This window comes from Lacerta agilis, chromosome 6 (assembly GCF_009819535.1).
Source record: "Lacerta agilis isolate rLacAgi1 chromosome 6, rLacAgi1.pri, whole genome shotgun sequence".
In the NCBI taxonomy this organism is placed as follows: domain Eukaryota; kingdom Metazoa; phylum Chordata; class Lepidosauria; order Squamata; family Lacertidae; genus Lacerta; species Lacerta agilis.
In genome coordinates this window covers 94941806-95064981 of record NC_046317.1, presented here as the reverse complement: position 1 = coordinate 95064981, position 123176 = coordinate 94941806, and the positions used below count along the sequence as shown (strand labels likewise).

At 52.9% G+C, this 123176-nt stretch overlaps 2 protein-coding genes across 2 annotated transcripts; one reads left to right on the top strand and one right to left on the bottom strand.

Annotated features, from left to right (window-relative positions):
• Positions 1-79665: 79665 nt before the first annotated feature.
• Positions 79666-97739, bottom strand: CD40 (CD40 molecule). Its single transcript, XM_033154022.1, has 14 exons — positions 97620-97739; positions 96243-96312; positions 95835-95865; positions 95566-95683; positions 91234-91308; positions 89376-89471; positions 88277-88361; positions 85312-85437; positions 84315-84461; positions 83713-83806; positions 83153-83214; positions 81119-81250; positions 80059-80084; positions 79666-79879 (listed from the first exon to the last, which is right to left on the bottom strand). The coding sequence occupies exons 1-14, from the start codon at positions 97737-97739 to the stop codon at positions 79733-79735; spliced, it is 1329 nt and encodes a 442-aa protein (XP_033009913.1). The 3' UTR covers positions 79666-79732.
• Positions 97740-106114: 8375 nt separating this feature from the next.
• Positions 106115-119792, top strand: NCOA5 (nuclear receptor coactivator 5). Its single transcript, XM_033153934.1, has 8 exons — positions 106115-106200; positions 113411-113477; positions 115519-115752; positions 115873-115988; positions 116111-116237; positions 117233-117432; positions 118079-118402; positions 118566-119792. The coding sequence occupies exons 2-8, from the start codon at positions 113440-113442 to the stop codon at positions 119162-119164; spliced, it is 1638 nt and encodes a 545-aa protein (XP_033009825.1). The 5' UTR covers positions 106115-106200; positions 113411-113439; the 3' UTR covers positions 119165-119792.
• Positions 119793-123176: the final 3384 nt, after the last annotated feature.

The window sequence follows — 123176 nt, the reverse complement described above, 5'->3', positions numbered from 1 at the left end:
GACCCTGGTGAGCTTTGCCAAGGCCTGGTGCCCATCATCTTGTGGAGGCGGATGTTCCACTGGTGGTGCCAGTGTTGCGGAACGCTCTCCCTGCAGAAAAGCAAGAGTCTTGGCATTCTGCCTGTTTCAACAATCATCCCCCTCATCTCCCGACTTGACCCTACTGCTTTAATTATTGATCTAACTGTTGCGTTGTTCTAATAGGCTTGTTTACCGTACACCTTAATTACGGATGTTTTAATGTTTTGATGAAATTGTTCTGCTCTGCATTTTTGTTATGCGTTGCTCTACTTCTGTAATCAGTCTCATTCTCCTTATTCTGCTGTTGGCTTTGAGCGGTTTGTGAACTGCCTTAGGATTTCTTCTCGAAAGGAAGGTGTGGCATCTTCTGTGTGGGGCGGCTGCCTTTGAAGATGATTCGGGAACTGCAGCCAGGGCAGGATTTGACTGCTGACTGGAGCAAGATAGCTTGAGCACCGAACAGCCAGCCAGCTCTGGCACGAGGGATGTCAGGGCTGGAGGCAGGAGCAGGTCAGCAAGAAAGCAAGAGGGCCATTAACTCTTTAGGCAAGGAAACAGGTCAGGCCTAGTGGTCTCAGCAGCGTTTCCTAGGAGGTCTTGCCCTGATGAAGCAGTGGCGAGGACTGAAGGTCTCCGCCTTCCCAATGCCCACTGGGACTCGACACCAGAGGGAAAGGGAGCTGGTTGCAGAAGGAAGAGGGGACTCCCTGGCATCTTCAGTAGCCTGTCTCCACTCTGCCTCTTTGCCACCCTCCCCTCCAGCCTCTGCTTCTGAACTGTTCTCTGCCACAGCCTCTTCCTGTTCTCTAAACCCTGTCACCTCTTCTGCCACCCCCTCCTCACAGCTTGTTCCCTCCCTCTGACCACTCAATGTCGTCCCACCACCAGCCCCCTGGCTCTGAGCCTTCTTCCCCAAGGAGTTCCCTAGGGGCTCTCCCCCCCCTTTGGTGCCTCCCATCACTCCATCCAGCCACTCTATGACAACTGCATTAGCCCCCACTTGGTTATTGGGCTCCCTTAAATGTGCCTATAAAGTCTTCGGTGGCTGAGGACCACAAGGCCTCAAGGACCGCCTCTTCCCATAAGAAGCGACTCAGATATTACAAAACAAAACAAATAAAATAAAATAAAATAATCCTTCCAGTAGCACCTTAGAGACCAACTAAGTTTGTTCTTGGTATGAGCTTTCATGTGCCTGTATCTGAAGAAGTGTACATGCACACGAAAGCTCATACCAAGAACAAACTTAGTTGGTCTCTAAGGTGCTACTGGAAGGATTTTTTTATTTTTTATTTTGTTTTGACTACATGGCTACCTACCTGTAATCGGATATTACAGTGTTTGACACCTGAGGCCCTTCTCCTTGTTCTTCCTCTGAGAGAGGGGTGGAAGGCCTTTTCAGTGGTGGCTCCCAGAACATGGCACGCTTCTGAAATATGCTCAGAGAGAAGCCATCAGTTTCATTCAGTTTATTTCAAAGTAGTCAGATAAACACAGTCAGTCAGTCATCGGGTGTGTCCTGGCTTTTTGGTCCCTCCCAGACCCAGGCTATATATCCTGTAACCACACCCACCTGATAGGCTGGTTCAAACTTCCCTTCTGGAGCCGGATTGGACGGCCGCACTGTCACTCAGATGCTACCTTCTAGAATCCTCCCTGCCTATTATTTTTAGGATCCCGACTCCAGACACAACACTTCCATGCATGGAAGTATGCCTGGTGTTTGCCTTTAGGGCGCCAGGCTAGAACATTTCTGTTTGCCAGCTCCTTTGATTGTTTCTTGGGAAGGTAGTGAGCTATGTTTTTGGCCCTTTAGTGTACTTCTTAGAATCACAGAACTGCAGAGTTAAAGGGATCTAGTCCAACCCCCCCACAATGCAGGACTCTCAACTAGATCATACATGGCAGATGGCCACCCAACCTCGGCTTAAAAACCTCCAAGGAAGGAGAGTCCTTTCATAAATATTCCTGAAGGAGTATGTTTATACTTTGTCTTTTATCCTTGCTTCATGCAGAGTTGGGTTGGGGACATTGGGTGGGGAAAGCAATAAATAGATAATAATTTAATTGACTTTTTTCTTCTATCTGTAAAACTGCATGCCCGGTGCTCTCCTTTGTCACCAAAAGATAATATGGCAAACCTCCCAAAACCAACATCGCCCATAAATTGGGAGTTGGCTGCTAAAGTGTAGCATAGATGTCCAAATCCTCTTCCTCACCTCTTTTTCTTGGGGAGCAGGAATGAGGGAGAGGACAGTGTTCTGCTGTAACTGCTGCAATCCATATTAAGCCACTAGGACAAGAGGACACAATAACTCCAAAGAACAAAAGAGCAGCAGAAGCCTGTGCAGGGGAAAGAGCCAGGCAGGCTTCGCCCCCCCCCCAAATAACTTCTTATAGTTCTTTTTTCTTTTAACCGGTCTTAAGACTGGGTTTTTTTGATGCTCAACATCAAAAAAACTAAGATCATGGCCACTGGTCCCATCACCTCCTGGCAAATAGAAGGGGAAGAAATGGAGGCAGTGAGAGATTTCACTTTTTTGGGTTCCACGATCACTGCAGATGGTGACAGCAGTCACGAAATTAGAAGACGCCTGCTTCTTGGGAGAAAAGCAATGACAAACCTAGACAGCATCTTAAAAAGCAAAGACATCACCTTGCCGACAAAGGTCCGTATAGTTAAAGCTATGGTTTTCCCAGTAGTAATGTACGGAAGTGAGAGCTGGACCATAAAGAAGGCTGATCGCCGAAGAATTGATGCTTTTGAATTATGGTGCTGGAGGAGACTCTTGAGAGTCCCATGGACTGCAAGAAGATCAAACCTATCCATTCTCAAAGAAATCAGCCCTGAGTGCTCACTAGAAGGACAGATCCTGAAGTTGAGGCTCCAGTACTTTGGCCACCTCATGAGAAGAGAAGACTCCCTGGAGAAGACCCTGATGTTGGGAAAGATGGAGGGCACAAGGAGAAGGGGACGACAGAGGATGAGATGGTTGGACAGTGTTCTCGAAGCTACTAACATGAGTTTGGCCAAACTGCGAGAGGCAGTGAAGGATAGGCGTGCCTGGCGTGCTCTGGTCCATGGGGTCACGAAGAGTCGGACACGACTGAACGACTGAACAACAACAACAAAGACTGGGTAGGACAGCCATTCAGGAGGGAGAGTCCTCTGCAAAGGGGGGACACATCACTCCCCCCCCCCCCGCCCAGGTGATGTGGAACTCACATGGCTGCACCTGAGCTGTAGCTCTCCTCTTCCCGTGACTAAAGGACCAGGTTTGCTAACAGACCAATGTTCAGGGCTGCCAGCTTTAATCCTTTCCTTCCCTCTGGACATCTGTAAGACTCTCAAATGCTTCTTGCAAAGGAGCCTGGAGCAGATTAAGGAGAGGCTTTCTTAAGGATGCAGGCCTTCAGTCACAGAATCATAGTATCAAAGAATGTGTTTCTCATTAGGCTCGGTTTCCAGACCCTTGATCTTCTTTGTCGCCCTCCTCTGCACACCTTCCAGTTTGTCAATATCCTCCTTGAATTTTAGCCCCAGAACTGGACACAGTATTCCAGGTGTGGTTTGACCAAGGCAGAATAGAGCAGGACTATGGCTTCCCTTGATCTGGACTCTAGACTTCTGTGGATGCAGCCTAGAATAGCATTAGCTTCTTTTTGCTGCTGCATCACACAGTGGACTCATGTTCAGCTTGTGGTCTACCAAGATCCCAAGATCCTTTTGACATGTACTCCTAGTAAGCCAGGTGCCCCCCTTCTTGTATTTGTGCATCTGGTTCTTCCTGCCTAAGTGCAAAACCTTACCATTGTCCTTATTGAAATTCATTTTGTAAGCTTGCTCCCAGTTCTCCAATCTGTTAAAGTCATTTTGAATTCTGATTCTGTCTTCCTCTGCATTAGCTACCCCTCCCAGTTTGGTGTCATCTGCAAATTGGATGAGCATCCCCTCAATTGCTTCATTCAATTTGTTTTTAAAGATATTGAACCCAGGTATCTGAAGAAGTGTGCATGCACACGAAAGCTTATACCCAGAACAAACTTAGTTGGTCTCTAAGCTGCGGGAGGCAGTGGAAGACAGGAGTGCCTGGCGTGCTCTAGTCCATGGGGTCACGAAGAGTCAGACACAACTAAACAACTAAACAACAACAAGGTGCTACTGGACAATTTTATTATTTTTTATTATTTATTGAACCCATTGTTCAGGATGGAACTCTGTGGCACCCCACTGGTCACTTTTTTCTAGTATGATGAGGAACTATTAGCGAGCACTCAGTCATTTGAAGGAGTTGGGTGTGTTTAACCTGGAGTAGAAAAGATGAGAGGTTGATCTGAGAGGCATTGGAAGATCTGAAGGGCTGCCTCATGGACGATGGAACAAGCTTGTTTTCTGCTGCTCCAGAGGGAAAGACCCAAACCAACAGATTCAAATAGTTCAAGAAATGAGATTCTGATTAAACATGAGGAAGAACTTTCTGAGGGTAGGATCCATTCAACAGACTCCCTCAGAAGGCAGTGGACTCTTCTTCATTGGAGACTTTTAAGCAGAGGTTGGATGACCACCTGTCAGTGATTCTTTAGCTGAGATTCCTGCATTGCAGCGGGTTGGACTAGATGACCCTCAGGGTCCCTTCCAATTCTACATTAATATGATTACAATGTCTCCTTTTTAAGGTGCAGTGACCAAAACTTTTCACAGATCCATCCAAGGGCTTGTCCAATTCAGCACTGAAGAGTGAGCTTTCTGCAGGAAAGTTGGAGGGGTGGCAAAGGCGAAACCGCTTGGACACCTGCCTAGGAAGAAGGGGGCAAGCCGGAAACTTCTCAGACCTATGTATTCTAGACACAGACGAAGAGGAAGTGTGGCTGAGTCCCTGTCTCCACCTGATCCTCAGAGGCACCTTAGTCTCTAAAGGATTGCAAGGAAGGAGGGCAGAATGCGTTTCGCTATCCTGGTGAATAGACACTGGGACTCTTCTTCCCTCCTTCCTGCATGCATCTAACCCATGGGTAGGCAAACTAAGACCGGGGGGGGGGGGAGATCCAACCCAATCATCTTCTAAATCTGGCCCATGGACAGTCTGGGAATCAGCGTGTTTTTACATGAGTAGAATGTGTCCTTTTATTTAAAATGCATCTCTGGGTTATTTATGGGGCATAGGAATTTGTTCATTATTTTTTCAAAATATAGTCTGGCCCCCCACAAGGTCTGAGGGACAGTGGACCGCCCCCCCCCCCCCCGCTGAAAAAGTTTGTTGACCCCTGGTCTAACCTATTTAAAAAGCCACCAAAGCTGCTGGCCAATGCTTTCTCTTTCGGCAGAGGATTGGGTAAACAGATTAGATGCTGCATGGCAAAATCCTCCTTTTGTTTGCCCTCTGGCAATCCGCTTCACTTTGCCTCACCTTGAGGCCAGATTATCAGTGAGCAATGCAGGTCCCTGTTCTGGTGGCCGCCTGCTCCCTCCAGCATCAGAGGCAGTAAACACAGCCAAGCAGTGGTTTCTCTGGAGAGCCCTCCTCATGTGCACAGGCCCTTCTCCCGCACAATTGAGGAGCCTTTCCAAATCCTGTCCTTTCTTCTCCTCTGAGTGAAGTGTCTAGAAGTGCTTGGCAATCTTTCCCCCTTCTTCCTTGATGTCTGAGTGCCATTTCTGCCTTTCTGTGACATCAGCAAATGTTTTGCAGGTTTCTCTTCTTCCCTCTTCCCAGGGCAGCCAATGTTTTGCAGGTTTCTCTTCTTCCCTCTTCCCAGGGCAGCCAGAGTAGAGCAATATTAAAAATGCAATTTTGCTAAAAGGATGGCTTGAACTTTAAAACCATAATTTCTGACGAAGACGATTCTCCACAGGTCCCTCCAAAACCAGAAGTTTCAGATATGCTTCTGTGCTCAGGCTATGTTACAAAAAGATTTGGATCTTCGGGGGGGGGGTGTGTCTTTATAAAGCACCTGCAAGCATTTGGGGGAGGGGCCCTACTGACATTTTCTATACCAAAAGAGGCTCCGACCCCCAAGTTAATTTGGTGGTGGAAGTTGGTTAAAACAGGAAAATGTCTTGTGCCCTACAGACTCCCTTGGGAGGTGGTGGCCTCTCCTTCCTTGGGGGTTTTTAAGCAGAGCTTGGATGGCCATCAGTCATGGATTCTTTAACTCTGATTTCTGCATTGCAGGGGGTTGGACTAGATGACCCTTGGGGACCCTTCCAGCTCTACAATTTTATGTTTTTAAGTTATAAAAAATGGCCTTGTCGTGATTCAGTAGCATCGTCTTAGGAGTTTGATCTTTCTGCAGGTCGAAAAGTCTTCCTTCTTTGCTTGCACTAACTGAAGAATTTTAAATGCCAGCTTAGGGCAGCCAGGAATTAACTCCTCCAGTTCAGTAAAATGAAAAAATGGCTGGAGAGAGAGAATCTATCCTTGTGCAGCAAATATCACAGAGACTCGTTTCCAGCCACCTTGGATAGCTCCTCCTTGGGAACTCAGACCTGTGGTTTTCTCGTAAGTGGCCTTTCCTGGCTAGGAAAATTACGCAGACCATCCAGACTCTTGGGAAGCGCATTCAAACTTGCCTCTTTCCGCGACCCTTCTGAAATCTTTATCTCAGTTGCCTGTCTTGGATTTGAATTGATTTTATGCATGTGCTGCTATTTCAAACTGTTTTTACAACTGTTTCCTCAACTTGCAATATATATATATATATATATATATATATATATATATATATATATATATATATGGTTGTTCTAATTACTGTATGTTTATATATGTATCTGTTTTATATATGCTATTCTACTGTAAATCACTTCAGGGTGACTCATGGGAACATAACAACAGCCTGCTAGATCAGGCCAATGGCCCACGGAAAGTTCTCACATTAGCCTGTGGGAAACCAGCAAGCCTGTTTCAGGCACAAAAGCCCTCTCCAGTTGTTGCTCCCCATTATCTGGCATTCAGAGGTAGACTATCCCTGAGCATGGGGGTTCTGTTATCACAATAGACAGCCATAAGAAGAGTCCGGCAGGTGGATCAGGACCATGGCCTCTCTGGTGCAGCTTCCTGTTCTCACAGGGGCCAACCTGATGCCTCAAAGGGAAACCCAAGAGCCACTCAGATTCAGAAGCATTACTCCTGCAACTGTGGAGGCAGAGCAGGGCAGAGCCACTATGGCTGGTAGCCTCCACTAGCTTCTCCTTGATGAGAAGTGATTCATGAATGCAGTAATCATCATCATCATAACCCTAACCAGCAGATGTTCAATGGTAGGGGTATAATGTTAAAGTTATAGGTTTAATGCACACAACATGCTGTGTTTGAATGCATTGTATTGAAAATGCTGTAGTGAGAAGTTGGTTCCACTCTGGCAAAAGAGTCAAGGAAGGCTTCTATTTTTCCATTAGATTGAGCACTCAGATGACTCAACTCTGGAAGCAGAGTTGCCTAGTGGTCACAGCAGGAAGATGAAACCTGAGGGGCCTCTGTGTGTGCTTGTTGGAGATGGCTAGTAACAGCCAGGAGCTGAGGCTGCATAGAATCAGAGAAGTTGAGTTGGAGGGGACCCCAAAGGGTCCTCTAGTCCAACCCCCTGCAATGCAGGAATCTCAGTTAAGAGTGGTAGACTCGTAATCTGGTGAACCGGGTTCGCGTCTTCGCTCCTCCACATGCAGCTGCTGGGTGACCTTGGGCTAGTCACACTTCTCTGAAGTCTCTCAGCCCCACTCACCTCACAGAGTGTTTGTTGTGGGGGAGGAAGGGAAAGGAGAATGTTAGCTGCTTTGAGACTCCTTCGGGTAGTGAAAAGCGGGATATCAAATCCAAACTCTTCTTCTTCATTGTCCATGACAGATGGCCATCCAACCTCTGCTTAAAAACCTCCAAGGAAGGAGAGTCCACCACCTCTCCAGGGAGACAGCTCCACTAAACAGCTCTTATGGTCAGAAATTTCTTCTTGATGGACTTCCGGCGGCGACGCCATCGTCGGGTGGTCGAAGGCTGCTTCGGGTCCGAAGCGCCTTGTCCATCCCGGGGGTTAGGAGCCGCGCTACCGCAGCGCGCGGCTCCGGTTGGGGTGCGGGAAGAGCGTCCCGCACTCTGGGCTCCCCGGCTGCGCCCGCGGAGGCTCTGAACCCTTCCCTTGCCCCCCCTGTAAAGGGGGAGTGGGGGTGAAGGGCAAACGGAGCCGGGCTTCGGGGACATGCCCCAACCGGGATGCAAATGCGGCGACAGAGCCCGCGGTGAGCGTCCAAGTTCTACCTGTGAAGAATGGAGCTAAAAGAACCCGGTGGTCGTGAGTAAAGAAATTGATCAGAAATCGTGCTTTTGGAACGATCCGGGGGGAAGGAGAATGGCAGCCTGCCCTCCCTCCCTTCGAGCTCAAGAATCTAACCAATTTGACTGATTGCTGCTACAGAACTGGTTACAATGTATTTAAAATTGACACAGGAGACTGGCAAACTTTTCTTTTGGGAAGTTAACTAGAGGAAAATATCTCCTTTTAAAGTTGCGGTATTTGCGCTCCAGTTCAGGAAAATGGCGACGAACAAAGAGAGGAGTAGAAATATGACACCCGTTTCCTCCTCCTCTGCCAGTATGCTGGGTTTCGTCCTTGAACTGGCACTGAACTCTGGACTAACGGACAAACAGAGACTCACTGCCTTGAAGGTGGAACTGCTTTATAGAAAAGTCAAAGTCTTGTGTGGGGGTCTGAAATGGAACCAATTGCCCACAGAGGAGGCTTACAAAACTTTTGATACTTTGGAAGAAAGCCTTGCCAAAGAGCTGAGAGGATGGATGCAAAGATGGAGTGAAATGAATGAGCTACTTCGGAGAAGAAATTCGCTTTTTGGGGGTGGCAGCCCCAAGGCGACGTTAAGATTTCGTATATCCAGTCCCCGAGGTGTGAGCTCGGGGGCCAGGGACAGAGAATTAAGGTATTTACAAGAAGAAAAGGAATGTTACAAAGAACCGAAGAAGCTGAGAGATGATGAGATGGACACCTCTGAACTCGCGGCAAGGAGAGGTTGGGACTGTGCCTGGATCTGTGGACGCTTGGAGAGGGAAGAGATATGGAAGTTCAGTGCTGATGCCATTAGGAGAAGAATAATGGACAGAGGGGGTGTGGGGTGAAGTATTAAGTAAAACTTTAAGCAGCCTGATATGGTAAATTGAAATCGGAGGGTGAATACTGTCAACAACTTTTTGTTATATTTCTTATTGGAACATGAAAGGAGATATTTCAAGTGTTTATGTTACTAGCAGCAACCTTAAGGATAGAAGAGATAGATTAGATGTGAATGATTTGAGAAGATTTATGAGGTGGAGTATAAGCAAAGTGAATTTAAGTGGATTAAGTTTATGGATTTAGAAGATTAAATGGTGAGGTATTATTATGATGATGCATTTTTAGCAACTGTTGAAGATATAATTGAATGTAATTATACAATTGTAGTTAATGTTTTTTTGTAGGAGAAATGGTTATAAAATAGACTAAGGATACAAACTCGAAGGTGAAAAGGCAGGGGAAGTCAAAAGTCAAGATATGGAATTAGAAATTTTTTTTTTCCTAGAAAGATGCAATAAGAAAGCTTGACATTGTTTGTATTTGTTTTATTTGTTTTGCATTTGTTTATTGTAGGTGTGGGTGTGGGTATATGTTTGTTATAGAAAAATGCCAATAAATTCTTATAAAAAAAAAAAAGAAATTTCTTCTTGATGCAGAGATGAACAGCTTAGGCTCTCCCTCTGGGACAGGGCTGTATTTAGGTTTGATGAGTCCCTAAGCTCCTGAAGGTAATGGGGCCCTTTATATGTCCAGCTGTCCTTTGTCAACAACAAATTGTCGCTGTTTTTGTGTTAAATATATGCTATATGATCATTTATGGACCTAATAGGAGCTAAAACCATTTTATTTGTTTTTTATCTTATATTTTGGAAATGTACATCCAGTTTTTTCCTTTAATTTTTTTAGGGAACCCCAAGAGAGTGGGGCCCTAAGCTACAGCTTGTTTAGCTTCTACGTAAATCCGGCACTGCACTGGGACCAGAGAGAGGAGAGTTTACTGAACTGCATAGAGGACTGCACATGCTACTTTGTTATCTTGTAACAATTCTCTAATTGCACCTAGTGCCAGTGTTACAGAGGTTGGGCAACACCCCCAGCGAGATACCAGGGGGTCCCAGTGCTTACCCAGGGTGGGTATCCCTTTGGGGAGAGTGATGCAGGACAGAGACTACAGTGACATTGAGATCTATGGGTCATTCACATCTAGACAACCTGAGCCTAGGATGGAGAGGCGCCCAGCCGCATGACATCTCCAGAACGCTGGTCCAGGCTTCTCTCAGAGCTGTAGCCAGCTTGGTCCAGGGCAGCCAGCCGTGCTCTGGGTGGCAGCCTCTCCAGCCAGCAGCCAAGATGGCTCCAACCTCATGGCCCCCCTTCCTCCTTTCCCAAAAGGACCTCTGCTCAAAAGGACAACATTATTCCTCACCTCCAGTTACTTGGCATGAGCCATGGCGGGAAGGAAAGTTCTTTGCATTGTCAATGGCCCTTAATGGCTCTCCATTGTCTGCTAATAGCTCTGTACTTACAGTAGCCAGCCAGCCAAGGTAACCTTCCTTTGTACTACAGGAGGGCGCTCTCTCTCCGCTCTGCCCCCCCCCCCCCGCAATTCCAGGCCAGGAAGTTGGTTTGGCCTGCCTTTTTGCACTGCTAAGGTGAAGAATCATAGAATCATAGAATCCTAGAGTTGGAAGAGACCCCAAGGGCCATCCAGTCCAACCCCCTGCCAAGCAGGAAACACCATCAAAGCATTCCTGACAGATGGCTGTCAAGCCTCCGCTTAAAGACCTCCAAAGAAGGAGACTCCACCACACTCCTTGGCAGCAAATTCCACTGCCGAACAGCTCTTACTGTCAGGAAGTTCTTCCTCATGTTTAGGTGGAATCTTCTTTCTTGTAGTTTGAATCCATTGCTCCGTGTCCGCTTCTCTGGAGCAGCAGAAAACAACCTTTCTCCCTCCTCTATGAGACATCCTTTGATATATTTGAACATGGCTATCATATCACCCCTTAACCTTCTCTTCTCCAGGCTAAACATACCCAGCTCCCTAAGCCGTTCCTCATAAGGCATCGTTTCCAGGCCTTTGACCATTTTGGTTGCCCTCCTCTGGACACGTTCCAGCTTGTCAGTATCCTTCTTGAACTGTGGTGCCCAGAACTGGACACAGTATTCCAGGTGAGGTCTCACCAGAGTGGAATACAGTGGTACTATTACTTCCCTTGATCTAGATGCTATACTCCTATTGATGCAGCCCAGAATTGCATTGGCTTTTTTAGCTGCTGCATCACACTGTTGACTCATGTCAAGTTTATGGTCTACCAAGACTCCCATATCCTTTTCACATGTACTGCTCTCGAGCCAGGTGTCACCCATCCTGTATTTGTGCCTTTCATTCCCCCCCCCCCAAGTGTAGTACTTTACATTTCTCCCTGTTAAAATTCATCTTGTTTGCTTTGGCCCAGTTCTCTAATCTGTTAAGGTCATTTTGAAGTGTGATCCTGTCCTCTGGGGTATTAGCCGCCCCTCCCAATTTGGTGTCATCTGCAAACTTGATCAGGATGCCCTCAAGCCCATCATCCAAGTCATTGATGAAGATGTTGAATAAAACTGGGCCCAAGACAGAACCCTGTGGCACCCCACTAGTCACTTCTCTCCAGGATGAAGAGGAGCCATTAATGAGCACCCTTTGGGTTCGGTCAGTCAGCCAGTTACAAATCCACTGAATGGGAGCATTGTCTAGCCCACATTTTACCAGCTTCTTCAGACTTCAAACAATGGTTAAGTTCTAAAAATTATGGGTGTCTTGATTCTGGCATCCACAAGAGACAACATTGTTGTTGTTGTTCAGTCGTTCAGTCGTGTCCGACTCCTCGTGACCCCATGGACCAGAGCACGCCAGGCATGCCTATCCTTCACTGCCTCTCGCAGTTTGGCCAAACTCATGTTAGTAGCTTCGAGAACACTGTCCAACCATCTCATCCTCTGTCGTCCCCTTCTCCTTGTGCCCTCCATCTTTCCCAACATCAGGGTCTTTTCCAGGGAGTCTTCTCTTCTCATGAGGTGGCCAAAGTACTGGAGCCTCAACTTCAGGATCTGTCCTTCTAGTGAGCACTCAGGGCTGATTTCTTTAAGAATGGATAGGTTTGATCTTCTTGCAGTCCATGGGACTCTCAAGAGTCTCCTCCAGCACCATAATTCAAAAGCATCAATTCTACGGCGATCAGCCTTCTTTATGGTCCAGCTCTCACTTCCGTACATTACTACTGGGAAAACCATAGCTTTAACTATACGGACCTTTGTCGGCAAGGTGATGTCTTTGCTTTTTAAGATGCTGTCGTTGCTTTCCTCCCAAGAAGCAGGCGTCTTCTAATTTCGTGACTGCTGTCACCATCTGCAGTGATCATGGAACCCAAGAAAGTGAAATCTCTCACTGCCTCCATTTCTTCCCCTTCTATTTGCCAGGAGGTGATGGGACCAGTGGCCATGATCTTAGTTTTTTTGATGTTGAGCTTCAGACCATATTTTGCGCTCTCCTCTTTCACCCACATTAAAAGGTTCTTTAATTCCTCCTCACTTTCTGCCATCAAGGTAGTGTCATCAGCATATCTGAGGTTGTTGATATTTTTTTCGGTAATCTTAATTCCGGTTTGGGATTCATCCAGTCCAGCCTTTCGCATGATGAATTCTGCATATAAGTTAAATAAGCAGGGAGACAATATACAGCCTTGTCGTACTCCTTTCCCAATTTTGAACCAATCAGTTGTTCCATATCCAGTTCTAACTGTAGCTTCTTGTCCCACATAGAGATTTCTCAGGAGACAAATGAGGTGATCCGGCACTCCCATTTCTTTAAGAATTATACATTATACCCCCTCAAAAAGCGCACATCTGTCTCAAGTGTGCAAAATAACAAAAATATATTGGAATGCACATCATAAAAAAACTGCACACAGTAGCAAACCCAACATGGACACCACCACTGCTCATCCCTTTCAAGCAAAGTTCCATCCCAGCAGGGTCTCTGGGGCCCTTCCTCCTCCTCCTGCAATTCTGCATTTCCAAACAGCTTTCAAACACACACAAGGATTAGCTGAGCAATTCTTTAAAAACCCTTAAAACAGTTTCTCTCGCCACCAGCATGCAAGCAAAGGAAGCACAACACAGCATTTCAAAACCATTGTTGAGCTTGCAGGATGACTCTCTTTGCAAATCTGTTCTCAGTCCCAAGTGCAGACACTCCTGCAGTAAGTAGCCTGCTTGGGTTTCTCATCCAGCTCTAAGTTCCAGTAGCTTACACAGCTACACTGTGCAAGTTCTGGTTTGCAGCAGCTTCAGAGGTTCACCTTCTGGGGTGCCTTCCTGCAACAGTGTCCAGCTGTCTTCAAATCATGGCATAGCATCATCACTTACTTCTTTAGCTTTATGGCAGGCATGTCCAAAGTCTGTTTCGGGGGCCTAACCCTGTGGTGGTTTATTTATTGGGGTCCAATCCTAATAAAAAACAACTCAACAACTTTGGTCGGCCCTCACGCATGTTCACTTCATCAAATCTGGCCCTCTTTGCAAAAAGTTTGGGCACCCCTGCTTCATGGCTCTACCCCTTTTGGTACAATATGTCCACCCCAGCTCCAAACTCTCCCATTGGGACCAAAAGGCCTTCCCAGTGGTGTTGCATGAGGGACACAGTTTCCCAGTGGGGACGAGCAGGCGAGTTAATTTCCCACTCACACAACCTTAATGTCTGGATCATCCCTTTGCAAAATGCTCAGCTGTTCCGGGGTCTGCCACTGCAATGTCACCGTCCCTCTGCCAGGGGCAGTTGCACTTCTGCAGACCAAGGGACCTGGGCCTCTGGCAGAGAGAATTCATTGCTACCTCAAGTCCAGATCAGGGATTCCGCTGAGCCACTCTAACGTGATCCTGCTAGGTGCGTGATTCAGCAGCCGTAGGGAGGTGGGCAGATTTAAGGCTTGTGAAATCTGGAAGCCTACCAAGTCCATCTGCCTGAACCAGGTGGAAAATATTGGCTTAGCCAGACAGGCAGAAGGCAAAGAATGAAGGAAGGTGCTGCTCTCAGAGCATATGCTCAAGCCAAGCATTTGTGATTACCCGCGCATGCCTTTTTGCAGGAAAACCCACTCCTGGTTTCCTCCAAATGCGTTCTTTTCCAGCAACCTCGTTTGGAGCATGGGGCAGGAAGCTTTTTCTGTTGCTCCAACAGCTGGGAGACCGAAGCCCTTCCTGTGGCCAGAGATCTCCCAGGACATTCCAGATCTCCCAGTTCTGCTCACTCTGGGTGCGGCAGGAAACTGGCATATGTCTTGGACCTTATTTAGATGAGACTGGCATTGGGCGCCACACCTCAAGAAGAAGGGATGCCTGGGGGGGGGGGGCTGGGAAGGAAGCTGGCAGTCTGTTTCCCTGGCTTTTAAAGAGGACTGGGAAAATCCACGGAGGAGCTGGTGGCTGACCATGGCTACTAGCCAGGATGGTTGCCCTCTGCCTCCACGGTCAGAGGCAGCAATGCTTCTGAAAGCCAGTTGCTGGAAATCCTGCTTGTGGGTTTTCCTTGGGGCATCTGCCGGGTCACAGGGAGAACAAGATGCTGGGCTGGGTGGGCCATGGACCTCGCCCAACAGGCACTTCTGATCTTCTCAGTTTGGCTTTTGATGTCTCTGAAAACAGGGGGCCAGCCTCTGCTTTGGGACTTGGGGCTGCCAACGCATTTCTGTCCCTGTCTCTTCTCTAAGATTTTGCAGGAAGCTACCTCCTGCAAGTTCCAGGGATATTTTCCATTCTGGGAGCCACTTTTGCACGTTTCCCTCTGTGGAGCAAAACCTCGCAGTGCAATTAACAGTAGGGGATGATTGCAGAGTGAGCAGCATGGCTCCTCTTTGCTCAGGCTCTCTTTGTAGTCCAAGGTCGCCGGCTTCTGCCAAGGACTCAGCCTCCTGTTCAGGTGTGAGGCGGGCTCTGGAATCAGGCAGAGAGCCACTGGCCTTAGTTCACACTGCTCCCCAGGCAGGCAATAAGGGTCTCGGGGTGACTTCGCTCCCCCCGCACCTTGTCATCTGCTCCCTTCATTGGGAAGGATTCTGAAAGCTTCCTGTGCAGGCAGAGTTTGCTGGCTTGGCAGCAGCAACCCTCTTGGTCTCCTGCTCAGTGGATCCAATGATCTGACACACCTGTTCCAAGCTCTGCTGCCGCCTGTTCCTTCCTTTGCTTTTCCTCCAGCTGCTCTGCAGTGCTTCTGTCTGCATCTTTGGGGCGGAAAAGCTTCAGGGGCCAACAAGGGGGGGGGCTTCATTGCACCCCCAGCAGGAGTTACGTCTGGGTTCCATGTGTGGCATATATGAGGTGGAAGGACCATCTCCCCGACTCCAATTATTCTTCGTGGACCACAAACCAAACATGACTCCATAGTCAAAACAAAATAAAAAATAAAAAAATCCTTCCAGTAGCACCTTAGAGACCAACTAAGTTTGTTCTTGGTATGAGCTTTCGTGTGCATGCACACTTCTCACACATGTGTACATGCACACTTCTTGCACACGAAAAGCTCATACCAAGAACAAACTTAGTTGGTCTCTAAGGTGCTACTGGAAGGATTTTTTAATTTTTATTTTGTTTTGACTATGGCAGACCAACACAGCTACCTACCTATGACTCCACAGTGTGATGCAGAAGCAAAAAAGCTAATGAAATTCTGGGCTGCATCACAGAAGTCTATTTTCCAGATCAAGGGGAGTCATAGTCCTGCTCTATTCTGCCTTGGACAGGCCACTCTTGGAGTCCAGTTTCCAGTTCTGGGCACCACAGTTTAAGACGGATGTTGAAACCAAGGAACGCTTGAAAGAGCTGCGTATGGTTAGCCTGGAAAAGAGGAGACTGAGAGGGAACATGAGAGCCATCTTCAAATATCCCAAGGACTGAGTGTCACATGGAGGAGGGAGCAAGCTTGTTTTCTCCTGCTCTGTGGGGTAGGACTTGAACCAATGAATTCAAGTTTCAAGAAAAGAGATTCTGGCTAAACATCAGGAAGAACTTTCCGTCAGTAAGAGCTGTTTGACCAGGGGATGGAAGGTGGTGGCCTCTCCTTCCTGGGAGGTTTTTAAGCAGAGCTTGGAGGGCCATCTGTCATCGGTGCTTTAGCTGAGATTCCTGCATTGCAGAAGGTTGGACTGGATGACCCTCGAGGTCCCTTCCAACTCTACAATTCTACAACACCAAGATTCTATGATTCAGGGACACAGCTTCATGGATACTGAGGCTGCAGTCCTACAGCACCCACTCACTGAAGTCAACGGGATCTGCTTCTGAGTTGGCGTTTGTGGGCAACCATCTGCCTTGGCTTCCAAGCCTCTGCTCCTCATGGCTGATCCTTACCCAGGAATGTGCAGCAAAATCCTGCAGAGTCCAGTCCCCTGCTGGCAGCCCCAGTTCTGGGGCAGCAGAACCTCTGTGGTGCGTTGTGCATGTTTGGGCTGTTGTTGTTGTTGTTGTTGTTGTTGTTGTTGTTGTTGTTGAGACTAGAGGAGACATCCTCTCCTCCTGAGCCTGTGGCTTCTGCTTGACCCTGGGGTCCTCCTTGCTTGCTTCTGGCACCATTCGCGAGGGATGCTCCCATTCCTGAATTGCAGCGGGGTTGGACTAGATGATGCTTGGGGTCCCTTCCAAGTCTACAATTCTAGGAGTCTATGATTCCAGCAAACATCGAGAAGGCCCTTTGCTAGAAACCCGCAGGTGTCCTGCTGCCACTGGCTGCTGCTTCCCCACTGCTGCTCTTTCCCTGCCTAACGCTGGGGCCCTGCAGAAAACCCCCTCGCGGTGCAGGGCGACATGGCTTCCTTGCCAACCGCTTCAGCCACCAGTCCAGCCGGGTTCTGCAGGGGGAGTGAGGGGGGGCATGTGAACATCAGAGGAGCCCTGCTGGGCCAGGCCAAAGGGGGGGGCATCTAGTCCAGCGTCCTGTTCTCACAGGTGCTATTGGGGCATCCATCGCCCTCTCCTCTTCCATGAATTCTTAGAAAGCCATCTAGGTTGGCAGCCATCAGTGCCTCCGGTGGGAGGGAGTTCCATAGTTTAACTGTGTGAACAAGGACTTGGCAGCATCTCATCCTTCACCTCAGGCAGCAAAATATCTTGAACTGGCCGTGTGTGTGTGTGTGTGTGTGTGTGTGTGTGTGTGATAGAGAGTTCAATTATCTTGGTGCTGGTGGGTGGGTGGCTGGGGGGAGCTTCAAGAGCCTAGGAGCATGAGCAGCTGGGGGGTGTCTTTTATTGGTTGGGAACTTGAGAGCATCATGGCTGCAAACAGACTTCCTTGTGTGGGTCTTCCTACTGTTTAGCACTTGATAGTCATCTGTCAGACCTTCTGCAAGACAGCTCATTTATAGCGCTGTTCTGCCGGCAGGATGAAGAGGTTGAGTGCCTGTGACTGACAGCAGGATGAGTCCCTCCCATTAAGCCTCTCTGCTAGAAGGATTCCCAAATGCCAGGAGGAGGAGGAGCACAGAAAAGGCTGCAAGCCAAAAACCCCAGTGCAACCCCCACCCCACCCTGGTCTCCACCCTTGGGGGTGGGATGGTGACCCTGAGCAGGTGGCTTGTGGGCTCTGAACCAGTCAATGGGTCCAGCAGGGGAGGGAGAAGAGGTTGGAGGGTTTCAGGCAGGAGGACCCCAAACAATGGATTCAAATGTCAGGAAAGGAGATTCCAGTGAAACATCAGGAATAACTTCCTGAGAGTAAGAGAAGGAAGGATCTCCCTGGGGAGGTGGTGGATTCTCCTTCCTGGGAGGTTTTTAAGCAGAAGTCGGGTGGCCATCTGTCAGGGATGCTAGAGCTGAGATTCTTGGATTTCAGGGGGTTGGACTAGGTGACCCTCGGGATCCCTTCCAACTTTCCCATTCTATGATTCTGTGAAGGGCTTTTTACTCTGGTGTCTGGACTAGTCCTTGATGGGCTTCTGGCACAGCTGAGCTCTTCAGAGTCCCAGCAGGGCTCCCTCTCTCCAGCTCCCTCACCTTCTCCAATCCTTCGTGTCTCTTCTACTGCCTTCCAAGAACAAATGGCAGAATCCTCCTGAGCAGGACTTCCATTTAGAGTACAGTGGTACCTCGGGTTACAGACGCTTCAGGTTACAGACGCAGAGGTGTAGGAAGCCACTCGGGCACCTGGAGCGGCAAACACGACGTGCACCCGGGGGTGGGGCGTTGCTACGTAGCGCGCATGTGCAATGTTGCTATGTAAACACATGCGTCGTATGTAGCAACACTGCGCAAGTGCGCTATATAGCAGGTTGCCAGCACCACCGCTCCAGCGCCATACGGACGATGCCGGGATCCTCTGCTCATGGCTGCAGCTGTGAATGGAGGATCCTCTACATGCGGCTGCAGCCACGAGCAGAGGATCCTGGCACCGTCCGTATGGCGCTGGAGCAGCGCCACCGGCAAACCACAGGCCTTGTCACTCCCGGAGATGTGGCACCGGGAGCACACCACCCCCACCGCTCCCCTGTTGCTACGCCCCTGTACAGATGCTTCAGGTTACAGACTCCGCTAACCCAGAAATAATTTGTTGTTGTTGTTCAGTCATTCAGTCGTGTCCGACTCTTCGTGACCCCATGGACCAGAGCACGCCAGGCACGCCTATCCTTCACTGCCTCTCGCAGTTTGGCCAAACTCATGTTAGTAGCTTCGAGAACACTGTCCAACCATCTCATCCTCTGTCGTCCCCTTCTCCTTGTGCCCTCCATCTTTCCCAACATCAGGGTCTTTTCTAGGGATTCTTCTCTTCTCATGAGGTGGCCAAAGTACTGGATCCTCAGCTTCAGGATCTGTCCTTCTAGTGAGTACTCAGGGTTGATTTCTTTGAGAATGGATAGGTTTGATCTTCTTGCAGTCCACGGGACTCTCAAGAGTCTCCTCCAGCACCATAATTCAAAAGCATCAATTCTACAGCGATCAGCCTTCTTTATGGTCCAGCTCTCACTTCCGTACATTACTACTGGGAAAACCATAGCTTTAACTATACGGACCTTTGTCGGCAAGGTGATGTCTCTGCTTTTTAAGATGCTGTCTAGGTTTGTCATTGCTTTTCTCCCAAGAAGCAGGCGTCTTCTAATTTCGTGACTGCTGTCACCATCTGCAGTGATCATGGAACCCAAGAAAGTAAAATCTCTCACTGCCTCCATTTCTTCCCCTTCTATTTGCCAGGAGGTGATGGGACCAGTGGCCATGATCTTAGTTTTTTTGATGTTGAGCTTCAGACCATATTTTGCGCTCTCCTCTTTCACCCACATTAAAAGGTTCTTTAATTCCTCCTCACTTTCTGCCATCAAGGTAGTATCATCAGCATATATCATCATCACCAGAAATAATGCCTTGGGTTAAGAACTTTGCTTCAGGACGAGAACAGAAGTCGTGTGGCGGCAGCGTGGCAGCAGCAGGAGGCCCCATTAGCTAAAGTGGTACCTCAGGTTAAGAACAGTTTCAGGTTAAGAACAGACCTCTAGAACGAATTAAGTTCTTAACCTGAGGTACCACTATATCTATTACTCAGATCAAGGTTAATCCTGGGTAATCTAATGGCGTGAAAAGGACTTTACCATCAATCTGCTTTGCAGCTCTGGGGCTCCGAAGCCTCCAAGGGCCATTTGCGCATCCCAGCTGGCCGGGGCTCATGACTCTGGGTGTTGCCCCCTTCTCCATTTCCCCACACTGTGCCATCTCTGGTAGACCTGAGTGGGGGCTTCTAGCTCAAGGGTGGGGGGGCACAGAGCCCAGAGAGCTTTAGAGGGTTTGAGGATAGAGCCAAAGGACGCCCCTCGAGTCTGGCATCATCTTCTCTTGGCGGCCGACCAGGTGCCCCCAAAGGGAAACCCGGAAGCAGGACTCTGCCTACCTGAGATTCTCTCTGCTGCAGGGGTGGGGCATCTTAGGTTCAGGGCCTCCAGCCCTCCCTCCCTGGCCCTTGGGACTATCTCCTGGACACCCCCGTCCCTGGCCCTCCCCTGCTCCCTCCCTGAGTGTTTTTGGCTGGGGGGTGTTGTTGTGTCCTTGCACTCTGGCTTGCCTGGATGGAGGGCAGGGAGGAGTGTCTCCGTGTGTGCATGAAACTATTCTCTTGCATAAAAGTAAAAGTAACATGCATTGGCATGCGGCCCCTGGAACGTTGCCCAGAAGGAAATGTGGCCCCTGGGTGGGAAATCTCCCCCCCCCCCACTGATCCTGCTCTGTTGGAAGGTTTTTCCCCTTGCTTCGTATCTCTTGGGGAGTTGCAGAATTCCATGATGGCTGTATTATCCCCTTGCATTGCAGACATCGTATTGCATTTTGATGGTGCAAGTGGCCTTGGCTGGAGAAGCACTCAGGAAGGTGGCCTGAATCAAAGGGAAATAAATAATAGCTCTTAATAGAAGAGAGGCTCTTTGCTGCGACTGGGTTAGAGAGGGTGTGCCAGGAGACACTTTGATTAAATGACAAATCGGGCAGCAGGACAGGAATTTGCACGCCCAGGATGACACAGGAAGCTACTGGATGCAACCTCTTCCAAGTCTGCACTGGTAGGGCTCTATGAGTGCCAGGTTCTCTCCCCCCCCCCCCCGCTCTGGCTGGCAGAATCTCAAACTGCCTGGATCGCTCTGCGGAGACCACCAGGCACTTCTCACTTCTTTCTCCAACTCCTTCCCTCCATCCCCACAGCTGACAAGCAGCTCTTCCTGCCTTCCGTCACTTGCTGGGGGTCCGCTGGGCTTCATCCTTGCCTTCCAATTCTCTCTCTCTCTCTCTCTCTCTCTCATGTTCAGGGATTCCTTTTCCCTGGCATTTGCTTGATTAAACCAGCTGCTGCCTGCTAATCTTTCCTCCTCCTCCTCCAGGTTTCCTTTCCCTCCCAGTCCCCGGAATCAGCAAACTGCGGAACCAGGAGGAGGCGGGTGGTGCCCCTCCCTCCATTGCCCCCCCCCGGCTTTGCATATCCCTTACTGCAGATATTAATATTGTGCTGTTTGAAGCAACTGGATGCCTAAAAACTGACTCCTTTTGGACATGAAGCATTGTCCAGACCCGTGAGATATTATTCAGCAACTTCACTTGCAGAACTTTCTTCAAAACAAAACAAAAACATCAAATGATACATTGAAACAATTCCATGAGACATATACCCAGCCAAGACACAGGCTCAGCATCTTACAAAATATGAAATAATTCAAACAGACCAAGCGGCAGAGGTCCAGCCTGAGTCTGGGTGATCCTAGAGAGCTTCGGTTACATCCTTACTCTCTGAGAAAAAGAAACTTCAGTCACCACGCTTCCAAGATGGCTAATTTGCAATTCAATACCTTAATCTAAGGTTAAACACTCATGGGTGAGCTAGCAGAAAACAGTGATAGTTAATTATCAACTCAGTGAAAGCTCAGAGTCCCTTAGAATACTGCGGTGTTAAACCCTTTCATCAATACACACAGCCATTCCCATTTCAGTGACAGTCAAATGATTCAACACCCCTCTACAGATGGCCCTGGTGCCAGGGATCCCCATGGCATCCCTCTGCTGGGACACCCACAGTGATGGTGATGTGCTGGATTGGGGGTGCTGTGCACGGTCCCTTTCCTGGAGGAGGAGCTGCTGCACCTTCTTGGCCTGGCAGGGGAGTCCCTACTTCTGCATTGCAGCAGCAGGTTGGACTAGATGTCTCTTCCAACTCTACAATTCTATGTCTGAGCCAAGATGGGTCTTCCTGGCCAAGGGCTGAGTGTTGGGCGGCTGCCCCTGAAGCCCCCTAGACCTCAGATAAGGCTGCATGGGTCCAGCCACCCAACCCTCCCTCCCTCTGTCCCTCCCTCCTGCCGCCATGGTGGGCCCTCACCTGCTTTGGCATGGAAGGATGGCGAGAGCTTCCTCCTCCTGCTCCTGCTGCTCCTCCAGTCCCCAAGTCCCAGGCCTCGCAAGGAGACGGTATCTCAGCTAAACGAGGCAAAAATGATTTAATGGAGGAGGCTAATCAAGGAGGCCAAGAGAGACTCCGCGCCACGGCTCAGATACAAGATTCAATTAAAATGCAGCCTTTGTGGGCCTCGCCATTTTAATTTTCCACAAATTAGCTTAAAAAAGGTATGGAAATGAAGATATTAGATTTTTTTTTAAAGTCAAAAGGAAAAAGCAAACCCTTTGAGGATTATATTAGCAATTCCCCTCTTTCAAACCAGCACATGGCCCTGATTCTCTCCCCTGCAGCGGAGAAGCCGTCTCCCCTCTTCTCTTCAAAGGGAAGAAGGTGGTCCCAGGTCAGGGCTGTGGAGAGGCAGCAGCGGGGGGGCGGGGCGGTGGAGTGTGTTAGATTAAGACCTGGCAGAGACCAGGGTTCAAATCCCCACATGGGTCAGTCGCTGCCTCTCAGACTAATCGACCTCACAAGGGGGTGGTTGTGGGGATTAAATGAGGAGAGAAGTGGGGATCTCCCCTTTTCCCTCGCAACTTTTGAAATTCACCCCAACATACAAAAGCTCAAACGACCATATCGGTATTAGCCTTTAAGGTACCACAAAATGTGGTGCTGGTTTTATTCTGATGAACTTTAATTAAGAAAGATGTACGTTCTGGTTCAGCTGCTCTGATTGCCTGTGCCTAAACATCCCCCCAAGTCCAGCTGCTCAGCCATTAACCACGTCACTTTGGTGAAATCAATCCAGCGTCTACAGAAAGACCATTACATAGCAAAAGATGCATCTCGCATGGGGTGGGGGCAGAGAAAGACCATCCTGAGATAAACTTGAAAGGGGCTCAGTGGGCTTCTAATCAGGTAAAGGGGCTCCTGGGTCAGATCACCCAGGTGTAGTTACCTCCCCCCCAAAACCCCACCTGCCTCAGGTGAGGAGCTGCAGGTGCCTTTTGCATCTGTGTGAAGGAGAGGGAGCCCACCCCTTCTAGTCAGGTTTGGATTGGCTTACATTGCATTTCACCCCATGGAGACTGATGTGGAGTAAGAGGGCAGCCCCCTAACCCTCCTTGAACCGTCTTGTCTGGGTTACACAGGGATCTTGGGCAGAATTAAATTCTGATCAAACTTGAAATCAGGAAATCTTTTAGAAATCAAAGGATCTAGTAAAGGTTGAAGGATTCACTGAGAGGTTCTTTATAATGTGAGGTAAGGCCATTTTCAAATATCTGAAGGGCTGTCAGATGGGAAGTGGAACAATCCTGTTTTCTGCTGCTCCGAAGGGGAGGACTCAAACCCATGGCTTCAAGTTACAGGAAAGGAGATTCTGACTAAACCTCAGGAAAAACTTTCTGACAGTAAGAGCTGCTTGACAGTGGAACGGTGTCCCTTGGGAAGTTGTGGACTCTCCTTCCTTGGAGATTTTAAAGCAGAGGTTGGATGGCCACCTGGCAGGGATGCTTTAGCCGAGATTCCTACACTGCAGGGGGTTGGACTGGATGACCCTTGGGGTCCCTTCCAATCCTACAATTCATTGATGCCATGGTTTTGTGATGGGCAAAGCAGGAGGCACCAACTGAGCCCCTCTCTACCCCCTCCATTAGGTGGACCACTTATCTGGAGAAGAAGTGGGCCTTCCACACTCCCCAAGGTGTCTGGTGGCAGAAGGAGTGCTGGATCGGGGCCATTTGGGATCTGGGCGGGGGTACCTCTGGCCCTGTGAGGCAGGAAGATGAAACCAGGCCGCCCGTCTCCGGGAGAGCAAGTTCCCGGCTCTTCATTATAAATGACTAAACATGAATATAAATCACAATTCAGGGTGTCAGCTGCACCAGCCAGCCTCAGCCAAACAGAAAAATAATCAGTTTATAACAAATAAATGTAATCTTTCACCGGCTCCCAATTCTCAAATGTTTTTTTTTCTACCCGGCTTACACCGGCTGGATGCTGATCAGGGCGGCGGGAGGAGAACTCTGTGGCTGCCACCTCCTGGACAAAGAGAGGCCCCCTGGCCTGGCCTGGCCTGGACAGGACAGCGGTGGGGGGGGGGAGGAGGCAGTTGCCCCCTTCCCTCTTTGCAGGGCCCCCGCTCTGGAGCTTGCTCCATCTCCCACACCGCAGCCCTTCAGATCTTTGCAGATGGCCATCAGATCACTCCTCCATCTTCTCTCCTCCAGGCTAAGCATGCCCAGCTCCTTCAACCGTTCCTCATAAGGCTTGCTTTCCAGATCATCTTGGCCACCCTTCTCTGCACACCTTCCAGCTTGTCCACATCCTTCTTAAACTGGGGTGTTCAGAAGATTCAACCATCTGGACCAGCCTCTGTCAGCAACCTATAGTGAAAGGATTTCCTGCTTGGGGGTATGGGTGGGGTGGGGGCCTGAGGGCATTTGCTGGGAGGCACAGCAGTTTGTGTGGCCATGATGCACTGTTTCAAGTCTGGGCATCTCCCTTCACAATAAACATCCCAGAACACAATTTAGAATCCTGGCTCTGATCACAGAAATGTGGAAATTCCTGGCATACTTCCACCATTCTGAGCAGGACCTGTGCCTTCCAGGGTGCAGTTTAGGGAAGATTAATAAATTAGCAACTCAAACACCTGGAGAAAAAGGAGTCCAGGCAAGAAGGAACTGGGGAGAAGCCAGCCTTGGTGTGCAAAAGGCAGAGAAGCCCCCCCCCCCCCCCGAGCCCCTCGCATTTCAAGGGTTGCAGTCTGTCCCACTCATTGCTGGAGGCTGCTCCATTGCCAAATCAGAAGGATTGAGGGTGGGATGGCGTGGCTGCCTTATGAAGAACGGTTGCAGCATTTGGGACTTTGTAGAAATCTCTATGTGGGACAAGAAGCTACAGTTAGAACTGGATATGGAACAACTGATTGGTTCAAAATTGGGAAAGGAGTACGACAAGGCTGTATATTGTCTCCCTGCTTATTTAACTTATATGCAGAATACATCATGCGAAAGGCTGGACTGGATGAATCCCCAACCGGAATTAAGATTGCCGGAAAAAATATCAACAACCTCAGATATGCTGATGATACTACCTTGATGGCAGAAAGTGAGGAAGAATTGAAGAACCTTTTAATGAGGGTGAAAGAAGAGAGCGCAAAATATGGTCTGAAGCTCAACATCAAAAAAACTAAGATCATGGCCACTGGTCCCATCACCTCCTGGCAAATGGAAGGGGAAGAAATGGAGGCAGTGAGAGATTTCACTTTCTTGGGTTCCATGATCACTGCAGATGGTGACAGCAGTCACGAAATCAGAAGACGCCTGCTTCTTGGGAGAAAAGCAATGACAAACCTAGACAGCATCTTAAAAAGCAAAGACATCACCTTGCCGACAAAAGTCCGTATAGTTAAAGCTATGGTTTTCCCAGTAGTAATGTACGGAAGTGAGAGCTGGACCATAAAGAAAGCTGATCGCCGTAGAATTGATGCTTTTGAATTATGGTGCTGGAGGAGACTCTTGAGAGTCCCATGGACTGCAAGAAGATCAAACCTATCCATTCTCAAAGAAATCAGCCCTGAGTACTCACTAGAAGGACAGATCCTGAAGTTGAGGCTCCAGTACTTTGGCCACCTCATGAGAAGAGAAGAATCCCTGGAAAAGACCCTGATGTTGGGAAAGATGGAGGGCACAAGGAGAAGGGGACGACAGAGGATGAGATGGTTGGACAGTATTCTCGAAGCGACTGGCATGAGTTTGGCCAAACTGCGAGAGGCAGTGAAGGATAGGCGTGCCTGGCGTGCTCTGGTCCATGGGGTCACGAAGAGTCGGACACGACTGAACGACTGAACAACAACAACAGTTTAAAGAAAAAGCAAGTGAGAGGCAACATGATTGCAATTTACCTGGCATGGAGAAAGTGGAGAGAGAGACGTTTCTCTTCCTCTCACCTGCCACTAGAATCCCTAGACATCCAATGATGCTGAATATTGGAAGATCCAGGATGGATGAAAGAAAAGCTGTCTTCATGCAGTGCAGAGTTAACCTATGGAACTCCCTCCCTCAGGACGAAGTGAGGGCCACCAACTCTCGTAGATGGCTCTAAAAGAGGATCAGGCGAATACATGGAGGAAGAGAGAGCTGTCGAGGGCTACCAGCCACAGTGGCGTAGCGTGGGTTGCCAGCACCCAGAGCCACACCGAGGGGAGTGGGAGGGAGGGAAATGGAGTGCGCCTGCGCATTCAACTGCCTAATGGGGTCCACATCACCCAGGAGGTTATGGCTGTAGAGATAAGAAAAGAAGAGTTGTCCTGTTGCCGGGAGAAGTCACTTCCTGGTTCACGTGGAGAAGCCCAGCGATGGAGAAGCCCAGCTATATGGAGGCAGCACCGGGTGTCAAAATTTTACATCCCTAACAATTCTGCGCCTGGGGCAACTGCCCCTGGCACCCCCCCACTAGGCCACTGACTAGCAAGGATGGCTCTCCTCTGCCTGCACAGCTGGAGGGGAAGGTGCTCTTGTGTTCGAATCCTGCTTGCCAGTTTCCCATTGGGGTGCCTGGTTGGCCTCCGTGAGAATAGGATGCTGGACTAGATGGGCTCTGGGCCTGATCCAGCAGCAGGCTCTTCTTGTTTCCTTATCCTCCCCTCCTGGCCTAGCCCCTTCTCCATGGGGCAGCCCCTCCTGCAGCACCAGCCCAGGAGGAGGCAGCAGCTCCTGACCTTCAGCTTCTCCCTGAAAGGCGCATCTCGGCTGCTCCCTCCCCGGCCCCCGCCTGCAGCTCCTGCCACTTGGAGCAGGAGTCCCATTTGTCACTGTCTCTTTTCAAGGGTTCCGTATCTTGGGAGCCACGTGGGTCACCCAGCTGTAATGCAACGGGGGTGGGGGTGGGGTGGGGAGGAACTCTGGCGGAGGGAGGCAGCCTGCATGTGTGCACACAGGGGGGGCGTGCCTGTGGCTCCCTGTGCCTTCCCACCCCATCCACTTCCTCCGGGCCGGGGCTGGGGTCACCCTGGCCTGGCGGAAGGGCCCCAGGGGTGGGCCTTTGGACCCCTTAACCCCTGCAGCCTCGTCTCACCCAGCTTCTCTCTCCCCCACATTCATTCACATTGCTTGTGGAGCTGGAGCAGAGGGGCGGAGGAGGCTGCCTTTCACTTGAGTCAGAACAGTGGCCCATCTCGGCCAGTGCTGTCCATACAGACTGGCAGGAGTTTCTCCCAGTCTTTCCTGCCTGGAGGTGCTGCGGAATGAACCTGGCACCTTCTACCTGTAAGGGGCTCCACCACGGAGCTTTGGTCCTGGAAAAGGTGCAGGATGCGGAGACGTTCTCCTCCAAGGAGAGGCTGCCACAACGTTTGGGGCTTTATAGCGTGGGAGAAAATGTGTATATGAGGGCAGAGGGTGGAAAAATACCACGTGGAGAAAGTGACCCAGGAGAAGCTTAGAGCCTGCCTGACCTGGAAGACCCGTTGCAGGGAGAAGACCCTTCTTCCAGGGGCAGGGGGCATCTGTCTGGCAACGCTAGTGGGGCAGAGAGACCCAACCTGGCCTGACACAGCAAGGCTGGTGCAGCGCATAGTTAAACCACAGAACTCCCTGCCACAAGACACAGGGATGGCCACCAAAGAGGGCTAGACAAACGCATGGATGGGAGAGCTGTCAGTGGCTACTGGCCAGGATGAGTGTGCCCAGCCTCCACAGCTGGAGGCAGCAATGCATTTGGATCCCGGTTGCCAGAAAGCGCAGGAGGGGAGAGTCGCTCTTGTCTTGGATCTTGCATGAGGGTTTCCCATTGGACAATGTAAGGACAGGATGCGGGACAAGATGGGCCCCCCTTGGCCTGATCCAGCAGGCTCTTCTGATGTTCTCTTCTGATCTGCTCTTGAGGCCTTTCTGGAAGCAAGACTGGTTCTATCCTCCGAGCCCACAGAAACAACCTGCAGAGCCCAAACACATACACACACCAACACCTGGGGAAAAGCAGAGGGTGCCCCTGGTTGGGGAACCCGCCCGCTCTCCCAACCTTGATTCCCAGAGCAAGCAGACAGGCAGCCAGTGCCCCAGGGCTCTTCTCACCACCCAGGGTGATGGCCCAGGAGGAACAGTGGCTGCTGGGTCCAGGAGCCAACAGGCAGCAGGTCAGTCCCAGGAGAGCTTCTGCCTGGTTCCCTCTGCCCCTGTGCTGTGGGGCTCCTGCCTTCTTCCCTCTTAGAGTCACTTTTTAAGGCTGAACTGAAGCTGTGCTCATCCACCCCAAACATAGAACCACAGCAGTGAAGACTTGGAAGGGACCCCGAGGGCAGGAGCGGAGCAAGGGGAAGTAATAGCACCACTCTATTCCGCTCTGGTCAGACCTCACCTGGAATACTGTGTCCAGTTCTGGGCACCACAGTTCAAGAAGGATACTGACAAGCTGGAACGTGTCCAGAGGAGGGCAACCAAAATGGACAAAGGCCTGGAAACAATGCCTTATGAGGAACGGCTTAGGGAGCTGGGTATGTTTAGCCTGGAGAAGAGAAGATGAAGGGGTGATATGATAGCCATGTTCAAAGATATCAAAGGATGTCATATAGAGGAGGGAGAAAGGTTGTTTTCTGCTGCTCCAGAGAAGCGGACACGGGGCAATGGATTCAAACTACAAAAAAGAAGATTCCACCTAAACATTAGGAAGAACTTCCTGACAGTGAGAGCTGTTGGACAGTGGAATTTGCTGCCAAGGAGTGTGGTGGAGTCTCCTTCTTTGGAGGTCTTTAAGCGGAGGCTTGACAGCCATCTGTCAGGAATGCTTGGATGGTGTTTCCTGCTCTTCCAACTCAATGATTCTATGTGTTGGGGATGGTTCACTTGGCACCCCCACCCCCCGCAACTTCCAAGCTGAGCCCTGCTGCCCAGTAAAAAGCCTCGCTCGGCGGCTTGCTCACAAACCTGCTCAGCGCACGCTTTGCTTCTTCCTACTGCTTGGGCTGTGGGCGGAGGCGAGGGGCGGGCTGTGCATGCACACTACGTAGCGACACCCCGCCCCCGGGTGCCCCCAGGTTTGCCGCTCCGTGTGCCCAAGCGGCTTCCTACACATCTGCCCGAGGGAGGTCTAGTCCAACCCCCTGCAAGGCACATTGGAGGGGACCAAGAGCAGTGGTGCTGCAATGCCCTGCAATGCATGCGTGGCCGTTTCTGCCTCTCCTGCCCAGGCTGAGAACGGGGCCTGGCTCCCAGGATGGCTCCAATTGCGCGTTCCCACAAGTGTGGAAGGGATGGGGACGGAGGCAGCTGTGCCGAGACAAATGGCTGGCCCCTGACCGCCCCCTGCCCCCTGCCGCAGCAGCGTCCTCAGCCCCCTCCATCTTGGTGACTGCCTGCCAGTGGCCTTTGTCTCCTCCTGCCCCCTCCAAGAACCCCCCCCCCCGGCGGTGGACATGGCAGTGGCTGGCGGAAATGCTGACTCTCCTCCACCTGGCCGCCTCTTCCCTCTCCCTCCCCCCCCCCCCCGTTTGCCTGCACTCTAAATGGATCTCAATGCAGGATTAATTTGTCATATTGACACTGATCGTTTATTACAGAGAAGAGAGGAGCCCATTCATTTGAATAGAAAACATTTCATCTTATCTGCTGCCGCTCCCCAGCCAAGCACAGCCCTCACTTTTTAACCTTGGACAACGAGGCACTCATAATTTCCTCCCTGACACCTGATAAGAAACTTACTTTTGAATCTGGCTTTCTTTGGAATTTTAAACGCCGGCTTGAAGGAAACCTAGAGCCACGTGGGCGCAGGAGGGCCTGGGAAGAAGAGCCAGCCTGCCTGCCTGCCTGCCTGCCTGCCTCTGAGCCGGGCCAACAGGGCACATCAGAACGCAAGGAGAACCTGCTGGATCAGGCCAATGCCCAACATCCCAGCAGCAGCAGTTGCAGAAACTGGGGGAAGGGGAGCTGGTTGCGGCAGGAGGGGGGGATCCCCTGGATTCAGCAGCCTGCCTCATCTCTGTCTCCTGCCCCCATCCTCTCCAGCCTCTGAATCAGGACCGCTCTCTGCCACAGCCTCTTCCTGCTCACTTAACCCGGTTGTCTCTTCAAACACCTCCTCCTCCCTGTCTGCTCCTTCTTCTCCCTCTGACCACACATCGTCACCCCCCCACTCTCTGGGCTCTGAGCCTCCTTCCCTTGGGGGTTCCTGCACTTCTCTGCATCCAGCCGGACCCTGACATGCACACACACAGCTGGAGACAATGCCTGCGTGGAAACTTCCCCTGCTCACCTCTTTTCAGTCCGCTCCTGGTTCTGGGAGACAGCGGTGCAGGAGAGAGAGTGTGGGGAAGTGCCCTGGTCCTTCGCTTGTCTAACCCACTTCTTCCTCCTCTTTTTCCGACCCATCCAGGCTCCACTTCCAGCTCTGAAGCTTCCCCTCCTCTGACTCTTGCCTACTGCAGGTCCCCACAAATCACTGCCCCCCCTCTCGTGAGTCAGACCCCAGACCCTCGTCCCCCAGGCACCCTTGCCAGCATCCTGCCAGTCCCTGCCAGGAGAGGACTCTTGTGCTCCCATCCTGCTTGCGGGTTCCTGATCAAAGCCTCTGGTTGGCCAGTGTGAGAACAGGATGATGGACTGGATGGGCCATTGGCCAGATCCAGGGGGCTCTGCTTGGCTTCTTATGACCAGAATCCCCATGTGAATCCAGCAACTCATACAGGTAACAAAGGAAGCTGGTCCAGTCTAAGATATCTCCCTACTCAAAGGCTACGGATAAAGGAAGGGGTTTTAAAATGCCAGTTTATTTCTCCAAAGAGACCTTTTCCTCCATGGTTCCTCCTCCTCCTCCTCCTCCTCTGTTCTCTGGTGCCATCCAGGGGGCATGATGCCAGGGAGAGGGCAGGTGCCCACCTCCCCGGCTGGCCTGGGGGTGCCTGATTGCCTTGCCAGCCCAGCCGTGTCTCAAACTCACTGACACTAATAGGCCTGTCAGCAAGGCCTTCCCAGAGAAGGGGCTGCTGCAATTGTTTTCCGATCCGGGAACAGCGAGGCAGATAAGGCTTTCACCTCCGAGGCACTGGCTGGAAATTAGGGGCACGAGGCAGGAAGCAGCAAATGGAGATAAATGAGGGTGCCAGGTGGCGGCTGCCTGCCCACGGGACGCCCTGAAAATGGCTAAGTGCATAAAGAATCGCTGGCCAGTTATCTGGCCTCTGCTTTGGACAGCCCTCAAATGAGGAAACAAGGAAGAATGAGCCAGGCCTGGAGGAGGAGGAGGAGGAGGGGAAGGACCAGCCAGGCAGAGTCAGTGGACTCTGGATGCAGAGCAAAGGCAAAGGCATGCCTGTCCCAGACCCAGACCCTGCCTTCCCCCACCAAGGGAGCACCTGGATCTCCTGGGGGGAGGCATGCGGTTGGGCCTTTGCCTGAGCAGCCACAAAGTTCCTGGCCAGCCAGCTCGACAGACCGCAATGCAGTGGCCTCCATCCAACAGCTTCTCTTGAGGGAGGGAGGAGACTGGACCACCCTCAAGCCTGGGGAGGAACCCCCTTCCTCTTCTCCGGAGAAGCGATGATTGTGAAAGGTGCAGCTCCTCGGCAGAAGATCCTGTGTCCACTGGTCCTCTGGAACACCCAAATCTGGCAAATGTGCACCTGGACACCTCACCCTGATTCAGAGTTGACCCTCCTGATGGTTCTGATGCTTTAAGATAAAAAGCTGCAGTTTGGCACGTTTGCACAGTCCAAGGACACAGACCCTGAGCAGGCTCTGAGCCTGGGGCAAAAGGAAGAAAGTCCTTCTTCACGCAGTGCATTGTTGAACTACGGAACTCTTTCCCACAGGAATCAGTGGTGGTCACCAGCCTAGGATGCGGCAAATTCATGGAGAAGAATTAGGCTATAGTGCCTACTAGCCATGGTGGCTCTGCTCTCCCTCCACAGTCAGAGGCAGCCATGCTCCTGAATGAATCCCAGTTGCTGGAAGCTGCAGGAGGAAAGAGTGGCTCTTGGGCTCAGGTTCTGCTTGCACGTTTCCCATAATGGGCATCTAATTGTTATTAAAAAAAAACTGCTCCTTTTCCTTTATGGGGTACCCAAGAGCCCATATAGAGTCCTTATGTAGGTTCTCTATTGGTAGGAGAAAATAACAGAGGCCAGCCAGAGAATATTGAGAAGCAAAGCAGCTAGGAAGCCTGATCTTTATTCAACTGTTGCAACAGGGTCCTCACTCGCCACACGCAGGAGGCAGGAGGGATCCCAAACAATGGGGTGCAAGCCCTTATATAGACATTGAAATTGCCCACCCTGGAGCCCAAGACCCCCCCCCCCCCATACATCATACATACATCACAGAAGGGATGGTCTACAACAGAATCCTGTCTGGCAGGAAACCTGTTGATGGGTTTGTTGTTGTTGTTTAGTCGTTCAGTTGTGTCCGACTCCTCATGACCCCATGGACCAGAGCACGCCGGGCACTCCTGTCTTCCACTCCCTCCCGCAGTTTGGTCGGACTCATGTTGGTAGCCTCAAGAACACTGGTGGGTTTGTTGTTGTTGTTCAGTTGTTCAGTCATGTCCGACTTTTCAGTTATGTCTGACTCTTCGTGACCCGATGGGTTTACCTGGCTGTTAATGGTTTACCTGGGCAGCCTGGCTATTCTTTTGTGATGATAAATACTTAATTCTTGAGTCCAGGTCACAGGCTAGCCCATTTCCTCCCTCCTTGCAGAGAAACGTTTGAGGTCAGTTTGGGAGAGACAAAATGGTTTCAGGACTTTTTTCCTGCACTGTTTCAGACCTGCGGTTTATATATTTATGTACGGTATGTGTTTGCTTGGTACATTTATTTTATATCTTAGACCTTATAATTCTCATAACATGGTCCACTACTGTGGGCACAGGAGGAAAACCCCCTTCTGTTGTTGCTGCTGCTGCTGCTGCTGCTGTCACCAGGTGTGTTTTCTCCTTCCAGGCTTTGCAGGTGACAACTGGGCGTGTCCCCCATGTCCTTGTGCTTGGGATTGCAATTGCACCCGGTGCCTTCCTTGCTGTTCACTGCATTGGCAGAAAAGGGGGTGTCTTCTGGCCCCCTCCCTGTGGGTCTGAGCAGAGCAGCGGGTCCACCCAGCCGGCAGAAGGCCTCTCCCCCGTGCCCCCCACCCCCATTCCATGTGGCGCTGAGGCGCAGCCAGGCCAGGTGCCTTCCTCCTCTCGCCCTTCACAGCCAGGAAGAAGCAGATCTGATTGGGAATTAGGCTGCAAGAGCAACCGTGTTCCCTTCTCTCTTATCTAAGTTGCTGTAACAAGTGCTTTGCATTTATTCCAGCCCATGTGCTGCAGAATTGCGTTACAGCTCATGGCTGCAAGCCATCTGCGGAGAGAAATCCAGTTATACCTTGTATAATAAGTTCCTGACAATCTTGCAGAGGACTCCGGGTCATAAAAGTCTCCCGGTTTTATCGCCAGTAACAGACATGGAGAGAAATTAAGTTGTCTTATCAAATTTAGATAATATATATCCCTCTGGAGTGGAAGGTGCCTGATGGATCTTTTTCAGCCTTTGGGGGCTGGGGGGGGATAAGCCCCCACCCGCCTTCAGGGCCTGGGCGGCTTCCAGCCTCAGACAGGAGCCTGGCACCAAAGGAGGACAGATCTGTGGCACCTTCTCTCTTGCCCTCCAGCTGTGCTTGGATTCCTCTCCATTAGCATCTGGGCCTCCAACATATTTCTCTCTCTCTCTCTCTCTCTCTCTCTCTCTCTCTCTTTCTGCTGGGGTCCTTGCCAGACTTTGCTAATCCACTGGTACTGCAGCCGGGATTGATGCCATTCAGGAGAACTTGGTGGCATTTTTCATGCTGGTTCCCAGCTGCAAAGCTGTGAGGGAGAACAGAAAAGTGGGTTGCATCCTCCCACTTTGGGAGGGCCTGGTCTCTCCCCCCCCCACCATGCCCTGCAGTCTCCCAGCTCTCCCTGGTGCCCCTGGACAGGCTGGGATTTGCAAGGGATTAAGGAAGGCCACCGGCAGAGCTTTTCTTCCTGCAAGAGCCCGGATTCCACCCCTGCCTTCCGTGACCTAGAAAGAGCTGGATGGCCTGGAAGACGAGCCCCTTGCCCACCCGAGTCCCTGCCGCTTGCGGAAGAGCCTCCAATGCGCACACCCAACACATGCGCAGATCTGGGCACAGCAGGACGGGGGAATGTCCCTCAGCCCATCCTGAGCCAGGAGCAGAACAGGGCTGGCTGTACAAAGTCAGGAAATTGGGGATGTGGGGGAAATGTCCACATTCTTAAGGTGATATCATCAGGGGCCCAGTTGCATGTGACTCTGGTGCAGAGGAGAGATGAGAAGAGGAGGACTCCAGACTAGATGGCAGGAGGAAAGGGCAGGAGGGAGGGAGGGAGGCAAATCTCAAGGGCAGAGCAGCAGCACTGGCAAAGAAGAGGTGCCCACCTGCCCATCTGCCCATCAGAAAGGAGTGGAGGGTCCACTCTGTCGGGCGGCTGTTTGGCTGCTGAAGGAGCCCGTCCAGTTCTGATCAACAAAAGGTTCGGGGGGGGGGGAACCGTTCCACCCTGAGATCCCAACAAAATCATGCTGAAGGGCCTCAGAGAAGGACCAGTTGTTGGAAACCCCAGGAGGGCAGAGGGCTCTTGTGCTCAGGCTCTGCTGGCAGATTTCCCGCAGGAGCATCTGGTTGCCCACCGTGGGAACAGGGTGCTGGGCTAGATGGGCCATTGGCCTAATCCAGCCAGGCTCTTCTTAGGTTCTGAACAACCCCTTCAGAGGCAGGAGAGCGCTGAGGCTCCTTTGCTAGGCACTGAGGACCCTCTCACACATCCACACCCCCTAACTTCCCCCTGTGCTTCTTCCGTATTTTTTTAGACTGCAGAGAATCTAACCTTTGGGGAAATAATGAAATGGCCACACCGTCTCCATATCTCTGTGTCACTATAGCATTGCCCTCCCATCATTTTTCAGAAGGCCCCCCCCCCCGGCTTTGACATGCGCAATGATGCATTGGGCGAGTGAGCTTCTCTCTCCGTGTCCAATTTGTCATGGCTTCAGGATGTTTCCTTTCCCATTCCTCCTGCCCCGTTCCGGTAGATTAGAGAATGCGCACGGCACTCTGGTCCCTCTTCTCCCCGGTCTCCATCTCGGTGGGATTGCAAAGCCAGTGTGTTTGGGGTGGCAGTGGGACATTTGCAGGGCCTTTCTTTGCCTGGCAATTCTCCCCTTCAAATACTCTCTCCCCTAACCCATCTAGCTCTTGCCCTGGCTGGACTCCAAGATCAGAACCCCCCTCTCTCCTTCTTACAGACCCTCCGCTGTAAATGCTTCCCTTCTGAAGAGCGCTGCACCTGGATCAGACCAGAGGCCCATCGTGAGAAGATAAGCAGAGCCTGCAGGATCAGGCCAAAGGGGCGCACCTAGTCCCGCCTCCTGTTCTCACAGGGGCCAACCAGATGCCCACTGTTGAACCTGCAGGCAGGATTCGAGCCCAAGAGCCTTCTCCCCTCCTGGGGTTCCCAGCAACTGCCATTCAGGAGCATCACTGCCTCCAACTGTGGAGGGCGGGGCAGCGCCATCCCTGCCTCCTGTGGCAGTGAGTTCCACAGTTTAACTCTGTGTTGCATTAAGAAGGACTTCCTCTCGTCTGTCCTGAACCTTCCAACCTTTAGCTTTACGGGATGCCCATGAGTTCTAGGGTTATGTGAGAGAGGGAGAAAGGGTTTTCCCAGTGCAGAGCTGCTGTGGGTCCGCTGGCAGGCTGGAGGAGGTCAAGGCTCCCCTCTTAAGCCATGGTTCCCCCAGGACAAGCGGCCTCAGCCCCTGCCCCCCGCCTGCCATGGGGACGATCCCACTGGCCTACTTTGTACGGCTGTTGTGCTATTGAGCTGATGGATGGGAAGCTTTCTGAATCCTCCAGGGATCATCCGTGATAAGTGCTGTAATTAATGGTGTCCAGGGTCAGTCGGGGCTGAGTCAGGAGTGTTAAAAGGCTGCCTGGCAAGAGCTGCTCCTCTCAACGCCAAAGAAATGAAAGGGAAATCCTCCCAAGTCTTCCCTGCTTCATTTGTTTTGAAAGTAAAGCCGGAACATGGACAGGATCAAGTCTAGTGTCAGAGTGAGGGAAGAACCAGCACTGCTCTCTTCTGCCTTGAGAGACCCCAGCAGGAGTCCTGTGTCCCGTTCTGGGAGCCCCATTTCAAGAAGGGTGTGGACAAACTGGAAGGTGGGCAGAGGAGGGTGAGCAAGGGGGTCAAGGGTCTGGAAACCAAGCCTTGTGAGGAGCAGTTGAGGGAGTTGGGGGTGTTCAGTCTGGAAGAGACTGAGAGGTGACATGAGAGAGCTACCTTCAAATATCTCAAGGGCTGTCACATGGAAGAGGGAGCAAGCCTGTTTTCTCCTCCTCTGGAGGGTGGGATTCATACTGACACATTCAAATAAAAGAAAGGAGATTCTGACAAAATATCAGAAATAACTGTCTGATGCTAAGAGCTGCTTGACAGCGGAACAGACTCACTCAGAAGGTGGCAGACTCTCCTTCCTTGGAGGTTTTTAAGTAGAGTTTGGATAGTCATCTGTCAGGGATGCGTTAGCTGAGATTTCTGTATTGCAGGGAGGTTATTTCTTCCCTTGATCGGGACACCAAACACCTGCTGATGCAGCCTGGGATTTTATATTGCAAATGGCCCTGTGATCCTTGGGTGAAGGCTGTGTAGACATTTGAAGAATAAGAATTGCATTAGCTTTATTTGCTGCTGCATCACGCTGTTGCCTCATCTCAAGAGTCCTCTCATGCCCACCACATACCCACAATGCATCTCTCAGGGGCTCCAGCCAGGCAGGCTTCATTTCCTGGAGAAGACTGGAGGCCCCCACCCACAACCAGGGCTAAACTCAGCAAGGGGTTTGTGGCCACGAAGGAAGGAAGAAATGACACCCCCAAAATTAAGGTGCAGACCGGAATACATCACTCTCTCCAAAGAACTGCCCAGAAGCCATTCCTTCCCACCTGGCACCTCAGCCCACTAGTCCCACAGGTAGGGGGGTTGGCATGCTGAGTGGTGAGGGGAAAGTACTCTGTACATGCTCAGAGACACATCGATTGCAAGGTGCTGAAAATGAAGTCTGGGCAGCAGTGGCTGAAGCCTGGACTATGCAGGAGAGCAAATGACGGAAGATTATTCTGCCACAGGCCAGTGGCTCACCTGGACCAGCCTCTTGTTCTCCCAGTGGGGAGCCCCCAAGCAAACTGGAGCTGAGCACCACAGGAAGTGGGGGACAAGCACAGCTGGGAGAGTGGAGGGAGCGCTTGTGAGGGCACTGGCCTTTGCTTCTCTGGGGAGGGGACCTTCCCAAACAGCACCCCCCTCCCCCCAGGACCTGACCACTTTCCTCCCTCTCTTCCTCCGCTGTTGCGTGGGAGGGTGGGTGGTGGGTGCCCCCTCCCTCCAGCACCTGGCCTTGGCTTCCTCTCCTTGCAGAAAGTGTGGTTGTCATAGAAATGCAGGCGCTCTGGGGTCCTGGGCGGACATTCAGCCCCTTTCCTTGAGAGCTCAGCGCTTTGTGTCTCGGGCGCTGGAGGCATCCTTGCTGCCCCCTCCCCAGGCACAGGACCCCCCTGGAAAATGCAACCCCCCCACCCGTCCTGCAATCTTCCACTGCCTTGGCAGTTGCATCGCCGCCTGCCTCCCCCAGCCGCTGGTATTTTTGTTTTGCAAGCGAGATTCCAGGAATCCATTTTGCTCTTCTGGGCTGCTTCGCTCTGTTTTTTGAGTCACAATTATCTTTCCTGCGCCATTAATAACCCTCAACAGTTATTTGAACTCCCACATGAAAGAGGGGGGTTGGGCTGGCATCCAACACTCTCCTGCTGCAGACATGCCCTTTTCTGCTCCTCCGCTGCTGGGATCCCTACCCTGGCTGCCTCCACAGGCCCCCGTGGGTGCTGACACCCTAAGCCCTGTGTCCTTGCTCAAGAGCACATACCCCTTCAGAGATGCCCATCCCAACAGCAAGCATGGCATGAGGAGGCCACCAGCCAGCTGCCCTATTAAAGGCAAGCCAAACGGATTTGGAGCATCCTTGTGTCTCTGGGATCCCATCACCATAACTCCCCCCAAATGTGCCTCTTTCAGCTGCCCCCTGCAGAGAAGTCCCTGCTGTGTCCTGGAAGGGGAAGGGCATCAGAGCAGCAGGGGAGTGTCCTGGATCAGGCCAGTGGCCCATCCCACCCAGCACCCTGTTCCCACAGTGGCCAGGTAAGCTGTGGCCACTGCTGGGTGACGGGGGGGGGGCTTCTTCAGGTGGAGGGAACCCTCCCTTTGGAGCTGAACCTTTCCTGCCACCACCCCCAAGAGTGTGGGATGGGTTTTAATGGGCAGGAGAGGACCTGTTAATTGCTATTTATTCCTCCAGGAGCCCACTCTGTGGGGGTTGAATAGAGCTCAAAGTCCCTTCCTTAGCAAGCAAATCGAAGCATATAGGAATAGGCTGTGGAGCCTTCTTTTAAATAAGCCCAGCTGCAGAGCAAACCGCCTCCCTCTTTCCTTGCCTCCGTTTAACAAAGAATTTGACAACAGACTGCAAACTATGTTTAAAATATGATTTACTCACAGCCTTGCCCACCTAGCAGTTCGAAAGCACATCAAGTGCAAGTAGATAGTAGGTAAAATGGTTCACCAGAAGCGGCTTAGTCTTGCTGGCTACATGACCCGGAAGCTGTACGCCGGCTCCCTCAGCCAGTAAAGTGAGATGAGCACCACAACCCCAGAGTAGTGGGAAAGTTCTGCCCTGCCAGTCTTAGGGAGAGAGGCACAAGGCTTGTTCCCCTACGAGGAGTTTCATTGCACGCCACAGCTTCCCTGTCCAATCTCCCCCGGCATCTCCAGCTGGAGGTAGTAAAGGCTGCTGCCTGAAACCCTGGAGAGCCATGGCTGCCAGTCAGTGTAGACAATCCTTTCTTCAGAACCATGAGGACTGGCATCTTGGCTTATTTTTAGGGGAAGGGCCCTAGCTCAGTGTCAGAGCATGCATGCCTTGCATGCAGACGCTCCCGGGTTCAATCCCCATTGGCATCTCCAGGTGGGGCTGGGAGGGACTCCTGCAGAGTCTCTGCTGCCAGCCAGAGTTGGCAATCTTAGAATCATAGAATCATAGTTGGAAGAGACCACAAAGACCATCCAGTCCAACCCACTGCCAAGCAGGAAAACTTGAGCTAGAGGAACCTCATGGCCGGACTCTGTATAAGGCAGCTTCCTCCATTCCTTGGGAGGGAGATGGTTGGTCCTCCTTTCCTCCGGGATTCTTCTCCATCGCTGTCTTCAGCACACGACGTGCGAGGGGTGGGCAGAGAGGCGCTCTTTATTTTTGTGTATGAATGTGTGTCTAATGAATTAGCCATGAATTGGAGCCCGCACAACGGGTAATTTAAACTGAACATTCATTCAGAACCATCCATCAGTTTCTCCGCACGTTACCATCGACAACCAGCTCTTGGGGAGTGCGTGCTGGGGGCTGCGGAGAGCTGGGGGGCGGCAGCGCCTGCCAAGAGCCGCTCCTGCCCAACGCAGCTGGCTGGCTCCTCAAACATGGGGCAGGGGGCTTCTCTGGAGGGGGCGGCCAGAGGTGGTTCATCCCTGTCTCCCTCTCCCCCTTGATGGGCTGAGTGTGGGAGGAAATGGCAGGCAGGTGCTGGGGGCAGGACCGAGCCTCTTACCAGCATCATTCCGAATCCTGCCCCCTCCCCATCCTTTCAGTGGGTTGGGGGGGGGGCTCACTTCTCTCCAGTTGGGTAGGAGACATGACTTGAGACCTGTGCTTTTGAACATTTATAAACTATTCTTAAACTTTATGCTGGTGTCTTGCTCAATATTTTCAGGGGTCCACATCGTTGCATTGTCTTCATTTGTCTTATCTGGTTTATTTGCTTATGTCAGCTGCTGTGACTATTTTTAAATGGAATAGCGGGATCGGAAGAATCAGCCGAGTTCACACGATGTTCAAGCTGGCTTACAAGATGGGGGGGGGGAATGTATCAGTACAGCATAACAAAAGCTTCCTTTTGTTGTTGTTCAGTCGTTTAGTCGTGTCCGACTCTTCGTGACCCCACGGACCAGAGTACGCCAGGCACGCCTCTCTTGAAGCTCCCTTTAGCTATGCCCAAAAACCTAAAGGAAGGGTTGGAGACAATTTTGCCACAGAACTCCTAGAGTGACTAAAAAAAATGCAGAGAGGGGAGGCAGAAGAGATATCAATTATTCACTTTGTGGGGCTCTGCAAAACACAGGGTTTCCCCTGCAAAACTTTGGCTCAGGTTTGGAGGGGATCCCACATTTTAGGGTTCATGGTTAATTTATTGCAGGGGGGGGAATCCCTGTCCTGTAGTGTGTGTTGGTGCCTTAAGGGCAGAGCCGTCTTTCCCACAGGGCTTAGTGGTGCGTTGTGCCAGGGTGCTGGCCTCTCGGGGCGCCCCAGTGAGTGGGGGAGCTGGGCGGCTTTACCGGCGGCCTCCCCTTTCCCTGCACGCCCATCAGCTGTGCCCCATCAACCATACAGCCGGCGGGCGGGCATTTTGCCTCCCAAGCCTCCACGGGAGGAGAGTTGCAGAGGCTTGGGAAAAGGTTGGCAACTCTGGGAAACAGGGGGTGGGGGCTGCAGTGGTGGCGCTGGAGGGATCTTTGTACCACGGTGCCAGAAATGCTTAAGACAGCCCTGCTTAAGGGGGTTGAGTAAAATCCTTGTTGGAGCTTGGAGAGATCACCCACCACTGAAGATCCAAGGGGGGGGGGTTGTACTAATTTTAGCCCATGCATTAGAATGGAAAGCGGAGGGGTCTTTGGGGCAAGTAATTTGTTATAATACCTGTAGTCTATTGTTATGTTGCTTCTTTCCTATTAATTTCCTGCCTATTTTGTTTACTTTGCTTGGTTGGTAGCTGGAAGAGCATAATCCCAGTGAGGGATGACTAAACTGGTTATCTCTGTTTGTTTCTTGAGTCTCAAAGTTATCTTACTATTGTATATGTGGAACCCTTTTACAGGAGGGAGTTAATTGGATTTTGCTGGGGACTGCAGATTACGGGTACTGATCGTTACACAAAGCCTTGGGAGCTCCGGAAATCTCTGCGCCTTCCAGGACACGTTGGAGACAACGACTGTAGACCGGGGTCAGGAAAGTTCATTTAGGGGTATCTTGTATATCAAATGACACCAACTGGGCTCCTGCCACCATCTACAGTAATGAGCCATGTAAAAAGGGCTTCTTCATGCAGAGTTAAACTGTGGAACTCCCTCCCACAGGACAAAAGTGGGTCTTGTTGTTGTTTAGTCGTTCAGTCGTGTCCGACTCTTCGTGACCCCATGGACCAGAGCACGCCAGGAACGCCTATCCTCCACTGCCTCCCGCAGTTTGGCCAAACTCATGTTAGTAGCTTCGAGAACACTGTCCAACCATCTCATCCTCTGTCGTCCCCTTCTCCTTGTGCCCTCCATCTTTCCCAACATCAGGGTCTTTTCTAGGGATTCTTCCCTTCTCATGAGGTGGCCAAAGTACTGGAGCCTCAACTTCAGGATCTGTCCTTCTAGTACCAAAAGTGGGTCTATGGGAGCGCAATTGGTGCCATTGTTCCAGACAGGGAACTTCTGGGGTGCTGAAGGGGGTGCCACAACTATGACATCCAAGGGGAGGTGACTGGGGGGGGGGTTGGCAACTGGATTTTGGCAATGCACAGGACGCCTCTGAAATTTGAGATGTCATTGTCTGCCCCTGCCCAGGAAGCAGCGATGGCCTCCGACCTGGATGCCTTTAAAATAGTTGAGGGTTGTCCATGGCTGCCAGTCCCAATGGCTATGTTCTGCCTACACGGTTGGAGGCAGCGATGCTGGAAACCCCAGGAGGGGAGAGGACTCTTGTGCTCTGGGGCAGCAGCAGCGGAGCATATGCCCATGCTGCTCAGGGTGGGTGCGCTCCCGAGGGGGGCATGGTGTGGAGGCTGCCCTCCCAGGTGCCCAGAGCGGCGTGCACACCCTGCTGCTGGGAGTGGAGCAAGCCGCCCATGGTGGACATTCAAAGCGCTACCTGCCCATGACTCCCAAGCCTCCTCCAAGCTGTCAAAACGAAGGGGGAAGGGGGGACTGCCGCCAGCAGAGAGGTGCAGCTCCCTCCTTCCCCCGACAGCTCGGGGTAGGCTTGGAAACCGAATGTCACCCCCCTCCGTGCAGTCACCCGGGGCGGCCTCCCCCGACCGCCCCCCTTCCTACGCCCCTGCTCTGGTGGACTAGAGGGGCCATGGGCTTGCTCCTGCATACCTGGTTCTTCCTGGGAGCCCTCAGCCAGCACCGTCTGCTCTTTCCCCTGGTTGGCTTTCAGGGCTGGACTCCGATGGGGAGCTGGGCAGCTGGGGAGGAAGATCCTCTCCCTCTGGGCATCGCCTCCAGGTCTCTGCAGCATCGGGGCTATTGCAGGGGCCAAGCTGCCATCCACCCAACTCGCCCGTGACCCCCTGAAAGGAGAGGGTGGAGGCGAGGTGCCCAGATGTGCCATTGTTCGAGTGTCCAACTCTCTCTCCCTGCAGAGAGAGCCAGCGAATGTACAAGCCCCGCTGGGGTGAGCGCCACCGACACGCACAGCCATACATCACCGGAGCGAATGAGGGCACCGATCTGCTGACTCGGGGAACTGGCTGCTTCGCCCAGAGCGCGCTTTTGCCTGGGGAGCCATGGATGAGCTGGCGAGGGCTGCGCTTGGCTCTCCCTGCCCGGCTCCCCTGCAGCGACTCAGCAAAGCACACCAAGCGCCACTGTTCCTCTCTCTCTCTCTCTCTCTCTCTCTCTCTCTCTCTCTCTCTCTCTTTTCTCCGCTCCTCCAAGAGATGCTCACAGGGGAAAGATTAGGGGAGGCGGCAGGGAGCCATCAGTGCCCACGTAATTGCGAAGATAACTGCTGATGGTTGAGTTTGCAGACACCAAAGAAGAATGGCCGGGGTCACTCATAATTGGTAAATATTTGTCTATCTAATCAAAAGGCCTTTTAATTAACCATTTTATCCTTTCAACTGGTTTAATTTAAAGCAAGGAGATGGAGAACGAAACTTCTGCAGGAAGTCAATTAGACCAAGCAGATGGCAGGAAACGTCCCAGCATCAGCATGCCAGGCCATCTGCCTCCACCAGCATGCGCCACCCCAGGCAGGGCGGAGGTGCCAGATTGGGGGAGCCGGGCACCAGCCAGCGAGGACACCTGTTGGGGAGACCCCCCGCAGCCAAGAGGGGCAGCTCTGTCATGCTTGCTGCCCCCCAAAACACAAAGCCTTGCAGAGAGAAAGAGAGGTCTTCCCCGGGGTTGTTGGGCCTGACTCCCTCCCTCATGTCCCCCCCCCCACCCTGTTTTGCATCCTCTCAGTTTGGCTCCCTGTGCAGGGGAACCGTCCGCCCCATCCTAAATCAGGCACTGCCTGGAAGAGACAGCCTTCCGCTTCTCCAGGTCTGCAGTGGCTGAAAAATGGGCCAGTGAGACTTTGCTCCAGTCCAGCATGAAGGGGCCTCCCCCCCTTAATCAGGATTTGCAGCCCCCCCTCCAGAAGAGCATCTCCTCCTCCTCCTCCTCCTCCTCAATCAGGGCCTCTTCAGCCTCTCTTGCTCCTGATTGCCCACTTGGTTTCCTCTCCAGCAGTTCCTGGCGCAGCAGGCAGGCAGGCAGGCGGGCGGGCGGGTGCATCTTCCCCTCCACGCGGCCTGAGTGGGGCCCAGACTCTGCTCCGGATCCCAAGGAGCATCTTTGGCAGATGCTGCCCTCCCTCCCTCCCTCCCTCTCCATCTCTCTTCTAGGCTGTGGTGTTGGCTGGGGTCAGTTGGTGGCAGTGGCAGCAACGAAAGCGCTGGGTGGCAAGGCAGGCTGCTGTTTCTGAGTTCCTGGCCACAGGTTCCAATTCTGCTCTGAGCTCTGTCTGCACCAAAAGGCCTTCCCAACCAACAGGTTTTTGGGCAGGTGGGACAATCCCCACCCCATGCCAGGGGTCCTAGCAGAAGCTGCCTTGTCTGCAGCCAGGAAATAGGAAAAGAGGCTGAGTTGCCTGAAATGAGAAAATTGGGGGGGACGGGACCAGCACAATGAAAACCAGCCTCTTGACCTCTGCCTGGCTTCTACAGGACAGGTGCAGTTGTGGGGGTGGGGGAGAAGAGGAGAAGAAGGGCTGGGATTGCTGGAGACCTTGAGGCTTAAAAAAAATCTCTTCCCCGTTGAGCCTTTGTATTCTTCCACCCAGTGGCGTAGCACCATTTGCCAGCGCCCGGAACACTTGCATGAAGAGTGCCCTCCCTTCCGCGCCTCTGCCCAGTTGTGAGCGCTCGCCCGGCGGGGGCTGGGGAGCAAAGATGATGCTGTTCCCCAGGGCGCCATGGGAATCTTTTTGGGGGGTGCTTGGTTTGTGCCCCCCCAGATTGTGTGCCGGGGACAATGGCCCCCCTGACACCCCCACGCTACGCCACTGCTTCCCCCCACATCCGACAAAACAGCCCTTTTGCCTCGCTCCGTCTGGCTGTTCCCGGAGTCTCCATGGCGATGCTGTGAGGGGTGGAACTTCTGCCTGCCAGCAGAATCTCTTGGTCCCCTCTTCTGCTTGTTCTCCATTGGGACACCAGCCATGCCATAGCAGGAAGGGGGGCAGTGGTGGGAGGGCTGGCTGAGCCCCCCTCCCAGCCCAGCTTTGTGCTGCCAAGATTTCAGGCCTTGGCTGAGATTCCTGCCTTGCAGGGGGTTGGACTAGAGGACCTCTGGGGGTCCCTTCCAACTTTACGATTCTATGATGCCATGCCTCCTCAGGAAGGGTTAACTCGGCTCTGGCCTCTCACAGGTTCCTTCCTTTTATGGTCCTTCCAGGAGGGGAGGGAAAGAAGAAGAAGAGGAAGAAGGAGCAGGTGGAGAAGGTAGAAGCAGCAGCGGGGAAGTCGTTTCCGCTTGGCTGCACACAAATAAAACCCTGAAACTTCCCATTTCCAGAACAAAGTGGAAGCTTCCCAAACTCCCCGGCCGGGTTTAAAAATACACACTGCCAGCCCCCCCCCCCCAATCAATAGTAGGAGCCAGGATTTCATGCTTCTCTGAGCTTCTCGCCCCCCCCCCCCCCGCCCACCATTTAAGCTGCTGCCAGGTTGCGAGGTGTCCTGGGACCTTCAAGAGGACAAGGAGCCAGAGGAGCCTCCCTGTGGCCCCCCCCCCACATATACAAGAGAGGGAAGCGATGGGGGAGGGGGGAGCTGCAGGGTCAGGGCTGGCATTGAGGAGCAGGGAAACTGAGGCACCTGGCCAGGCAACCCTGCAAAGCTTTGGAGGACTCCATCTCTGCAGCGCTGCCACCACCCCAGGACTGTGGGGCGGTTGCTCTTTTTGCCAATCCCCCCCCCCAGGAGGACTGAGAGCAGGTCTTGTCCCTGGAGGTCAGGGATCCCTAAGAACACCAGTGGTTCACCATGGTCCTGTGGGAGGCCAGATTTGGATACAGTGAAATGAGTTTCCACAGCAGATTCATTATGGGGCCTTGGGCGACTTGCTTTCTGGCAGCCTCGGTGTCCCTTCTGTGAAATGGGGATAAGAAGAGCATGGCTTAAGGACAAAGGGGCTCCCTGCCAACAGATGGCCAGCTAACCTGTTGAAAAACCTCCAGTGAAGGTGGGAGGCTCTGCTTCCTCGGAGGTTTTTCAGAAGAGGTTGGACGGCTACCTGTTCTTCAGTCGTGGTTTCTGCACTGCAGGGGGTTGGGATGGATGACCCTTGGGGGTCCCTTCCAACTCTGCATTTCTATGAAGACAACCCACTCTAGCAGTCGCATCCTTTCGCCTCCAGTCGGGGACTTTCCCTACCAAGAAGCTGGGAGTGGAGTAGCCGTTCTCACTGCAGGAGGAAGGAGGCAAGGCGCAGCACCCCAGGGACCTCCTTGGGGAGGGCATCAGGAGGGGCTGTGCTGATTCCTTGCTCTCTCCCAGCGCATGCTTCTTCGCACCAGGCTAAGCCGCTTGCCTGGCACTCCTGGCGGAGCCTCCATCCTCCGCCATCCCTGTTGCTCCTGCCATGGTTCAGTGACTGTCAATTATTGAGTGCCTGATCATTCCTGGATGACGGAGCACAGCCACCTTCCCCAGCAAAACGGCTTCTGAGCAGCAGTTCCTGCAACGGCTTCCTGGGGCAGGAGAGCTTTGGCCAGGAAGACTCCAACGGAGTCTCCGGAAATGCTGAGGCGCTGGAGCCCAGCCCAGACTGGAAGAAGCCCAGCCTGGCTAGTGTGGCTTTGAGCTCTGCACATCGGCCTGTGGGGATGCCAATTGGGAAAGGAAGCAGGAGTTCCTGCGCCCCTTCTTGGGTTGGGAGTGGCAGGTGACTCTCTCACCTGTGGTGCCAGCCCCTGTGATCCTTCCTTGGGCACTTATACCTCAGGACCCCAGGGGGCAGGAGAACCGGACGCAGGGAGACCTTGGAAGGCAGCTACCGTATGCTTCTGAATCTCAGTTGCTGGAGGCCACAGGAAGAGGGCCTTCTCAGTGGTGGCTCCCGCCCTGTGGAAGATGTCAAGGAAATAAACAACTACAGTGGTACCTTGGATTAAGAACTTAATTTGTTCTGGAGGTCCGTTCTTAACCTGAAACTGTTCTTAATCTGAGGTACCACTTTAGCTAATGGGGCCTCCTGCTGGTGCACGATTTCTGTTCTCATCCTGAAGCAAAGTTCTTAACCCAAGGTACTATTTATGGGTTAGCAGAGTCTGTAACCTGAAGCGTCTGTAACCCAAGGTACCACTGTATTTGACTATCTTGCACAGGGAAGTCTTTAATGTTTGATGTTTTGGCGTGTTTTTAATATTCTGTTGGGAGCCGCCCAGAGTGTCTGGGGGAACTCAGCCAGATGGGTGGGGTATAAATTATTATTGCTGTTATTATTATTACTGTTATTATTATTATTATTATTAATCAGATTCCCCACTGGGAAGGCAGTGAACAGAAGCATAAGAACACAAGGAGAGCCTGCTGGATCAGGCCAATGGGGGCCCATCTAGTCCAGCTTCCTGTTCTCACAGGGGCCAAGTAGATGTCCTAATGGGAAACCCACAAGCAGGACCCAAACACAAGAGCAGCAATCTCTCCTTCTGCGGTTTCCTGCAACTGGGATTCAGAAGCATGGCTGCCTCCAGCTGTGGAGGAAAAGCAAGGCCACATTGGTGAGCAGCCTGACCGCTCTGTTCTCTCTGGCTTGCCAATATCCTTGGTGATGGAGTTGGATTAAGGATTACATCTGTCAATTAAAATTCAAACCTCCTGCCCCTCATGTGTGGGATAAATATGAGAGTAAGCAGGCTGTGAAGCCCTTTTAGCGGAGTAAAAACACTTGCGTGCTTTCGCAGCTTACTGGAAGCTAGGAATTGGGTAATTACACCCTTTTGTCCCTGTTTATTGGTGCTCTGCTGAGCTTTCCCCTCTTTGTCCCCATTGCCAAGAATGAACCACACATTTTAGTAAGATGAACAAAAGGTTTACTTACATTTCGATGCAGGCAGCAAATACATGAAAGTAGTATGCAAGTGAAAAAAATGTTCTTATTGGGAAATTACAAAGTGAGTTTCCAAAATAGAGTCTGAGTTCGCTTACATTGCGGGCTTGAAAGAAGAGAGCAAGAGCACAGAAGGGAAGGAAGTAAGGTAAAGGTAAAGGTAAAGGGACCCCTGACCATTAGGTCCAGTCGTGTCCGACTCTGGGGTTGTGGCGCTCATCTCACATTACTGGCTGAGGGAGCCGGTGTACAGCTTCCGGGTCATGTGGCCAGCATGACTAAGCCGCTTCTGGTGAACCGGAGCAGTGCACGGAAACGCCGTTTACCTTCCCGCTGGAGCGATACCTATTTATCTAGTTGCACTTTGACATGCTTTCGAACTGCTAGGTGGACAGGAGTTGGGACCGAGCAACGGGAGCTCACCCCGTTGCGGGGATTCGAACCGCCGACCTTCTGATCAGCAAGCCCTAGGCTCTGTGGTTTAAGCCATGTACATAAGATTATCTCCTTTGTTCAAAAATTCCCACCAAAGCATTAAGGAAGTAACTTCATACAGTCCTATCTTGATCCAGGAACCCTATGAGGGTCAGCCCCTCATGAGCCTGTCTGCCAATCATGCATTTGTGATTTTGACTGGCAACCCTACACTTGGCTGTCCCTGTGCCCTTCTCCCCACCCTTCTCCTTGGGGGCCCAGCCTTGCTTCCAACCCTACAGAAGGAGCCACGTTTTGCAAAGCCACAAGAGACACATTTGGCACTGACCATCTCTTGATCTGTCTCCCGCTCCATTGGCTGCTGCTCCAAGGTGGGAGGGAGAAGTGACCCCCACTCCCCCCCCACCTGCTGCTTTGAGGCTCAGGGTGCTGCTTCATTGCTGCTGAGATTGGGGTTCATGGTGTTGCCTCTAGGGAGCAGCTCTCTCGTGAAGCTCAGGCGTGGTGGTGTCTGTGGCATCCTGCTATCTGTGGCCCTCAGTACTTGGCAAAGCGGAGTGCTCTTTGAGGCCGCATTCTGCTTCCTTGCAGTCGTTGCAGGGATTCTTCCTCAGGTGAAGGACAAGGGCCCCCCTCTCCCTCCCTCCCTCCCTCCAACTGCAGGCCACCCGCCAGCCGCAGCTGTGCTCTGCCAGCTGCCATCCTTCCCCAGGCAGGGCAGAGTGCACACAGCTTGCCCAAGAGTGCTGACTCCACAAATGCGCCATGGCCCCCTGCCCTCCCAACCACTAAACACAGGACTGCAGAGTTGGAAGTGTCATCTAATCCAATACAATCCAAGCCTTGGGATCAGAGTTTTCCTTCTCCCAGATGGGCAGCCTTCTTAGGCCGATGAGCCCCACCTACCCCTCATTTCCCTTTCTAGAAACTGCCCTCTTGACCATTGGACCTACTCTTGGTCTTGGTCTCATCTGGTCCATCCACCAGAGCCTGTCTTCTCCTGCAGGGGAAGTTCTGAACTCCCAGATAGTTCGAGACCCATTGGCTCCCCTCACCTGGTTTGGCTGGCCAGTCAAAGCCATTCCTGGGGTGTGGCTGCTGTCGCCTGCTGACACCTTCTAGGATCCACAGGTGAGAGCTGAGTGCAGGTGGGGACGACCAAAGGCGGACAAATGACCCCAGAAGGAGCAGGATGTGTCCCCCACCAGAGGTACCCCAGGCGGTCACATGGCAGAATCTTGAGTGTTCCGCCAGAGCAAGCCAACCCGCTCTGATCCTGCTGCTCTGCCAAGGGTCCCCAGGGGCAGTTCTTGAGGAAGCCCCTCTGCCTTCCCAAACTCCACATTATCCGCCTGTGGAAAAGGCAAATCCAGTGTGGGTTTGTGTTTGTCTGGTTAGCCTGAGTGGGTCTCCCTCCCAGGAGGGTTTTGCAGGGAAATGTTTCCTGATCAGAGCCTGGCTTTCGACAAAAGAGTCTGGATATTTCTTAATGGCCGGGGGGGGGTGGCTTCACCTAATGGTCAGTTCACCCACAGGGCTGCGGTTTCAATGAAAGAGGCTGGGAGAGAGAGTTTGGCAGCTGTGGATTTGAAGACTCGGCTCCACTGCAGGTTCTTCACCAGAGGTCAGGTGATGGCTTTCAGTCAGAGATTCCTCAGCTGTGTTTCCTGCTGGGGGTCCCTTCCAACTCTAGGATTCTGAGCTCTGCTCAAATTGTTGTAAATAAAGCGCATATGACAAGGACACTCGAAGTCCCACTGCCCCCCCCCCCGCAGTTCTTCCTCCTGGTCTATTCACCTCTCTAGAGACATGGACACACTGCGCATGAATGGCACATGGAGACAAATGCTCTGGGCACCTCTTGTAAACCCAGCCCTAGAGGTTTATAAGAGAGACCCCAACCCCTCACTCCTCAAAAAGGAGTCACTTGCCCCCTCCCCTCAGATTGTTGGTTCGGATTGTATTTGGAAGGTGTGGGTGGAATTAGTTTTTATTCATGCTTTTGTGCCCGGCCTGGAATCTTCTGACAAAGGCTGGTTAACAAACATTTTAAATGAAGCTTAGAGCAATTACTCCTAGGGTTCATGTGAGGGAAAGCTGCGCCTGTTGACTCTCTGCCCGCCACAGAGGGAAGAAAAGCAGGAGACCCCCTTCCAGAAAAATGCAGAGGCAGGTTGTCAGGAGGTCACAAACCGTCTGACGTCTCCCAGCTTTGGCATTCTGGGCTCCCAGCTACTCTGAGCTGGAGCAAATTTGGGCCTGGGCCTCTCCCTCCCCTAGGCAAAAAAGCTCAAATCCTCCTGGGTCTGAAGCGGCCTCCCCATCCCTCCCAGCTGCAGGGGGGCTGGTGGGAGCTGGAGGCGCCCAGTTGTGCAAGGCTGACCCTCCTATGCGCCAGCCCCATTCCCTGCTCCCCTCCGCCCTCCTGTGATTAGCATCTCTATTGACAGGATCTCTCAGTACTTAGCAGGGACAGCCCAGCAGTAATCAGCTTAACAGCCCCGATCAATACTGAGCTTGGCCTCCCACCATGCAGGGCTTGGGAAGGTTCCCCTGGGCATCCTGCTGGCCATCGGGCAAGGCCTCTGGCCAAGGCGGCACAGAGGAAACACCGGTTTCCTCCCGGCCCCCATTCTGGGGACGCAGTTGTGATCCAGCCAGAGCGAGGGTCTCCCTGGGTGCTCCCACAGCTCTCCAAGCAGCGCAGAGGTGCCAGAGAGCACCCACCACCCAGCCCCAGCCTAAATGGCTCTGCTCTGCCACCACAGTTGAAACCCAGGAGGGAAGGGGGCTCCTGTGTTCGAATCCTGCTTGCTGGTTTGGGTGTTTTCTATGGACCCTGTGTTTGAACTATCAATTACTTGGCTTGTGGGGCGCTGCAAATCAACTTCATAGCTTTGGCGCAGGTTTGGAAGGGATCCAAAATTTTGGGGCTTGTAGTTAATTATTCCATAAGGGACACCTGGCTGGCCCCTGTGAGAACAGGATGCTGGGCTAGTTGGCCCATTGGTCCCATGCAGCAGGGTTCATCTTCTGTTATGTAAAGCCATGCCGGCACTCTGCATATGTTCAGAGGCACTCTATCCTACTTGATTGCATCATAGCTCCCAGGACAGATAGAAGAAGAAGAAGAAGAAGAAGAAGAAGAAGAAGAAGAAGAAGAAGAAGAAGAAGAAGAAGAGTTTGGATTTGATATCCCGCTTTTCACTACCCGAAGGAGTCTCAAAGCGGCTAACATTCTCCTTTTCCCTTCCTCCCCCACAACAAACACTCTGTGAGGTGAGTGAGGCTGAGAGACTTCAGGGAAGTGTGACTAGCCCAAGGTCACCCAGCAGCTGCATGCGGAGGAGCGGAGACACGAACCCGGTTCCCCAGATTACGAGTCTACTGCTCTTAACCACTACACCACACACCAGGGGGCAATGTCTGGTGATCTCTGGGGCAGGGAGCTTGCTTAGGGCGGGGGGGGGGGCACACAGCCTCTGGCCACTTTTCTCTCCCAGCCCTCTTGATCCGATGAGTGGCACCTGCCCATCATCCAAAGCGGAGCCTGACTTGTGTCTGCAACCTAACCCTCTGGGCCAGCGGCTCTGTCAGTGTGGGGAGCTGTCCCTCCAATACAGAGCTGCACCCCCCCCCTTCCTCCCCAGGGCGTTGCTCCCCCCCCCCCCCGGCACACGTGGCCCTACCTGAGGGTGGGCATGGGGGGCGGCCCAGGACTTGATTAGGCCACCAGTCCATCTGTCAGGGGCCGCCGCCCGACACTCTTTCCATCATTTTTACAGATTCATTTTGCAATAATTTAATTCCATCCTCAGCGCCAGGAAGACGGATTGGCCCACGATGGGACTGGGGATTCAGAGTCGGCGTCATAAATTTGCCGCATCTACGCTGCCGCCGCCACTGCTGCCACGTTCCCCGTGTGAAGTTCGCAGCACCAGGCCTGGGCGAGAGTCTTTAAACAATGAGAGACGGGCCGTAAATCTCCTGGCCAGACTCTCCCCCCCCTCCGTGACTGCAGGGCTCTTGCAGCCCTGACGTTGAGCAGGAGAATTTCCTCCCTTCTCCGCCTCTCTCTCCCTGGCAATCTCTCTCCTTCCTCTCCCCTCTCAGCAACAGGAGCCCCCCCCCCCCACAATGGCACCTGAGTTCTGCCCCAGGCTCAGCGGGGGAGGGGGGGGCACTACCAGGGTCCAGAGGGCAAGAAGAGAACCCTTCCCAGGAGACTGAGGACCAAGGGGAACTCCTGGAACGCAGCTTTGAAGGAGATGAAAATGGGCCTTCCTGACATCCTCAAGAGCAGCCAGAGATTTGGGGTGCAGCCTTTGGCCATGATTCTGCCCCCCTTTCTCTTGTGCTTGGCTGCTTTCTTTGAACAGTGCGTCTGAAGTAGAGATAGGGGTCAGCCCCAGACAGCGGCATGGGGCACTAGCAAGCTCACCTCCCTCTAAGCCTTTCCAACAAAAGCCTCCGGAAAAGTCAGGTCCTACCCCACAAATCCCCACCAGGCCTGAGGCCACCTCCCTCCCTCCCTGTGCATAAACTGGGTCCCTCTCAGCCCCCCATCCTGCCCAGTGCCGTTTGCCTCTGTCTAGCATCATCCTGACCCCAGAGCACCAAATGGGGTCTTCTTGAACTTTTTTTTTTAGTAGGGATTCCTGCATTGCAGGGGGTTGGACTAGATGGCCCTTAGGGACCCCTTCCAATTCTACAATTCTATGACCCTCCTGCCACCCAGGCCCTTGGGGGGGGGCAGAGAGAGCAGCAGGGATTGGCAGCTCCTCACTGGAAGGTTGGCATTGGGTGTGTGTGTGAGGTGTGGCAAGTTTCCTTGCCCACGGTCTACCTGCTGATGTCTGGATTTGACCTACTTTGCTGCCCTTCAGGAAGTCTCAGTTTCCCTGCCTCCGCATGGGGGAAGTGACTGAGGCTGCGTCCTTTTCCGGGGCTTTTTTGATCCCTCGCATTCATCCGGGAGGGGCCTGACCTCACTGGACCTTGCCGGTTTCTTCAAACGCAGGCAGGGAGGGCATGGCAGCTCCAGCAAGACCCTCTGAACTCCAAGGAGAAGGAGGCCAGGCACGCCTCTGCGTTTATCCCCGGAAAAGCAAGGCCAGTTCAGCCAGCGGCTGAAGGACCCCCCCCCCCGCCCGCCCAACACACACACAAACCCCAACCACACAACATGGAGGGCAAACACAGGACCTTGCCAGTTTCCTCGCAGGGGGCAGGCCACCCCCCATCTTGTGGAAGACGTGGCACTGGCGCAAATGGTGCTCCGAGCTCTGTGCTGCCTCTCCACTCGCAAGCCTGTGGCCACCAGGGGCTGTTTGGCACCTGACTGACAGGCAGTGCCCTTTCGAGCCACGCAGGTGATGAAAAGCTGGCGCTGCTTCTCCTTCTCGGTGCCAGGCACACGCGGAAGGAGGCATTTTTCCTGCAGCGCACACAGAATACAGAGTGGGAGCCTGATCTGGGAGGGGGGGTCACTGAGGGGCCCAGGAGCAGGAGGGGGGCTCTCTGTGCCAGGCCCAGACGGATGCAAGAAGGGCCTGCTGGATGAGGCCAGGGCCCACCCAGTCCAGCATCAAAGAGAAATGCAAACTTCCTCGGTCTCTTGACCCACGAGGAGCCATGGGTGGGGAGAGCGAGTGCTTAGGGCATGAGGTGCTAAGGGAGAAATTGATGGGATGGGAGCATGAAGGGAGGATTTGCACCAGCTCCTCCCCCCAACTCCATCCCATACTCACCCCCCCCCCCCCAAGGAAAGGAGCTCAGTACTTTTCCCTCTCCCAGCCTGTGATTGACGGCTCCATTGCCCAGGCCCTCCTCCCCACAGCTCTCCTCATTAGCATATGCTATTTACTGACAAGTGCAGGCCCTGCCGGCACTGCTGACCCCTGACCCCTCCCGTTCCCATAATTTCATCTGCGTGTCGATATGGAAGAAGTGCTGATTAGTGGAAACACACACCGCTTGCCCATCGCCCGTGAGCCAGGCTGGCAAGGGGCTGGCCAAGGCCGAGGAGGGGGAGGAGGCAGCCAGAATAATTTGTGCAAGGGAGAGAAGAAAGGGGGCAAAAGGGGTGGTGGGGGGCGCAGGGAGGGAGACGGCTGCCGCATGTGCCGGACAGAATGGGAAATGGAAGAGCAGATGGGCTGAGGGAGGGAGGGGGCAGCCAGATCGTGACAGGACCACAAGGGCCCATCAGGCTGCTCCACTTCTCCCGGAGAGGCTGGGGGGCTCCCACTGTCCCCCCAAAGAGTACCAGAGCAGATATTTGCTAGGGGAAATGCCCATGGCATGGGTGGGGGGTACTTCAGCCATTGCAAGCTGGAAGGAGTTCAGAGGAGGGCGACCAAGGTGACCAAGGATCAGGAAACCAAACCCTATGAGGAATGCTTGAAGGAGCCAGGTAGGTTTAGCCTGGAAAAGAGGGGACTGAGAGATGATAGGAGAGCCATCACAGACCCTCCAAGTGTCCCTATTTTCCACGGACAGTGCTGGAGTTACAGAAGCCTCCCCCTCCCGGGGGGCCATCGAGATCCTGCGGAATGAAAACATCCCAAGTTGTCTCGTTGTGGCACATCTGGTTCGCTATCGTGATGCTTTGCTGGGACTGCGGCACATCAGTCTGATTCCCAAAATGATTCTGATGCGGATTCACAGATGACTGGGAAGATGGTCAGGAGCAGCAGCCTGGGATTATGTCACCAGAAAATGTTTCTGCTTGATTTGATTGGCACAACAGACGGAACCCCGTGGAAACTGCCAGTCGGCAGCCAGGTCTCATTTATTTATTCGTTGAGCGACATTTTGGGACGCTTGGGAAGTTGCCCCCCCCACCCCCAAAGCAGATTTAGACGGAGGCATTTGAAGACTCCAAATGCAGGGGAGGAAGGAAATTGCTTTTAAATCTACCAGGCGCCCAGATTAGCTGCCTTCTGCACTTGCAGAAAAGGTTCCAGGCATAACTGGATGAAGAACCGTCTTAATCGGGCTAATAGCAAAAGATGGGGGGGGGGGAGTCTTAAGCGAGCAAGGGGGGCAGGCCAGCAAAGAAGCCCCACAGAATCATAGGCCCCGAGTAGGGGAGGGGAGTTGGGTCTGGCCCAGAATTTTTCTTAAAAGCAAAAAAGGAAAGAGGACGGCAAGCAGCGAGAATTGTCCACGAAGGCCAACATTTTACAGAGACCACAAGAAAATGGGGCCTCTCCGTGGAGTTTATTGGAGCCCCCTCAGCAGCCTGAGCTGGAGACTTACAGGAAGCTCCTCAGCAGGGGGCTTAGCAGCAATCCTGCTGGTGCTGCAGGCAGCCCGGGTGGCCCTGAGGGTGCCAAGACTGTAGCCCCCCCCCCCCCGTAGGAGGGAGGGAAGCAGGGCTGCTTCCTGAATCCTTCGCCTCTGCTCTTTCATGACAACTCACCTGTCACTGACTGAGCAGTGGCCCTGGGCTCCCTCTGGAAAGGCCCCTTCCTTCCTTCCTTCCTTCCGTCTCTTGGATGCCTGCAGGAGAGGCTGCCCTCGTGTCCTGCCATTGCAGTCAAGGAAAGCACAGCCCTGCTCCTTTCACAATTTACAGTCAATGGGATCCTGCGGAAAACACATTATAGGGAGGTATAATGAGGGAGGTGGGGGAGCCTGGCCAGCGGAGCAGTCCATGGAAGGGAGGTGGGGTGTGGGGTGTCTGTCGCTGACCACCTGCGTGACGGCAGCTCTGAAGTGAGGCCCTTTAGCCGCGGAGGAAATCTCGCTCCCGGACGAGGGATCTCTCGCCTATTTGGATTCCGGCAAAGCATTTTATGCGGCACCACCTGGGAAATTACGGCTGGAATTGGAAAGGATGAGCATTTAATGGAGCTCCTGCAAAAGAGGCAAATAGGGACTGGGCAGAGGGGAGCGGGGAGCCTGGCCTGGCCAGAGAGGAGAGACCCTGGAGCCCCCGGCAGGGCTTGGTGAGAACAGGACTGGAGCACAAGATCCCTCTCTCCTTCTGGGGTGTCTGGCAACACCTGCCTTCGGGGAAGGAGGCCCTGAGAAGCAGCTGTGCCTCCAAGCCCTCCCCTGGATGAGGCAGGGACCCTGCCTAGCCACCCCTCCCTTCCATGGACTGGTTCTCTTTGGCCACTGGCTGCAGCCAGAGCAGGTGCCAGGCCAGGCCTCCTTCCTGGCGCATGGGTGCCCTCCAGTGGCCGCCAGGACAAAAGGCTCCTTCCTTTGTTCCACCTCTGCCCAGCCAGGGACCTGCAGCAGCAGCCCAGCTGCTCCTGAGGGTTACCCAAAATGAAGGGCAGTTTGTGGCCTGAGGTGGAAGAGCAAAGGACACCCCTCCCACACCTAGTCAAGGTGCCAAGCACCCAAGGCCAGCACAGTTCTTTGGGCACCCAAGACGGAAGAGCCACAAACCTCCCCCTGCCCCCACCTCTCCCCCAGCAGAGACAATGCAACCCAAACACAATAAGCATATCCACTGGCTGCCTGTTAGATTCACTGCCTCTGCATATTTCTTGCTTATCGCGTTTGCCTTTCCACCAAGCAGCTCAAGGAGGCATGTGTGCTGCTCCTCATGTTATCCTCACAACAACCCTGCCAGGTAGGCTGGGCTGAGAGGCAGCGATGGGCTCCTGAGGCCACCCAGGGAGAGGGGATTTGAAGGCTGGTCTCTCCCAGGGAGCTGATACCGACATTCTAACCATGATGCAACGCTGGCTCTCAAGTCGCCCTCCGGGAACAGTCTTCTGGGAGCAGCAGCAAAAAGGCACCCAGGATTTGCTGCCACCCTTGAACCCGGGACTTTCTCCCCACCAGCAGAGCCACTGCCCCCACCAAGCAATGGGAAGAAGCAGCAGCTGCTGCCCCTCTGCCCCTGGCCAGAACCACTGTCTTCTCCGCCTCCCCCCGCCTCTGGTCCTCTGAAAGGACCTCCTCCTGTGGGCCTGGAGGTGAGCAGCACCCAGGACAGGTGCCATGAGGAGTCATTGGGAAGCCAGGAGCCTGCACTGCTGGGGTTGGACTAGATGACTGCTGGGGTCCCTTCCAACCTTACAATTCTTCAGCTGTGGTTCTTGCTTCTCAGAGGGATAGGCAAGATGACCCCTGGGGTGCCTTTCAGCTCTACAATTGCTTTTGACCATTGAAGCCTTAAATCTCCTAGGTGTGCAATACCTCCAGCACTGCCTCTCCCCCAACGAACCCCCCCCCCTGCACCCTGTGGTCAGGTGATGCTGCTCTGCCCAGGGAGGCTCACCTGCCGCCTTCCTTGCATATCTTTAGGTGCCAGGCAAAAACGTTCCTCTGTAACCAGGTCTTTGGCTAAGGAAACAATCTATGGCCTTTTAAGGGGTAGGGGTGTGTGTGTGTGTGTGTGTGTGTGTGTGTGTGTGTGTTATTTTTTGTTTGTGACTATGCTGTGTATTTTTGCGTTTTTATATTGTAAACCACCTTGTGATCCTTGGATGAAGGGCGGTATGGAATGATGATGATGATGATACATTTCTGTGAGTCTGCGTGCCTGTGTGTGTGTGTGTGTGTGTGCATAGCAAGGCTTGTGTGCAGCTGGGAATCCCGGCGTCCGGGCAGCTTTGCCATCTTGATCCCCTTCGCCTGCCTGCCTGGCTTGCTGGCTGCCTCGCTCCCTCCTCGAGGCCCGGATTAGAAGCGGCTGTAATTTGCTGATGACAAATATCCCCAGCAGTAAATATTTCTCCCCCACCTCCGCCTTCCTCCAGGCAGATAAGGTGGCAATTCAGTTAGTAACTCTTCAGCGGCCCTAAAAGTCTTTTGTGTCCCGGCAATTATTTACAGATAAACAGAAGAAAGCCAATAAGCAAAGAATGAGCCGCGGCGCCTGCACACGCTATAACTTATGATGCTGGCGATGCTATCGCCTCCGCCGCCAGCGGCAGACGGGGGACTCGCTGCAGCCCCGGCCAACAATGGAGCTTTTGTCCCGGCGCAAAGCTGTGAAGGCGGCAGGCTCAGCGGCTGGTGCCAGGCGAGGCTGCAGCATCCAGGAGCCTGCAAAGAAAGCCCCTTCTCCCTCCGACTTGGCAGGCAGGCTCACCGCTGCCGCTTCCAACCTGGGCGCCGCTTCCCTGGCTCCCGGCACTCTGCCCGACCTGCTGGGCTTTCCCCTCCCGGGAATGGCGGGCCTCTGAAACATCCTGGGCTGCTCCAAATGTGCAAGCAGAGCCCAGGGGGAGCCAATGAATCCTACAACCCGGAGAATCGCAGAATAGGAAGGGATCCCCAAGGGCCATCTAGTCCAGCCCCTCAGAAGTGCAGGAACTGCAGTTAAAGAATCCATCTGACCTCTGCTTAAAAATCTCCAACGAAGGAGAGTCCACCCCCTTCCAAGCCTTATAAGAATTCTAAGGCGCCATTCAAAAAAATCACATTCATTAAGTGCACAAGGTAGTTGCAGATTAGTGCATAAAGCACATGTGCAGAGGACAATGCAGCAGCCTTGTGGAGGCCCCTCAAATCATGCAGCAGGGAAACCTGAATGGAGCACCCCTCTGCAAAACTGGTCTGGCAAGTATCTGTCAGAATTGCCAAGCAGTCCTCTCAAAAGGGTTTATTCTCTATGAGTTTTTGACAATGGATTCTGGAGTCAAGGTACTGTACTCACCATTTCAAAAAGATGCCTCAGACAGGCCATGAAGAGCCATTATCAGGTATTGTCAGGCATCTTGATTGACAGACTTGTAAATACACTGGAGAAACATGAACACTGAGCATAATCTGATTTGTGATGTACATGTGGGGTTTTTTGGTGCGGTCTTTCTGCAACAGGGGCAGGTACTATCTGAGGGTTTTTAAATGGTCACACACTTTTGTTCTGGGCTCCCTCCCTCACCTCCTTGCATGGTGGAGGAGTCTAAACATCCCCAACTCCTTCAACTGTTCCCCACAAAGCTTGGTTTCCACACTGTTAGAATCATAGTTGGAAGGGACCCGGTGGTCATCCAGTCCAACCCCCTGCAATGCAGGAACCTTAACTAAAGCATCCATGACAGATGACCATCCTTCCAACCTCTGTTTACGGAAGTCCATTCCACTGCCAAACAGCTCTTACTGTCAGAAAGTTCTTCCTGATGTTTAGCTGGAATCTCCTTTCTTGTAACTTGAAGCCATTGGTTTGTTACGGAAATTACCGGGTCGAGAAGGCTCAGCTCCCGGTCCTACGGAGGAAGCCCGTGGTTCGCTGCGGAGGCAATGGAGACCAGCCGGAGATTGGAGCAAAAGCAAAGGAGTTTATTGCGCAACAAGGTTCAGGAGGATCCGAACCCCGAACAAAGGGTGTCCTGGACTTTTAAAAGTTCCCGCGATAGCCCAGAATACATAGCGAAATACATCACAGAAACGTCAGAGATGGGGAGGGGAGAGAGGAGGTTACAGTAAAATTTACATAGGGGAAAAACAAGTTTTGCATATCAGGAAGGATGGCAGGAACCGGTGAATGGATCTAGGGTGGGTGTAATACACATTGAAGGTTTCTTCTGCGTCAGGACAATAGAAAGCTCCTAGGAGGATGTCTGCTGCCATGGTAGCTGATGGATGGGTGCTTGACTGGATTATCGGGAGGGGTGTATCTCCTCCTGCGGACGTGACTCGCTGCTTAGGGGATTATGAAAGCCACTGAGTGGAGAGTCCAAAAATTATGCAGTATCGAAATAATATACTTCTGATGATCGGAGGATGGCGGGGACCGAGGGGTTAGAAAGGTTATTTTACAAGGAGCAAATAGACACCCGAACCAGGCAAATCGGACACTGCGTTCAGGAGTTGTGGATTTTTACAATAATAAATATTTCGAGCTGTCAAAATTGGGCCACCCAGCGTCTAAATTGTCCATTTGATACATTGTTGCAAGTTATAATTAATAGTTTCCCCAACTGGTTACATTTTGGTTTCGATTCCATTGTTCTCCCAGCAGGGAGCCTGTCAAAACCCACTTAGTGTTCAGTCAAGCGTGAAGGTGATGATTGAATCATAGTAGCTGCGCTGAACGTTCCATTTTGCAGGCTGAGCCGAATGCATGCTCCTGATTGGCCGGCTTGCCGTTCATTGAGAAAATGGACGATACGAGGAGCGCTTGACAGGAGGCTTCTCGGAGGGTTTTCGGGGCGCAGATCGGAACATTTTGGGGATGCCCTTTATCGCGAGGGCTTGTGTGGTGCTTGTGCGACTTATGTGAAGGGGTACCCGCTCATCGTCGGGGGGGGAAAGGAAGAAAAGAGGCTCCCAGGTCCCGCACTCGGCAGCGTGGGAGTCCGGCGAGAAGGCTGCGCAGTGGGGGAAGGTGGCGGCTGGAAATTTTCCTTAACAGTCCCGCACTCGGAGATAAGATTTGTATCGGGTTCGAAGAACCACAAATCCTTTTCTCCGCACCTAACTTTCGAGACTTGGTACTCACCTTCCCCACGCGCCTCGGCTGGTCGTATTCAGGGAGAGCGGGCCGGTCATGGTTAGATGCCAACATCGGGTGCAGGCACGGTGGGTTGTCAAAAGCCAGCTGATCGGAGAGTATGATGAGCTGTCACACGGCTGTCAAAGTAGCAGGTAGTCACACTGGCGAGCTGTCAAAGGTGGCCAACGAGGAGACAGGATGTGCTGTCAAATAGCTGTCAAACAGCTGTCAAACGGTAAGCAGGTAGACCAAGGCAAGCTGTCAAAGTGGTGAGTCCGAAAATGTGGTGAACTGTCAAAAGGCTGTCAAACGGCAAGCAGTCAGAATAGGGCAAGCTGTCAAAGCGGTAAGTCCGAAAATGTGGAGAACTGTCAAAAAGCTGTCAAAAGCTGTCAATAGCGGCAAGTCCAAAAACACGGAGAGCTGTCAAACAATTGTCAAAAGCTGTCAATAGCGGCAAGTCCAAAAACACGGAGAGCTGTCAAACAATTGTCAAAAGCTGTCAATAGCGGCAAGTCCAAAAACACGGAGAGCTGTCAAACAGCTGTCAAAAGCTGTCAATAGCGGCAAGTCCAAAAACACGGAGAGCTGTCAAACAGCTGTCAATAGCTGTCAATAGCGGCAAGTCCAAAAACACAAGCAGGAACGATGCCTGAAGACTTGGGAACGGTGACACAGGGACTGGGGCGCGGTAGACAGGATCTGGGGTACAACGAACAGGAACTGGGGTACGATGAACAGGAACTGGGGTGCGACGAGCAGGAACTGGGGTGCGACGAGCAGGAACTGGGGTGCGACGAACAGGAACTGGGGTACGACGACCAGGAACTGGGGTGCGATGCTGGGGTGCGGTGAACAGGAACTGGGGTGCGATGGGCTGTACCCCCGGGTATACGAGGGGTGGGAATTGAGCGCAGTCCAAAGGGGAAGGGCTTCAAGGTCCTGTTGGGGCTCTCCTTATGTTCTCAAGTTGGAAGGAGGGGCTTGAACGAATTGCGGGTTAGTTTGAGCTGGCAGAGGGGCACGGAAAGGATTTGGAGGGTACGACCCTGCGGTTGGTTGGGCCACCGAGACCTGGGTGCCTTGGGGTGGCCAATTCCCTTGGGGATGAGGTGGCACCACTTGCTGGTTCTCATAACTCTGGGCCCAAGGGGGGTGCGAAGGAAAGGTGGAGTATGGTGAGTTTCCTCAGGGGAATGGGTAAGAGTTGGTTTCAACCCATGGGCTCCCCGGGTATAAATATGGGCAGTTTCGTCTTAGGTGCCCTGGTTGAAAACACAGATGACAAAGGCCAGTGGATGGGCCCCAGGGTCGTGGCATGGATGGGCTTGCATTCAATCCTCCCCCTCTTTCTCGCCCCCTGCCTCCTCCCCTGGCCGGGAACCCTGGAGCTGGGAAGCAAGGGGTTTCCATACTGAGGGCAAGCACTCCCTCTTCCTCTGTCCTGGTGTCCGTCCTTTTCTTTTCGTCTCGATTGTTAAAGACGGATTTTGCAATTGATAATATCTCACTAAAGGTTTTCCCGTCGTAACCCACTAGGAGATTCAAAGTTTTCCTTATGTCTGGTGTTGCTTGGTCCTTAAAGAAACCCTTTACTATTATCTCGTGGTGAGGATTTTCAGGGTCTATTCCACCCCACGTTTTTATGGCCGCCACCAACCGAGAATAATAGTCCGAAGGGTGTTCATTGGGTCCCTGTATTACAGTCTGGACCCTTGTCCAATTTATGGTGCGCTGTCCTGAAGCCTTGATACCATCTAGGATGGCCCTTTTAAACAAGTTCAGGCACCAGATACCATTTGGGGTATTATAGTCCCAGGCAGGGTTGGGTTCGCTCCGGAGGTCTCTAGGTGTTAAAGCCTCCACCCCTTGAGGTCTCCCTTCCTGGTAATTATCTTGATTTAGAGCTTCCTCAGCCTTACTCAGGATATCAGCTTTCTCGGCCTCATTAAATAGAGCGTTTAGGAGCACATGGACGTCAGTCCAAGAGGGATGATGTGAGGAGAAGATGGTGGATATTTGCCTATGGCATTTGTCAGGATCGTCTCTTAGAGAGGGCATCGTGTTAGCCCAGTTAATCAGATCGGCAGTACGGAAGGGTTGATGGGCATAGATCATACGTGGGGCCCCATCCGGGACCGTCGGTGGTATGGGGAAAGCCCTCAGTGGCATCTGGAAGGAGGTCGCCTGGTGACTGTTTCCCCCATTGCCCTTGGTCTTTGCTTTGACGGACTGTCGGTGAACGGATGGGGGGTAGGCGCTATGGTCGCTGACAGGAGATGGAGTGGAGTCGGGATGCATAAGCACGCCGGGCAACACTACAGTCCCTTCCTGGCCGGCGGGGTGAACCAATGCCTGGCCATCCTGAGCCCTCGCTTGGTTATTGGGACTGGCATAGTTTTCAAGTCCCCGGGGCTGATTCTGCGTCAGGATTTTATTCTGGGCTGAAGGAGCAGTTGGGGCTGGCCCGGGACGATTATAAGAACGTGCCGGGGCCTGATCCATGGAGTCCTCATTCAAAGGTTCCTCATAGGGGGGTGGCGCATGACCTTCCTTCGGTTTCTTAAGATCTTTTCTAGTGGTTTCAATCGTGGGCATCTGGAGCGACAGGGACGGCTTTAGAGTCTTAAGGACTTGATTCACAGTCTCGAAAGCCTTCAGATAATCAAGCTGACGAGGCTTTTCTTCCAGTAAGAGCTTCCTTAATGTATTTAGTTGATCCTGATGGAAGGATCCCTCCGGTGGCCAGCGGAGTTCAGATGGTACTCTTTCAGTAAAAGACGGCCAGGAATTCCTACAAAGATCTTGCAACTTCTGTCTAGACAAAGTCTCATGGTCCGGAACTATCTTCCAATGATCCATGACAAGCATGAGGGGAGAGTCGGGTTCCGGCTGGGTAAAAGAAGGCTTCCGTGAAGCCTTCTTCCCAGTGGAAGTGCGACCCTGCTTCGAAGCCTTGGCACCCATTGTTCCTTGGGGTTTTAAGAGGAACCTGGGTTTTGGAAAGGAGGGATGGGAAAGGTATCTTAGTAAGTCGGGTTTTCTCACAAAGGGAGTGGGACAGGGGGTTTCTTAACATAAACAAAGTACAGTACACGACGTTCCAATAATCTAGCCTGGTCCCTTGCGTTCACTAGTTCGGCTAGCGGGGCGGCTGACCAGGGGGATCTACTCTAAACTACCTCTTCCTTTCCTTTTTCTGGAGCTCCCTTTTCCTCTTCCTTTCTCTTCCGTTTCTTCTCATCTATTCCTATTCATCAACCCCCATTTCCACCCATTACAGGGTACCCCCACCTGGCAACCTCCTGCCTATCGTTAACAGCTAAGGAAGGGAGCCCTACTGGACGCCTGCCACAGCAGTGCCAGATCGGGCAGCCCTTTTGATAGGGTTAAACGGTCCGGAAAAACCTCCCTTGCGTTCGGAAGCGGGCTCACGCACGACCAGCGTGTTTTACATGGCCCGACCGGGGCGGCTGAGGTTTTGGATAGTGCAGAGAAGTCCTTTGCCCCTTGGCAGCTGGCAAAGTAGAAAAAGAGCCCAGTCCCTTGCGTTCGTTAGACCAGCTAACGGGGCGGCTGACTGGGTATTGTAGAAAAGAGATAGAGCTCAGGACTCCCCTTTCGAGTTGAGCAGCAGTCCACGGGACAGACTGAGAGACAGGCAAGAAATGATAGGCAAGAGAACAGTAGATTGCGGTTGCCAGGCTTACCTCCCCCCTCCCCCCAATCACCAGTGCACTGGATTTATACTTACGCGTCTTCCACCGCGATCCGCTGGATCATTGGAGACGAAGCCGGCTGAACTTTGCCTTTGCTCCCCGGTTGGCTCCCCTTGAGACCTGCAATTACCGCCCGGAGGATGGCCAGGGATCCGTCGAGTCTCCACGGGAGAAAAGGGTCCCGTCGCCGGCTGAAGGCTCGGTGGGGGTCCCCAGCCACCACGGGAGAACGCAGGTCCCGGGTTTCGGCACCAAGACTGTTACGGAAATTACCGGGTCGAGAAGGCTCAGCTCCCGGTCCTACGGAGGAAGCCCGTGGTTCGCTGCGGAGGCAATGGAGACCAGCCGGAGATTGGAGCAAAAGCAAAGGAGTTTATTGCGCAACAAGGTTCAGGAGGATCCGAACCCCGAACAAAGGGTGTCCTGGACTTTTAAAAGTTCCCGCGATAGCCCAGAATACATAGCGAAATACATCACAGAAACGTCAGAGATGGGGAGGGGAGAGAGGAGGTTACAGTAAAATTTACATAGGGGAAAAACAAGTTTTGCATATCAGGAAGGATGGCAGGAACCGGTGAATGGATCTAGGGTGGGTGTAATACACATTGAAGGTTTCTTCTGCGTCAGGACAATAGAAAGCTCCTAGGAGGATGTCTGCTGCCATGGTAGCTGATGGATGGGTGCTTGACTGGATTATCGGGAGGGGTGTATCTCCTCCTGCGGACGTGACTCGCTGCTTAGGGGATTATGAAAGCCACTGAGTGGAGAGTCCAAAAATTATGCAGTATCGAAATAATATACTTCTGATGATCGGAGGATGGCGGGGACCGAGGGGTTAGAAAGGTTATTTTACAAGGAGCAAATAGACACCCGAACCAGGCAAATCGGACACTGCGTTCAGGAGTTGTGGATTTTTACAATAATAAATATTTCGAGCTGTCAAAATTGGGCCACCCAGCGTCTAAATTGTCCATTTGATACATTGTTGCAAGTTATAATTAATAGTTTTCCCAACTGGTTACATTTTGGTTTCGATTCCATTGTTCTCCCAGCAGGGAGCCTGTCAAAACCCACTTAGTGTTCAGTCAAGCGTGAAGGTGATGATTGAATCATAGTAGCTGCGCTGAACGTTCCATTTTGCAGGCTGAGCCGAATGCATGCTCCTGATTGGCCGGCTTGCCGTTCATTGAGAAAATGGACGATACGAGGAGCGCTTGACAGGAGGCTTCTCGGAGGGTTTTCGGGGCGCAGATCGGAACATTTTGGGGATGCCCTTTATCGCGAGGGCTTGTGTGGTGCTTGTGCGACTTATGTGAAGGGGTACCCGCTCATCGTCGGGGGGGGGAAAGGAAGAAAAGAGGCTCCCAGGTCCCGCACTCGGCAGCGTGGGAGTCCGGCGAGAAGGCTGCGCAGTGGGGGAAGGTGGCGGCTGGAAATTTTCCTTAACAGGTTGGAGTCCTGCCCTCCAGAGCAGGAGAGTTTCCTCCATCTTCCATGTGACTGACAGCCCTTAAGAGATTTGAAGATGGCTCTCATATCTCTTCTCAGTCTCCTCTAGGCTAAACATATCCAGATCCTTCAACCGTTCCTCATCGGGCTTGGTTTCCAGACCCTGGGTCATCTTGGTTGCCTCCCTCTGCACACCTTCCCGCTTGTACATGCTTCTTAAATTGTGGTGCCCAGAACCCTGGGAGATTCTCCCTTCCCGGCCTCTCACACAGGCTCCTTCTCCCCTCCTTAACCCAGAGTAGAGGAAAACAAAAAGCAAAGCAAAACAGAATCAAAAGCAAAGAAGAAGAAAAAGTAACAGAAAAATAGTAAGGGGGGAAAAAGGAAGGAAGGTAAATCAAAATAAATAAATAAAAGGGGCTTCTAATTCTCCACCTGTCAGTTGTATATAGAAGAGTTACTCGAAGTATTTGAAATGTTCACTCCAGGCTGGTGTCCATGTTTTCCCAGTCTTCTAGTCTGGGCGTCTGGCATTCATTTATTTTTCCTTCCACACACAAAGTCTAAAAGTGGTTCTCCAATTGTTGTTATGGATAAAAGTCAACAATAGTCTTCCTCCTGTCCAACATAACACCTTTACTTCCAATACTGAGAAAAAATAAATCCTTGACCTTTATTCCCTAGAGTCTTTTTGCTGTGGTCATATATTGAGACAATGATCTGTGGTTATTTACTTATTGTATAATCATTAATTCACATCCCAATTAATTCCAGTTCCAGTTCCTGTTGGTCATGGTTTTCCATTCTGTCTATCTATCATCTATCTGACTATCTATCTATCTATCTATCTATCTATCTTTTAATGGCTTTTGTTTCCTCTTCCTCCTGGGATGTGTTTGTGCTTCTGCACGAAGTGGGGGGTGGAGGGGCTGGGCTGACTTTGGCTGCAAAAAGGTCCTGGGATGGGGGGTTTGTTTTGCCAGACTTGGGTAAGGGGAATATAAAGTTTCAAGTGCCGAAAGATCTACTTAAAAAAAACAAAAAAAACCAACCACCATAAAATGTACCCCGGAATAGGTGCGCTGGGGGGGGGGGCGAGTTCCCACCCCCTCCCAAGCGTCCCTGTCCTGGAGGACTCAGGAAGAGGCCAAGAGGCTGATTTTCATTGTGCTGGATAATTGCTCTGCCCCCACCCCTCTTTCCCTTTCCCCCTTCAGGCAGCTCAGCTTCTTTTCTTGTTTACCGTAATTACATTCAGAGTTGCATTGTGAGTAATTGCTTTGTGCGGTTAATGGGAGGGAAGGCGATGTGAACAGCTCTCCATGGGGGGATTATCGGGCAGGGAAGTGGGGTGGTGGGCTCCCATCTCTTTGGAGACTGTGCTTACACCCCCCCCCCCAAAAAAAAAGATTCTCTTTGCACATCCTAGCCAGAAAGGATGTCTCAGTGGCTTGAGTTACAGGTGGGTAGCTGTGTTGGTCTGCCATAGTCAAAACAAAATCGAAAATTCTTTCTAGTAGCACCTTAGAGACCAACTGAGTTAGTTGCTGGTATGAGCTTTACCAGCTCATACCAGCAACTAACTCAGTTGGTCTCTAAGGTGCTACTAGAAAGAATTTTCGATTTTGTTTTGTCAGTGGCTTGAGGCATCCTGACCAGGGTTCAATCCCAGAAGGTGGGGAAGGGGAGGGGGACCAGGGCAGCCTCCATCCCTCCTGCTGCTTCCGCTTGTTAGAAGAATTCTAAGGTGCCACTGTTACGGAAAAAATCCCAGGTGTGGCACTGCCCAGCCACCTGGCCCTTAGGGATAGGCCCACTGGTTTCTGCGGAGTTAAATAAAAGAAGTCCAGCCACTGGAGCAAGGACAAGACAGGGTTTATTGCGCAATAGGTTACAGTCAAACTGCACACCCAGAACAGTGTTACAAGAACTTTTAAAACCCCTATCATATCCCAGAATACAGTTTGAAAACATCATTACTACATCATCACTACATCATGAAAGGGAAGGGTTATACATGATTTACATATAGGAAAAACAGGAAAGACAAGATTAGCATATGGGGGAAACAGAGCAATATCAGGGAGATAGCCCTGAGAAGTGTGAATGGGTGTTAAGTATTGGCAAGGATACCTTGAGCACTTATCTGGGAGAGAACAATGGGATTCTGGTTGAGGGATATTAGCCTGAAGCACCCAGAGATTACCTGCTGAGGCATTTCCCTGTGTACGTGGTCTCTCGCCTACTGGATCATGGCAGAGAGATGGGTCCCCTTAAGGGCATCACTCCATACCCCAAATGAGTTTACTTAGGTGACCCCCCCATAATTTCTGTAACACCACAAAATCCTTATGTGCACAAGGTGAACATTCATGAGTGCATGAAGCCCATGCCTGAAATAGTACACCTCAGAGTATCAAGTCACAGAGAGGCAGCAGGAAACCCCTGAGAGGTTGCCAAGTATCTGTTGAAGCTGACCTGGTCCTTGAGAATGGTTTCTGGAGTCAAGTTCAAAAGGATGCCTCAGGAAGGGCCCTCATCAGGTATCGACAGGCATCTTGATCAGAGGTGGACTTAGGGAAGGGAGACCGCTGGGAGATACTCCGGCCTCAAACCCTGCAAAGCCTTTGCTGCCAGTCAGAGCAAGCAATATTGAGCTCGAAGGACCAGTGGTCTGTCTTGGTATAAACTCCACCTCTCCCTACGAGGGCAGGGAAGGTAGAGATCCCCCAAGGCAGAGAGGGTGAGACCCCTGCCAGCTCTGCCAGAAGCCGCTCCTTCTGCCCCCCCATCCCATCCCCACCTGCTTCTCAGCCCCCCCCCCCCAAACACCGAGCCCCCTTTGGCAGCATCCGCCAGAGTCGGCTGGGGAGGTAAGGAAAAGGTGGAGGAGCAGCGGCAGCAAAGCTGGGGATGAGCCATAATTTTTCATCGCTTGCTAATAACAGCCGGACAGAAGGAAGTGACTGGTCCGGTTCTCTCCCTCCGCAAAGATTTATCCAATCACTTTATCCGGTAATTGGTATTCCGGGGAGCAGAGGAGCCTCCGTGCCGCAACCCCCCCTCTATTTGTTTTCTGCCTGCCTTCCCCCTTTCTCGGAATGAGTAATTCTGTCCCTCACAATCCCATTTAAACAGAACATTTGCCGAGTGAATAATTAGTTACATTCAATTAGGTCTGGGCGCTCTCCTGCCTCACTCCGGGGCCAGGCCTGCCTAATGAGATGCTGCTCGCCTGACGTGACGGAGGAGCCGGCGGCCGACAGAGCCCTGGCCTGGCCCCAAGCACTGACCCCCCCCCCCAGCTGGACAGGCAGGGCCTTGGCTGGTCAAGGAGTGGCCCCCTGCTCTCCTCCAGCGGGACTGAGCTGCCCTCGCTCCCAGGGCAGACAAGGTGGGGCCCTGCAGCAATCCTTTATCAACCTCTATCCTGCCCCACTCCCGCTGCAAATTCATCTTTGTTCTGAATTCAAAGGCTCCAAGCGCTGCAAGCTTCCCTCCCAGGGGAGCCTCCCCACCCCTTGGATCCTGTCAGCGGCCCTTTGCTGAACCTTCCCAGCTCTTTGACGTGAGGCGGCCAGAACTGCACTCAGTATTCCAGATGCGGCCGCTCCATAGATCTGCACAACGGCCTTCTATCGGCAGTTTTATTTTCATTTCCTAATGATCCCTAGCATGCAGAAATCACAGCTAAGGACATCCCTGACAGATGGCCAGCCAACCTCTCTTTTTTAAAAAGCACCACCTTCTGGGGTCAAAGAACCATGGAAATGCAAAAGGGCCCTCTAAGGGCCCTCTAGTCTACCCCCTGCCATGCAGGTAGCACAGCTCGAGAATCCCTGGCAGGTGGCCAACCAACTTCTCTTTAACAACCTCTGGAGGAGGAGAGGCTACCCCATCCCTTGGACTCTTGGCTTCTCTTAGGGGGTAATGTTTTTTCTGAGTGGCTCCGAGGACCACCGAGTGGGAGAGTTGGAAGGGGCCGCGGCGGTCATCTAGCCCAACCCCCTGCAATGCTGGTATTTCAACTGACAGTGGAGGGAGTCCACCCCCTTCTCTGTCCCACTGTGGAACAGCTTTCCTTGGAAGAAAAGCCTTTCAAGGCTTCCCAAAAGTCAGGGGTCCCTCTATCTCCTGAATCCTTCAGGTGGCCCTTTTCTGAACCCTTCCCTGCCAGAGCTCTGAGCCCAGCACATCCCACATGCACCACAGATCTGAATGACGGCATTACGATATGGGCAGTTTTGTTTTCAAGCCCTTTCCCAATGATCCCTAGCATGGAAGCTGCCTTCTTCACAGCTGCTGCAAATGGGTTGGTATTTCATTTTGCTCTTCTCCAGAATCTGTTTCTGGTCAGTCCCTGCCAGTTCACACCTCTCAGTGTGTTTGTGAAGCAAGAACTCTCTTTTCCTTTTGCCCCAATGGGACATCGCTTCACGCTGGCTAACACCAAATCACTTTTGCTAATTCCGGTGCCCTACAGGGAGCACCAGGCCCCTTGGCCAACTAACTCTGGGTTACCAAGATGTCTGCCAGTGTGACTTGAAGGCTTGTGGGAATCCCTTGCAGATGAATGCAGTGCCTGGAGACAGGCAGCCAGGTCTTGTATCCACAGCAGTGACCAGAGGAGGAATGAGTGCTGGGAGGAGCGCAGAGAGAAGCAGCGCCCTGGTGCATCTGCAGCAGCAAAACTGGACGCCTTCACCTGCCCCAACTGCAACCAAACATGTCTCTCCTGCATCAGCCTCTCCAGCCTCAGCAGGTGCTGCAATGGTTGAGGGAGCTGGGTGTGTTTAGTCTGGAGAAGAGGACACTGAGAGGAGATAAGACAACCATCTTCAGATATCTTAAGGGCTGCCACACGGAAGATGGACCCAAACAAATGGAATCTGAATGGCAACAAAGGAGATTCCAGCTAAACATTGGGAGGAATTTCCTGACAGCAATTGCTGCTCAGCAGTGGGATGGACTCCCTGGGAAGGTGGGGGAACTCTCCTTCCTTGGTTATCTGCCAGAGATCCTTGAGCTGTCATTCCTGCAGGGCAGGAGTTGGACTAGATGATGCTTGGGATCCCTTCTCATTCTATGATTCTGTGATCTAGCGCAGCACATGACAAATGCTGAGTCTAATATTCAGCGCTAGGATCTTGCTATTCTTTACTCTGTTGAGCCCCATAAGTGTGCAGTCCTCTCTCCGGTCCCACAGGGTTCTGCCTGGGCCAGGCCACAGGCTCCAGGGGCCAGAGAGTCCCTGAGATCATGGACCCATTTCTCTGGCAGCCAGGAGGGACGGACTTCCCCTCGCCCCTTGCCAGGGCAGGCCTTGCTCCGAGGGCCATGATGCCAGCACTGCTGGCCCTGAGGCGAGGGGGGAAAGCCCAGGCACCCACTGCAGATGGACCTGAGTGTTTCTGGTGGGTGCAGGGAGAGGACTGCAAACACGGGAGGTTTGCAGATCCTCCAGGAAGGAGCCTGGCAGATGCCAGTTTCCAAGAGGACCCTCAGCGAGACGGGCGGGTGCTCAGCTTAAGCAAACAGGGAGATGAGCTGCAGCAGAATTGACAATGCCAGGAAGCGCATAGACTGCCTTGGAGGGGAGGAAATAAAAATGCAGGGCTGGAGAGCCTCTTGCGCTCAATTCCCCCCGCTTTCCCTTCCTCCTCTCCTGCCTGCTGCCTCCAACAAGGACCCCAAATTCCCAGGCCTGGAACTACCCCTAACAGATGGGCACAGCTCATTTTGAGGTGCCTTAGAACAGGCACCCGCATATTGTCAAAATGCTGACAACACTGAGGGGTTGGTGGGTGTGGAGCAGTTTGCAAAACAGACCCATTCCTGCCTTGCAGGTCTGCTTGCCTTGCCCACGTCCCATTTGCTTTCTTTGGGGAAGCTGACTCAGTCCAACTCACAGAATTGTAGAGCTGGAAGGAGCCTAAAGGGTCTCCCAGTCCAAACCCAAGCAAGGCAGGAATCTCAGCTGTCCCTGTCAACACACCTAGAACCCTTAAGGTTGGAGGAAGTCTAGCTTTGGTGAGGTCCCTCAAGTGGGAGGCAGGCAGGGACGGAGGGTCACTATGGAATGACCACCCCCCCAGGCAGGCAGTGTGGGAGACCCAGGATAGATCCCCACCCCTCATTTGCCTGATTGGGCCCTAATCTCCAACCTGTTGTTGTTTAGTTGTTTAGTCATGTCCGACTCTTTGTGACCTCATGGACCAGAGCACGCCAGGCACTCCTGTCTTCCCCTGCCTCCCACAGTTTGGTCAGACAATCTCCAGCCTATGCAGTTTTATCATGTTATGGAGTCGTGCAAGTGGCAGGGAGTTGCCAAGGGGTTAGCCAAATTCACAGAGAGGGCCATAAATAGCTACTAGGCATGATGGCCCTCCACAGTCAGAGGCAGTGATGCTTCTGAATGCCAGTTGCTGGAAGCTGCAGGAGGAAAGAGTTGCTCTTGTGCTCGGATCCTGCTTGCTGGTTTCCCATCATGGGCATCTGGTGGGCTTGGCCCTGTGAGAGGAGGGTGCTGGGTGCTGGGCTAGGAGGTGGGTCTCCTTGGCCAGGGGCTGCTCCCCTCTTGTCCCTTCACTGCAAGATCTGCTCCCTGATGGCCGCCCTCCCTCCTGTTTGTCTCAAGACAGTCCATTTTGTAGCTGACCTTTCAGTTTTCTCTTTTTCCCTTTGGAGCAGGCAGGGAGCAATGTCGAGGATGGCCCAGAATACTCAACCTCAGGAGGAACTTTCTGACAGTAACAGGGAGTTGGACTGGATGACTCTTTGGAGCCCCTGAAAACCCTATGATTTTAGGGGTTAATATGTGGCATAGGGGTTAATATGTGGGACTTGCACCTAGGAGACCAGGGTTCCAATCCCTGATTAGTCATGAAGCTCACAGAGTATGATGTATCTGGGCCCTCTGGGACCGTCCAAGGTCTCTTGCTCCAGCTCTGACCAACATAAAGTTCTTCCTGATGTTTAATCGGAATCTCCTTTCTTGCCATTTGAAGTGGTTGGTTCTGATCCTCCCCTCTGGAGCAACATAGAATCCTAGAGAATCCTAGAGTTGAATCCTAGAGTCCAACCCCCTGCCAAGCAGGAAACACCATCAAAGCATTCCTGACAGATGGCTGTCAAGCCTCTGCTTAAAGACCTCCAAAGAAGGAGACTCCACCACACTCCTTGGTAGCAAATTCCACTGCCGAACAGCTCTCACTGTCAGGAAGTTCTTCCTAATGTCTAGGTAGAACAGAAAACAAGCTTGCTGCATCTTCCAAACGATGGCCAGTGGGACCAGGACATCCTTTGATCTGAACATTACACTTCTCTCAAAGCAACCAAAGGCCCTCGGTTTTAATCTTTGTGGTATAAAATGGAAATGATCCTTCCACACAGAACAGTGACCTCCATCTGTATGAAACACCCATGTGTGGGCCTAGTCCCAGAGGGGGCTGCTTGCATCTGGGGCGGGCCCCTTGGAGGGGGGGGGGCTGTTTTTCTGCTTCCAAGCTGCTGTGGTGTCTGCAGAAGAAGAAGGGAGCCTTTGCAGGCTGGCCAGTGGCTTGCAACAGGATAATTATTGTTTAAATACCAGCTTTTTCGTCACCATGCAAGGAGGGATAATGGCACTTAATTGTCCCTATTGTCAGGGCAACAGAGAGGAAGGACTAAGAGGGGCAGGAGGATGCCAAGGTGATGGTCTGAAGGCAGCAAATGCGCTGGCCAGTCTGGCAGGTTGGCGGCTGGGCAGGAGGACACCACCAGCGGGCAGGAAGATGGCTTGGGGAGAGAGGAAGGGGGAGCACCAGGAAGCAAGAGCCAGCAGAAAGAACCCCACCCCAAGACCCAGAGGATCAATGGGGAAAGGAGATGTGCTGCAGGAGACTCAGAGCCATAGAGCCCCAAGGGCCCTCTAGCCCACCCCCTGCAATGCAGGAACCACAGCAGGGGGTGAGTGGGTGGCAGGCAGGGGGAGCATCAAGAGAAAGAGGAGGCAACTGCCCTCTCTCAACCCAAGGTGGGGGCTCTGGACACAGGGGTCTGCAGAGTAAAGCAGCTCCAAGGGGCCTCCCCAGGAGCCCAGCCTATGGGGCCATGTTTGGCCTTTGTGGGGGGCACTGCACTCCCCAGAGAGAGCAAAGGGGGGGCTCGGCTTTGGCTGCACAGCTGGAGGCAGCGATGCTTCTGAATCCCAGGGGCTGGAAACCGCAGAAAGGGGAGGAAAATACTCTTGGTTGGGGCCCATTCCTGCTTGAATCTGGTTGGCAGGGGGGGGTGCTGGCTGAGATGATCCCTTGGCCTGATCCAGCAGGCTCTTCTTTTCTCCTTCAAAGGGGAGAGTTGCCCTTGTGCTCTGGTCCTGCTTGCGGGCTCCCCTTGGGGGCGTCTGGCTGGCCCCTGTGAAGCTGCTAGCAGCTAGACGGCCCGTCGGTTCTGCTTCTGTTTTCCTTGTAAACTCGGGCTTCTTCTCTCTCTCGCTTCGGATTGAGCCCGCACTCAGGCGGCTCGTCCAGCTGCTGCCGCCATCCCTTGCCAAGCGAAGCTGCAGCGGGAGAGGCGCTGAGCAACACGCGCGCGCACAGCGACACGTTCCTCGAGACCCGACGCTTTTCTTCAGGCTCTGGAAAGTTTACAGCACTTGAGGAGTCTGCAAATATTGCAGATCTGCGGCGCGGAGAAACTTGCCTGCTGCGAGTGCCAAGCGAAGCGGAAGCCTCTGGCGCCGTCTCCCCAAAGGAAAACAAAATAGAAAATTCTTTCCAGTAGCACCTTAGAGACCAACTGAGTTTGTTCTTGGTATGAGCTTTCGTGTGCATGCACACTTCTTCAGATACCTTCCCCAAAGGAAGTCCTGGAAGAGTGGAGGTGAAGAAGGCGCACCTTTTCCCGAGGCCACCCGACGCCGCGGGCCCCCCAGCCTCCTGCCCCATAGCACGAGAGGGCCTGTGGGGGGCATGCAATGGTTCCGGGACCCCTCGCGGTTGCATTGGCGCCCCTAAAACAAGGCCGTGGGTTTGAGCGGGGAGGGCTTGCTCAGTCAGGTGCGAAGAGAGCCTGCTTGCATCCGAAACGGCCCCAGCCGCGTGCAAAACAAAGGCTCCCCCCCTCCCATCTCTGCTCTCCCCTCCCCTCCCTCTCAGCGCCGGGACTTCGCGGTGCGCAATGGCCGGCCGCGTGACGAGGGCGCCACCTGGTGGCCAGAGCGACTCATCGCTGCCAACAAGCGCCGCGGAACCGGCCCGTGGAGCGTCGAGATGCGGCCCGCCAAGCCACCTTTCTCGGAAGATGCGGCCGCTTACAGGGGCCTAGCAGGCAGCCGCCCCCAAGGTCTACTTACTGTAGCTTTAAGGTCAGGGACAGGGAGCATCGGTGGTCTTCCGGGTGGTGTTGGGCTCCAGGTGCCACCAGCCCCAGCAGCCAGCATGTCCAGTGGTCAGGGGGGATGATGATGATGGACGTTGGGGGTCAAGCAATGTCAGGAAGAGCCCCACCCATGCCCCACTCCTCCTGCTTTATAGGGAAGCTGCTCCAATCCCCAGGGCGGCTCATTCTCCCTGCCTCCTTATACTGAATCAGACCACGGGTTCATCTAGTATTGTCTGCACTGACTGGCAGCAGTGGCTCTCCAGGATTTCAGGCAGGAGTCCGCCTGGAGATGCCCACTGGGATTGAAGGCAGATGCTCTTCCTCTTACCTGCCCGCCCACCCAACAGAGCTGGCCAGGATATCTTCCCGCAAAGAGCACGGAACCTGTGGAGGTTTTACTTCTTGAGGTTGTGCAAAGCACATAACACACAACAGCCCTTCAAGGTAGAGCAGTGCCATGACTGGGGGCTGGATGACCGGCAAGGGAGAGCCAGATAGGGCTTGTGAGATCTGGGTTCGAATTCCCACTCGGCCATGAAGCTCCCTGGGTGACCTTGGGCCAGTCACTGCCTCTCAGCCTAACCTGCCTCACAGGGTTGTTGTAAGGATAAAATAGGGAGGACAACTATGTACACCAGCTCCTTGGAAGAAAAGGCAGGAAATACAAGTAAATGAATAATCAGGGGCAGGATTTCATGAGGAGGGGGTTTTCCCTGTCCTCCCTTCTTAGACCACCTCACTTTGCATTTTTTACAAAGTGCTCCTTGGTTGTATTCACACCCTCAGTGCCACACCCAGTTGGACCTTCCACCGTTCTCTTATGACTGACTGGAACTTCTTGATTTGTATTTCAGTTGTTGCTGGAGTTTCTATTTGTGTCAATTGCTGTGATTCTTTTTGGCACGAAGGGCAACGTGGCACAAAAACACCCTAAATGAACTAAGCAAGACCGGCTGCTGCGGGGGGGGGGGGGTGTTGTAAAGCCTCCAGACCCAGTCTCCAAGCTGGCGCCCTGCGGCAGTTTTGGACTAGAACCCCAACCAGCACAGCTGCTGTGGTCCCAGATGCTTGGAGGGCACCACGTTTGGGAAAGGCTGGCTTAAGGGGAAACTGAGGAAGAAGCCTTTGGGGGGAACTGGGTCCATCTGGCTCAGCACACGGTCTCTACAGACACTCATCGAGTGCAAATGGGAGGGGGGTCCTTTCCCAGTGCCTACTTGGAAATGGTGGGGATACACCTGTGACCTTCTGCATGCAAAGCAGCTGATCTAAGCTGAGCCTCATGGCCCACCCAGCAGGGAGCATGGCTGCAGGGGGATTCCCAGCTGCAACAAGAGCAGTCCCTGATCTTCCTGCTCCCTTTGGAATGGCCCATTTCGTACTGTTTTCTCAAAACACAGACATGGCTTGTTAAGCTGCATAGCAGGAGTGGAGACGAACATCCAGCCCTGCAGGCCACTCAGTGTGATGCTCAAGACTCCTGGCCTGCAACCAGGCCACACACAGAAGCCCTGATCCCTAAATGGGCTTCCCTGTTATGCCTCTGCCAGCTCCTTCAGCCTCCTCCTCCTCTGGCAATCACTCAGTAAGATGGTCTTCCATGAACATGGTCTTAACAGTGAGTCCGTAAGTGACTGTGGAGGCCAATTCTGGATCCACACATCCTTCCGCAGTGGGGACATTGGTTTCCGGGCGGGAGTTGATCACGGTGAGGGTTTGCCAAGTGTGACTTCCTCTTAGCACATTTCTCCCTTGCGTCCTGAGTTCGAGTGTCTTCAAAGTCCATAAAATAAAATAAAAAATTCCTTCCAGTAGCACCTTAGAGACCAGCTAAGTTTGTTATTGGTATGAGCTTTCGTGTGCATGCACACTTCTTCAGATACCTGAAGTTGGTCTCTAAGGTGCTACTGGAAGGGGGAGAAATTATTTTGTTTCGACTATAGTAGACCAACACATAATTCAAAGCCCACGACACCTTTGGTAACGGCTGTTCTCCAACTGGAGCGCACAACATGACCAGTCCAACAAAGTTGATGTTGAAGAATCATTGCTTCGACACTGGTGATCTTTGCTTCTTCCAGGACACTGGTATTAGTCCCAGTCTCCAACCCCACCCCCCCACCCCCCGGGGCAGGAGTTTGAAGTGCCCTGGCAGGAACCTTGAGGGTAAGGCATGAAGTGGGCAGGGAGGGAAGGTTAGCCAGAACCCCCAAAGATCAGAACTACTTCTATAAATCAAAATAATAAAAAAAACAGATTTATTAACAAACACACAGGTAATTCATAATTTCAGAAGCCCAGAAAATAAGTACAGGGAAAAAGAACACACCCCACAGAATTGCACTGTTGGATGGGATCCCCAGGGGTCACGTAGTCCAACCCCCTGCATTGCAGGAATCAGAGTTTCCCTGACGGGTGGCCACCCAACCTTGAAAAACCTCCAATGAATGAAGAGAATCGTAGAGAGAGTCGTCTAGTCCAAGCCATGGATTCCCCCACCTTCCTGTTTGTTCAAAAGGTTGCTTCTCCCTCCTGTCCGTTGCCCCAGCAGGCAGGTAGGTTACCGCTCACCTGACTACACCAGACACAGCGCAAGCAGCAACCCTTGGGCAGATTCAGGGAGGACGATCCTCCTGCCAGCGGCTAGGAGGGAGAGATGGAGCAGGCTCAATGCTAAATCACCAGCGGGAAGGAGGGCAGGTGCCCCCATGCCCTGCAGTGGCATAGCACGGGCAAAGCCACAGGGACGGTTGCCCTGGGTGCAAAATTCTTAGGGGCACAAAATTTCTAAAGGGAAAAAGTAGCAATAAAAAATAGTGCACCCTCCCCCTCACACAGAAATTATCCCAATCTTCAAATAAGCAGACCACAGAGCAGATTTGGGTGATGGCCGGTTGCCAGGGTGCCCTCTGCAAGGCTTTAGAAAGATACTCACTTCCAACCAATCCCCTGTCCTGCTCGACGCTCGCGGGGTGCCACTCGAGTAGGTCGCCAAGCTATTGCCCCTTCATTCCAGCCTATCGGCAGGCAGTGCCAAGCACATTTGCCTTGCCCGGGCACTGGCAACCCACGCTACATCACTGATGCCCTGTTAGTGGGCTTGCAGGGGGTTGGGCTAGATGTGCCCTGGGTTCCCTTTCAATTCTACGATTCTATGAAGAGGCATTCTGACTGGTCACTGCAAGAAGCAAGAGGCGTCTGGGTCACCCTTTGGCCTCTCCTGGCATGGCTCTCCTGACCAGGCAGGAACCCAAAGCCTCAGCTTCACCCACTCCCACCCCCAGGCAGGAGAAGATGGCACAGGGGGTGCAGAAGAGATTCTGCCACAGGCCCCAAACTGAAGACCCCCACACAAGGCAAGTCGGGTGTGTGTGTGTGTGCGCGCAAAAGATGCATTCAGTTTCTGGGATGAAACAAGAAAGGCAGTTTTTCCCTTTAAGGATGGACGGGGTTCAAGCCACATAGCCTGGCATAGCAGATACAGAAACTGGGGTGGGTTTGTTGAATAGGGATTGTTGCTTCTGATATAAATAAGTGAAAACAATAAAATGGTTTTTTGCGGGGAAGAGAAGATGAATTGTACAAACAAGTTATTATCCCCAACCCTCTGTGGCTGGAAGAGAACAGGAAACACCTGCAACACGGTCCTATTAAAAATGGTTTATTAAAAAAATGGTTCCTATAAAAACCATGAATTTACACTCTGTTTAAAGTGACGCCTTTGCCGCCCAGGACAACCAGCCCAGAGCACAGCTCCAGAAGCACCCAGAGAGCAGGGGCAGAGCAAGGTGGGTGCAGTGCGCCCCAGGTGCCACCCTAGAGGGGGGTGACACTCGACGCCCCCCCTGATTCCCAAGCTGAGCCCTGCCGCCCAGTAAAAAAGCCTCGCTTGTCGGCTTGTAAGGTTGCTGCACGTGAGCAGCAGCACAGACGGACTGCGCATGTGCGGCATCCTGCGCATGTGCACTCCATATGGAACGCCGCACATGCGCAGTCCGTCCGTGCTGCTGTCATGCGCGGCAAGCTCACAAGCCGACAAGCGAGTGGCAACTTGTAAGACTGCCGGGCGCGAGCAGCAGTACAGACGGCAGATTTGCGAGGCTGCCTTGCTTCAGGGCTTGCGGGGTTTGCTGTGGCGCCGCTTCATAGCGGGCGTGCATCATGACATCACAATGCATGGTACATGCGCGCTACGAAGCGACACCCCGCCCTGGGGGGTGCCCCTGCGTTTGCCGCTCCAGGCGGCCAAGCAGCTCCGTTCGCCAGTGCCAGAGAGCCAGAGGGCTGTGAACCCAATGCACCCCACACCCCGTATCTTTGGGGCTGCTTCCCCTCCCAGTCCAACCCACTTGCAATGCAGGAATCCTGACAAAATATTCCTGACAGATGGCCACCCAACCTCTGCTAAAAACCTCCAGGGAAGGAGAGTTCCTTCGGCTGCGGAACCGGAGAAAGGGGGTGAGTCCAGTCTCTTGGGGAACCAGGAATAATTCCTGGCTGGCGGGGAACCCACAGCTTTCCCCACAATGTGGGAGTTTATTGCTACCAAGGTGGAAGCTGCAACAGAAGCATGCCAAGGGCAGAAGGTGGCTTTGCTGCCCTAGAATCACGGTTGGAAGGGAGGTACACCAAGGGTCATCTAGTCCAACCCCCTGCAATGCCACCTCGACCCTCGCCTCCTGCCTCCCTACACCCGCCTCCCACTTTCTAGTGGGCAGGCCCTCTCCACCCCCACCGGGGCAACCCCCACCCCCTTGATTTTGAGGGGGTCCAGGACAAAGCCCTCCAGGAGGACGAGGAGGAGGAGGTCCTGCTGGGAAGCAACCAGAGCCAGCAAGCCGCATGGGCAGAGTCCAGCGGTGGGGGGCATACACGACGGAGGCAGGGGGCTCAGGTCTGCGCCTGCTGGGCTAGGCGGCTCTCCTTGCCATCTTCCTGGGTCACAGGTTGGCCCCCAAGCAGCGTCTCTTGAATGGGCAAGGCAGGCTCCTCTACCTCCTCCGGCTCCTGCTTCATGAGGGCCAAGGGGGCCTCTGGCTGCGAAGAGAGAGGCAGGGAGAGAGGGGGCGGGTTCAGCAGGCAGGGACATGCAGCAGCGTCGGGGACCAGGGCCTCCCGCCTGCCATTTCCCCTGCTGCCAACAGCAGCAGAAGCCTCCTCCCCAAAGGCCCTGTTGCTCACTCACAGCCTCCTGAAGCCACTGCGGGCGCACGTACCTGATTCAGGTGAGGCTTGCAGAGACCTAGGCAGGAGAAAGGGAAAGAGTCAAGGCTGGATAGGGAGAGACCTTGGCTGGTTCGGGGGGGGGGCACGTATGACCCTCCGGGGAAGGGCAGCGACAGGCACCTGGGAGAAGGGAGCTCGCCCCAAAAAGCGTGGAAGGAAAGCACCCCCCTTTCTGTTGCAGGATCCTGCTGTTAGGGGACCCTGGCTGGGCTGCTGGTCAAAAGAGAGGCAGGCAGACCCGCCCCCCGCCCCTTTTTGCTCTCTTAAGAGCGTACGGATCAGGCCAAAGGGAGGCCACTTGGCCCAGCATCCCGTTCCCAGAGTGGCCAGCCAGACGCCCCCACTGGGAAGGAGTTCGCAAGCGGGACCCCCCAGGCAGTGCTGGATTTACACATAAGCTAAACAAGCTCTAGCTTAGGGCCCCACTCTCTTGGGGGGCCCCAAAAAAATTAAGGAAAAAACCAAATAAAATAAAACCTACATACACCAACCGTGTTTTGTGTTGTGTAGGCCAGTGTTTTTCAACCACTGTTCCACGGCACACTAGTGTGCCGCGAGATGTTGCCTGGTGTGCCGTGGGAAAAAGTGAAAAATTACTTTATATATAGTCAATATAGGCACAGAGTTAATTTTTTTTAACATTTTCTAATGGTGGTGTGCCTCGTGATTTTTTTCATGAAACAAGTGTGCCTTTGCCCAAAAAAGGTTGAAAAACACTGGTGTAGGCTCCTATGATGTAAGTCCCCGCCTGCTAGCCAGCTCCCTAAAATATCACCGGTTCTTAATTGTATTTCAGTTCAACAATTACTTTGATACAATACATATTTTGCTATGTGCAAATGGCTTTAGATACCTATTAGGTCCACAAATGACCATATAGTATCTATTCAACACAAAACACAGCGACAATTGGTTGTTGACAAAGGACAGATGGACATAGGGCCTCATCAAACCTAAATCTGGCCTGGCCCCAGGGACCCCCCTTCAGCACTCCCTCCCACAGGCCCCGGGGGACACCCCCAAGCACCAGCCCCCCACCCAGCGACTCACCCTGGCAACGCCGACAGCGGAGGAGGAGGAAGAGGGCCCCCACCAACAGCCCAAGGAGGGCCACCAGGGGAACCGCCAGCAGCACGTGGGTCCTTCTGGCTTCTTCCTGGGGGGGCTGCGTCGGCAGGACACCTGTGGGAGGGTGCAGGAAAGGAGCCACGTGAAACCCCCCACCACCAGGGCAACCGGGGCACACCCCTGCGGGCAGAATCACAGAGTTGGAAGGGACCCCCAAGGGCCATCTAGTCCAACCCCCTGCAATTCCCCCCCCTCACAGCGCAGGAATCCTCTGGGACCAACCCCCCTTCCCCCCCCTCGCTGCCCCCAGCCTGGATGTCTTTAATGGGTGCAGCCATGGAACAAACACCCCTTAAATACTTCTGGGTCTTCTGCATTGACCTCCTCTTTGTGCCTGACAGCGAAGGAAGACAATCAGGCGTCAAGCCGAGTTAAACCAAAACAAATTTAGCTTTTGCTCAAGGTTTCTTGAAGGCAGCCATTTAAAGAATTATTGTGGAGGGTGGCTTTTTTCTCGAAGGAAAAACACCTTATTTTTAGAACGCTGCAGAGTTAAAAATAAAGCGGCTGGTCCTGATCAGTGTCGGTTTTTAATGGGAGGCCACTGCGCAGCCTGTGGTGGGAGATTTGCGAAGCCCTGGGAAGGGCAGGACAGGGCAGATCCTGCCCCGCTCGATGCCCCAGGCTCGCTGGGAGATCCCTGCAGCACCAGCAAATCACGGCTCACGGGATCCGTCTCAGTTGATGCAGCCTGACCGTGTGGGCCAGTCTCTTGTTTCTACTTATTTCTTTATTGCATTTATATGCCACCTTTCAAGGGGGGCTGTGCGTGGGTCTCCCTCTCCCCATTGAATTCTGACAACAACCCTGTGAGGTAGGTTGGACTGGTCCCTGGGCAACCTTGGGAGGAAGGAACAGAAATAGAAGAAATGATGAGGAGAGTGTGGTGTAGTGGTTAGAGCATCAGACCAGGACCTGGGAGACCAGGGTTCAAATCCTCACACTTGGCCTGGAAGCTCACTGAGTGGCCTTTGGGGGGGCCATTCCCTGCCTCTCAGCCTAACCTACATAATCGGAGGGGGGGCATGCACACCAACCTGAGCTCTTTGGGATAAAAATGCAGTAAACAAACACTGTAAGAGCCTATGAAAGCATAGGAAGAAGCATCTTGGTCCAGGCTCTTTAATGCTCAGCAGCAACTGAGCAGGATGAAGCCCACCCCCCTTCCAGATCTGCTGCAGCCCCTGCTCCAAACAACTCCATCTGCCAGCTTCACTTCTACACTTTCTGGGCTAAATTTTTTGGCCTCCTTGATCAGCACAGCCTCAAAACACAAGAGGAGCTGGACACAGCCTCTTCGTTCCTTCCGAGGGGGGCTGCGCGGAGCAGGCCTTGCTAGCAGTCCTCCCCTGCCACCTCCATGCCGTTCTGGAGAAGAACTGAAAGCCAGGCAACAGTCTTCCTGCCCCTCCAGTATCACAGCTGGCAACAGGAGAAGGTATTTCCCCAGCAAGATCTCCCTTCATAGAGTTGGAGGGGACCCTAAGGGTCATCCAGTCCAACCCCCTGCAATACAGGAATGACAGCTGAAGAATCCTTGGCAGGTGGCCATCCAACCTGTAAGGAAGGAGAGCCCACCGCCTCTCGGGGGAGACCACCCCACTGTCCAAGAGCTCTTGTTATCAGAAAGTTCTTCCTGATGTTCAACTGGAATCTCCTTTCTTGGAACTTGAAGTCGTACCATCCGGGGCAGGAGAAAACCAGCATGCTTCCTCTTCCATGTGTCAGCCCTTGAGATATTTGACGCTGGCTCTCATCTCTCCTCCGAGTCTCTTCTTTTCCAGGCTGAACATACCCAGCTCCTTCAACCGTTCCTCATCAGGCTTGGTTTCCAGACCCATCCAGTTTGCCCACATCCAGACCTGGACACAGTACCTTCCAAGCTTAAGAGAAAGTCGCCCTCCACGCGCCCAAGGCCTCTGCCAAGCCCACATCTCTTGCCGGGAGCTCACTCACCGCAAACCACATCCGAAATGTGGGTCCCGTTTGCCATCCGCACCATCTTTCTGTCCTCACAGCTGCGGAGACAGAGGCAGACTCTTAAGAAGGGCAGCCAGCCGTTGCACCACATGAGCATTTCACAAGCGAAGGCCTGGCAGGCGCGCAAGCATGCGCAAGCCCCCATTTCGGTTTGGAAGAGAGAACAGCGGCACGTGGAGGGGGCCCTCCCCCCCCCCGAGATGCAGATAAGCAGCTTGACTCCAAATCCCCCCACCCCACACGCAGAGCTGTTTTTCTTAAACCGGCATCTGGGCTCAGCTGCACACATTTGCATGAAGCGCACGGTTAGCCATGCGGGCTACTTCCTTTCCCAGCAAGACCCGGTCACCCCCTCCCGACTGAAGTCAGCTCCGAGGGAGGGGCCCTGGAGTCGTCTCCAAGGGCAGCAGAGGAGAATAGCAGGGCACAGGGGCGACACGCAGAGGCTGCCAGCGTCTCCTGCCCAACTGCAATGTGCCAGTGTAAGAACGCAGGGCGACCGACCGCCCCGCCCCCCCCACCCTCGCTCATCTTACCTGCTCCAGGGTTGGCATCGAGCTGTGGCAGAAGAGATGTTGGAGAAGGAGCCTGGAGGGCATGCCACACAGAGCGTGTCGTTCAGGTGGCTGGCTGGAAGGAACACGGGAGGCAGCGTCACACGCCTGGGCCCAGAGGAATCCTGGGTGGGGCTGGGGCCATAGGCTCCAGCTCCAGCAGCCCTCATATCTGCAGGGTGGGGGGCGTGGAGGGGGGGGTCCATGCAGCTCCTGCAGCAATGCTCCTCCAGGGCTGTCTGGGTGTGGGGAGAAATCCCACCAGCAGGGAAATCCAGCCGACTTCTGCACACCCCACAATCCCTGGCCTAGAATCACAGTTGGAAGGGACCCCCCCCCCCCAGGGTCATCCGAGTCCAACCCCCGGAGATGCTGGAATTACAACAAAAGCATCCATGGTACATGGGAGAAGATGTGGGGCTTCCCTCTGCATCTGTTCATAGAATGGATTAGCTCGATTCATCCCTGGGATGTGTGTCTGCCCCTGAGCATGTGCAGAGTGAGTAATTCCACCACACAACGGAGGGAGCCCAGCACAGCAGCCCCTCGTGTTCCTCCTCCTTCTGGCAATGGTCTCTGCTCACCTTCGCGCTGGACGCCTTCCCCCGCTGGGCACACTCGGTTCACCTTGCAGGTCAGGCACTCCGGGCTGGAGCAGTGGGTGCCGGTCCGACAACGGCAGACGACGTTCCGTGTGGCATCCCCTTCCGTGTACACAAGGAAACCGGCATCTGGAGGAGGGGGAGAGGAGGAGGAGGAGAGCCTTGTGCCATCTGAATCCAGCAGCCAAGCAGATGAACAGAGTGGGGAACCCGCAAGCAGGGAAAGAGAGAGGGGGGAGGGGGGAGATCAAGGGCTTGGAAACCCAGCCGGATTAGGAGCAGTTGAAGCATCTGGGTGTGTTTAGCCTGGGAAAGAGGAGGCTGAGAGGAGATCTGAGAGCCTCCTTCCAATATCTCAAGGGCTGCCACATGGAAGATGAAGCAAGCTTGTTTTCTGCTGCTCCAGAGGGTAGGACTCGAACCCATGGCATCAAGTGGCAAGGAAGGAGATTCTGACTCAACATCAGGAAGAACTTTCCGGCCGCAAGAAAGTTTCAACAGCGGAACAGTCTCCCTTGAGGAAGTGGTGGGCTCTCCTTCCTCGGAAGTTTTAAAGCAGAGATCGGATAGCCATCTGTCATGGATACTTGATTGTGATCCCTGCATTGCAGGGGGTTGGACTAGATGACCCATGGGACCCCTTCCAGCTCCAAGATTCCAGGATATTATTATTAACTCTGGAAGTGTAGACTCGATTCTGACCAAACTAAGCCTCCTGGTGTATATTTTGCTCTGCGCCTCTGTGCCTCTGGCCAATGAGTCAATGTGGCCCTAGAGGGCCATGAAAAATTGTGCCCTGGGCTTTGTAGACTCGGATACCCACCTGAAACCAAAGGGGCTCGTGGGTTGCCAGGTGTGAAATATATGGGCCTTATTTCCAGTCACCTCTGGAGGTAGCACATGACCAGAGTCTGTCCCGTGGTGAAGGGAGAAGGAGACCCGTCACACGGAGGACCCGTCTCCCCCCATGGCCACTTACTCTCGTCGCAATAGGCATGTGGGGCGCAGTGCTTCTCCTTGGTCCAGCCGGCCTGGAAGTGCTGAGCCTCGCAGGCTACGCACTGAGTCTCAGAGCTCTCAGAGCAGAGCGCCTCCACCTTGGTGCCTGCAAACACACGAGGAGACCCAGTGAGCGCTGGCACCTTGGGCGGGGAAAGGACCGTGCCTGCAGGGGGGGGGGGGCTGGGATGGAGTGGGGTGGGTGGGCAGGAAGGAAGGAAGGAAGGAAGGAAGGAAGGAAGGAAGGAAGGAAGGGGCCAGGGCTCAGCAGCAGAGCGACACCTGGAAACTCTTTGGAAATTCCACCTCCCTGGGAGATTCAGGATGCGGGAGAGGTGCAGTTAGCCTATGGAACTCCCTCCCACATGAGGCAGTGACGGCCCCCAGCCTGGATGGCTTTCAGAGAGGGTTAGATGAGGGTTTATTGGAGAACAAGGCAGTTGAGGGCTGCAAAACATGATGGCTCTGCTCGGCCCCCACAGCCAGGGGCAGCCGTGGTGCTGCTGAATCTCTCTCCCAGGCCAGGACTTCCAGGAGAGCAGCAGCAGTTGGGGAGGGAGGGGCTGAGGGATTAGGAAAAAGCAGCTGTGTGTCTTTGTTTCTTGATTCCATCCCTTCACATTATTTTGTGTGTATTGTGGTATTTTATGCATTGAGACTTGCAAAACAAAATCGAAAATTCTTTCTAGTAGCACCTTAGAGACCAACTGAGTTTCTTCCTGGTATGAGCTTTCGTGTGCATGCACACTTCTTCAGATTGAGACTTGCAGTTATTTTTATTGATCATCGTTTAGTAAGCATTTATTGTAATTGTTAAGAGTGAATTTCTGTTATCATTTGCTGAGATTTGGAGAGTTAATTTTATTGTGTACTATCATATTCTAATATATTATTGAATATTACTTTATTTGATATAAGCAGGGGCGTAGCAAGGGGGGGCGAGGGGGGGCGGTCCGCCCCAGGTTCCATAATGGAGGGGGTGATAAATTATCAAGGAACATTTTATTTTATTTTATTTTTTTGAAAATGCCAGCTCTGAATGTCTTATATTACTATACTAGGGATTATATAGCTATATATGAAATTCCATGCATATCGGTTAATATCTTGACCCTCCTCCACCAAAATAGCTGTTCACTTGGCTGTTTTCCTATGTCACGAAGGCTGAAATTTCAGTTCAGAGAACACTTACTGTTCCCAACCCTAACCCTGTGGAAAGCCATCTAATTAGACTTTAATTTGATTTTGAGATGTTTTTAGGAGGTAATTTAATTATTGTTTGATTTTATACCAATGTTATGTATCTGATGTCAGCCACCCTGAGCCCAACTTTGGCCGGGGAGGGTGGGATATAAGTTTATTATTATTATTACTTGTTATTATTCCTTTGTAAGAAAATATGAAATAGTGTAAAACCATTTTTGCGGGGGGTGGGGATCAATGGGGGGGTGAAAAGAAATTTTCCACACCGAGTACCACCTGACCTTCCCATGCCTGGGGGGGGGGTTAAAAAAATTTTTGCCCCCGGGTACCAATTTACCTTGCTACGCCCCTGGATATAAGTCTTTCCATTTCAAAGTTATGTTTGTTGATGACTGTTTGTATTGGCCTGCCATAGTCAAAACAAAATAAAAAATAAAGAAAAATTCCTTCCAGTAGGACCTTAGAGACCAACTAAGTTAACTACTCTAAGGTGCTACTGGAAGGAATTTTTTTAATTTTTACCGGTACTTTTTGTTTTGACTATGACAGACCAGCACGGCTCCCTACCTGTTTGTATTGGATTAGTTTATTATGGCCAAACTCGGCCCTCCAGCTGTTTTGGGACTACAACTCCCATAACCCTAGCTAACAGGACCAGTGGTCAGGGATGATGGGATTTGTAGTCCCAAAACAGCTGGAGGGCCGAGGTTGGCCATCCCTGTAGGTGTGTGTTCTTTTGAGACGGGAAACTGCCTCACGTATAGTAATATAGGAAGGGGATATACAAATTAAAAGTGAAAATGAAAATGAAATCCCAGTTGCTGGAAACCGCAGGAGGGGAGAGCAGGAGGCCGGACTAGGTGGGCCTTTGGCCGGATCCAGCAACAGGCTCTTCCTAGGTTCTTAGGAGGGCAGCAAAAGCCTGGAGGGAAACCCTGGAGAATCCCAGTCTGCCCAGGCAGACAATCCTGAGCATGGGAGCTTCCCTTCTTCCCAAATCAGGGGTGAGGAAGCTCTGGCCTCCTCCGGCAGCCCTAGAGATGGCATCAAGCTGAGAAGGGAGAATCGGGTCCTTTCCCAGAATAAGGCATTCCCCCACCCACCCCGCCCCTTGCGCAAGGAGGGAGGCCCTTTTCCACCCCATGGCACCCGCTCCTCCCTCCCACAGCTGCCCTGATCCTTTTGGTCCTCAGAGGTTGAAAGGGGCAGCCCAGGTGAGCTTGGCCATCCTTCCCACGCGCCCCCCCCCCAGCAGAGACAGCAGTTGACAGGAGAGAAGGAAGGGCCAAAGGAAGCTTCTTTCTCTCCCTCATCAACGGGGATAGAAACACAATACATAAATAAATAGGTATAAACATCCCCCTCAGCTCAAACTTCTAATCTTAACTGTATCAAGTGTTTTTGAACTGTTTTAATTGGAAAGCCTTTGAATTGGCTGATTTAGCTGTGTCTTTTAATTAAGGGGTTTTTAATACCGTGAAAGAATCACTATTGTGTGCTTTAATTACAGTACAGCTTTCCCCATTGATTTCATCATTGCAAACCGCTTCAAAGCCATTTCAAGGCACATAAGCGGCATCTCACTTAATAAAGAAACAGTGCTGTTGACATAGTCGCTTTGCTCGCCTCCCATGAGAGGCCCCCCCGGCCGCCCCAGCCCTGAGGGGCTCTTGGGCAGGGTGGGGGGGGGTCGGAGGAGCCCCAAGAGGAAAAGCAAGAGTTGATTCCGCGCAGCTGATTACCTGGGCCACATTTTCGGCAGCACCTTCCCCCTTCCTGGTACTCAGTGGCAGAGCAGCTCGGGCCCTGCGGATCCAACGCCAGGCACTGCACCGCAGGAGGAGGGTTAGTCACAGCCCCATCATCATCATCATCATCCCCCCCCCAGCCCCAGCTCCCCCAAAGCCACAATCCAAGCGGCACCCAAGGCTTTCTCTCCGGCGCGTTGAGCAAAGCGATCGTAAAAGCGCATCTAGGCGCCGCTTGCCTTGGAAACCTCTGCCCCCACCCCACCCCCGCTGCGTAACCAGCCCGAGAGATGCGGGAGCCGGCCGCCTCTTAGCCCACCCTTGGGGGTCCGGTTTCCATTCGCCCAGAGAGACCCACAAGGCGGCAGCCCGCCCACCCACCGTCCAAGCTGCAGGGGAGTCAAAGGGAACCTGCCGGGAGGCCGAGCCACCGGGGATCCCTTCTCCCAGGGAAAGGAAAGCCTGGCTCCAGGCAGGGTCGCTCTCTCGAGGGTCCCCAGAGCGGCGTTCTTGGGGGGCGGGCAGTGGTCCCGCCTCCCCCGACGGAAGGAGCAGAAAGAAGGCGACCCTCCTCGTCCCCCCAAGGACGCGGCTTGGCACTGCTCCATCCAAAGGGGCCGTAAAGTTAGGGAATGGCATAGTCGGAAGAGACCCCCAAGGCTCATCTAGCCCAACCCCCTGCGATGCAGGAATGCCAGCCGGGAGAGGAAGAGCGCCGTGAAGTCCGGATCCCCCCACAGAGGCCAAAGGAGCGAGAGTGGCCCTGGAGGGCCCGCCGGGTTACTTTGGGGATCTAGGTTGGTGAGACCTGCGAAGCCTCTCGGGATCTAGGTTGGGGGTCGCTTTGGTCACAACTAGAGTGAGGACCCCCGCCCCCGCCCCGGAAAAGGGCGAGGCAGCAGCTCCGGGACGAGGGGGATTCCCCGGCGCCGAAAGGGGACCTGGAACTGGATCGGCGTGGGGAGACTTTCGCCGGGATCGGCTCCAGCCCGCCCTTCTGCCCACCCCTCGCCCAGGGGTCTCTAACTGGAAGGGAGGGCAGGGGTGGGCGCGGCGCCCTCCCTCCCGAATCGAAAGCGAAAGCGCCACTCACCGCCAGGAAGGCGCAGCCGCCCCACGCCACCGTCCAGGGGACCAGGCGCGACCGCATCTCTGCTCTGGCCCGGCGGGCGGCGCCCCCTTTATAAGGCTGGGCCGTGGGGCGGCGACGGAGGCAGAGGGGGCGTCCTCATCCAGCCAATCCGGCGAGGCGGAGCCCCTCCGAGGCTGCGCCCCCGCGGTCACGACAGCCCAGGCGGAGCTCGCCCGGAATCTCCCTGCCAGGAGAAGCGGAGCGGTGGAGGGGTGGGACTCCTCGCCTCGATCCGAGCAGGCGGCTCGGCGGTAGTCGGTCCCGGCAGCTTTCAGCCCCTCGGGGACATAGGGGCGCCCCTTGCGCCGCGCTTAGGGACCATTCGGAGCTCCGCCCAAATGATGCCCACGAAACTGTCGGGATGATTCAGCTGAGGCGTCTGCATTGCAAGCGGGTGGACTATTGGACCCTTGGGAACCCCCGCCCCGGGTTGGCATCCGTCTGTCTCGGAAGGCAAAGGAGGAGGGCGCCTTTGCGGGGGCAGGCAACCCCCTGGAGAGTTTGCAGCGCCTGTTGCGGTTGCAGAGATCGGTGCAAGAGAGACATGCTTTGTTGCAGCTGAAGGCGCCCGTCCTCACCCAGCGCAGTTGAACTGTGGAACTCAAGGCTGCAGGACGCAGCAATGGCTGCCAAACTAAAGGGAGATCGGAGAAATGCACGGAGGAAACGACTATTGGTGGCTACAAGCCAGGATGGCTGTGCTCTGCCTGCACCGTGGGAGGCAGCCAGGGCCAGACCAAGACATCTGACACCTGAGACAAACCACAAAAGTCCCCTTCCCCACCAAGGAAGAAGGGGTGAGTGCAGATCTCTCTCAGGAACGAGGGGCCAATTGAATCAACCTTAGATGGTTGAAGTGGGAATCCAAGGCAATCGCTGGGGAGGGTGGGGCAGGGAGCCTGCTCTAAATCCTGCTGGTGGGCAGAGCCCACAAGCCCCCAGAGGGCAGCCCCAAACATTTCCTTCCTAGGGCTGGGAGGAGACCAGCCGCACCTCCTGTTTGCCCAAAGGCTGCCAGGGGGGTGTCACTGTGGGGGCTGCCAAGCAAACTGGGGGGCCAGCCTCCAAGGAGTCTGCCACAGCAATGCATTGCTTGGAGGGCGGATCTGCTGCCCCATGTATCCTGCTGCCCGAGGTGGTTCCCTCGCCAGCCCTGGAGGCAGCAAAGGGAGGGCAAGTGTTCTACAGGCTAAGCATTCCCAGGCAGAGAGAGAAACCTTGGATGGCACCAGCAGGCTCTATGATGCTGTGATCACTAAGCCCCCAGCCCCAGCCAGAGCTGCAGAGTGACTTGTGGGGAGGGGGTTTCTGCCTTGGGGAGATGTTAGCCTTCCTCCAAATAATCTGAATTTAGGAAAGCAGGTAGATCAGAGTGGTATTCAGGGGTTTCCTTTTCACTTTGGCTCACAATGGACCCCTCTGGGCAACCTTAGGCTACAGGGCCGCCAGTTGCCTGGTGCTGGTGCAGGTGGGGCCTCTGGGTCAGGGCAAGGAAGCGAGCTCAGCTGCCTCCAGGGCAGCTGGAGGGGAAGGAGGCCCAGGGCTGTGCAAAGGCACCTGGGTGCCTGAGGCAGAACATCAGGCATGGGGTGCCATCTTCCTGGCAGGCAGCCTGAGCTAGCCTCTCAAGTGAAAATGAAGGAACGAACCAACGGGAGGTTTGCAGAGGCACTTGTAAGAGGCAGATCTAGAAAACTGGAGGGAGATGAGCAGCAGGAGATTCAAGGCAAGCAAAACAAGGTCCTTGTTTGTTTATTTCCTGGGCAAGGATGGCTTGAGTGCTGTAACTCACACACTGCTAACCAAATGCTTAGACTACCGCGATGCACTCCGTGTGGCGCTTCCCTTGAGACCGGTCCAGAAGTTGTGGGAACCAGGTTGCTGAGTGGAGCAGCTGGAGAAGCAGAGATGAAGAAAGAGCGCAGTGTCTGAGACTTTTTAGTTTAGGTGAAAGGCAAGTGAGAGGGGACATGCAAAGTTTATAAATAATGATAATAATAATTTATTATTTGTACCCTGCCCATCTGGCTGGGTTGCCTGGCATGGAGGAAGTGGACAGGGAGGTTTTTCTCCCCCTTTGCTAGCGCTGGAACACGCGGACATCCCGTGGAGCTGAATGCTGGGAGATTCAGGACAAATGAAGGTCCTTCTTCACGCAGGACATGGTTAATCTGTGGAACTCCCTCCCACAGGAGGCAGGGATGGCCACCAACTTGGATGGCTCAAAAAGAGGAGGAAACAAATTCATGGAGGAGGAGAGTAGCTACTAGCCAGAATGCCCTGCCCCCACAGCTGGAGACAGCAATGCTTCTGAAGCAATGCTTGCTGGAAGCCACAGGAATCCTGCTTGAATCTGCTTGGCCACAGTGAGAACAGGAGGCTGGGCAAGATGAGCCATTGGCCTGGGCAGAGGGAACTGCTCCAGCTGTTTCTAGATCTGCAAGATCATTGAGGTCATCAGGGAAACTTTTATTCGTGGGAGTAAAAGGGCCAAAGCATACAAGATGAATTTTAACAAGGAGAAATGTAAAGTACTACACTTGGGCAAAAAAAATGAAAGGCACAAATACAGGATGGGTGACACGGCACCTGGCTTGAGAGCAGTACATGTGAAAAGGATCTAGGAGTCTTGGTAGACCATAAACTTGACATGAGTCAACAGTGTGATGCAGCAGCTAAAAAGGCCAATGCAATTCTGGGCTGCATCAATAGGAGTATAGCATCTAGATCAAGGGAAGTACGGTAATAGTACCACTATATTCCGCTCTGGTCAGACCTCACCTGGAATACTGTGTCCAGTTCTGGGCACCACAGTTCAAAAAGGATACTGACAAGCTGGAACATGTCCAGAGGAGGGCAACCAAAATGGTCCAAGGCCTGGAAACAATGCCTTATGAGGAACAGCTTAGGGAGCTGGGTATGTTTAGCCTGGAGAAGAGAAGGTTAAGGGGTGATATGATAGCCATGTTCAAATATATCAAATGATGTCATATAGAGGAGGGTGAAAGGTTGTATTCTGCTGCTCCAGAGAAGCGGACACGGGGCAATGGATTCAAACTACAAGAAAGAAGATTCCACCTAAACATGAGGAAGAACTTCCTGACAGTGAGAGCTGTTCGGCAGTGGAATTTGCTTCCAAGGAGTGTGGTGGAGTCTCCTTCTTTGGAGGTCTTTAAGCGGAGGCTTGACAGCCATCTGTCAGGAATGCTTTGATGGTGTTTCCTGCTTGGCAGGGGGTTGGACTGGACGGCCCTTGTGGTCTCTTCCAGCTCTATGATTCTATGACCAGACCCCGCAGAATATTGCGGGGGGGGGGATCCAAAAAGAGGCATGACTGGGCGTGTCCTATGAGAAACAGCTGCAGAGATTTGCTTCAGATAAGGACACACCTTCTTGTGCATTGGGGGGTGGGATCAGGTAGCATATTCTCTCTTGCACCTGACCTGCTGAATGTGCTCTGAGAGTGAAGGGGATCCGAAGGGCTCTGGACAGGCCTTGCCTTGGAGGAGGGGGCTTCATGCACCCCCTCCAGACAACCTGCTTGTTGATCATGCAACCTGATTTGCTTGCAGGATGTTTACATGGAGCTGAGGTTACAGCCAGTCTTTATTGAGCATTCGTTCTGGTTTCTTGGTGGGGCAGTTACACGACAAGGAGCTTTCGTCCCTTAATGCTTTGCCTCTAAATGTTCCGAGAGCGAGGGTGGTGTGGTGGTTAGAGCGTTGGACCTGGGAGACCAGGGTTCAAATCCCCACACTTGGGCACCACGAAGCTCCCTGGGTGACCTGGGGAGCTGGTCACTGCCTCTCAGCACAGCCTCCCTTGCTGGCTTGTTGAAGGGGTTAAGCCAGGAGAGGGAGGAGTACGGCTGCCACCTTGAGTTCCTTGGAGGAAAAGTATCAATGCAAACTACATCACCATCTCACATTCTTCCTGATTTGCTTGCGGGATGTTTTCACAGCCACATGTTCACCCCACACTTTCTGTTGCATTTCCTCAAAAGTTTCCAAACCTTTAAAAAAGTGGTTTTGTTTTGTTAGGGCACAAAAAACCCACTTTGTATGTGGTATTCAGAGGGCTCCTGCCTGCAAAACCGTGACCAGGGGGAGGCACGACTGGCCACTCGGCTTAGGAGGGCTGACAGTCCCCACCCCTGGAAAGTCCTACAGCCGAAGGGCCAGAGGCGTAGGAAGGGGGGGGTGCTGGGTGTGGGCCACCCCAGGTGTCATCACTGAGGTGGGTGACAAAATGGCAAAAATGGGTGTTTTTAAAATAAAATATATTTTTTTCCCAAGGTAAGGGATGCCGCACCAGTGCCACTCCCGCCTAGGCAGCTGCCTCAGAGTGACTGAGGGAGACGCTGGTGGCACTGCTGCTGCTGCTGCTGCTGCTATTGCAAGAGGAGGAGGAGGAGGAAGAGGAGGAGGGAAAAGAAGAGGAGGAGGCGGCAAAAGGAGGCAGAGCTGCGGCGTGTGCACTCCTGCTCTGGCCTCGGTTGGCACAAGGGGGCTGCTGGCAGGGAGCGCTGCCTATGCACAAAGCCCCAGTGACATGCAGGGGGTGGAGAGGGGGGCTCTGGGCAGCGTAGCCAGGGTGTCTTGTTGGGGGGGGGCAGGCATGTGCGTGGGCGGCGTGTGGGGAAGCCGGGAGGAGGGTTTGCTGGCCAGGCTCCGGAGGCGGTTTAGTGCCAGCTGCACTCGTGGTCACTCTATGCATGCTAGCCGTTCGGGAGCCGGGTGCAGCGTGCGCGTCCTGCAGCTGGGGGTGGGGCGAGCTGACCATGGGGGGGGGGCGCTGCGTGGAGCCTCTCCGCCACCTCCCTGCCAGCTGTCGTGGAGCCTGCAGGCACCCAAGCCAGCACATCATTCCCAGGAGAGACGCTTGGCTCTGGCACGCTGCAGGCCCCGTGGTAAGTGCCAGCCCACACAGTGTGGTGCCCAGTGCCAGCCGTGTTTTGTTATGTTTGTTGACTGAACTAAAAAGTTTCGTGAGCCCTTAAAAAAAAAAAAACACACACCTCATATTGTTGTCATTTTGTCACCCCCCTCCGTGATGACACCCAGGGTCACCCGCACCCCCACCCCTTCCTCCGCCACTGGCTCTTCTTGTATTCTAGTTAAGCTCTTTAAGAGTGGGGGCATTTCTGCACTGGTGCTTGGGTTTTTTTGCAGTTGGGTAAGGGATGGGGGGGGCAACCCAAAAACCACTCCTGTTGCCATCAGGACACTTGCAGTGAGCAGCTGGAGGAGGGCCTCCAAGGCCAGGGCCAGGGCCAGGGCCAGAGGGCGACCTCTGAAGCGCTTCAAGTGGCCAAAGATGTCCTGGAAGAGAACAGAGGAGGAAATGCTCCCATTCAGTGGATTTGTAACTGGCTGACTGACCGAACCCAAAGGGTGCTCATCAATGGCTCCTCTTCATCCTGGAGAGAAGTGACTAGTGGGGTGCCACAGGGTTCTGTCTTGGGCCCAGTCTTATTCAACATCTTCATCAATGACTTGGATGATGGGCTTGAGGGCACCCTGATCAAGTTTGCAGATGACACCAAATTGGGAGGGGTGGCTAATACCCCTGAGGACAGGATCACACTTCAAAATGACCTTAACAGATTAGACAACTGGGCCAAAGCAAACAAGATGAATTTTAACAGGGAGAAATGTAAAGTACTACACATGGGCAAAAAAAATGAAAGGCACAAATACAGGATGGGTGACACCTGGCTTGAGAGCAGTACATGTGAAAAGGATCTAGGAGTCTTGATTAGGAAGGACTTCCTGACAGTAAGAGCTGTTGGACAGTGGGATTTGCTGCCAAGGAGTGTGGTGGAGTCTCCTTCTTTGGAGGTCTTGAAGCAGAGGCTTGACAGCCATCTGTCAGGAATGCTTTGATGGTGTTTCCTGCTTGGCAGGGGGTTGGACTGGATGGCCCTTGGGGTCTCTTCCAACTCTATGATTCTATGAAAGTTCGCTCCTTCTGGGGGGTCTCTGGAGGACAGTTCCGACCCCAAATGCCAAGCTTGCCCGTCCAGGGGATTGGCAACCCCATGCCCTAAGCCGACAGAGTCCTACTCTCTGGGGGATGCACAACCCCTTCCCCAAAGCCCCTCTCTGCCCCTCCCTCCCCATGGGGGTCTCTCACACCGCCTACCACTCACAATAATGGCTTTGGCCGTCTCCTCCTTGGAGAACTTCAGGGTTCGGAGCCCCTTGAACCGAGCTTCCAGGCAGTTCTGGATGACCCCCCAGGAGGAACAACTGATCTTCCTACAGCAGCTGAAATGCAAAGGTCAGACTGTCAGTTCCTCGGGGGGAGGGGGGGCTCCTCCGCATCTGAGAGTGCAGAGTGGGGGGCAAAGAGCCCGGCGGGGGGGGGGGGGCAGGTCTGAGGGATCCACTCCCTGCTCTCATTTTATCCAATACTCACCCCTGGGAAGGGATATGGAACCCCAGCACATCTGCAAAGAGAAGGACATGGGTACAGGTGAGAAGGCTATTCCAAGAGTTTTCTCCTGGATTCGAAGTCCTAGTACAGGGGAGGGACACCCCAGGCCTTGGGGGCCAATCCCGGCCTCCTTGCCTCAGAACGTGGCTCCCCAGGGAAGGTGCCCCTCCCGCTGACAACTGCCCCCCAGCCATGCCCCCCAACCCAGCTCCCTGCTTCCTCCATTGGACCCCACAAAACGGGGTGGTTGCTGGGGGGGGGGTTTCCAGGCGCTGGCCCAGATGGACCTTGGGTTGGATCCAGCCGTCTGGCTCTTTGCATCTTTTGACTAGCTGCCCCCATGCCCATTCCTGCCCTCCTCTGTCCCAAAAAGGAGGGCCACTTGCTCACCTGACGCCACGGGCTGCTCCGGGCCTTGCAGGGGGGCCACCCTTAAGCCAGACCCCTTAAGCACCTGAACCTAGAAGAGAGGAGCAGAGAGAGGAACTCAGAAGCCGGCAGCCCCAATTCTTGTGTGAGGAGGGGCGTCTGGCCCAATTCCTCCCTTCTCTCTGCAGTTCAGTGACCTGAAAGGGCATCACCAGAGCTGGAAAGAGGCAGCCCAGAGCACAAAGGGCTGGCAGAGAGAGAAAGGAAGCCCCAAGTGCTCTGGGTTCAAGAGCTCCAGCCCAAAGGAAAGAGAAGCATTGTCGGCTGTTAAAGGGCTGCTCTGCCTCATCTTCTTAGGACAGCCCTGCCCTTCCTGGAGAGGAAGGAGACCCCTAGGAGTCCTCCAAGCATCAAGGTGTCCCAGAAGAGCAGCAGAACATGAGGAAGGCAGTGGAGTCTTCCTTGGAGCCAGAGAGACCCCCAGGAAGGGGGAGAAGGCTGATGTCATAGGGCAGCTGGAGAGATGCAAAATGGAGCCAGGCAGAGGTGTAGCGGTTGGAGGGCTGGACTAGGAGGACCTGGGAGGGCAGGGTTCGAATCCCTACTCAGCCATGAAGCTCCCTGGTGGACCTTGGGCCAGCCTAGCCTACTTGGCAGAGCTGCTGTGAAGATAACAGTTGGTGGCAGGGAGAACCATGAAGGCCACCTTGAGCTCCTGGGAGGAAAGTGGGCTAGGAATGTCCTAGTAAATGTAAATGATGAGAGGGGAGAGGGGAAGGCAGGGAAAGAGTGTGGAGGAGCTGAGCTCCCTGGAGAAGACTGGCCGGGTCTATTTCCAGAGAGCCAAGGCTGTGCCAGGGACCCCAGGACTCACACTCCCCACCCCCACCCCCCAGGGCCAAGAGAAAGGGAAGGAATCCTACTTACAGTCTGCACATTTTGCTCACGAAAAAATCCCCCGTCCTTTCTAAGCTAGCTAACTATCTAAAATGCCCACCCAAGCTTAACTCTGACCCCAACCCCAGCCCTAAGCCTACACTTACCACTAACTACTACTCTATGCACAAAATATAGACAAAATATATACAAAATGTGCACAGAATAAAAAAATATGAAAACAAGGAACAAAAAATAAAATAAAAGTGTTAAAATAAAGAAGTAAAATAATAAATCAAATAAAAATAAATAAAATCAAATGAATCAAATAAAAGTAATAAATCAAATAAAAATAAGAAACTGAGAAAATAATCAACTAAACGCATCTCCAAATCTGCCAACCACCACCAACTCCTCTCTCCTTCTCTCGCCTCACTACTAACCCACAATGGCCACCTGCAAGTTGGTGGCTTTTTAAGGGAGAAGCAAGAGATGTCACAAAGGAGGGCAGGTCCTTGTCACCATGGCAACCCCCCCACCTGGACAGAGGTGATGCTCCTCTGTCAGAACTCGGAGGCACCTGCTGTTCCGCCTGCAGCTGGGCTGCATCTTCATTTCACATCCTTCTTCCTGCAGCCCCATTCCCAAAGGGAGACCACCCCCACATCCATCAAGGCAGGCTAGCCGTCTCCCTAGCACAGGATTGGACCATCTGCTTTGCATGCAGGTCTCCTGTCCTGGGCTGCATCTCGGGGGGCTGGGGGCTGGGAATGTCCCCCCCCCAATCTGAAACCCTGGAGAGCTTCTGCCAGTCAGTGCAGGCTAGTTGAAGAAGGATATTGAGCAGCTGGAAGGTGATCAGAGGAGGGTGACCAGGATGATGAAGGGTCTGGAAACCAAGCCTGATGAGGAACGGTTGAGGCAGCTGGGTATGTTTAGCCTGGAGAAGAGGAGACTGAGAGGAGAGCCATCTTCCAATACCTGAGGGCTGCCAGAGGGAGCAAGCTTGTTTTCTGCTGCTCCAGAGGGGAGGGCAGGAGAGGAGATTCGGACTAAACATTAGGAAGAACTTTCTGAAGGTAAGATTTTCTGGGACTTTGGTGGACTCTCCTTCCTTGGAGGTTTTTAAGCAGAGGCTGGATGCCAATCTGCGAGGGATTCAGCTGCAATTGGGGGACGCATAGCACTGGCCTACTTTGCAGGGTTGTTGTAACCACACAGGGCTGCTGAGCACCCGAAAGTGCCTGGCAATTAACAACTGCAGCAAGGATTCTAATAGCAAGAAATTGGAAAAACCATCCCTTCAAAGATCGAATGGCAAGTTAAATTTATAACAGAGTATTTTACAGCTAGCAAGGAGAATTGGGACAGTGAGAGGAAACTCAACACTAAGATGTTCATATGGAATGGATAATAATTAAGGAATATCTCAAAGGGTACTGTGATAATAAATGTCTCCTGGCAGATATCGAATGAGTCTTGTGATAGAAGGAAGTATTAGAAAAAGTTTAAACTAAGATTAAGAAAAATATTAATAAGAAACTGTGTAAAAATTATTGAAGGCAAAATAGTACAATGGGTTTAGTCGGAAGTTTCTTTTCTTTCACTGGTTTTCACTCTGTATGTAACTATGTTCTTTTCTTTTCTTTTTTTCTTATAGAATGTTTGTATTGGATGCTTGTTTTGTGTGCATTCTAAGGTATTTTCTTGTTTAAGAAACTTTATTTTAAAAAAAATTAGAAAAAGAAAAAGAAAGTGCCTGACAAACGTTGAGCCTTCCATTTCCTTGTGGGGAACAGCTGCAGCGCATCAGGAGGCGTCCCTCAACTTCCGTTTCTTCTCTCTCCTGCAGCCAAATAATAATAATAATAATAAATATTATTATTATTATTAGTACCCCGCCCATCTAGCTGGATTTCCCCAGCCACTTTGGGCGGCTTCCAACAAAAATCAAGTACATTAAAATATCACACATTAAAAGCTTCCCTAAACAGGGCTGCCTTCAGGCATTTTCTGAGTGTCAGGTAGTTGTTTATTTCCTTGACCTGTGATGGGAGGGCGTTCCACAGGGTGGGTGCCACTACCGAGAAGGCCCTCTGCCTGGTTCCCTGTAGCTTTGCTTCTCGCAGGGAAGGAACCGCCAGAAGGCCCTCGGCGCTGGATCTCAGTGTCCGGGCTGAATGATGGGGGTGGAGACACTCCTTCAGGTATGCAGGACAGAGGCCATTTAGGGCTTTCAAGGTCAGCACCAACACTTTGAATTGTGTTCGGAAACGTACTGGGAGCCAATGCAGATCTCTCAGGACCAGTGTTATGTGGTCCCGGCGGCCACTCCCAGTCACCAGTCTAGCTGCCGCATTCTGGATTAATTGCAGTTTCCGGGTCACCTTCAAAGGTAGCCCCACATAGAGCGCATTGCAGTAGTCCAAGCGGGAGATAACCAGAGCATGCACCACTGGGTTGGATTACCAAATAGGCAGAGTAGGCACTGACCTATGGGATCCACACTTTTTAGGGGTCCTGCGACAATAGATGAAAATAATATTGATTTGATCTTGAAATAAAACAACCACCAAGCTTTCTTAGTTCAGTGTTATTCCAGCGTGCGCAAGAGGACTGCCCCCCCCGCCCAGATTTTGACTGCCATAAGAAATTCCCGTCGTGAAAAACAGATTTTAAGTGCTTATGCCCACAATGTTAAGTAAATAAACCAGAAAATAACACTTGCAACTGTAAATATCTCATTTTTCCTTCTTTTAATAATTTCAATGTGTTGGGGGGGGGGTGACAAGAAATTTTCCACACCGGGTACCGCCTGACCTTGCTACACCACTGCAAAGGGCCTGGCTGTTCTTCCCCTGCCTGAGCACCCCCCCTTGGCCTGAGCACCCCCCCTTGGCCTTTTCCCGCAGAGCTTGGGTGACACAGCTCTGGATTTGCCCCGAGAAGCCTCTGAGGAAGGGAAACCAGGGACAGGAAGCGAGCAGGGACCCAGCCCCAGGCAGGAATTTCCAGCTGCCTCTTTTGAGCTGCGTGAGCTGGGCTGAGCAGGTTCCGTGAGAGCCGAGGAACCTCGGACTGCCCCACGCCAGACAGTGGAGTTCGTGGGGGGGGACCCTATTTCCCCGCTGGCCTGGCAGCGAGGAGGAGGAGGAAGGAGGCCTGGCCTGCGATTCTTCAGGTGCAAGCATGCCTTCGTTTCATTTGTACGTTGCTTTTCCACAAAAGAAGTCATATCCTGAGCTGAGTTTTGAAACCAGACATCGCAAAAAGCAATTACGTAATAACACAGCAAAACAACAGGGCATTCAAAAAGCATTTTAGTGTTGTAACTATAACAAGAATGCATGAACACCATCCAGCTCCCCATAGCCAAAATAACAAGGGAGCTTGAAGTTCCCCCTCGCTCCGAGAGACGCCCCTTCCCATGATGTGGCTCCAGCAAGGAAGTGTAAGAACCATGCGCCCCCACCCTGCTCAGCAGAAAAGGCCCCCTCACTGCTACCTTCCAGGCTCCTTTCTGGAAGAAGGAGGCAGAGGGCCAGGAAATGTGGAGGAATTTAGGCTAGGGAGCCAGCGGTTGTGTGGGGGTTAGAGTGATGGACTACTAGGGCCTGCAAGACCAGGGTTCAAATCCCAGCCTGGCCATGAAGCTCAGTGGGCGATTGCGGCCGCCTCTCCCAGCCTAGCCTACCTCGCAGGGTTGGGGGTTCAAGGAGGTGGGGGAGAACCATGTCCATGCCGCCTTGAGTTCCTTGGAGAAAAGGCAGGAGGAAAAGGTGCAGAAAATAAAGCAAGCTGTGTGGGGTCTTCCTTGACCTGATCCTGCAGAAGCTTTCTTGGTATGAGCTTTCGTGTGCATGCACACTTCTTCAGATAATCTTCTGTGATGTCTGTGTGATGCTTCTGGGGGTGGTCTTGAACTCCAGTGTGGGCAATTTCAAATTTCTATATAAGGCCAGGCGCTCCTTTCTTCGGGGTCTTATTCCTGCTCTCCTGTGTGTGAGGAAAAACACCCTGTTGCAACACCCCAAACAGCCTGGGCTGGGGCCTTGAACTCTGGCAATGCCTCTTGCTTGCCTGCATGGAAGACAGAGAGGGGGTCCTCCCCTTGCCATGAAGACCGCTCTGGCCGACGTGAGCTGGAAAGGGCTGGAGCTGAGGGCCCGCTCCAAGCGTTCAGGTTCTGTATATGAACCCCTTAAAAGCATTAAACTTCCCAGGCCAGGTGGAGAAAGCCTGTGGGATAAGCTGGATAATTACGCTTGGATAGTCAAGTCAACATCACCTCCTGGCAAATAGAAGGGGAAGAAATGGAGGAAGTGAGAGATTTCACTTTCTTGGGCTCCATGATCACTGCAGATGGTGACAGCAGTCACGAAATTAAAAGACGCCTGCTTCTTGGGAGAAAAGCAATGACAAACCTAGACAGCATCTTAAAAAGCAGAGACATCACCTTGCCGACAAAGGTCCGTATAGTTAAAGCTATAGTTTTCCCAGTAGTAATGTAAGGAAGTGGGAGCTGGACCATCAAGAAGGCCGATCGCCGAAGAATTGATGCTTTTGAATTCTGGTGCTGGAGGAGACTCTTGAAAGTCCCATGGACTGCAAGAAGATCAAACCTCTCCATTCTGAAGGAAATCAGCCCTGAGTGCTCACTAGAAGGACAGATCCTGAAGTTGAGGCTCCAGTACTTTGGCCACCTCATGAGAAGAGAAGACTCCCTGGAAAGGACCCTGATGTTGGGAAAGATGGAGGGCACAAGGAGAAGGGGACGACAGAGGATGAGATGGTTGGACAGTGTTCTCGAAGCGACTAACATGAGTTTGGCCAAACTGCGGGAGGCAGTGGAAGACAAGAGTACCTGGCGTGCTCTGGTCCATGGGGTCACGAAGAGTCAGACATGACTAAACAAACCAAAAAAATAATAAAAAAATAATCCTTCCTTCCCACCCTGTGGAACACCCTTCCATCAGATGTCAAGGAAATAATGAGCTATACAACCTTTAGAATACATCTGAAGGCAGCCCTGTTTTGGGAAGTTTTTTAATGACTGATGTTTTAATGTATTTTTAATCTTTTGTTGGAAGCCTCCCAGAGTGGCTGGGGAAACCCAGCCAGATGGGCAGGGTACAAATATTATTATTATTATTATTATTATTATTATTATTATTACTGAGCAAAGGCAGAAATTAGCATTTTCTGCCCCGCCCATTTTTGTCTCTGGCCCCACCCCCCATGGCATGTGGCCCTCAGAAAGTTGCCAATGGAGGAATGTGGCCCTTAGCACCCCCTTGTGATAAATGGAACAGACCACTAAAATTACGGAAGGGAAATCAAAGCGCATCGTAATTTCCCCAAACAGCAACAGAAACACTTCTTAAATCAAACTGGTTGCCTTTGAAATACGTCTGTTTGCAAGACAGAAGGGGGCTCCGCCTGGGAATCCCTCCTGGCTTTTTTCTTCTTTCTCGGTGCTCCCAGACAAAAGTAGTCCTCCCCCCCCCCCGCCCAGTTCCAAAGGTCTCCCCAGTCCCTGTGGCTTAGCAACTTCCCAAAATGTAAACCCCCCACCCCCAAAGATTGTCACAAATGAAAAGCAGAGTTCCTCTTTGCGGTTTCAGCAAAGTATTGGTCTTTCTTGGAAGTTGCTGGTGCCACAGCAAAACAGAGTCCCAGAATTTGGAAGGGACCCCGAGGGGCATCTGGTCCACCATGGAAAGAACCCCTGGCAGGTGGCCACCCCTGTCATTCTCGGGGGCCCCCCCACCCCACCCCACGGCTGCCACTGGTCAGCAGCAGAAAGCAAAATAAACCCCCATGGAAGGCAGGAGTTAACCCTGCGCTCCCTTTCCTGAGTCTCATTTCCTTTGGGCGCAGAAAAAAGATATTTATATGTGGAGTGGTACCTTGGTTCGCGAACTTAATCTGTTCTGGAAGTCCATTCGAAAACCAAAGCATTCCAAAACCAAGGCACACTTTCCCATAGGAAGTAATGCAAAATGGATTAATCCATTCCAGACTTTTAAAAACAACCCCTAAAACAGTAATTTAAAATGAATTTTACTATCTAACAAGACCACTGATCCATAAAATGAAAGCAATAATCAATGTATTGCAGTCTCACAATCAATCAATCAGTAGCTGAACTGGGTCCCACACAGTCACAAAAACGGAACAAAAAAGAGCCACAAAAACACAAAATGAATAGCAAAAAGAGACAGACCTCAGCGTAACACTCAAATTGGAAACGTAACTCTCAAAACGGAGCATTTTCGGCTTCTGAAAAAAGTTGGCGAACCAAGGTACCACTTTATGTTGAGCTGTTTGAAAACTGCCCACCCAGAGCAGCCCAACATTTATTTTATTCCCTTCTTGACATTTGTAGTCCATCTTTCCTCCAAGGAGCTCAAGGTGGACATTTGCAGCCCCCCCCCTGGTTGGGAGGGAGGCGATGCTTAGAGGCAGTGACTGGCCCCCAAGGCCACCCCCAGTGAGCTTTGTGGCCGAGTGGGGATTTGAACCCTGGACTCAACCGCCCAGCACTCCAACCGTTAGGCCACACTGCCTCACCCGCCCCCCCGATGGCAGCTCTGGGGGGTGGAGGTTTTCCCCAACCCCCATCACCCCCTCCAGGAAAACCCCTCCCTAGGCCAATCTAGGTACAAGGGGCCACCCTCACCTCTCTAGTCTATTTATACCCCCAGCCCTTTCCTCAGAAGTTCAAGATGACTCACAAGCAAGAGCAGCCGCAAGGTGAGGGGGATCCCCTGCTCCCCCCAAAAAACTCACACTTTGGTCTTTCCTTTCTTTATTGCCCGCCCTGCACCCCAAACGTCCCAGGGCGGCTTGCAGAAGAGCATCCCAGAATGGTAGGGTTGGAAGGGACCCCCAAGGGACATCTAGTCCAACCCCCGGCCATGGAGAAACTGCAGCCAAAGCATCTGTTTAGGGACGCTTTTAATATTTGATTATTCTAGATCCAGGTAGGTAGACGTGTAGGTCTGACGCAGTCAAAATAAATAAAATGTCCAGTAGCACCAACTAAGAGACCAACTAAGATTGTTCCGGGTATAAGCCTTCATGTGCATGCACACTTCTTCAGATACCGCCTGATACTTCTTCAGATAATTCTTCAGAACAAACTTAGCATAGCTGTCAACTTTTCCCTTTTTTAAAGGGAAATTCCCTTATTCTGAATAGGATTCCTCGCAAGAAAAGATGAAAAGTTGACATCTATGTACTAAGTTGGTCTCTAATATTTGATGCCTGTTGTCTTTGTCCATGGAGTTTTCTCGGCAGGGATACTGGCGTGGCTTGCCAGTTCCTGCTCCAGGTGGATCATGTTTCCCACTATAATGTTGTGAAAGATGGAGGTGTAATCCACAAAACCTGCTCTTATTCCCTTATGGGGGACCCAAGACAAGAGCCCTTGCAGAGTCATTTGCAGGTTCTCCATTGGTAGGAGACAGAGCCGTCTCATCCATTGGGGCTGGTGGCGCAGCGCACCAGGGCGCAATGGCCTGGAGGGCGCCTCCGCCCTCCAGCCCCGCTGGCAGCGCCTGCCAGCAGCGCCCTCTGACTCCCGGCAAGGGAGCTGGCCGGCCACGCCACGCCCTCTGGCTGCCCAGCAGAGCACAGGAGCTCTGCGCGCCCTTCCAGCGCTTCCGGGACGGGAGGCGAGGGCAGCCGGCTCGCGCTCCCGCGCGCAGCCGGATGGCGCGGCGCAGCCGGGCAGCTCGCGCTCTGCGCGCAGCCGCCCGCCCGCCCGATGCAGCGCGAGCTGCCCAGCCGCGCCGCGCCGTCCAGCTGCGCGCGGGAGCGCGAGCCGGCCGCCCTCGCCTCCCATCCCGGAAGCGCTGGAAGGGCGCGCAGAGCCCCGCGCCGCTCCAGCGCCACGCCCCTCATCCCCCGCTCGCCCACCCCCCTCCCAAGGGGCGGCAAGCGCGGGAGGGAGGCGGCGGAGAGGCGGCATGGCGGGGGCGCCGGAGGGATAGCCGCGCCAGGGCGGCAGATCCCCTTAAGACGGCTCTGGTAGGAGAGAATAACAGAGGCCAACCAGAGAAGATTGAGAAGCAAAGCAGCTAGGAAGCCTGATCTTGATTAAAGCTGTTGCAACAGGGTGTTTTTCCTCACACACAGGAGAGCATGCGGCCCATACACTTGTATACGCGTCTGCTTTGTACATTATTGATGAACAGTTATTATTCATATCAGACCTTAATTAGTTTATTTCAGAGGGCCCAAGGAGAAGGGGACGACAGAGGACGAGATGGCTGGACAGTGTTCTCAAAGCTATTCACTTGAGCCTGACCAAACTGCGGGAGGCAGCGGAAGACAGGAGTGCCTGGTGTGCTCTGGTCTGTGGGGTCACGAAGAGTTGGACATGACTAAACGACTAAACCAAAACAAGAATATTTGATTAATTATTGTATTTTAATATTTTGCTGGAAGTTGCCCAGAGTGGCTGGGGTCTGGGGATTAAATAAATAAATTACTACTACTACTACTACTACTCCTACTACTACTACATTTCTGGCCGGTGGCCCTTGGGATGCCCTGAAAACACACGCTGCGTCAAGAAACGAGCTCCCAGCCCTGGAAAAACAAGGACGGGCAGCATTTTTCAAAAGGAAAAATCACATTAAATCAGGAAATTACACTACACCCCCTAAAATATTTCCCCCACCCTCCCTGGGCGTCTCTGAGGGGCTCAGGCCGAATGCAGAGGCAGCAGGAGGAGGGCGGCCCGCGAAGGGCTCCCACGCGGCCCCCGACCCTCGGACGGGCCGCCGAAGGGAGCAGCGCCGCTCGCGCGCCCCCTGGAGGACAAGCGAAGCCACTGCGGCAGAGCCGGGACGGGGCAGGAGGCGGAGCGGCGCGAGGCCCATCCATCTGCGGCGCCCGAGAACGTCACTGGCTGGAGGGCCGTGGGGAAAGGCGGGGCCTCCGCTCCCATTGGCTCGCTCGCCGCCAAAGGCCCGCCTCTCCCGCCGTGCTTTGCGTGCTCGCCCCGCGCGTGCGCCGTGAGGAGTGCGCCAGAGGCCGTGCGCTGCGCTCGCTTCGCCCGCTCGCCGTCGTCGCGGCCGCCGAGGAGAATCCGGTGAGTGGCGAAGGCGGCGACCCCACATCCCCCCCCTCGGTGTCCCGTCCCCGGCCCAGAGCGACCCGCCCTTTTCGCCTCGTCGTCAGGGAGGGGCCCCGTTGCCTCGGCAACCTCCGCAGGCCCGCCGCTTGTGCGCGTGCGCAATCCGTAGCGGGAAGGGAGCGGGGGAGGGGGCCGAAGGGGCGCGCGCCTCTTTCCGTCTCTCTCTCTCTCTCTCTCTCTCGTGCACGCGCATCCCGTGGGCCCCGCCCTCTTCTCGCGACGGGGGAGGTGGAGGTGGGGTCGCTTCTGCGGCTGCGCGGTTTTGCGGGGCCGGGACTTTTATTCTGGTGCGGGGGGGGTGGGAGGCGCCAGGAAGGTCACGTGGAAGTGGAGGGCGAAGCACCCCGAGGTCATCCAGCCTGACCCCCGTGCGATGCGGGAATGGGCAGAACAGAATGAGTGCCAACCCAGGAGGAATGGCGCTTCTGAGGGGTTGGACTCTTCGGCGCTGGCGGGTCCGATTAGCACGACAAGGGAACAAGGCGATCAAGGACTGTGAAATGTTTTACATATCCGTATAAACAAGTGAACAGATTAGCAGGACTTGAATAAATTCAGCAGCAGAAAAGGAAGGAGGAGATAGAGAGTAGAATATGCGGAAGAGAGGAAAAAGGAAAGCTACCAGAGAAGGAGAGGAATGGAAGCCCTTAGGGCAGGCACCCCCAAACTCGGCCCTCCAGATGTTTTGGGACTACAACTCCCATCACCCCTAGCTAACAGGACCAGTGGTCAGGGATGATGGGAGTTGTAGTCCCAAAACATCTGGAGGGCCGAGTTTGGGGGTGCCTGACTTTGGGGGGTGTTCTGTGTTGAGACCTTGGATTGTCGTGGTTTCGTTTTCATTTTTCTCCTTTCCTTCTTTACTTATTCTTTTTGAACTGTATGTAAAAACGAGGTGAAAAGTATTTTTTTTAAAAAGGAATAGGGGCTAATGAATAATAGAGTCATTGAGTTGGGAAGACCCCAAGAGCCATCTAGTCCAACCCCCTGCAGTGCAGGAATCTCAGCTCAAGCACCCCGGACAGATGGCCATCCAGCCTCTGCTTAAAACCCTCCAAGGAAGGAGAGCCCACCACCTCCCCAGGGAGTCCATTCCACTGTCCAACAGCTCTTCTAGCCAGATTTCCCCCCCCCCCATAGTCTATAGTCGGAATGTCCTTTCCTGCAACTTGCCTAGTCCAGCATTGTGTTCTCCCAGTGGCCAGCCAGATCCCTGGCAGATGCAGACAGCCGTCCCACCTCTCTGCTTCAGAGCCTCCAGCGAAGGAGATTCCACCGCCTTTCGAGGGAGCCCCTTCCCCCATAGAAGGGCACTAATCCTCAGGAAGTTCTTCCTGATGTTTAGTTGGAATCTCCTTCCTTGCAGTTGGAGTCTGTTGCTTCAGGTCCTCCCCTCTGGAGAAGCAGAAAGCGAGCTTGCCGCATCCTCCATGAGACAACCCTTCAGAGATTTCTCCTCCAGGCTAAACATACCCAGTTCTCTCAACCATTCCTCACTAGGTTTGGTTTGCAGACCCTTGAGCATCCCACCTTGTCCCTAGTCCTCTTAAACTGAGGTGCCCAGAACTGGACACAGGACTCCAGGTGTGACCAAAGCAAAATAGAATAGTGCTAGATTCAGGTAGGTAGCCGTGTTGGTCTGATGCTGTCGAAATAAAAACTATTGTTTTTTTCTGCCAGATGCAGAAAAGCTGTCCTATTACAAAAGAATTTCAGAAATAGACTTGAAAGAGAAGTTGCTGAATTACAACTTATTACTAAACTGAAAACTATGAAGAGACCTGGTCTGAATAGAGATACTGGATTCTTGTCTCATTACACATGCGAAAGCTATTTTTTGTCATCTACATACTATCCCATCCTTTTTGCTGTAGGACTAATTGCAGTCATTAACAGTCACAGGTTTACCATACCCATTGAGTCAATCACCCATCTCCTACTACCTTACTGAGAAAAACTCCACCCCACCCTCCCACTATATGTAAGGGTCTGGTGACTTCTGTTTTGGTGTATCTGAAGAAGTGTGCATGCACACAAAAGCTTATACCCAGAACAAACTTAGTTGGTCTCTAAGGTGCTACTGGACAATTATTTTATTTATTAGAATAGTGCCATTACTTCCTTTGATTGTTATGTGAGATCTCTGAGGTTGCAGTTCTTTAGCTGTGATTCCTGCATTGCAGTGTGTTTGACTAGATGACCCTTGAGGTCCCTCCTAACTCTACAGTGTTAGGATTCTGTGATCTAGCACAGTACATTGCAAATGCTGCATCTGGCAGAAAAAACAATAGTGGTCTGTCAAGAAGACCCTCAGCAAGTTACAAGGGATCCATAGGAAAAACATTTAGGATCCCATTTTCTACCCCATTATTTGTGATGGAAAGGTCTCTGGTCCCCTGACATGATGCTCCATGTGGCTCTGGGGATTCTTGAAGCTTTTTGAAATCCATCCATCAGGAAGTTTTGCCTGTGATTTTTTGTTAAGATAGCTGAGGAGGGTTCTTCCTTCTGTCTGCTTCCTTTGCTGCTGAGGTATAAAAAGGTGCCAGTTGCTTCTGGCCTATCTTGCAAAGTTATGTGGTTTTACAGAAATGAAATATTAATCACACTTTCCAATTAGATGGACTGGTTGGATTTTTTTATATAAAAAAACCTTAAATAACAAATTCATGCTGCAGGAATTTTGAAATTAAAAGTTGTAGAAAAAACTAGAGATGTTAGTGTTGCTTCACAAGTGTGTTACTTTCTTAGTTCACAATTTTGGACCCAACTAGATGTGACGATGGAGAGGTTTGATTATATCTTGTCTTTCAAATAGCATCCCGTGAGCCAAGTCAGAACTGCTGGGAGCTTAGCATTCCTTGGCATTCCATTCTCCATATCTCTGTCATCATGCTTTGTTGCAGTCTCAGTTGTAGCCTGTATGCAGACATTTTGCAAACTTGATGAAGAGATTTGGCAAAAATGGGCGGCACTGAGAATGGTTTGTCCCAGAGGATGCATAATCAGTTGTTACCTGTTGGCAGGAGGCAGCAGAGAAGGCTAGCTAAGAATCTGTTACAGGTAGGTAGCCGTGTTGGTCTGCCATAGTCAAAACAAACAAACAAACAATTTTTTTTTAAAAAAAAATCCTTCCAGTAGCACCTTAGAGACCAACTAAGTTTGTTCTTGGTATGAGCTTTCGTGTGCATGCACACTTCTTCAGATACACTGAAACAGAAGCCACCAGACCCTTATATATACATGTGCAAGTTTCTTGGTGAGGTTGATGGACTTCCATTTCATGCAGCTCAATGTGGTGCCTTCCATAGTTCCAGTTCCAGGTACAAATCTGTGACTTGGCTAAACTGTCAAAAGTTGCAAGTGGAAATGCTGAGCTGCATCATGGTGGACGGAAGGAAGGGTGTATCACTTCTGTGCACAAATCATCTCTAGACCTCACTATTGTGCAGGGACACCAAATCACATTTCTGTGGAAAGAAGGTCAAGATGAACATCCCTGGAATGTAGGCAACAGACTGTAAATAGTAAGGGCCAGCAGAAAAATGGGGTGTCGGGCTGCCCTCCTGGGGCTTTATTAGGAAGAGCATCGTATTTTGTCATAGTCCTCACTACACCCACTGAGCTGGGAGCTGTAATTGGTTGTGAAAAGAGTTGTGTTCACAGAATTCAGGAGCTGCTTTGGGCTAATACTGCTGAGTTTCTTGTTTGCTTACTCTATTGAAAAGTGTATTTGGGTTTCATCATTTTAAACGTTAACTAGGAACATACTTAAAACATTCTGAAAGAGCCAGTATTTCCAGCGTACCTACTCTTTCTCCCCACATTTCCAATTTTTCTGCACTGGGGGAGGGAAACTCTTTCCCCTTCTGGCCTTTCCCATCTCTTGGACCTGCTGGGGCCCCCAGCTCTGGAAGGCTAGAGCCAGACTTGGATCCCCTCACAATCTGAAATCACTGCTGGCCTCACTGTAGAAAAGTAAGTAGCACGGCTTTTGACACAGAACATTTTGATGCGCCTGTAGTCTTTCAGGAGCAGAAGAAACACTCTTCTTTTAAGCTGCCTACCTTTGATTTAAGATGGGAGGCAGCCTATCATCTTGCGTGGGTACCTAAGACTGAATGCGAAAGAGGGCAGAGGTGGCAGGGCGGGGGGTGGGTGACTTTGTCTCTCCGGCACGCTACTCAATAAAAGATGCTGTGGAGCTTGACCTCCAAGAGTGTTTTTGGCTCTGCCTTTGTCATCCTTTGGCTGTTCAGCTCTCTCTGGGTGTCTGTCTTCAGTCGTTGTCGTTCCCCCCCCCCCCCCATCCACACCAGCAGTGTTTAAACTTGGTGCCAGTATGTTACTCTGAGCTCCCCAGTGTTCAGCCTAAGCTGCTGCCCTATTGTGGACTTTGTTTTTCAAATCCCTCATGGAACCCCCTGCTCATTCTCCATGGAAAAGGCAGCTTTCAGATCTTCAGTGCCAGTCCTCACAGGTAAGCTGAGGCATGTTGGGGGGGGGTCTTTTGAATAGCCCTTGAAGAAGTCCCTGGAGACCTTGTGCCACTCGAGTTGGGCGAGAGTCAGCCGAGAGTGTTGATGGAGTGGAAACCGCTGCCGTGTGATGACTGGCAAACATGCAGTTTGACCTGGAGGCTGGATTGCTGCCAGCATCGTCTCAACAGCTCCAGAGGTGGAAGGAAAGGAGGGGAGCAGCGAGCTGGGCCTGGCTGTGGAGCAAAGCAGGTTGAGCAGAGGAGCAAAACGCCCGCCAGCGGAAAGGCTGCAGTCCAGAGCTTCGGATCTTTTGTAGTTCCAGATTTGTACAGTCTTCCAGGAAAGCTCTTCAGCCACTCAGTAAAAATGGAAGAGTGAAAGAGAAGATGCCAAGGAGAGTTTCAAATAGTTTTTGCAAGCAAACTTCAGGGTTTCAGTTTATGCTGTTTGACATAACGAGCAGGAAAGAGGTGAGAAGATACAGTTATTGAGGGTCAGAGTACAAGTGTGGATGCTTGAGATGTTTAAGAGAGATCTCATGACGGGACAGGAGGCAATCTGGTGGTACGTTGAATGCACAGTGCACATTGTTAGAGCCCACTGAGGAGTAGCTCCATAGGGGTGGTTCTTAATTGGATATTGCCATTGTTTTGCCTCAGGGCTCGATCCATCACTTTCTTTTCACACTTGAGAGTGACCTGGGGCAGTAAACACATTAGGATGACGTGGGACCCCAAAGCACAGGGTCTCTTCCACCGATTATGTAAAGCAGAAAAGGCAAGTAGGCAAACTTGGAGGCACTCGCAGCCTGAGGGGCATGAGAGAAAAGGGGCAAAGGGACTCTTTCCTAGGCAAAGCAGGAGGCTTTCGGTCTGACCCGCAAATGTACGACACATTAAAACATGACTTAAATTTAAGGGCTAGACTTGGCTGTGTAGAAATAGCACCAACCCTCTGCTATTACCATCTAATGAGAGGTTTAAAAAGGCCATTACTGTGGTACCTCTGGTTATGTACTTAATTCGTTCCGGAGGTCTGTTCTTAACCTGAAACTGTTCTTAACCTGAAGCACCACTTTAGCTAATGGGGCCTCCCGCTGCTGCTGCGCCACCAGAGCACAATGTCTGTTTTTATTCTGAAGCAAAGTTCTTAACCTGAAGCATTATTTCTGGGTTAGCGGAGTCTGTAACCTGAAGCGTATGTAACCCGAGGTACCACTGTATTCTGAAGGGACAACCACTTCCATAGCAAAAGATCTACCTGTGAATGAGTGGGAGAGAGAGGCTCAAAAGGGGTGACTCCACAGCAAGAAGGACTGGATGCCTGGGTTTCCTTCCTCCACTCCCCACAAAAAGGAAAGTGGCCGTTATCTTCAGGGTTACGTTTTCCTTTTGCTGCAGAAAAGTATTACAGGAGGGCTCGTTCTTCTTAGGCTTTGGGGAAATGGACATTTTACAGGGGAGCTAGTAAGCTGTTGAAAGGGCTGGAACTCCAAATATTTTATTCTAAATATTTACTATGTTTCCTACGATGGTGCTATGCAAGTGATAGAAAAAATGATAGGAATTGTTGGCTGTAATATGTATCTGATTTCCCCCCAGTTATTTTTTAGAAGTAAGTTTTGTAGAGAATCTCGGTATGCAGAATTATAACACTGATATCTCGCTCTAGCTAATCTAAATAAAACTATAAAACTATCAACTTCAGATGTGTTTTTTAATTGTACCTTTCAGTGGTTAAAAATGCAGAATGCATCAATAGCCATTCTTTTATACCCGACTAATCAAAGAAATGGGCTAAAGCATTTCTCTCCCAGTTTCCCAACTGGGGTGTGTGTGTGTGTTTTGGGGGTAAACAAACTGCACCTGCTCCAGGGCTGTTGTCTTTCTCCCACCCACCTATTTTTTTTTGGGGGGGGGAGGGAATGTGTGGTGGAAGAAGGTGGCTTTTGACCCTGTGGACCTGCAGCCTCTCCTGCCCATCTCCTTTCCGCGCGTTCTGACTTCTGAGATGCTCCAGCCCCAGGTGAGGCTTGTGCAGCCGGACCTCCCTCTCTCGGGTTGGGCCTCTCTTGGTTTCTCCTGATATGGTGCTTACTGTCACTTCTGGGTGCAGCATCTAAAAGAAAAAAAATGTTTTCAGAACTATTGCTTTATGCGTGTGTAACTTGATTCAGGTCTGGTTGTTTTCAGAATTAGCCCTGGGCATTATCACGTTGCAGCCCAGTAGTTTGGCCTGGAGATGTGTGTATCCCCCCCCCCCCGCCCGCCCTCCTTTCTAGCACCTTTATTGGCCTTGTGGCGTAGCTCCAGCACCCTCCCGTCCCTTTGGATCTCTTTCTTCCTGAGCAGTTGGCGTGCTGAGCGAACGTGGCTTTCACAGCAACTGGGGGGGGGCTGGTTTGCCGCCTGCTGGGTTTGCCTGAGCTTTGGCCTCTGGGGCAGTCGGAGCAAAAAGCTGGCTCCTTCCTTCCTGGAGCTTGCAATTAGAGGATGCCGTCAGCCGACAACTTCACTGTACTGTATTCCTGATGTAATAAAGGTTGTTTCCGTGACAGCACCTCGTGGCGTGGTCTTCCTTGCACCCTCTGGCCGCCTTTGAACGTTGATGCTTTCTTTTCAATATGCTGATGATCTTTTCTTTGTTCCATAGCATTGAACAGACGGGTTGATTATTCTTTTCAGATATTAATAAAGCAGCGGGAAGAAGAAATATGAATAAGGCTCCTTCAAGGTCCAGCCCAGCACGAAGGTAAAGTACCGAGAAGCATCAAGTTCCCCTAGGAGTTTGGGCTCAGGGCAGAAATGCACCTTCCTCCGCGGACGGTGGAGCTTCTCCTCGGAAGGGAATCCCACAAGGATTCTGCGATTGTTCCTGGTTGCAGCCTTCCAGGTGGCAAGACCGTTTTGCTGCCAGGCTCCTCCCAAGCTCGGGGCAGGTTGCAGGCAAGGAGTGCTGCAGCCTGTGTGACCCCGGGGCATCCCTGGCGAGCGCCTCGGAGTCGAGAGCGTCCTTCGGGCTGTACCACAAAGGAGAGGGCAGCAAGATTCCTTGCGCCCAGGGCAGAGGCTGCATGCCGGGGAGCGCTTCCTCCCCCCTCCCCGTGCTGGCACGCTTTTCCGTTGCATCATCTTGGCAAGAGGATTCTCCTGTCCTCTCTTGGCGCTGCGTCACTGTGTGCCCATCGTGCACGGGCACTTCTCTTGGCATCAGTACAGAGCTGTGCACAAGCCCCAGACCTGGCTGCCGCTTCTGCTAGTTCAGGAGCCGGGACATCGCCGGGGTGCCAGTGGCCAAGGCGCAAGCAGAAGCCGGAGCATCACCCTTGATGCTAGCGCGCTAGCGTACACCAGGGCACTGCTTTGCTCTGAGCGCTGTGGGCAGAGCGCATGCGAGGGGCAGGCATGGCATTGCTGTGGGCGCCAGTGTCGGGGGGGGAGAGGGATGAGCAGATAAGGGGGTACGTGGCCACAACGTGCCTGAGCTCTGGCACTGCCAGGGGTCTGGCTGTACCTCTGGAGCCTAGTGAGGGCGTTCGCAGACCTACGTGGGAGGAGGGTGCTGGCTTTCTCCCCAGGGATGTGCCCTTTCTGTCTCTTTGGCATTTCTTGGGTTCCCCTGTCAAGAGCGCAGTTCAGCTGAGCTTGCTGAAATCCATTTCAAACGCCACTCGTGTGAAGCCTGAAGATAACATGAGAAGCGCTGCTGCCGTCCCTGAGCCTGGGGAGAACGACGCTTGGGAACTGAAATAAAGAACCGTTGCGCACTGCTTGAGTTCTTGGTAACATCCAGGGTTGGCCCTGAGTAAAGGCCCTGCATCCGAAGGGTGCTGGTTTATTGCGTGCACATCATTGACAGCTCTGCTTGGCTCCAGACGAGTTGTCCTCCGACTGTCCCACTTCCTTAACTTCTCCAGGCATTCTGCCTATGCTGCTACTGTCCACAAGGTTTGTTCCGTAAGATGCGCTGCTCTGCGGTCCGGGACCACCTTCTTTTCTGAAACATGAGAGCTCCCCTCCTGCTGTACCTCCACGGGCTGTCACTCACTTCTTTTGTTTCCTGGTCTTGTTATACCTCTGTGGTTAGAAACAAATCCCGAGGGAGCTTTCTCCCCGTCAAGCGCTGAGCCCACCCCAGTGGCGGATGTGGTGGAGGGGCCCATTGTCATTGCAGGCTCACTTCAGATCAACACAAAAGACGTCTGTGGGGGGGGGGGAGCCATCTCTGGAGCGATAGAATGATCTGGGCTGTACCACTGCGAACCACCAGGGGGGACTTGGATGGCTGAAGCCTCCTTCGTAGGAATTCTTCCCTGCACACAGAAAGCTAGGTGTTGGAAAGGCTCCGGCGCAGGCATCTCCGTGACGGGGTGGTTTTGTATGTGAGGAAGGAGCATTAGGTCACACGTCCCCCCGCCAGTCTTGGAAACAGGAGAGCCCAGCTGCAGGTTGGGTGCTGGGGTGAGAACTAGGCCAGGATCCCTTTGCCTTCTGAAGCCAGGCTGTGGACAGTAGTAGTAGTAGTAGTAGTAATAATAATAATAGTAATATTACTTATACCCCACCCATCTGGCTGGGCCTCCCCAGCCACTCTGGTTGGCTTCCAACAGAATATTAAAAGCACAGTAAAACAACAAACATTAAAAGCTTTCCTAAACAGGGCTGTGTGTCCGCTGTTCCTCTCTCAAGTGTTCCTAGACTCTCGTTCCTGGAGGGGCCTTGCCCTGGCAGTAGGGGGCGACCCCACTGACGGGGCCCGCTGTCTAAAGAACTTTCCCCGGTGCTTCTTGCAGAGAGGCCTTGCCCTTCGGAGAGAGAGATGGACGACGCGACCGCTCTCCAAATCGCCACAGCCTTCCGAGAGAAGCTCAAGAAAGCCGGAACGGCAGAGATTCCCGGGATGCGCGGGGGAGAGATGTGCGCAGCAGCGGCAGAGAGCCGAGAGACTTCCGGGACCCCAGAGACCTAAGGGACCCTCAGGACACCCGAGAGCCGCATTACGAACACTATAGGGAGCCTCCCTACAGGTATGCATGACCTGGGAGCCTCCTGGAGTGGCACAAGGGGCTGCAAGGGGTGGGGGGTGCTCTTGGGAGTGGTGCTTGGCTACTGCAGTCGGGACATGTCTCCCCGTGTCTGCACTGCAGGCGAGAGGAGGGCTATGACCGCTATTTGCGCCCAGACGATTATTACCGGAGGAGGGATGACCAGTACTACGACCGCTACCAAGACCAGTTGGACAGACCCACCTTGAGCACTGAAGGTGGGTATCGGATCCGTCCGCCCTGCAGTGCAGGCTGGTGGGAGTGGGGTGGGCGGTCCTGCCAGGAAGGGGAAGGGGCCGGGTGAGACCCTCTGCCTTGATCCTGGTGACTCTTCCCTCAGAGCGCATGAAGCGGGAGGAGCGGCGCCGGGAAGAGCTGTATCGCCAGTTCTTTGAGGACATCAAGCGGCGCATTGATTCGGAGCGGCCGGTGGACTGCTCAGTGATCGTGGTCAACAAGCAGACTAAGTAAGAGCTTGTCAGGCAGGGCCACGGCCCTCATTGCCCTCCCAGTTGCTGTTCCTGCATTCTGGCTGTTGTGGGGCTGGTTGCTTGGCTCTTTCTAGGCATGTGTCCTGACCCTCAAAGCAGGTGCGCACAATAAAAGAGCGAAACGCCAAAGCACAGGCTCTACGAGTAGTAAACGAACCCCAGCAGATTCTGAAAGAATAAAACCGCCTCTACAAATGCCGAAAGCAAGGGAGCCATTTCATCAGATATGAAATAGATCTTCCCTACAGGTTGGCCTGCTGCTCTTAGGCAAGGCTGCAGTGGATGCTGAAGCAGGAGAGGGCATGGAGTCACCCGGGATGCTGGGAACACTTTCGGCTTTGCTGGCCAGATCCTTGTCAGATTCTAGCCTAGTAGGCCCCATGTGACGGGTGGACAGAGCCACCCAACTGTCGATCACCTGACATCACAATAACATTGGGTGATGGAGTGCTTTGAAGTCCCAAAGTTGGGACTTCAAAGCACCACTCTGAGCTTGCAAAGAGCACCTTAGGTTTCTGCTGTCTTGCACATTGGCTGATGGGCAGTCAAGCCAAAAGCTGCTTCTGCAGTTGTTGGCTGTGTGGGTGAGCAAATTCCTCCCCCCCCCCCAAAAGCACTCATTTGCCCAGCTGATCCGTCTGATGGGTGGCAGAGCCAAAGCTTGATTTCCCTTGCTAATGCAGAATCAAGAGAACACTTCAAAGCTCTCAGTGGCCCCTTGGCAGCCATGTGCCTACCTGCCAGCACACCTGACGCCACATGGGATGTCAGGTGTGGGGTAGGCAGGTGTGGTTTGGGGGAAAGGACCTTGCGGTCTAAATTTGAACCCCTGGCCGGCCATGTTTGCCCCACAAGCGGAAGATTCCTTACTCCTAACTTCTGTGTTCCACCTGGCGTATGATGAGGAAGCAGAGAGAGGCACTGGCAGTTCGAGGCACGGGCTCAGGTGCAGCGGCTTCTGTTTTGCGCAGGGAGTATGCGGAATCCGTGGGGCGCAAGGTGCGCGACCTTGGCATGATGGTGGACCTGATCTTCCTCAACTCGGAGATGTCTTTGCAGCAAGCCCTGGACGATGTGAGCCGCGGGGGCTCTGCCTTTGCCATTGTCATCACCCAGCAGCACCAGGTTCACCACTCCTGCACCGTCAACATCATGTTTGGCACCCCGCAAGGTAGGGGGGCCAGGGAGTGGCTGCAGCGGCGGACAGGGCAAGTGGCTGAGAACACAAGGGTGGCGAGCGAGGGGCTGCTTCCCACAAAGGGGGCATGTGCCCCAGAACAGGGATGCCCAAGTCCTGGAGGAGGAGGAGGAAGGTGTCTGCTTTGGGTCTCCTGGCTTGTGAGAGCAGGAACCTGTGTGTGTTTTCAGAAGAATCCTAGAACCGTAGAGTTGGAAGGGACCCCAAGAGGCATCTAGTCCAACCCCGCCATGCAGGAATCTCAGCTAAAGTATCCCCCATAGATGGCGCTCCAACCTCTGCTTAAAAACCTCCCAAGGAAGGAGAGCCCACCCCCCCCCCCAAAGCAGGGCGTCTTTTCACTGTCACCCACAGCCCCAGTTAATAAGCAAAATTCAAACTGAATTGAAACTTTGCAATTTCCTTTGCAAGAGGCAGGCAGACGCCACAGCCCTCTAAGTGGCAGGGGAGAGCAGCTCTCGGGAGACCCGGTCGGGAGGAGGGCTTTTCCTGCCGCTGTTTCCCTGGTTTCCCTGGTGCCACGGGTGTTGCTCACGCACTTTTCCTGCCGCTGTTTCCCTGGTTTCCCTGTTTCCCTGGTGCCACGGGTGTTGCTCACGCACAATCTTTCCCGCCGCAGAGCACAGGAACATGCCACAGGCGGACGCCATGGTGCTGGTGGCAAGGAACTACGAGCGCTACAAGACGGAGGTCCGGGAGAAGGAGCGCGAGATCATCGCCAGGCAGGCCGCCAAGATGGCAGACGAAACCATTCTGCAGGAGCGGGACCGCCCCCAGCAGGGGGAGGAGGGGCTCCGCGGGGGCCACCCCCCGGGCATCCAGACGCTCCTGAACTTGCTGTGCGACAACCGCTACCTGACCTCCGAGGAGACAGACAAGATCATCAACTACCTGAGGGAGCGCAAGGAGCGGCAGCTGAGAGCCACCACGGACTCCCACCCGGGTAAGTTCTCCACCAGGGAGGCGAGAGGAGCCGGTCGGGGATGCCTGTCCTCCCCACCTGCTTGAACCAGGCCTACTGCGTTTGGGCCCCCCAGAGGCACTAAGCCTGTAGTGGGGGGCAGCTGGGGCTCCAGAGACTCAACCCGGCCTTTCCTTCCCCACAGCTTCGCACACCCGGCAGCCCCTTGGAGCCTCTTCCGGGGCCTCTCTGGGGACCTCGGCCAGCCTGAGCAGCACCCAGAGCTCTCAGGCCCTCACCTCGGCCCCGGTGGCCTCTACCCCCCAGCAGGAGCTGCAGGCCAAGATCCTCAGCCTTTTCAACAGCGGGGCAGCCACGGCCACCAGCAGCTCGACCACGGGAGCCTCCCAGAACACCAGCTTCTCCACGGGGCCCAGCACGCAGAACCGGCCCAACGCCACCGGCAGCGGATTGGGCCAGTCTCAGCAGCGGGCCCCAGCCCAGGGGCCTCAGTTTTCCAGCCACGGGGGTCCCGCCAGGGGGGCAGGCCCTCGGGCCACAGCTCCTCCTCCGGCCTCGCAGCCTCTGTACCAGAACCGCCCGCCAGCCCCCAGCAACGCTTCCGCCTCCAGGCCGGCGCAGTCTTCCGGGATCAACTTTGACAACCCCAGCGTGCAGAAGGCCCTGGACACGCTGATCCAGAGCGGGCCGGCCCTCACGCACCTGGTGAACCAGACTGTGGGGCAGGCGCGGCCCGCCCCTTCCTCCCAGCAGCAGCTGGGCTCCTACCATCGGCACTACTGAGGCCAAGGGCATCTCTCTCCTGCCTCCTCTCCCCAAGTCTCCCTTTTGTGCATGCCCCTTCCCATGCCCACCCTCCAGGAGGCCCCCCTCCCTCACTGGAGCTCTGCCGCCCCCTGTCCTCCACAGGCCATGGTGCCCTGGGCCGGAGGGGGCTGGGGCAGGCGGGGGCACCCTGCTCCTCCTCCTCATGCAGAGCCAGAAGGGCTAAGGCGAGTGGTCCAAGGGAGATCTCTTCCTTCTTTGCTCTAGGGCCACCTCCATTGAGTGCAGCTGCCAGTGGACTTCATGAGCCCCCCCCCCCAATTGCTTCTTTTCAGCAACAGCCACAAAAATGCAGCCCCAGGCTCTGCTATGCAGCTCAGGCCTCCCCTGGATAAAAAGGGCAAGGGATGTTTTCTCTGTTGGGTGGTCCTGTTGCCCCCTTGATTTCATGTTGTACAAACTTGAATTTGTGTTGGAAACGGGGTGTCTGTTCCTTTGCAGCTGGAGAGGCTTACTTGCGGGGGTTATTCCTCACCCCCTCTTTCTGTAGATGTTCTGTTCTTGAATGGTTTTGTCATGTAGATTCCTCTGTATTGTTAACTGGAGGATGCCACTTTTTAATTAAAAAAAGGTATATATACACACACATATGCGTGTCCAGAGGAGGGCAACCAAAATGGTCCAAGGCCTGGAAACGATGCCTTATGAGGAACGGCTTAGGGAGCTGGGTATGTTTAGCCTGGAGAAGAGAAGGTTGAGGGGGGATATGATAGCCATGTTCAAATATATCAAAGGATGTCATCTAGAGGAGGGTGAAAGGTTGTTTTCTGCTGCTCCAGAGAAGCGTACACGGGGCAATGGATTCAAACTACAAGAAAGAAGATTCCACCTAAACATTAGGAAGAACTTCCTGACAGTAAGAGCTGTTGGACTGGAATTTGCTGCCAAGGAGTGTGGTGGAGTCTCCTTTGGAGGTCTGTAAGCGGAGGCTTGACAGCCATCTGTCAGGAATGCTTTGATGGTGTTTCCTGCTTGGCAGGGGGTTGGACTGGATGGCCCTTGGGGTCTCTTCCAACTCTAGGATTCTATGAAAATGCTTGTGGGTCTTTGCAGGCTGTTCCTGATGCCGTAGGAGGCCCTGAGTGTGTTGTGCCTGCATTGGGCACCCATCCTCCTCATGCCCCCGATGTCTGTGCTTATTGCAAGAAGCACACTTCTTTTTCCAAAACGCTGCAGAGGAGGGTGTGTAGCTCAGGGGGTGTTTGCTCGTAGGTCAGGGCTCCCTCCCCCCCAACCCCCTCTGGGGAAGGAGGATGACAAAAGAGCCACCTGCAAGAGCAGGACCTCAGGCTCCCCACGGCCACCTCCAGGACGTCGCTCTGGGGCGGGACACCTGCCTTGCAAGCAAAAGGCCCCGGATTCGGTCCCTGCCAGCGTGATCCGTGTAGAACCAAGAGCACCCTCACTGGGCCAAAGGCCAGATTCCGTGGCAAGCGCTTTCTAGGTTCCTAAAGTGTGTGTGTGTGCGTGTGTATTTAACAAGTGTGTCTATAAAGTTTTCATGAATGCCCTTGGGCATATTAACCTTCCTCAGTCTTGCTGCCTTTCTCCCAGTGCATGCGAGGCTGATCAGGGGCTCCCAATTGGTTAATTTCTGAGGACCCCCTGTTTTTCAAAAGCCAAGCCACGGACCCCCTGCTTTTGAAAATGTAAATGACTGGTAGAGTTACCTGTGCAAAGCAATTTTTTGCAGAAAATGTGGGGTGGCCCCTAATAAGCAAAGGATTTGGGGTATGCTAAAAAAGAGACCACAAAATTTGTGATATTGCCACAAATTGCCTATCCCCAAGCAGTAGGAACAGCTTGTCTCCATTGCTCCACTACAACTGAATTTTTAAAAAAGTGATTGTGCCCCTGGCTTGCAAATGTCTCTATGCCAAAGAAGTTTATGGAAGACAATTTTACTTGGCTACGAGTGATCATCGGAGAAGAAGAAGAAGAAGATGAATATATATGAGAGTATTCAAACTTGCTCTTCCATACTTTTAATCTGTATGGAAAACTTTGCAGCATATGATTCTGTTAACTGAGGGATCTTGCACCTTTATGACATAGGCCAGGGCTTGATAAAGTATTGCAGAAGACTGAGTAGAAAACAACTGGAATTTTGTAATGTTGATAGTTTTGTAATGTTGGCCGTGTTGCCAACCAGGTGCCCCCGCGGGAAAGCAGCAAGCAGGATTCCAGCGCCAGGGTGCCCTCCTCTGCTTCTGGAGCACTGCTGCCTCTGATCATAGGCAGAGCATGATGGCTAGAAGTCACCCCCCCCCCAGCCCTCTCCATGGATCGTCCAGGGACACAGGCTGGTCCCCTTCCTTGCCGCTACAGGGGCAGCTTCCTATATGTGGGCAGGCGGTTGTGTGTTGGGAGGCTGCCCCCCTGCTTGGATATTTTAAAGAAGTATAGAAACCAATCTCTTTCATAGTGTCTCCCCCTCCCGAAAGGGGCTCTTCCCCAATGGAGGCTTGTCTTGCAGGGGAAGAAGGCGCCTTCAGGTTAGCTCTGTCGTCTTGAGATCAAGTCCTTTGGGAAGAACATGCACCGAGCCCCCAGCCCAGGATTTTCATTCTGCTTTTTATTTATACGGCTTGCTAAAACAGTTTTCTAAACATTGGGCAATAATTGTAAAAGCTCCTTTTCGTGTTTGTTGTAACCCCTGGCATCTCCAAGAGGGCCTGGCTGTTGGTCTTTCAGTACTGGGGTGTGTTAGTCTCCCCCCCCCCCAGCAAGCAGCAGAATCTGGCCTGCTCCTGCTCCTGCTCCCCAGGCTTGTTGCAGCGCCTGAGCCCTACTCAAGAGCAGCTCCGTGCAGGAGGAACGGAAGCAATCCCCGTGGCACTGTGACATTCCCTGTGGGCAACGGCAGCGCATTTCCCCTTCGGTGGAAGGGAACTGCAGTGTTCGCCCCAGCCAGGAGAGCCAGTCCCTCCCTATCGATGCCAATGCAGAACACCAAAGGCCTCTTCCACTCCATCCTGCCTCTAGGCTGGAATGCCAGGTCTTCAGCAGTTGTGTGGCAGAACCCCAAGCACCATCTCCGAAGAGCCATCCCTGCCTTGTCTCCCCTCCCTGGGCCTTGCAAGCTGCCGGGAAGGCAATTCCGGTTTCCTTCCAGCCTGCTCAGCACCGGTCGACTGCTTGTAAAAATGTAAGAACCTAAGGCATGGGTAGGCAAGCTAAGGCCTGGGGGCCGGATCTGGCCCAATCGCCTTCTGAATCCAGCCCGCGGACGGTCCGAGAATCTGCACTTTTACATGAGTAGAATGTGTCCTTTTATTTAAAATGCAACTCTGGGTTATTTGTGGGGCATAGGAATTTGTTCATCCCTCCCCCCCAAAATATAGTCTGCCTCCCCCAAGGTCCGTGGGGCAGTGGACCCACCCCCTGCTGAAGAAGTTCACTGACCCTCTGACCTAAGGTGAGCCTGGCTCCTGGATCAGGCCAGTTGCCCACCTAGTCCAGCGTCCCGTTCTCTCCATGGCCTGTGGGAAACCCCAAGCAGCATCCCAGCACAGAAGCTCTCCCCTTCTGCATCTGCATAGCTCTCATGACTGGAAGCCCTGGGGTCCCCTCCTCCAGGAACTCACACTCTTCTAAGAAGAGTACCTAGGTGGGTGACCATTGGTGCTTCCTGCAGCAGTGAGTTCCACAGGTTAACTCTGTGCTGCTTGAAGGAGGACTGCACACATGCAACATTCTCCAGGACATAAGCAGGCCGCCAGCAGCCAATGAAGGGTGTAATAAAATCCTTTTTATTGCATTTTGTGCAGACAGGAATCTAAAAAATAAAATACAGTAGAAGCGTCAACACAAGCAAACAGAGGAGGAGCCACGACCCCATGGATATCTATCAGCATAAAGAACAGCGCGGGGGGGGGGGGCAGTAGCCAGGCAGCCCACAGAAACACTTGCACAAAAGTAGAGGCAAGCCTAACGCGCGTTCCTTTGGATCGGCAACCTGGTTTATTTA

Excerpts from the sequence above, each read along its gene's own strand:
- NCOA5 (XM_033153934.1), top strand. The coding sequence starts at position 113,440 with ATGAATAAGGCTCCTTCAAGGTCCAGCCCAGCACGAAG. Across the intron at positions 113,478-115,518 it reads AGGTCCAGCCCAGCACGAAG|AGAGGCCTTGCCCTTCGGAG; the intron begins GTAAAGTACCGA and ends TGCTTCTTGCAG. Across the intron at positions 117,433-118,078 it reads CATGTTTGGCACCCCGCAAG|AGCACAGGAACATGCCACAG; the intron begins GTAGGGGGGCCA and ends TTCCCGCCGCAG.
- CD40 (XM_033154022.1), bottom strand. The coding sequence starts at position 97,739 with ATGGGGCTGCAGGAAGAAGGATGTGAAATGAAGATGCAGCCCAGCTGC. Across the intron at positions 85,438-88,276 it reads CTGCCGAAAATGTGGCCCAG|GCACCAAGGTGGAGGCGCTC; the intron begins GTAATCAGCTGC and ends GTGTGTTTGCAG. Across the intron at positions 79,880-80,058 it reads GCAAGCCTCACCTGAATCAG|CCAGAGGCCCCCTTGGCCCT; the intron begins GTACGTGCGCCC and ends CTCTCTTCGCAG.